A 119,891-nucleotide genomic window follows, 5' to 3' on the forward strand; every position below is an offset into this window, starting at 1 on the left:
CACCTCTTGCTTCTGTACAATGTCTGAACTTACAGGGTACCCCATGTAGTAGAAAAAGATTCTTCTACTGCGGATAAAATTGTCAGGTGACCTGGTGTAGCCTTGAGTTGTATGTATGGGGTATGGACCATTTGTGCAGTTCGAAAGATGGTGACAAAACTTTTTTCAAAAAGAATATATGATGACAAAACACTATTGAGGGATGATGCAGATTGATGTATTCTTCCTTGCACCAGCATAGTTTAATGGGTTTTGTATTCTTTTCAAGTACAGCAGAGTCCAGCTACCTTGCAGTTCTGCAGATTTTTTGAAATTCTTATTGCATTGTTCAGAGGGATGGATAAATCTACATCTGATTAACTGCTTCATGTCATGTACAGACTAAACTGACGAGTGAAGGCCGCATACATATATGAACCTCTTATTTCCTCTATGATCTAGATTTTACCCCTTCTTATATATAGAAATAAATATTTGCACAAATCTTGTACATTCTATAATCTACAGGTACAAATAGTGGGAAAAAAAGGACAGCCCGCTACAATTTCTATCCCTCTGCCCTATGGCGGTGTTCTACTGATGGTCCGCGAAAAGTTATATTGGCAGACTACCAGTGGTCACGGAGATGACATTGAAGTAGCTGAACTCTCGTCATCGGAGAATCCAGCTCTCAACGCATTAATCCTCGGGAAAAACTGTGGCATCATTGGGTTAACGGGCACCGGGAAATGGCGCACGGAGCTAGCGATGGTTCGGTCATTGATTCTGCCGACTTCCTTGCAGACCTGGTCAAGAACAGAGAGGAAATCCCTGACGACCATGAAGATTCTGAAAGGATGAGCCTCCTCTTTTGCGGAGTCCCCATGAAAGTACTCGGTGATTTCCTTCACAAGCGACAGCGCAACACTCTCCTGAGCCTGAACTCTGATAATCTCATCGTCTGCCTTCTTCAAGAACTTCTGCATTCTATCGTGGAACTGCCACGCATCGTCCCTTGACTTCAGTTCTTCGTTCAATCGCAGCACCTCAGTGATCTTATCTATTCCTCCAGCAAGTTTGGCAACATAGCTGCTTAGCACGTCGGAATCCATGGCAGCTGCCTTCTTGACATTGCCGAGCTCATTTGCAAGGCCAGCCACTACCTGGAGGCCTAGCTTTTTGCACTCTAGTTCTTCTCGTAGAGGATTAGCAAGAGTTCTTGGAGTTGTTTGGTTGCTGGCAGAGAGGCGGGAGCCCTCTGATCGGATGATCTCCTGCACGACAAAGTGCAGAAGGGTTGTCTTTCCATCAGTGCCTTTGACATCGACCAGTTTGAGTAGAGTATCAAGCTTGAACGCATGTGCATCGCCACGGTTTGTGCCAACATTCATCCTATTGCCAGTCTTCAGAACAGCTTCAAGTAGCTTAAGAAATAATATGCTGTTTCTAAGCTCATCGCAAGCAGTCTGCGAGTAAGAAATGAAAGGGAGCTAGGTTGAGGAAACATACTAACCGATGTTAAATTTACTTGTTATGCCTAGTACATATGCTCAGTGGCATTAGGGAGGTGATGAAATGATGCTAATAATATAATGAAACAGTGACGGTAAAGGTATAATGCTCACCTCAAGGATATTGAACGACTTCTTTAGGTAATTGACCTCCGAATCAAAGTTCGCAATGTAAAGCATTGCATCGACTCTTTTGAAAGCAAAAGGCACATCAAGGACTGCCTTAAGGAACTTCTCAGCAGGGCCAAGTTTAATCGGAGAGGTCTCCTCTTTGAATTCTCTCAATTTAATTTCCTCTTCCTTGGTAGGAGCCATCTTTAGCAAAGTCTCCAGTAATTCTGCTCCGAAGTTCTCTGTGTTACCTGTAGGAAAGGCATTGTAAATTGGGTAGCATATTAGCGAAGCCCAGAGGATGGGAAGTGTAAAGCAAGAAGCATCTCTTATTAGCAAAGCATTAATCTAATAAAAATTCTTAAATTAGATGTCAAATTCCTTAAAAATAATTTTGGAAGGATCAATCCCGTTGACTCAGCAGAAACTCTATAGAGTTCTGCAATTTGACATATATCATATACATACGTGCAGTGAAAATGAATGTTACGTCAATGAGAAGCTATGAGTAGAGCAGAAAGAGAAATGATGACAAAATCAGTTTCTCCGACATTCTTCACCGTTCACCGCAGATACAAATTTCAGCATAAGATGGCTAGCTAATTCAGCAACGACTCTCAACTGCTCTATGCTGGCATTCACTTCTTTCAGACAAACTTATTAAAAGCCCCAACCATTCTATACGACAAGCATGGCTGCAGTCAGTCACAAGCTAAATATGGTCAAACATGACTCACGTATGCCAACAGCTCACGGGTGAAATGAATCCCACGCGAAATCTGAATTTCTCGATCCGATGCAGTATGTATGCAGCTAAAAAAATGACTGATTTGTGAATTCTGATAATTCATGTGAGTGAGGATCTTGCTCACCTTCCCAGAGAGCGTCGCAGACCTCCTCCTTGGTCACATTCAGTGCGCGCAGCAAGATGGCAATGTTCTGCGCCTTCTTCGGATCCAGCACCTTGTTCTCGGCCTTGGGCGTCGGCAGCACTGGCCTCCTCGTCGCCTCCTTCGCCGCCGCACTAGCCGGGTTGCAAATGAACAGCGTCTCGATCATCTCCTCGTTCACCCTGCAAGAATTCAGTGAAACTGGTCAAGAAAACCGACCAAGAACTATCGAAGCAACTGAAAAAGGTGTGAATTTCGCAGAGCTCTCACTGGAATGAGCTGGATTTGAGCTGATCCCACACCATGACGCGATCGGAGCTGGCCCGGACCTTGTCCCAGTGCAGCGGCTTCAGCTTCGGCCGCGGCGTCGTCTCCTCGGACTTGTCGCCCTGGTACGCACTCTCCAGCAGCCGGCTCGGGAACGCGTCGGTGGGTGGAACGCTCCTGAAGCTGGCAGCTTGGGGCGGCGGCGACAGAGCCGGCGAACGGGTTTCTTTGGACGTGTTGGGCTTCCGGACGCGGCTCTCCCAGTAGCCCACCGGCGGCGGCGGCGGAGGAGGAGGAGGAGGTGGCGGAGGGCCTGGAGGCGGAGGTGGAGGTGGAGCTTGTGAGCTTGTCGGTGGGGTTGGTGGCTGGGCAAATGGGTTTCTTGAGATGGCGTCGGTGGTGGATCTGAGAGGTGATTTGTCGTTGAGAGGAGAGCATGGTGGTGATGGGGACGGTGGTTTCCGGCGAGGAGGTGGCGGTGGTGGCAGTATCGGCGCGAAGGGTGGAGGCGGGGGTGGAGTTGGCGGAGCCGCCGGGAGGCTGACGATGCGCGCGCTCTCCGATCTTGACTTGACGGAGCGGCGGCCGGACTCGCCAGGGCTGGAGAAAGCAGGCGGCGAGGCGGGCGCCGGGGACATCGTCGCGCCCGGCGACGACGGGTACGACGGCGTGCTCAGGGTCGACCCGGGTGACCCGCCCCTCGAGCGGTCGCGCGCTACCACGGCGGCCTCGACTGCCGCGGCCAGAGTCCTGCGTGAGCTCGACGTCTTCGACGAGCCTTGCAGCGAGTAGAATTCCTCCTCCCCGGACGGGGAGGAGGACCCGCCGGGGCTCCCCGACGCCGGAGGCGCGCATTGCCGCGCCAGAGGCGGCAGTGGACGGAGCTCCGGTGATCCGCCGGAGCTCCGGGACTCCTCGTCGCCGGACGACGTCGTGTCGCTGCTCTTCTCATCGGCTCTGCTCGCCAACGTCCCCACGTACAGGAACTCGGCCGACGTAGCCGCCGGCGCAGCCCCGGCCCCGCCGCTACCGCCGAACTCGTCGCGCGCGAAAAGGCTCGTCCTTTCCGGGTGCGAGAACTTGGCCTCCTCGCCACCGACACAGCCGCCGCCTCCCCCACGCCCTACATTGCTCCGGCGGTGCGAGAAGAAGAACACGATGGACAAACCAAGCACGGCCACCGTGAGCAGCGGCAGCAGTATGGCCGGGACGAGCTTGGATGACCTCTTGGACCCATGCGAGCCGCCGGCCGGAGGTGTCCCGCCGCTGGAACCGGTGTTGGGGAGCACTAGAGCTGGGTACGTCGGCTGCTCCTGCCCCGTCGACCCCGTCGGCGGGGGCGGCCCGGGCAGCGTGGGAAAGAACGGTGGCGCCGGCGCCGGCGGCGTTGCGGACGGCTTCGCGGGCTGATCCGGGAAGAACGGCTGGTGGAGCTGCCTCCTTGCTGTAGCGGGAGCGTTGGCGCCATCGACGCAGCAAGTAGCGAGCAAGATGGGTAGCAGCAGCTGCAAGAACTGGCGAGGAGATGGCATTGTGATGGAAGAAGCAAGGGCAAAAGCTGCGTGCGTATGAAATGTGTTGTGTGTGATCGAGGGGGAGGGGGGGGGGGGGTTGTAGCGGCTGGATACAGCTTACATGAAGTCGGAGTATTTTGGATTTGTCCTCAGTCTCTCTCCCCTGCCCTGCCCCCTCCCCCCCTCTCTCTGTCCTCTTCTTGTTCTCTGGGCTGCGCTTCCTGTGCTCCTCTTATTTCGCTTTTGATTAGTGGATTTTTTTTGTTTAGTACCTTAAGCATGGGGGTTGGCGTTTGGTGCTGGTTTAGTTTGTGTGAGCTGTTTGAGAGCGGTGGTGGTTGAAGCTTGCTTGATTTGATCTCATTTTTTGGCCATTTTCGGTTGTTCGATAAACTAATGAAGGTTGTTGCAGAAGAGTGCAAGAGAGCAAAGGGGAGTGTGGAAGAACAAGCACGAGTAAAATATTGGGGCACGCACTTTATGTGAAAGTGAGGGCACTATATAGATCTTGTCCATTATATTTATGGAGTTCTTCTACTATAGGTATTTTTTTAGAGAAAATGAATCGATTTTTTTCTTCTGAATTTTGAATGTGAACTTGAAATAGTGTGGTCACCCACCATGCTGTCCCTTTATGTCGCTTCCTGCAAACAAGCACTGAGGACACTTACGTGAGCATCAGCGACACCTTGAGACTAGAGATACAAGTGTGTATACAATGACTAGTTTTTAGTCATCACTTGAGTTTTTTAACTTTATTAGGTGGAGTAAATCGTTAGTTATTTTATGAGTTTTTCATCGATCCAATAATTCAAAATATATATAACTTAACGGTAAAAGAAGCCAAGGATGTATAGAGGAATCATAAAAGGATGCTCCATAGGTGACATAGTAATAGTAGATACGGATTCTCTATAATACCACATAGGTAATAAAAATCATTGACATATAGACTCATTTCTCTACCTAGCCTATAATTTTCAATGCCTCTGCAGTCGAGGACGCCGATGCAGCGATGGTAGGCCTTGTCGGCGCTAATCAGACACTACGCGGGATGAGCCGAGTAAGAGCTGAGGTGGTGACTACGTACGGGTGTCTGTAGCCTCTCTCGTCTTCGTACAAATTAAAAGGCAACCATTAAATTTGGTGTAGGAACGAAAATGATGATCAGATATGTAAATAGCCGTTTTAATAAAAAAAATTCGAAATAGATAGTCTTTTTTTATTTCTCACCTAACGCATCTCAAAATACTCAAACAGAAGCGAAAAAATTAGAGAGACAAAACAAAAAAACTAGCTTCATAATAATATTACTCCACAGATAGAATATAAACCATAAACTTCATTCAAGACCATTCCATATGCCTTTGGGCACAAAAACTCGTAATTTTTAAAAAAAACAAGAGAAGATGGACACCGGACAAGATTATCCTCCAAGATGATAGTCTAGTGGCAAGGAGACTCAAGACCCATTCAAATACATGAGTATGTGAGTGTTTAAGCCACTAGCATCAAGAAAAATAACCCTGCAAAGGTGAAAAATTGCAGCTCAAAGAAAAGATCACCGAGTAAAGAATCTCTCCAAGTTGATGATCTAGAGGCAAGGGTACTCAAGACCTATGAGCATACACTCGTATATGAGTTTTTATGCCTCTAGCAACAAGAAAAATGACCTCACAAGGTGTTAAAATTTCAGTCCAAAAACCAAAACAAAAATCAAAACCGAAAATCGAAAAACTTGCAAACTTGCAAAGGAATCAATAAAGAGAAACTAGAAGGAGGAGAATTCAAGCATATGCAAAAAATATAGACTTCATTACACAAAGAGGTCAGCCCTAGTTTAGACGGATTACAAAGATTCATCTCTCAAAACTCTCACCTATTACATAGGCTAAGCATTCATCATTCTCTCCTCTAAAATCTTAGCTCTAAGGCTCTCAAATGGGTGGTACAAGGGGGTTCAAGTGGCTGATTCAAAGCTTTCTCTAGCCTTACCCCTCTATTTGTAGGTCTAAAAAATTTGGCCTTTAAATTTTTAGCTTTTTCTCAAAATACCCCTCTTTTGTAGTACACTCCTACCTACCACCGATAGTATTTTGGTCCATTTTCTAATCCATTTATCGGACGTCCGCGACGCCTTCACGACTTAGCTTCGCCTCGACGCAAGTTTTGCGATAGTGCCACATACTCCTCCAGTCTTCCCACAGTTTTGAGACCAAACCGCGAAACTGTCTGCATGCTTCTTAAAGCGTGACTCACTACCTTGCTTACACCTTAAGCAAACGCTTCGATGTCGACGCGTGTACTCCGTCATGCAATCCTGACCGCCGGCAAGTCTCTCCCACTCCCGATCCTTCAGGCCACCTTGTCACTTGCACCGGTATTCCCTTCGCTTGACTTTGTCAACTTGCCGTCTTCATCCGCCTTCAATACTTTGCTTGACCTTCACGTGTTCAACTAGGATCACCCTTGACTCCACCCGGACTCATTTATCGTCTAGCAGTAAGCACTTTGCTTGACCCTGATCATCCTGTCGTCGACCGCCAAGTTACATCCATCACCTGCACACCATGAAACAAGCAAACACATATCTCCAACTCAAATTTCAATTAGTCCATAATCAATATACTCATATAAAATCTTAAATCAATTCAAATCATATCAAACCTCGTATAAAACCAAAAATCATCAAACTAAATAAATAATAATATCAATCATTAAAAAAAATCAAAACACAAATTAACTTGGTTTCTCACTTTGCTGCCGCAGTTTTGGTCACGGCAGACCATGCTGAACCTTGCCGGGCAACGCCCGAAACACCGCCCGAATTTAGCGTGCTGGTGCAGCCGACAAATTTGACTGCCGTACGGAGTCCATAAACAAGCAAACAAATTTGACGCCGGTACCATTGAACCACACATATTATTGTCTCTGCGGGTGGGCAGGCTCGTGGTTTCACAGTTCCGCTTCTTCTTTGCACCTTTGAGCACGTACGTACGTACGCACGAACTTCAGTGAGATTCGGTGATGCAAGGGAGGCGCGCCGATCGATGGGCGCCGGGGCGTCGGCGAACGACCTGCAGGGTGCGGCACCTTTGTCCCTGCCCGGCCCGACGTGGGGGAAAGGCGATCGGGCGAATGGCCGGGGCGTGGGCGACCGGTGGGTGATGGTTGGTTCGGACGTGGATTCCCCGGCCGCTTTTGCTGTTTTGCCACGGTGCGCGCGGGCGCGGTGGAGGCCGGTGCGCCCGCCCGCCTGTGCGCGATGAATCCTCACCAATACCACCAGCCTCGGCGACTCGGCGTGTACTTCCCTCGGCTTTTCGCCCTGCGCTCCTGGGCTCTGCGTCATGGACTCGTGGTCGCGTGGAGGCTGGACGGATGGGCAGGGTCTGAGTACTGTTGGAAGGCCTCTCCCTCCAGCGTACGAACTGAGATCCTCTAACTTAGGGAGAGTGAAATCACGGGGGTAAACAGTACTTGTGATTTTATCCTGCGAACCGTCGGATTGAAAATAGATTGAAAATAAAAGAACAAGATCGATGGTTACAGTTCTGATACAATACCGTGCTACAGTACAATCACTGCAATAGTTCATGTACAATATATTTGCTACATTAAATTACTACAGTGAAGTCACAACACTGTTTACCGTCTCATAGAAAAATATTGTTCACAGGTGACTTTCCTTTTTCAATTCAGAGGATCTGGTTTCGTGCACCTCAACCCCACCTTTAATTTTTTTTTTCATAGAAGAATGAAAAAAAGAGTAGTCAATTTTAATAGCATAGAAGGATGAAAAAAATAGAAAACAGATAGAGCATGCACTTGGTAACCCTAAAAATCCGACACTGTATAGTAGTATCCTCTTTTAGCCTTATTGCCTTATTGGCAGTTTGTTTGTATGTACATACGCGCGTATGTAGGGACTAGGGGTAGTAGACTCGTAGTACACTAGTACTCCACTGATACTGTGTCCCTGCGTGTAAGTGGTCACCTACGCATGCATTATGTCTCATCTATATGTGGTCCTCAGTGGTGTTCGGTGTACCTGTATATATCATGTATGGCTGGCTGTATGTACACCTCTTGCGTGGCATGTAGCCCGGAATTAAGGATCTCCAATAGGGTACAGGTAGTTTCAGACAAGGCTGATGAGCTACTAGTGTCCCACAAAGGCGTCAGTTTGCACCGAATGATAAGTCGATAGATCACAAAGTCGCTGGACTCAGGAGCTAACTCGCCGTGCATATGCAAAAGCGGCTAAAATACAAAATTAGATAATATATGTAACTTTATTTACTGAAATAGATAACAAATCATCGTATTTAAATTTTAGGATTCGTATTCGGCACTTCATTTACCGAAAATTGACTTTCAGTACGTAGTACCTAAAAATGTCATATTCGACACACGGTGTGCAGAATATGACACTGTAGCACCATATTCGGCACACGGTGTGCTAAAAATGGGCTACAGTGACATATTCGGTACATGGTTGAACAGTAATAACAGTGTGTTTGAATTTCGCTTTCCCTCTTCTTCAAAACGGTGGTCTTCAGTTACTCCAAAAATTTTAAAACCTTTTTTACGTGTTTTATAATCCATGTGCAACCCATTTTAATTGGATTCACCGAAAAATCCTTTGTATATTTTAAACTAAAATTCTTCCAAAAAGAAATACTTATATAACTTGTAACAATTGTTAGTGTCTCAAATAAATTCCAAAAATCTAGAAAAATTCACTAATATTCTTCTTATGTGATAAACTAATTTCTAAAATTATTCTTAGCCCTAGGTTATATGATGAAAAAGTGAGTTCCTTTGTAATGCTCCATTTATATACATTTTTATCATTTCATGCCATATTCTTGTTTTAATTCAATTTGAATTCGAACAAAATTCAACTATCTAAAGTAGTCTAGACCAAGTCGCTCCGCACCAGGAGGATGCGAGCGACCGAGGAAAAATAGTCAGCAAGTGAAAACCCACAGAATTGAAGATGGAGTCGATAAAATTTAGAGAAGAGCCTCTAATATCATATTGGGAAACGTTGTCACCTCTCTCGAGGGTGTATGGATATATATATATATATATATATATATAACTAAAGTTACAAACAGATTACACCTCATACAGATGATTTTGATCACATAAAATAATTGCATAGATACAAAACCGAGTTTATCTCTGTGTTCTATCTTTAAACCTATCCAAACAAAAAAAAACAATATATCCGTCGTGGAGTACGTCAGAAAAATACTGACTTGGTTACGATGATTTTTTTTAAACTTACCCCTTGATTGTAGGTTTTGTGCATGTTTAAATTCATTTTTTATTCAAATTGAATTAAAAAGAGAATATCATATGAAATGATAAAAATGTATATAAATAGAGCATTACAAAGGAACTCACTTTTTCATCATATAACCTAGGGCTGAGAATAATTTTAGAAATTAGTCCATCACATAAGAAAAATATTAGTGAATTTTTCTAGATTTTTAGGAATTTATTTGAGACACTAACAATTGTTACAAGTTATAAAAGTAGCCTTTTTTTTTGGAGAATTTTAGTTTTAAAAATACAAAGGATTTTTCAGTGAATCCAATTAAAATGGGTTGCACATGGATTATGGAACATACAAAAAAAAGTTTTAAAATTTTTAGAGTAATAGAAGACCACCGTTTTGAAGAAGAGAAAAAGCAAAATTTATATGTGCTACAGTGCCATATATGACATTTTCGGTACTGTATACCGAAAATCAATTTTTGAAAAAATAAAGTGTCGAATACGATTGCTAAAATAATAAATATAATGATATGTTATCTATTTCGGTAAATAGAATCGTGTATATTATCTAATTTTAGATTTTTGACATGCAAAAGCAGATCGATTTGGCTCCCGTCTTTGTTGCTCAGAAGGCTGTACAAACGCTGTACCGCGTACATCTACACATACGTATCGATCACCAATCACGTATGCATTTAACCCAACTGATGTCCAAGACAGAGCGATTTCTTTCAGTAGACCTCAACCGTCTCTGCCATGTGATGGAGTGCGTGTGTTTGGACATTTAACCTACCGGGCTGCTAGCTACCTGCTACTTCTATATGGTAAAGCACGGTGATTACCATGACAGTGATGAGACGCATTTTTTAAGCCAATAGTGGCATACATTTATGTAGTAGTGGTGCTGTGCCGTTCTTAAACTTTTGAGACGAGGTAGATTAGGTATAGGACGATATATAATTTAGCTTCATGATGTCCAGTACTATGGCATATTTGCTAGGGCTTTTCTATTCTGATTTTTTTAAAAATAATTCTCTACGATAAACTTTTAGAAAAAGTGATTTTATAGAAGAAAAGAATCAAAGTAAGCTGTTTTTTTTTTCTCAACATCTAATTTATTTTAAATAATTACTTAAAAACTAAAAACTATCGTTTAATAAAAATCTTATTAATTACACTATATAAATTGAGCTAGAAGCTTTACAAAACATAGCCATAGACTGCTGACCGCTGCTAGTACACACAACTCGGCGTCTTGGCTGCTTTATCACTTCGATCAACGACCGTTGGAGCCGCGTGCTCTCCTCGCGGTGACACGTGGGCCCAGGAAGGGGTGTAAATGTAATTATCTTTGTACGCTTTGTCGACCATTGTACACTCGGAGTACACGATGGATGTGATGGGCCATGGGTGTATGTGCTGCCTGCCTGCCTGCCTGCAGAGCCAGATCGAGCGTCCCCAGAACAGGAGTAGTAGCGAGCATCTGACGACACGTTTCGTGCATGGGAAACTAATTGAGATTGATTTAATCGGCGAGTCATCGATCGAGCTTTTGTTTTTGTCCGGGTTCAGTGCTTGACGTCATTAGCAGACGTCGAGTGATTAACTACTCGCTCCGTCTTGTTGAGATTGGTAAACTAATAATCCCTGAGCTGTGTGTCAGATGAGGACTCGTCGACTGCAGGGAAACGTGGACAGATGCCGTGCTCTGCAGCGCGGCACAGTTCACTAACTTGGTGCATACTGCTGCTGTTCAGTTGGTACTTGATAGTTTTTTAGACGAAGAAAGTATAATTTTGGCATCTATGCCTTCGATTTCATTTTCTACGTTTGGCATTCCATACCTATCACACCAAATACTAGCAAGCAAGCATGTTGCAAAGGTCAAAGCCAAATACTCCCGAACATAGTACTTGTAGTTTTTATTAAGATTCAGTTAAATTTTTTAAAAATTAACTATTAATAATTTTTAAAATATTTAATTTAAAAAACATCAAAAACAGACGTATAGATTTATCTTAAAAAATAATTTCGTATTTTTATATTTTTATTAGATATTATAATTATATTTTATTAAAAACAATAGTCAAATTACACATAAAAACCATAAAAAATAAAAAACAACCCTTATTTATAACAGAACGGAGTAACTCGCACTCGCCAATCGGTTGTTGGCACATAGACAGGACAGCACGCAAGTTTGCCCGTCACGATTTTCTCTATTTAATATAACGGATAGTTTTTCCACCGTTTAGTTAAAAAAGGACAGCACGCAAGGACGCCCTCAGAGCCGAGACCGCAGCCGATCAGGCATGAGGAGCACGGCCCCACGTGAAAACGTACGAGCAAGTGGCGGCCTCGTGGGGGACGGGACGGGCAGGAGGAAGACACCGTCATCACAGGACATGCATCCTCTATATTAATGACAATTAATATATAGAATTATTATTTGTACAGTAATATGAGTTACTGTAGCAACTGATTCAATCGGCTGTGGAGTGCTCCTAATGCACTCCACTGTAGTTTGGTAACTGCAGAGAATCCCGATCGTCGTCACCAGCTTCTCCCCGTAATTTCTCTCCGATTTCACGTCTGCGCGTCGGTCGCCATTGGGCCTCCGGCCACTGGAAACGCACTCTGCGCGGCCTTTGATTTTCTGTGAGCTCTTAATGGATCTCGTTCTCGTGCGCTTCGACTGCCTCGGTTCCTGCTCTAGTTGCATGCCATGCATGCAAAGTGGAAGCTTCGAATCGAGACTACCTCGATCGTGCAGATGCACGGGGTTTTCAGAGGAAAGGGCTGCTCTTTTCTGAAGCAAAAACGACTGTGCTTTGACTTCATGTTGCGTGCGTGTTCAACTGTGTCGCGTCGGAGTTTGGAGAGTCGAGAGAGAAGAAAGCGAGCCGTACAGATCGTGTCAGAGCGGCCAGCCCCAATGCAGCAGCACTAGAACGAGCAGGAGGTGAGTTCACGTTGCAAACCGATCCCTGGTATGTCCTCCGCTCGCATGCACCGACCTGGCACGTAGCAGCATTATTCAGCACTGTATTCAATGAGCAGGCAAATGTTGCTGGACGAGATTGTGGTAGTACCGCTGCTGTGCTGAGTTGCTGACAACAGAATCTGTCTCAACACTTTCTGGGCCAGCTTTTGCAGACCCTTTTGTTCGTGATCTGACCCCGCTTTACCACAAATGAAATTATTCTCTCCTTTTTTTTCCATAGTGGATGCATGCATGGAGCGTGACGTCGACTGCCAAACCGAAACCTTCTCCAGCCTTTCACTTTCTCCTTCCTTGCTTCGTAAGCAAAAGAACACAAAGGAAAAGAGCGGGCAGTTGCAGCATGAGTACTCGTGTTCGTGTCGGATTCGTTTGTTTCGTCAAATCATTAACCGTCGCCGATCATATATTCTAGTTTTCACGCATGACGAATTGTTGTTTCTCGGTCGTTTTCAGGGTCGCGATTCACCAAAATGCCGAGCTGATGGCGCATCATCCATCAGTCGTAAGCTCGTCATGGAAGGTAAATAGCTCGTCTAATGTAGATCGCTGGGGATGTCGAAAAGGAGCAGCCATAGATCAGCTCGCTTTTGACGACAGCAAAGCAGTTTCTTTTGGCTCTAGAGTGCTACATTCCAGACAGGGCATGAATGATCTCCTTTACCAAACTAATTTCACCCGAATGAAAATTCTAAATTTCTTATAAAACTAGCTGTTGATTTCGGATATGGGAAGGCGACCGACCAGAATAAAAGCTTGACTGAATGACTGCTTCAGAGTTGGGGCCTCAGGCTGCGTCAACCTTCTGTACTCCATCCTGTGGACGGGGTTTCTCTAATCATTCTGAACCCATGATTGAGGAATTAATGAGCTAAGAAAATGCTAGCATGCATCATCAGCTACCCGGCAATAAGGTCGTACAGGCAGCATTACATGCCATGTGAGCCTTATGCGCCGAGTAGAGAGTAACAGGTACATACACCTGCCTCAGAATTTAGCTTTCTGCGTCTCATCATGTCCTTGAAGTACAGTATATTTATACACTTGCAAATCAAGGGGGAAGAAAAGGGTATCGAGATTCGTTACATCAGTGGCACTTCCATAGTTCCACTTGAAGCAAGAGCCTGGAACTTGTTTCCTATACTATTTCGGTTAAACCATCTCCTTTGCAAAACTGATCCTGAATGAGCTGCAGAACCTGAACCTGAAGGAGGCGATTAGCTGCAGAAGCATGAGGTTTCAGAGGGCTCTCACAAGAGATTAATCAACCAACTTCCGAGAGATACTACATAATAATAGTAAATATAAGAGGAGAAAATACTGGAGTAAAAATCAATGCCACCGACGCTGGATGAGTGGAGGCCGATTCGATTCAGGGTCAGATATGCCAATTCGTGCGGCTGGCTTGCCACCGAACTGCAGCACATTAGTACTTAGTACATATGAGGTAGCCGTCACCCGTCAGATCATGGAGTAGGAGAAAACGCACGAACAGCAACGGAGTACACCACCCGATAAGACGCAAGTTATTTAGAGCCATGAGCCCCATGGGGCACAAAAAATGCTGTAGACAATGGCAATTATGATAAGATAATCCTCTGACAAGAGCACTGCGATAGTAGAACAATTCCAGCACCGAATATCGCTGCGCTCCGTCCTTTATCGTCGCTTTCTTCTCCTCCTTTTGTCGTGGCATCACATCGAATGTGACATGATCTTGTTACTTGTCATCCTCCGGTGCGTTTAATATACTTATTTTTCTGTGCTCGTTCCTATTGTGCCATCTACTTCTCCTTTTGTGTTCTTCTGGGTGTATTGCGTGCATACACTGATATCTGCCATTAATTACGCTAGATACGGATCGAAAGTCGCTTTACAAGCCGCTCGTTATCAAATGAACACTTCTGTTTGTGCTATATACCTCGTTAATAACATCGCAATTTGCAGTCAATGATAGAGTGGTGTCCTGAGCATCGCAAAATTTGAGCCCTTTTTTCACCAAACCTAGCAAAAAGAGGGGTTCACAAGAACGTTCATTTGAACAATTGATATGTGAGACATGAGAACCCTGGCATAAATCAACAGGAACATCATCACAGGTATACAATTGCTAAGGCTTACTAAACGAAACAACGGTATGCGATAACTCAGAGCCGATGCTATCAGATTACATGACAGACTTTACAGGAGCTAAACATACAAACAATGAATAGCCAAGGTACAACACGATCGTACTCAACCCTAGCAAACACGGATCAGCACGGGAGAGGCTGGGGATTACCTAACAATAAAAAGAAATGGAGGTCACAGGGGTGGGCGCACCTGCATTTGTTAGTGATGTGACAGATATGGTAAGCTGTATGTATCGCGCCAGGCTAAGCTGACTTTGATCTAGAAATCTAACTTCAGGAGCTTTGGTCCTGGCTTTTTTGCTCACAAAATCGAAGGGGTTTGGTTGCTCCACATTGAGGTAGTCCTTCGTCCTGGAACATCTTCTCAATAAACGCCGCCTGGAAGGCCTGGAACATCTTCTTCAGGGTGACTTCCGTACCAATCGATAGCTCTTCTAACGATTGTTCTTTCTATGACAGTGTTCTTGTACAAAGTTACTAACAAACTAGATGAAGTTGCTAACTAGAGATATGACATATTAATAACTGTATATCTCTGCAATGCTCAATAGATCGAGAAGGCGGGATCGATACCTTTGCAATGCGAAACCATGGTGTACTCTGTATTGTTTTTGTTTTGAATCGTTAGTCCTTTTGAAGATCCTAGATTAGTTGGATGCCAGTCTTACTTACTTGATGTTGGAATATGTGTCGAATATGTGTACATGATAGGTTACAGATAGACTTGAGTTGTAATCGGGTAGGACTAGGATTAGAGTTGTAGTCAAACTCTAATTCCGGGCCTTTAAATAGAAGGCACCACCGTTGTAACCATGGCAAGACAAAATAGTTGGGGAGGAGCGCCCGTAGTCATGCCCCGAGGATGTAGGCAACTTGGTCGAACCTCGTTAAAAAAAATATCGTGTCTTGTGTGTTGATCTTGTGCTTGGCTTGATGATCCTGGTGTTGCTTCCGCTAAATTCCTAACAAGTGGTATCAGAGCCATGAAGAAAGATCAAGGAAAGGCACGAGGATATGTTCCACATCGCGTAAGGCTTGCACGTGTCCGGAGAAGGACAGCGCAAGGTGGAGCATGGCGGCGATCGACGACTCGATCGGTGGATTCGGACACTTCAAGCGTGGCGGCTTGAACCGTCCGATGGGCTGCATCAATGGGGATCCATCCAGACGTGGAGATCGGGTTGATAGCGGCTGGGGCTGCTGTTCGATAGTGGTCGGTCAGACGTGATGGCCAGTTTCGACGGTGCGGCTGAAAGACGTTGCGGACAAGGCAGCGGCTTCGACTCACGGTCTGGTTGACGGGCGGTCAATCTAGATCGGAGCGACTGTTGTTTGCTCAAGGTGGAGCAGCGACAGCGATGGCGAAAGTCACGATGGACTTCGGAGGCTCGTGTGACGTGGCTGACATGGACTCGTGCGGACTCGTTTGGCGTTCGGCTGTGTTGGCCTGAGGTGGAACACGTGAAGCTGCAGTAGGAAGCGGCTGGTTCCGAGACGTGGCCGAACAGGTGTCTGATTAGTTTAGCTGGCCGGCCCAGGGAGTCAGCGCGCGGGCCGTGGTGGTGAGTAACGGAGAAAAGAAAAAAGGAAATTGGCAAGGCTTTGGTCAACAGCTTGTATGCATGCATGTAGGGTGCATGGGAGACATGCACACTATTTGGATTTAAAAAATCCAGCGTGATTGGCTTTGGAGGGCACACGTGCATGGCCTTATGTGATGTGTGTCTTCTAGCAAAGCATGCATGCATATGGGATTAAAATATTGTATGGTGATCGGTTGGAGTTTGCATGCGGTTTTGAATAAGGCTGAGACGGTTTGGAGCTCCAGGAGATTCGTGCGCGTGGCGGACGGAGACAACCAGTGCTGCTGGCGTGTACTGGATGGTTCGACTAACGTGCGGCAAGACGAGTGCAGTCGACGATTTCTGATCAAGGGGTGCGAGCATGGGAGCTGGAGGCGCGAAGAGGGCATGGTGTGCGGGAAATTTTTTTTTCCACGTCACCGGCCGTGTATGCGCGGGAAACGGTAGGACGCGCGAGAGCTGGCGTGAACGATCGGGAAAGCAGCTAGTTTTATCGGGACACGCGTACGGACATGAGTCCGAATAGTACTCGGTTGACTGAGACTCCGATCAGGACACGGAACAGATCGTTTTGGAGTCGGTTCGGAGGATGCGGCCCGGGAAATAAATACCAGCTGTGGCCGACGGGAATAGAAGCGCAGCAGCAGAACGCAGAGGCAACCGAAGTAGAAGTCCATAGGATTGCGGGAAAATTGCAATTGTGCTGTTCGTGAACTGTTGCTTGTGACGGTTGACGGCGAACGGCGGGCGGCGATCGAGCGGGTCGGCTTCGTCGTGTGTAAGCGGCGTGGCAGTTGACGGTGCTTGAGAGCGGCAGATCGTGCACGGGCGGTGTACGAGGCGGGTGTAGGCGCGGTTCGGCGTGTGTGTGGCGGTGCATCCACGCGGGGCGCAGGTACGAGCGTGCGGAGGTGCGTTCAGCACACGCGAGGTACACGTGAGCTGGATTCGGCGGTCTGCGGCAACAGGCAGATGGCGTCGATGGCTTCCAAATTCGAGGTGATGAGATTTGACGGGACTGGCAACTTTGGGCTTTGGCAGACAAGAGTCAAGGACTTGCTGGCGCAGCAGGGGATCCTGAAGGCTCTTAGCGACAAGAAGCCAGTCACGGTAGATGATGACAAGTGGGAAGAGATTCAAGCACAAGCGACGGCGACAATAAGGTTGTGTCTCTCCGATCAGATCATGTACCATGTCATGGATTAAACATCACCTAAGAAGATTTGGGATAAATTAGATGATCAATTCATGTCCAAGACATTGACTCGGAAGTTGTATCTGAAGCAAAAACTGTATGGGCTGAAGATGCAGGAGGGGTCAGATCTTGCTGAGCACGTAAACGTCTTTAATCAAGTTGTTACTGATCTTATGAAGGTGGAGGTGACAATTGATGATGAAGATAAGGCGATTATTCTTCTGTGTTCCTTGCCAAGGTCTTATGAGCACTTGGTCACAACATTGACGTATGGTAAAGAGGCAGTCAAAGTGGATGATATTCTTGCGGCGTTGTTTGCTCATGAACAAAGGAGGAAGAACAATGCTGGTGAGAGTTCATCTGGAGATGCTTTTTTCGTCAAAGGTGATCGAGGCAGGGAGACTAACAAGAAAAAGAAGAAGAAGGGGCCACAGTGCTATAAATGCAAGGATTGGGGACATGTAAGGAAAGATTGTCCAGAACTGAAGAAGGGCGTGGCAAATATTGTGGTTTCTAAAAAAGATGACTCGGATAGCGATGATGATCTTCTCGTACTATCAAGTGAAAAGTTTTGTGGTGAAGCATAGCTGTTAGATTCGGCGAGTTCATATCATGCAACATCAAACAAGGAGTGGTTCTCTTCATACTCTGAAGGTAATTTTGGTCTTGCTCGCTTGGGAGATGACACGGGTTACCGTGTTATGGGAGTCGGCAATATCAAACTAAAGATGTATGATAGGCAAGAAGTGCTACTTGAGGGTGTGCGGCATGTGCCGGGACTTACGAAGAATCTAATATCGCTTGGATTTTTGCATGGAGAAGGTTGGCTATATCAGGCGATGTCAGATAAGAAGACCTTGAATGTGATGCAGGATGGCAAGACTGTGATGATAGGTGAGAAGATGGGAGGTCATCAATACAAGTTGAAATGTGAAGTCATGAAGGTGGGAGCTGCAAATTTTGCGGAATACGTTCCTAGCGGCGAGGCATCCTCGTCGGACTGTTCAGGATGAGCAGCAGAGATAGACGGCTCAAGTCTAGGTACACGGAGGTTCACACATGGCAGACTCAAGTTGACGTGCATATTCGTCAAGGTGGAGTTTGTTGGAATATGTGTCGAATATGTGTACATGGTAGGTTACAGATAGACTTGAGTTGTAATCGGGTGGGACTAGGATTAGAGTTGTAGTCAAACTCTAATTCCGGGCCTTTAAATAGAAGGCACCACCGTTGTAACCATGGCAAGACAAAACAGTTGGGGAGGAGCGCCTGTAGTCATGCCCCGAGGATGTAGGCAACTTGGCCGAACCTCGTTAAAAAAAAATATCGTGTCTTGTGTGTTGATCTTGTGCTTGGCTTGATGATCCTGGTGTTGCTTCCGCTAAATTCCTAACACTTGAGACTTACAGAGAGCAGGAAAAAGGCTTTGAGAGGAACTGACCCTGAGTCTCTGACCATGTGTTCAAGAGGAGCTGGTACAGACCAGCTGCAGGCCCTCTGGGTGCACCCAGGCATGTTCTACGTACTCTGATGGCCAGTGATCGACGCGCGTAGCTACAGCTTTGTTGATATATTGTTTCTGATAATATTTCACATTCAATATCTGTAGAGAACTGAGTTTGTACTTTAGATGAATGGTGTCATGATGGCATTAGAACTTAGAACTGATCTGTGGTAGTCAAGCGTTTTCAGACTAATCAGTTTTATTGTTCAGTTTTCAGTTATGTTCACTGCTACTTCATCAGGCTCTAGTTGTGATGGAATGCCTAGAAGACTGGAGCCGATTACTGTTAAGCTTGTTTCGTATTTCAATAAGTTTGTAATGTGTTTTGACCTTTTCTTTTCTTTTCTTTCCCTGGAAAATGTGGAGATAAGCGCTTATATGAATGCTTCCGGTTTTGAATTGGAGAAGGCAAACATCATCATTTAGTCTTGTGTAACGAAATTTGCCGCAGACGATCAGAATCGTACGAGCAAGAACACAGCCTTAAATTGAGAAATGCTCTTAGAGACCAACAATTATGTTAACTAATGAAACTCTGCTTGCTGTTACCGTTTTGCCTACTTTGCAAATTCCTGAAAAAAGTTTCAGTTTGGACCAAGGATTTGCACATTTTCCATCCAATCTAATGGCAATCATCATGGTCCATGTCACTTCATGGATGCAAATCATGCAACCCTGTGGATCACATAAACAGAGGGTAAGCTAGAGGGTAAGTACCACTGTGACGGAGCTAGGATTTTTGCGTTGGTTAGGCACACTTTTCCTAAGACCGCGAAATAGATATATAAGTAAAAAATTCCTAAAAATAAAATATAAATATATTTAAAAAATCATAATATCATAAATTCAACAAATAAGTTTAAATTTTGCGAAAATTACAATATAAATTGTTTAGATATGAAATAAGGTCCTACATAAATAGGAGAGCACAATATTACTCTAGATTCTTCACTTTGCGCTTTCTTACAGTTATGAAAGTCTTGATTATATCATTCTCACTTATTTTAAAGAAAATATATAGCTCAGTAAATATGATTAAGCTATATAATAGCCCAATAAACGTCTTTACAAGAGTATATGAAAGAAACAAAATAGACAAACATTCTAGCATTCTCCATGGCCTCGGAATCCGAACCACTACTACTCACTGACAAGAACAAAGATTTCTGCAAAGATAGACTACCCTTAACACAAGCCACGCGAAATAAGAGTCAGGGGAGCTCCAACTGTTGGAATATGACGCATTGTAGCCCGTCCACGCCGCCAGCCACCAGGCCAGACCGCAGCACTGTAGCTGGTCCGCACTGCCGCCATCGCAGCTGCGGCATCCCGGTGCTCCCGGCACGAGCCGCGCGGCCGCGGAGAGTGCTGAGCTGAGCGCTGTCTGCCCGCTCCAGTGCGGTGGCGGCGTTGCCGAGGTCGACGACGGCGCTTAACCTGCTCGCGTTGTCTGCGTGCTCCAACGCGCCGGTGGCCTCCACCAGCTCGTCGTGGGGCACACTGACATTATCAGCTGTGAGCATAGTGTCGTGGGCCAGAGCCACCAGCTGGTCAGCTCTCCCTGAAGTTGGAGGTCACTTCGCCGAGGAAGTCCATGGCGAGGGCTGCAACGTACGCTATCTCCTCCTCCATCGCCTGTGTACATCAAAAGAATGTAACTGGGCACCACCAATACAGACGAGCCGTCAATTCGTCCAAAGAAACTCGGACTGCATCGAACTTCTGTCGGTCTCCCTGTTCGATAAGAGAGCGCCATTGGCACGGCGGCCCAAATTTGAATCGTCTCGCCAGCTTCTGCCCGCTCGAACCCCGGCCACGGCCTCCCGAACCCCAAATTGATTACCGAAACCCGAATGGGTCCCCAAATTCCCGAACCCCGAATTGATTACCGAACCTCAACTTGGTCCCAAATTTCCTTTGAACTTGTCGTTAGAGATCTGTTACACCATATTTGCGTTAGACGGTTCATCCTCTCTTTTAGCATACATATCCTCGATTCAAGTTTTTACTCAACAGAGATTTTCATCCTCTCTTTTAGCATACATATCCTCGACTCAAGTTTTTGCTCAACAGAGATTTCTTATTTTAAAGTAGTGGCAAAATTTCTTCATAAGAGAGGCAATTCAGCAATAATATTTTCAACCAAAAACTTGACGTAATTCGCACTTCAGGAGTTTGAGTTTCTTTACAATGCACTAAATCTCATAAGCCTGCTCCACTATTAACCATCTTGTAATTATAATACTGTTCAATGACATACAATTTATTGTTTGTATCTAATGTACCGAATTCTGCATTCAGTACATCCTACAACTCCATTGCATCCTTTTTTAACATGTACACATTACAAAGACGATGAACAAGAATGCTAAGAATACATCTTATAAAGAGTGTTAGCTTCCTTGAATATAAAGCCGCCAGACGCAACCCAGTAGCAGTTCATATCCGTAAATCATATATTGGTTTTGACCTGCTATCTCTTAAATTACACATTGGTAAACTTATACAATCTTATTACATCGGCAAAATCAGTCGTCGTTAAATCAAATTGCCTACAATAAAAAATTTGGATTGTTAAAACAATGCACACTTCGAAATTTAATTCAATTCAATGTAATTCTTAAATATAACATGAACACGAATAGATACAACCAACGAGCTCCAATAAGCTTTCTGACAAGGTCTTGGATAACTATGATAAGCTATTTGACAAGCTCTTTAAATTATTGTGAGTGAACATACACGGTGGCAGTGCGAGATGCAAAAGCTCCCATGATGGTGATGCAGTAGACGATGATGAAGATAATGTAGAGAAAGCAAATCACGATGATATAGAGGGAGTATATCGTGAGCAATCTCCTGGAGCAGCTTTCTAAAAATCTTATTCACCCTCTCTTGGTACAGGATTCTAAGAGCGACGGGTTCCGGAGACTTGTTCTCCTGTTCGTCGGTACACGCTGGTGTAACAGGATGTAGTAGACTATGTGCGATGGCACAACAAAGAGAAATAGGTAAAACCCTAATTGTACATATGTTTTGCGGCAGTGGCTGACAGATATATATAGAGAGAATTGCGTGGTTGAAACATGTCACAATCGGACTCGGTTACGTGACACGATCGGATTTTTAACCGACACAATTTCTATATATACATATGTTTGTTCACGAAGCAAAAAGGATACAACTGCCAAATGAGGCTGCACCTGCGCAAGCTAATGGATACTATTTCGATGGATCATTTACACAGGTGTTGTGCACTCGCGCACTTCGACCCCCATCATAGTGAGACGGGCGTGTGTGTTCTTCTAGTACTCTCGTGCACAACATACTAAGAGACAATTTCTTATAAGTTGATCTCCCTTCACCTCTACTAGTTATATGGAACTAAAAGATACAAGACACCTTCACTTAATTAATTTTTTAAAATTTATTTAGAATTATTCAAATATAGTGATCCGAACCCATATATTCCAAAAGCAACTACAAGTCACTAGCCACCCACCCCGAATTCCTCAAGAACAAGCTGCGACATACCTGACTCTCCCTAAGCGTGGATGACGCTGTGGAATCCGATTTCTCAATCAAAGGGTTGTCCGCAACACCGCACGCCGTTATCTCTCTGCGCCCAGGCCACCATCTCCAAGGCCACCACGCGCCAGCAATGCGGCCGTCCAATTGCCGCCGCACCACCGGGATGGCATCCGCCACCCGCCGGCGCTTCAGGCACGCAATCAACTTCGTCGTCGCCGCAAACACAGATTGAGGAGAAGGCTCTTTTTCATAACTATGTGTGCCCATTTTCAGTTTCCTCTAAAATCTCAACTCTAACAAGTTTGTTTGAGAGGCAATGAAAGAGTAGCTCAACATGGTTGGTTGGGGCAGAGCTGCACCACCTCTTGTCCTGGTGGAGCAAGCGAGACGACACAAAAATGCCAGCCAAGGTTGGGTTATAGTAGTTGGCATAATTCGTAGGTGGTACAATTCATGAACAATGTGGTTGAGCAGCATGACCACCAAATAAGAAGAGCATGAACAACGAGCTAGTTCTTGCTTCATGTTCTCCACCCCACTCCTGTTTCCTCTCTGTACAGTAAACCTTTATATATATAAATTCCTTTGTTGTACGGAACCCCTCCAGTTCTTCGGGAAAAAAAATAAAAAGGAGTGGGTGAAGATATTCAGTGAACCAGGGACAAAAAAAATCACTTAAACCAACAAGTACATCAAGTATGACTGAACGGTAAACTCATGCGCGAGGTGTGAGCGGTGCCATCAACTAGCATGACCAAAAGTTAACAAAAGCATGAAGATAATTGTACTGCCGCATACCATTATGGGGCTGTAGCATGAACTAATATCGCAAGCCAACGACAACGGTCTAGATTCTCAGTAAGTATATGAGAAAATAAGTTGGGAGTACTTTGATTTATGTGGTGTGATGAGTGATTGATGTCCCTATGATTTTGGTTGATTAGTTTATGCGTGGTTATCTACTGTATTATTGTTTTTGTCTAACTAAAATTGAAAAGTATTCGAGTTTGTATCGATGTCTCGTTGCAGTAAGTTTACACTCACCGGATAGACCGGTGGGAGAGTTTTTTACCTTATCGGATAGTTCGGTGTGTGGTAGATATGAGCACCGGAGCTTTTCAGTGTAAAGACAGAAAAAAAATTCATTCACCGAAAAGTTCGGTGTGAGTAAGAGTGAGCACTGGACTAATTTTTCCAAAAAAGAGTGCAAACGTGAAAGTTTGGTGCAGTTGCCTCACTGGATAATCTGATGTGTGCATAGGTGATCACCGGATAAAGATTTTTAGAGAGGTTAAAAAACTAAGTTCCAGTGATGATGTAATCATCGGATGATCCGACGATGGGCGTGTGAACACCGGAGAGTATCACCGGAGTCTTTCAGTTCTACAACAAATGTTGAGGTGTTCATCGGATTGTCTAGTGTTGGAATTTTGTGATCACTGGACTAATTTTTTCAGAGAGGAATGCAAACCGGGTTCCAGTGGAGTTGTATTCACCGGATGGTCCGGTATTACACTGGTGTGAACGTCGGACCATCTGGTGTTCATATTTTATTACATCTGATCTTTTTCATCTTGATTTTGATTTGGACTAACATGTGATGATATTATATGGTTCTGGAGATGCATGTTTGCTTGTCTCATAGTGTGCAGGTGATGGATGCAACTTGGCGATCGATAGCAGGTAATCGGGGCTAAGCGGGGTGCTTGGTGTCGGACGATCAAGGATGCCGAGCAGAGTCAAGGTTGACCCTAACGGTACACGTGGATGTCAAGCAAGGCAAGAGATGAAGATTGATGAAGGTCTCTATTGATAAAGTCAAGCGAAAGGGATGTCGGTGTAAGTGACAATGCAACCTGAGGGATTGAGAGCGTGAGAGACTTGTCAGTAGTCAAAATCTCAAAATGGCGGACACACGTCAACATCAAAAGACTTACTTGAGGTCAAAGCAAGCAGCTGTGAGTCACGTCTTAAGAAACGTGCGAGTCGGTTTTCCAATTTAGCCACAAAACCACAGGCGGATAATGTGCACGTGGTATTATCGCGAAGCTTGCATCAAGACGAAACTAAGTCGTGAAGGTGCCACGGTCGTCCGATGGATGGAGGAGAAAATTGACCAAAATAACTCCGGTAGTAGATAAAAATGTACTACAAGATAGGGGTATTTTGAGAACAATCAAGAAAACTTAGGGTCAAATTTCATAGGCTATAAATAGAGGGGTTTGGTTGGTTCGAAAACCACCCCTTGAGCATCCATATGAGAGCCTTGTGCTGAGGTTTTAGAGGAGAGGGAGAGAAGTGATTATTCTATGTAATATGCGAGAGTTTTGAGAGATAAATCTTTATAATCCACTAAAATAGGGCTGATTTTTTATAATAAAGTTTAAGTTTTTGTATATGCTTGAATTATTCTCCTTCTAGTTTCCTTCTATTACTTTTCTTGCAAGTTTGCAAGTCCTTATGTTTTGTTGTTGATTTTCATTTTTCTTTTTAAGCTGAAATTTCAACACCTTATAAAGTTATTTTTCTTGATGCTAGAGGCATAGAATTCACATACACATGTATATATGGTAGGGTCTTGAATTTTCTACCTCTAGACCATCATCTTAGAGAGCTTACTTGCTCGGTGATCTTGTCTCTGTTTCGTCCATCTTCAGTTACGAGCTTTTGAACACAAAGACACATATAATGGTTTTAAATGGAACCTACGGTTTATATTACATCCGTGGAGTCATATTGCCTTAAAAATTTTCATCTTAATTTGAGGTGCGTTGGGTGATTAAAAATAGAAGAAAAATATCTATTTCGTAAGAAATTGTTAAGTCACCGATTCATCCCTCTAGTCGTCACCTTGGTCCTACCGTCTAGATTAGCAGAAACATTGTCACAGCAAGTAAACATGAACTTAACAGAAGATACTTGATAATTCAGAAATTTGAAAAATTAAAAACAACAACAACAAAACTATGTATCGGCAACGTCAAAAGCTTTTTTAAAAAAATTGTAGTTTTCTGTATAAAGTACAATAACCCAATATTGGTACAAGTCTTCCTCATATTGTTCTTCATATCAATAAATGATCAATAGTTTATGGTTTGGATCTTTTAGAATATAGCAAACAAGTACACTTTAAAAAATGTCCTCCATTTCACACCTGAGACTCAGAGCAGGTACTAACGTTATGACAAGCTTCAAGCTCGAGCAACTACACGAAAGTTCAGAACAAGAGAAGAAACCAAATCAAATTCTCAGCCACTCGGGCCTCCTCTTGAGCTCTCTTCCGGGGACATCTTCGAGCTGAGACACCTCTGGTAGGGGTGGGTGGGTGATGCACTCTCCCATGTTCACATACCTAAGGTTCAATATTTCAGATGTTTTCAGGGAACTCAGTTTTGAGACTTTATTTTGTCAGATTACAGTTGAAGCTTTTAGAAACAAAGTTTTTCCCAAGAGCTTCTTGACCAAGAATAGGGAACTTCTTATGGGAAAAGAATTCATGTTTAGATCATTGCCAATCAGTGTGCCAAGCTCGCTTCTACAAGCTTTTGCAGATGACATGGTTGTTTGACACACTTCCGTAGCACATGTTCTTGGCCATGGCATCAATGTCAGACCGCTCGGAGCTCAGATCATTGACCGACCGCCCGGATAGGATATCAAGTAATGGCCGCACCGGAGAGCACAATCAATATGGATCATGTAGATACCGTCAGATCATCATCGGCTTCGGTGAATTGCTTGAGGTGACCAATATATATATCAATACTAATGGTGGAAGAATTCTCAAGCTCAGGGCCTCTGCTACTGTAGCAATGGGCCTGGGTATGTATATGCATGTATACGAATGTATATATGGTATGTATATGTATGTATATATGTATATACATATATAAGTATATAAGTATATGTATACATGTATACATATATGTATATATACATATACATATATGTATATATACATATATGTATACATACATGTGTAATTTTTTTCAAATTTTTTTAGAAAAATGTCAAAATGAATATTAGTTATATTAATAAATCAGCTGAAAAAAATTTTAAAATGCAAAGAAAAATATCTAAAACTAAAAAAAAATATGAAACAAATTTTTTAGGTTAATATTACTTTCACCTACATGTTAAAACTATATACATGCATAAAAGTACTACTATTTTCTCTATAATTAATTAAATATGTTTAACATTAATAATTTTATAAATAAATATTGAAATATATAAAATTTGTGAACCTAATTTTTTTAGTCTTTTTTTTATGCTCCATAAGAAAAATAAAAAATAGACGCGGTGTAGAAACGCTAATCAGACAGTATATATATATTATCTATCTAACGCGGGTGGGTTTGAGGCCTCTGGAGCTATCCAAGTCGGCTATTTCTTCTAAGCTGTTCGATTAGACCAGCAGTAGATCAGCGTCGTCCGATTTCGTCTGTTCACCTCGTAGCTTCAAGGATGTTCTCCGCTCGCCTGGTTGTAGCTTCGATCCCATACCCAGGTACCTGGCGGCCTCGCTCCACCTCCCCAGGCCACACCCGCCACCTCCTCAGCACCTGTCCTCCTCTCCCACACAAGAAGGGCGCGGGCGCGGTTGCTGCTGCAGTGCTGCCTTCCCCTCCCGCCGCTGCCACCTCGCCTCTCCCCTGATCCCATACTGTGTGTGGTTCCCACCTCTCAACCTCCGTTCCACTTTTCCCCACCCCCAGCCATGTCTGCCCCTGCCTCGCGATGGGAGTCTCCCCTGTTTGGGATGGGACTCTTTCTCTAGACGGCTTCAACGCCTCGACATCGGCACTGATTAAGAGGTGGAAGAGATTGAGGTTGACGATTCTCTTCCTGATTGGACACGGAAGCCCTGCTGCCAATTGATGGTGCCATCTGAGGTTTCTGCTCAGTGCATTTTCCCTCTCTTGTTACATTAATTTTTAGATTTCTGTCACTGGTGATTTCGCTTGTATATTGTGATTTGTGAAGTGAACCAAATCAAACTGCATGCATGCACTGTACTTGTTGCAGAAGCTAAGGATGCGAAAGGGAGAAGATGAGAGCGGACCGAGCGGTGGTGGAACCATTGTAAAGATAGGCCCAGTGGGCGGGGAGGCCTATACGCTGCACATCCTATGAGGGAACCTACGGGCTGTCTGACAACCGTTAGGCCCATGTAGTAACTTTGTGCATTTTCTTTTTTCTTTTCGGATTTTTTCTGTTTCAAGTATAATTTAATCGCTGTAGTCGATTAAGAATCAGTTTTTTTTCGATCACAATATGGCGCATATACACATCACACTCAGTACCTACTATCACACGTCTAAAGATAATATGATATATTTGATCACAAAGAGTAAATGGTATTAACGAAAAAAAGTAACAGGCATCCCAATTCCCAAATTTCTTACTACATGACCTGGACGTATCACACGGCCCAAATGTTAATTTATTACATATATTAAAGGATCAAGAATGGAATGACAAACATGATTATTATATATTATAGTTACTGTAGCACCGCGCCCATGTATGTGTATGTATGTATACAGTTACATATACATGTATGCATATACATACATACATGTATATAATACAATTTTTATTTTCCAGAAATTCCAGGAAAATATCGAAATGATCATTAGTTATATTGATAAATCGGTTAAAATAATCTAAAATGCAAAGAAAATATCTTAAACCAAAAAATGGGTCCCACATATGTGTACGTATATATATGGTTCTATATACATATTCTTATATGTATATGTATATGTATACCTATATGTATACATATATACATATATTTACACATATAATAACATTTTCATTTTTGGGAAATTCCATAAAAATATCGAAATGAATATTAGTTATATTGATAAATCGACTGAAATAATCTAAAATGCAAAGAAAATCTAAACCTAAAAAAATATGATTTTTTTGATAGGTTCTATTACTGCTGTCTATATATTAAAATTATGTGTATACATAAAAGTAATACTATTTTCCCTATACTTAAATGAATATGTTAAATAATGATAAATTTATAAATAAATATTGAAATGTTCAAAATTAGTGAACCTAATTTTTTAGTATTTTTGTCATGTTTTGTGCAAAAAAAAGAAGATGCAATGTAAGTGCACCAATCCGCCTAGTTCCCGTGAACCCAAGAGCACAGGGAGGGCGCAGCATAGGGAAGTCTGTGCAATCGAGCTTGCAGAGTCATTTCCAAGCATTCCAGTGTGTAGCTGTGACTTGCATGAGACAGGATAGAACGAAAGATTTGAGGTAGACTGTCACTCCAAGTCCAAAGAAAGCAAGTGACTTGGCAGCAGTATGAATGAATTTTAGTGTATCTTACCAATGCAATTTTTTTTTCAGTGATAGACGACGTACTCATCGATAGCAATACGTCTGTAGCGATTTTGTCGATCTTCAAGTTCTGTATCTTCGAATTTTAATAGACATTGTGTGAGTGTGCACGCGAGTCTACGAGTTATACTGATGTTTTTTTTAAAAAATAAATTCCGTTCGTGAAAGTAGAACAAACCTTTTCTTTTGCTATTTAGTCCTGTGTGGCAATTGGCAACTGATCACAAAATCTTGGCATCATAACTGAAAGAGCGCTTGCGCTAACCTTCACTTCGACTACAGTACTAGCTATAGCTAGGAAACAAAACAGACGGATTTGCCAACCAAACTCACTTCGCGGTGGATGCTAAAACTTTGACCTGCCGTGAACCAAACTCGATCACCATCAGCTAGCTCCCCGAACAGAATTAAACCTAGAGCTAATATTTTTTTATAATTAGTTCAAGAGATATCGTAAAGTCACTTGAAAGGTTGCAACTTGCATTGGAAATATTCTAATGCCTTACTGTATTTGGGTGTTAGCTTAGAGTAGTGTTTTTGGTGTTAGCTTAGAACCGAGCTAAGTTATTCTTTGGAGATAATGTTTCCAGCCTATGAATAGTCTGCAGCAGATCGTAATTCTACATCTACTTTGGTTCAATAGAATCCCCATTTAACTTCTAGAAAATAGTAAATAGAGTGTTGATGTGGACACCCACAAGCTGCATATTTCCTACCATATAGTGCTTTAGAATGCAGTAGTTTTTTCACATCAACATTAGAATATTATTAGCTTTTACTAGCCAATAACCAGCCACCAACACTCAACAAGATATGCAATTATGCCACGAGGAGGACAAGGTCATAGGCTCATGGGAGTGTACATGGGACAGCTAAGGACAGGTGGTGGCACAGCTCAACCGTATGGAACGCGAGACATGTTCCTTTCCATTCTTGATGGTGCTGTCCGTCTGCCGCTTCTGACTCAGATCGCACAAGAATTTTGGCACCAGCCATGGCAAGAGCACGGACGAGCAGAGAGAATGAGAGATAGAGGAAAGTCCATTCTGCCCTCCGTCGCTCTAGGGGAGGCGGTCAGACATTGGACGTGGAAAGGGGAACAGTGAGGGCGTATACGTAATTTCAGTCACTACCCTGCAGGCCGAGGCTGCGAGCCCGAGCTGCCAGCCTTGTGCTGTTCTGCATCGTCCGACGAGGCCGACCTGTGACTGCACACGCGCAGAAAAGAGGAAACAGAACGTGCCTTTTCCGGAAAAGCCCCCCGAAATATTCTCGCCTCCTGCACACGCGCGGTGGAAGAAAAAATCGCGACGCCCCTCACCGCAGCCGATGAATTACAGCGAGTGAGGGAGGCGACCGTTGCCTTTCGCCTTAAACTATCCTGTCCCCCCGCGCCGCTCCAACGCCCGACAGGCGGCGACACGGCTGGTGGATTGAGCCAGCCGGCGCGCGGCGATCTCGTCTTCCAGACTCCAGGTGGGTGGATCCGTGGTTGCTTCGGGTTTCTCGCGCGGATCACTCGCTGCTGCTTCATTGGCGTCTGGGGTGCGATCTGGGCTTGGGCGTTAAGAAAGGTTTCATCTTTGGCAGGAGTTGATCTGATTGAGCGGCCTTTCTTGGACTCTGCCGTTACCGATTCGGTCTACGCGGCGAAGTTTGGAGAAAAGGAGCGGTTTTGTCGTACTTTATTTGGCTCTTCACGCGGATTTGACTCAGGAAATTGGTTTTGTTTATCTCGGGTTGAAGTAGATTTGGTCAAAGTCAGACCGACGTAAGAGGAATTCTTCAGCGGTCTCGATTTGGTTTGGATCCGAAAGATTTTAATTGGCTACACGAAAGGGAGGAAGGCCCGGTCATTGAATTGCCTGCTGCTAAATTTTGCGCTGTTTGATCCAGCGGCGGAGCCACGTTATGGCCCGTGGTGGGTGCATAGGCACCCGATCCAAAAACACTGTTAATAATGGATAGCATAAACAGTAATTTGCTGTTTATATAATAAATAGTAAGAGGCCGTGCACCCTGGTTTGGCTACTGGCTCCTGGTTTGATCCCAGTTGGATCAAAGGAGAGTTTAGTTCAGCGTACCATCCCAAGAGTAGGACAGTAAGAGAGTGACCAAATTGTTGGAGTTCTGCTGAGAAATGTTCAATCGTGTTGTTTGAGCCCATTTGTTCCAAATTTTTGGTTTTTAGGGGCTACAAGAGAGTACCAAGGAGGAAGGGATCAGGACTCGGGAGTAGCCGAGGAGCTTTGATCCGTGCCTCCATTGTCGGTGGAATCAAAGACTACGACCGGAGGAAAATGGGGGTGATGTCGCGGCGGGTGCTGCCCGCCTGCAGCAGCCTCTGCTTCTTCTGCCCCTCGCTGCGGGCGCGCTCCCGTCAGCCCGTCAAGCGGTACAAGAAGATCATAGCAGAGATCTATCAGCTGCCACCGGTATGGCGAATCCTGCATTGCTGTTAGCATTTCAGTCATTTCTGATCTTAGTCGTATTTCTGCATTTTGGTGTCTGGTGAGAACTGTGAGGGGTTTGGTAATTGAACGTTTGGTGTTGTAGGATGGTGAACCGAATGATAGAAGGATTGGGAAACTCTGCGATTATGTCTCGAGAAATCCAGCACGCATACCAAAGGTAACATATTCCACCTCCACCCGTTTTTCTTAGAATGGAGACACCCAATCGTTGCTAGATCTGCTTAGGAGTTATGGCTGAACTCAAAATCAATGAAAAAACTGAATGCTGTAGTGCAAAAAGAAAAAAAATGTTCTTGAGTTGAACTGAATTATGTCAAGCTGATGGGCTTCTTCTGTATTTAACTCAAAATCAGTGGAAAAAACGAATGCAGTAATGCAAAAGGGAAAAAAAAATGTTCTTGAGTTGAACTGAATAGTCACCACAAAGAAATTGTGTCAAGCTGATGAGCTTGTTCTGTGTTAACTCAAAATCTGTGAAAAACCGAATGCAGTAGTGCAAAAAAAAAAAGTGTTCTTGAGGTGAACTGAATAATCACCACAATGGAATTGTGTAAAGCTGATAGGCTTGTTCTGTATTTAATACTATGTCAAGAAATGAAGAATGAGCTTGGTAAAACCAAGATTTATGTTCATGCCTTTTTTGGGCAGATCACAGAGTATCTTGAGCTGAGATTTTATAAAGAACTGAGGCATGAGAATTTCACTTTGGTCAAAGTTGTGCCATGCATCTATCGGAAACTTCTATGTTCATGCAAGGAGCACAGGCAAGTGTAAAAGTTCTGTTCTGTGAATGATGCATCCGTAACCAATCCTTGCTCCTACCCTGATCATATTGTTCTTGATTCAGGCCATTGCTAGCCACAAGCTCATTAATCATCATCCGCACTCTTCTTGATCAGAAAGCTCATGATGAGTTGCGGGTCCTGGGTTGTCTAATGCTTGTCGACTTTCTAAATGGCCAGGTTGTTTACATAACTTGCAAGAATTTGCCTTTACCGATAGATATTGCCATCTATACAATATAATTAGGTATATCTTGTAGGTCGACAGCACACATATGTTTAATTTAGAAGGTTTCATACCAAAACTTTGCCAAATTGGTCAAGAGCTAAGGGAAGATGACAAAGGGCTCTGTCTTCGATCTGCTGCACTTCAGGCTCTTGCTTCTATGGTAATACAGTTTTGTTTTTGAGTTATTCTTATGAAAAGTACAAGGCTGTCTGATGCCAGTCATTTTAAGGCCTATTTTCTCGAGAATACCAACCATTTAAAGGTTCATTTTGCAATTTTGTTGGACCAGGAATGATGGTGTGGAATAAAAGAGCCAACTGCCATTTCTAGCTATATTAGACATTTTCTTGAGCTTTGTGTTCTCCACAGAGGCACAGATATACTATATCGATTACATTGATATAACTTTAAGAGTCCTTGGTTCTAAAATGTACATTATTTTATTATCTATATTTAACTCTTCATGGTTGCTTTGCATTACTGGTTCTTTTCTTCCTTGCAAGTAATATCATCAAAGTAGTCTAGCATAATCAAGTTGGGACGTATGATTTTTAAAATTTAATATGGCTTTTATTTTTCCTTTTTTTGCAGTCCTGCCTGTATTCCTCATGTAAATATTGTTTTGTATTTGAATTACCCAACCTGCCTTTTTCACCCCTAATATTTTACCTCTTGTGGTGTGTACCATCTAATTCTCTCATTTTTTGTAATCAGGTCCAATACATGGGTGATCACTCGCATATTTCAATGGAACTTGATGATGTAAGTCTTTATTGCTTTTATACTGTTACAAGATGACTGGATAGCTTCTGGCAACTATTCTTTAATTTTCTTGTCCACATTGTATACGATTGGTGCAATCATCTTGAATCAGAATGGATGGATTCTTTTGTAGTAGAAGTAGGACGACAGATATGTGTAAAAGATATAATTAGAACTTGGTGAATTCTGAAATTGTAGGTCTATACCACTTAATATAAAAAGAAGTGCAAAACTGATTATAATTGATAAGTGGTCAGAGACAACATTCCATGAAACAAAACTTCAATAAGCATAGCTCAAATTAAGGGCTTCGACTGATATCTGAATTCATTCTTGAACACAGGTTGCCTCAGTGATCATAAGTTGTTATGAGGCTAATCAAACTCTCTCAATAAAAGAGGTTGTCAGACTTCAAGATGACGATGATTTGGTCATACATGGGAGCTTGGCAGTGTTACCAGTGTCTGGGCAAAATTGTGCCAAAGTGGCATCTGATACAATGTGAGCTCTCCTGCTAATGTAAAAATAAAAACCCCTTCCAGATCCTTATGTATCTTTCATCCCTTTAATTGTTTAATGTATCAGCAGGGCTACATCTGAAAATCCAGCTCATTGGTCAAGAGTATGCTTACGTAATATGGCTAATATTGCAAAGGAGGCAACGATAGTACGGCGCGTTCTTGATCCTCTTTTCCGCGTTTTTGATAGCCATGACTATTGGTCTCCTGAAAATGGGATTGCCCTTTCTGTTCTACAAGAAATGCAGAAACTGATGGACAAATCAGGTGCAGCAATTTTCATCCATGTAATTTCTTTTTCTCCTTTTTCCCTTCTTGCGTTTTGCCTTTCAATTGCTAGCATTCAACAGCAGACAAATGTAACACTCTTATTTTTTTTCCTACTGCCAGGGCAAAATGGACATCTGCTGTTATCTTTCACTATAAAGCACATAGATCATAAGAGTGTTGCCAAGAAACTTGTCAAGCAAATCAGCATTGTAAAAGTTGCCTCACATCTTGCGAAACATGCAAAGTTAAAGGCATCAGTGACAATAGCAAGTGCGATCAGTGGCTTAATAAAACACTTACGCAAATGTATGCATTTTGCTATTGAAGCATCAAATGCTCATGCTGATGTTGACAAGTGGAACAATGCACTTCATGTGGCCTTGGAGGAGTGCCTAGTGCAATTGACAGAAAAGGTTATTATATTGTTTTGGCTCTTTATTACTATAACTATACAACATTGCTCTCATCATAGATATCTTTATGAAAAGTTGTTCATTTTACTGAATAGGTTGGGGATGTTGGGCCTATTCTTGACATGGTTGGTGTAATGCTTGAGAATCTCTCTCATTCTTCTACCCTCTCAAGAACAACAATTTCATCTGTTTATCGCACAACACAAATAGCAGCTTCTGTCTACAAGTCATCATACAATCAGAAGGCAAGTCCCTATCATGGCCACTATTGCAGGAGAAGTATTTTTCTGTGAAATATTAACTGGAATTACTTGTGCATATATCAGGAATTTCCTGAAGCTTTGTTTCACCAGCTTCTCATAGCAATGATGCACCCAGACAATAAGACAAGAATTGGCTCGCATCGTGTTCTGTCCACCATTGTTGCACCTTCACTGCTCTGTCCATGGTCAGCCATGAGCTTTCCTATCCCAATGAAGGACAATGGTTCGCAGAGTTTACTTTTGTTGGCCCTCTCAGCTTTCTCTTCTGAGACTATAGTCAATGAAATGGGGACCAAGAACAGGATCCAGGAATCCTTGCAGATAAACGAGAAATCAGAAGCTCTAGTCAGTACTGAGAATGGATACACACATACAGAACCAAATACAAGGCAGTGTCCTGGGAACCCATATCTTGCATCATTCGATAACGTATGAAGTCCAGCTAGTATATGTATACTACCTTTTTTTTTTACTTTCTGTGTTTTTGAGTGCCCAACTGATGTATCATCTTATTTTTCTTCCATCCTAGCAGAACCTAAAGTTTATGAAGTTGAACAGCAACCAGATTGTTCTTCTTCTTTCATCTATTTGGAGCCAAGCATTCCTGGAGGATAACTCACCTGCAAATTTTGAAGCAATGGGCCATACCTACAGCATTGCTTTGTTGTGTTCGAAAGCAAAAGTAAGTTAAGGCCAATAATTTTATTATTGTTACCCAATAGGCTAGAAGATCCTATCAAATAATATGTAACCAGGATCTATTTGATTCTGAATGCCTTGAAATGATATCAAATACATGTAGAATTTGTCAGCTTGGAGGCTACTACGTTGTTCTGAGTTTTAAAGGCCCTGATCTTTGCTCTTCGTTTTAACCAGTCTTTTGTTCCATTTGAAATTTGTTTGCTACATAGACTCTTTGCATTTGTTATTATGTAGGAAGCGTGAAATACTTTCTTACGCCCCCACGGCCCACTCTAGTTGGGTCAGCATACATGTGTCCGACCATGTTCTTTAGACTTGAAGTAGCATACATGTCTGACCAATAAATTTTCATGGCAGAGCTCCAGTCATGTGGCACTAGTTCGCTGTTTCCAGTTGGCATTCTCTCTAAGGAGGAACTCCCTTGGCCAAGAAGGTAAGCTCCTGCACCTTTGCCTGCCTTTGCTTTTTGCACTTTTACATAAGAAAGGTGTTGCAAGAACTGATATATGATAGCCTGCTTGGATTCACTAATGATAAATATTTTTTTTCTCAGTATTTTGATCCAGAATAGCAGTTAAGTGCCTCACTTGATTTCCACTTACCTTTTTCACTGTAAATGAAGATGATTTGCAGCCATCTCGTAGGAGGTGTTTGTATACGATGGCATCGGCAATGCTCATCTTTTCAGCAAAAGTAGCTGATCTTCCCCAGATAATTGCTCTCGTGAAAGCAGCAGCGCCAGAAAAAATGGTTTGTTGATTCCCACTATTTGAATATTTCATGTGTATTTGCAAGCCCTTATAGCCTTATAGGTTCATATGCAACTTACTGTGAATATGTAATGTTTAATAATGTTCGAGTTGCATTTACTCTTTTGTTGATTTTGCAGGTTGATCCTCATCTTTGCCTGATGGATGACTGCCAACTCGTAAATACCTCTGTACTGTCATTTAATAGTGAGATGGTTTATGGTTCTGAGGAAGATGAAAGTGATGCACAGGCCTTTCTTTCAGCCATAAACAAGGATGATACAGAGTTAATAGAAATTGTGATGTCCCACTTTAGGCAGAAGTTTGAAAATTTACCAGAGGTGTAGTTTCAGATTTCCTTAATATTGTTTCTTTATTTGTATAGAATCAAGAACATAACAGATAATTGAGTATCTTTACCCACGATCTGCAGAAGTTTCACGGGATAGAAGAACAACTTCAAGAGTTTTCCCTGGATGATTCATTTCCTCTTGGTGCTCCGCTATTCATGGAGACACCACATTCTTGTTCAATGTATGCAGAAAAGGATGACCACTGTTTTGATGAGGTCCCTACTGATCCTTCAAGAATAGTTGTTCTTGTGTTACAACGTCAACACTGACAATTGCAGTATTACTGTTCTAACTTGTCCTTTTTGTCTGCTTGCCTTCTGCCCTCAGGATGTTGTTCCTTCTGAGCTAGATGATGACGATGACATCTTTTTTGAACATAGTGGATCTCAATCCGACAGGAAAACATCAGGTTCTATGGCTTCATCAGATGTTCTAACCGTCAATCAACTAATACAATCTGTATGTGTCATCTCTATTAACCATGGCGCCTGTGAATTTCTTTGTTAATTTTAAACTATGCGCTGTCTCATCATGCTTTGTGCTTAACTGTTTGATTTGTAGGTTCATGATACAGCAAGGCAAGTTGCTAATGTTCCAGTTTCTGCCAACCCTGTACCGTACGACCAAATGAAGAGCCAGTGTGAAGCCCTGGTTATGGAAAAGCAACAGAAGATGTCTGTTCTCTTGAGCTTCAAGCATTCGAGGGGCGACTCCCATGGCTCAGCCGGGGTGGATGGACTGGTAACCAATGAGGCATGTATATCGTATCTGAAAAATCTACACTCAGATCCCCTATATTACTATATTATTCAGATCAACATCTCTCTCTTGTCACACATTGCAGTCATCTTTGCGGTCCGAGCCTGAGTTGCAATCGACAAGGAATGAGCGCATGCGACGCAGTGATTCGGCATCTAGCGAATCCGATCGTTCGTTCAGGCTGCCACCTGCTAGCCCATATGACAAGTTCCTGAAAGCAGCTGGACGGTAGACTGGTGATTGAGCCGAAGTTGGCACTTCAGTTTTCAAGCCTGTATACAGAAAAAGCTGACAAGTTACAAGTCTCGCAAGTTATTCCTTCGCACCGTTTTTTACTCCCGTTTCTGGGAACATATTCTCTCGAGTGTACATTTTCTCGACAAGTTGTACAAATTTCTTTACTGTCGATGAAAACCAGAATAAGTTAAGTGTATAGGTATCTGCATGTTCATGGATCATACTGCATTTTTTCATTTATTTGTCGTGAAAAAAGAAATGTCACAATCTTGCCATATTATTGTTGAATCCTTGGTCGCGAGAAACATCCACTTGCTTGAATTGTCGCAACCGTAAATGGGAAAATTGACTATATGTCCCGAAGTTAACGAGCTTTTGATAAAATGTTCAAAGTTGATGAACTTTTGATTATATTATTATATGTCTTATATGGACTAGTTTATAACAAACTTTTATTTTAGCTATTGCAACTAGATACATGTACATAAGATGGCTCTTTTGCACCCCCCCCTCCCCTTTGCTGATCAAAGGGAGTGTTTCAAGCACCTCATGGGATATTTTGTTAAGAAAATCCATGGTGACTTTGGCATATGAACCAAGTAGTTATAGAAGAACCTAAGGTATTGGATTACCTTAATGACCATCACAATTTGCTATGGATGAGGTGCATTTCTACTGTTGTCAATTGTTATTTAATCATCAATTCTACTCGTTGTATACTTAATAACAATAACCTCGTACTTATTTTAGGTACATGTTCAACACAAATATCAAGTGTGACTACATAAATAACAATCTTGCAGAATCCTTCAATAGTTGGGTGAGGCATATAAAGGATTTGCCTATTGTTCAGTTGTGTGATAAGCTGAGAGAGATGGTCATGGAACTGTTTAGGAAGAGGAGAAAGATTGGAGAGCGACTGCAAGGTAAAAGTTGACTCCGAAGAAGAGAAAAGTATGCCATCTTTGATTTAAATGGAGTCTTTTTGTCATTTGCAATACTTATGTTTGATTGTTAACATGAACTAAGCACTGTGTGCTGTGTGGAATGAAGCTTTGCAGTGTAAGGCTTAGTAATTTTCTTATGATGAGCTAGTACTTTCCAGTGTAATTGCAATACTTATGTTTGATTTTCTGCATGTATGATGAGCTAGACATATGGTAGTTCTATCTCTGCAGAGGATGAAGCAATACCATACTGTGAGTTTCATCATGTGAGTCCGTCCATCAGAGCTGCACTTGAGCATTTTGTGCACTAGTCCGTCCATATATTGGCAAGTAGAAATGAACCCCAAAAGAAGTAAAGAGAGGTAGTGGCCACTGGCCAATTAGGGATCAAAGCAGAGCAATCGAGCACACCGAACGGAGAGACAAAAATGAACAGGCCTGCAACGGCGCACTGCACTACTGCCGACCAGAGTAGACCAAGCTGGATGCTAATGCTAGCACGAGAGCAGAGCAGAGGAGGAGAGGAGGCAGACGTAGATATCTAGCTATCGCCGGCTCAACCGATCCATCCATGCTAATGCTAATGCTGCCAAACGATATGAATTGAGATATTTGTTTGTAAAGAGTAAACTTGTCTATTTATAGAGTTACTGTTTCACATTTATAAAAGAGACAATGCGGATATATTATCGAGCTATACAATCAACTTTAGATATATAATCAAAAGTACATCAACTTGAAATATTTTATCAAAGGCTCGTTAACTTCGGGACATATACTCAATTTTTCTGGTAAATTTACGTCTACATGTCGCATTGCTGCAAACATATTAAGCGTTTATTTCCTTAGACTTCTGCTTTTGAACTTTTCTGAAAAGCTGTGCTTTTTACTTGTCTGAAAAGTTGATTTTAGAAATAAGCTGTTAATTTCTACAACAAATTTTTAGCTTTTCAGCACATAGATTCTCAGAAAAGCGTCTCTCAACGAACTTCTCAGTTTTAATTTATTTTTCTCAGAAGCATATTTCTAACTTCTCATAAACCTATTTATTCTGATTTCTGATTTCGAGCTTCTGACAGAAGCAGAAACAGAGCCAGAAGCAAAAAAACAAACAGCACCTACACGTCGCTGGATTACGCATTCGCCATCTATTTGCTAGCCTCTCTGTTTATCATGCACTCCTCAACTTCTAGTTGCGGTGCTTATCCCCGTGTACCCCCTCTTTTGCGGCAAGCCTCAATGGCCGGTAAGGTAAGCCTCCAACTTACACTAGGGTTTTGCTCAATGCGCAGGATCCCTAGCATCACTGAATTGCCTCTATGATCTTATTTGGTAGAACTCCAACTTTATATTTTACGTCAGATTTTGATGTTGTAAACTATAATAAAATAATTTAAGTCACTATTTTTAATTAAAATAAAAAAGCTAACTCACTCAAATATTTTAAGTTTACTTATAGTTACAACTCTAAGAATTTTTGAACCGGAGCTCACGCACTAATACTGCAGTAAGATTCGCTGAATTTTTACTCTCAGCTTGGCCGATAGGTGTTCCGATGGATTTTGTTCGGGGGCTCCAATCATCATCCTACCTCCGCGAATATCCTGTGAACTCTTTCTTCTTGGGAGCATTAGCTAATCCATTGCGACGCACTTGTTGTCGATGTGAAGGAATTGATGGCAAGAAGGCAGGGCGGCCGGGGTGCCTGCAGGCCTGTGGCGATGGCCGCACGGCAAGAAAGGGATCTCGGCAAAGTTGGGTAAGCTCCGCCTGGCGCCGGCATGCTCTGAATGGAAAGGCTCCTCCAGCAGCCGGCGCCGGTGATCTAAGAATGCGGTGAAGCCTAGCTGCTTGAGGGATGAGGAGTGGAAAAAATGTTGCGATTGGGTTCTGGGTGGAACTGAAATAGGCAGACACTGATAGGCGATAAATGAGAAGAGCATACGATAGGCTCATCGGCGGACAATGTTTCGTGTTATTTAAGGATTCAGAGTCAGGGAGGCGGAGGAGGAAATCAGTGCGCTGCAACACTCCTCGGGCAATCTATGCGGCATTCATGTTAGACATCGCAGGTATATTGTTGCTTTGGTGATTTTGAATGCCCTCTCAAGTGTTTGATCAAATATAGCCTTGGTGATGCATAAAGGTGACGATAAACAATGTCAGAAGAAACCTAAAGCTTTTGATATTTTTTATCACTGATGGTTTAATTTCTCATAGATTAGCTGATGTCCTGGTGCACTACAGTGTTACATGGTGTTATGAAATTAGAGTAAGGAACTAATGTTTAAATACTTAGATTTGCCAGTCCGATCCTCACCAACAAGTTTGCAACTATTTTAAGATGGCTTAATCACTTTAAGTAGCTCATATAAATTCACTCGTTTATCGCAATCTTCTGCATACTGGCTAGAAAGTTGAAATTGTCATACAAGAGCTGTCACCCTTTGCTGTCAGATAATTATAAACCGAGTTTCCGTTATGTTATGCTGCACATGTCATCTTCCCATGTTTCTTACTTACGTGCTAAATGAACTCTAGATTCACGTCCAAGCATCAGGGTTCTGACTTCTGAGTTTATCAACAATGAGTTAATTGGCTGTGAAGGTGCGAACTCAATCTTCTTTTTGGTTTTATCAAGTAAAAGATAAAGGCAAATCTTAAAGAAACTAAAAGCTAAAATAAAGTAGCCCATCTAAAGCATAATAGACATAGTAACTGACAGAATGTATGAAGCTTTTCTAGGACAGTAGTGTACAATTGTGTGCCAACATGACTACTGCAGGATAACCAAGCTTGTACACACATGAGATTTGTATTAGAAGTAAAGCTAAAATAGAAAAATAGGGTCTTAAAGGTGCATAACCTTTATCCATGAAATGTGAATTTCGTATCTTATTGGACAAATGCATGAAGATACTTCCAGAGAAACAATGGAGAAATCATCTCGGATAAGCTTGCCAGCAGTTTAGCATGCTTGAGTGTGAAATATGTGCAACCATTGCTTGTGCTACAATATCAATGTTTTTTTGTTTTTGCAGCATGAGTTATCTTTTGCCCCCACCCCTTTAAGTAGCTTTCCGCAGGTCAGAACTCAGCAGTAGCTCTTAAGAACCACTGAGAAGACAGAGCTTGGTCAGTTGCTGCGCTTGTTTGCCTCTGCAATGGAAAATACCTATGCATGCCCACCACCAAACAAGGGAAAACTGATCACAGTTTTGAGCATTGATGGTGGTGGGGTGAAGGGTATCATCCCTGCTACCTTCCTCGCATTCCTTGAGTCTAAACTTCAGGTTAATACTACGTTTCTCTGATGTATATAGCTTACAAATCAGTTGCCTTGGGTAAATTGTGATGGAATTTAGCATTCTTTGTAGATTTTTCTTTTGACAATTTTTTATCACATCATCAATATTATCTACATAACTATGTTTGAATGTTGATCGTAACTTAAGCCTTTGATCATGAAACTTTAATATTTGTTCTTTTCTGGTGACCAACATCTTTTCTCCACACACATGCATGTTCGAGGTTCATTAATTTGTTGGCGTGTTTTGCCTGTTAGGAGCTTGATGGGAGCAACGCATTATATTTCTAGACACCTCCTAGAGTTCAGGTGCATGAATTCCTGCGATTTTTCAGTCGGCACTGTAACAGGTGTGAACTCTAGAGAGAAAAAAATGCGCAAGGGCAAGGTTAGGGGAGGGGGGTTTGGGTTTGGGGTGGGTTCACCGGGTGTCGGGGTTAGAGGGATGCCCGAGGAGGTGGACGGCGGAGTGGCGGTGCGGCGAGGCACCGGTAGCGACGTTGGCGCCACTGGCTGTAGGCAGGTGGTGGGCGTCGGTGGCAAGGAAGCTCGAAAATAGATTGGTTAGTGAGGGAGGGGTGGCGCCGGCGGATCCGGCGGTGAAGATGCCACAAAAGACAGAGGATGCGGGTGGGGCGGGGGAGCGCGGTGCTCTGTGACAATGGAGAGAAGGAGAACAGTGCAGTGTTCAGTGAGAAAGAAGAAAAGAAGAGAGACATGCGGTCAAGATCCAACGGTCGAGATTCGTCAACTGGAAAAAGCAAAAAAAAAAAAACAGGCACCTGAAATATAGCAACTTGTATATTTTTAATGTGTATTCTGTGGTACAACTCTGGAGATAATTCTTCGGATGCTTGGCTTTCTCTAGATATAATTTTTCAGGTTCCAAAACTATGCATGCTTTAATATTTCTGTTACTGCATTTTTTAGGAAGAGGGGGAGGAAGAAACTGGACAGATCCACTAGCAGATAAAATTGAAGAGGGATAAATTGACAACATCATTTTCTTGATTGAATTGCTATAGTGAGAGATCACAAGCTTATCAGCATGTTTCTGATAAGAGGAAGCTTAAGCTCCAGAACATAAAGCTGGATCGATTGTAGTCAAAGCACACTTGAACTGCCTTTGAACCTGGTATGGTATCCCGACTACAAAAGTACCTTCACTTGTTATTTGTGCAGGTTAATTTGTTCTGGGCCATCTGGTACCTTTTTGCCCTTTCTTGTTTTTTTGAACCTTTCCTTCTTCTGGTCCGTCGTTGCTATTTGTGCAGGTTAATTTGTTTCCGTAATAGTCGAATAATGTCTTGTTTCTGGTGCAGGTCCATGCCTCCAGCTCAAACCAATGATTGTTCATTGTTCCACACACTAATTTGTTTCCGTAATTGTCGCATAATGTCTTGTTTCTGGTGCAGGTCCATGCCTCCAGCTCAAACCAATGATTGTTCATTGTTCCAGCAACGAACAAGACCCCCTTTTTTTAATTTGTTATTGCTACTAATTAAAGCTTCTAAATTTAGTATCTGGCTCTTAGCCACATCCATCGATACATCCAGCTACACCTTTTAAGAACAACCCAGGCCTCAATAATACACTCCTAGCTATATCCTAAATACTTAATTAAGTACAATGATACTGACTACGCCCTAAATACTTAGTATATATATACTAACGATGTGTCTATTTTGCGCCTAGTCGCATACACTGTAGTTTACTATTACAGTCACCTTCCAGTTACAACTTAAATAACTGTCGGTTACAATCTGTTAAGTGAACCAGTTACAAGCGCGCGTCCACAAATACATAATTGCAACACGAGAAGCTAACGAGTTACATTTTAAATTGTACTATGATTACAATCGTGTTCTTTAGGTTGTACATCATTAGGTAAGGAATTCGTTAGGAGTTACGTTCATTCATAACATAATTGCAACTCAATTATTTTTATTTACGTCTGGTTGTAATTTTCTGTCTTTGTAAATCTAATATTTTTAAAATTATAACTGGGGAAGGCGTAATCGTAACTAAAGTTGAGTCTAGGCATATAATATATATATATACAATATATATATATGTATATGTATATATACGAAGTATTTTCTGTACTCATGGATGTATATATTCCTCCTCTAATGGGTATTTTTTGTATTTAGAAAGGAGTATGTACATCTTAAAAAGTAGTGTATACGTATTATAAAAATATATATTTCACTTATAAAAAGTATATATATCTTTAAAAAATAGTATATATATATTAGAAAGTAGTATATATTTTAGTTATAACATGATCGATTATGGATCGAACTGAGAGTACGAACTCTCATAAATACAGACTAGTCATACATACATACATATATATATATATAGACACACACTGTGTATTGTGTGTTTGTGTATTGTTTGGTATTAGCTGCCATGCAAGTAGCCTGCTGCTCAACTAGCTAACATCAGCCTAACCTCACCTGTTAAGCTACATACGTGCCTAAGTAAATGTGTTAAGCAGGTATGCCGTACCTTACCTGAAGATCAACGGCTAAAATACAAAAATAGACAACATACGTCAGCGTATTTGCAAAAATAGACAACATATCGGCGTATTTGTAAATCTAGTATCTGTATTCGGCACTTTAAAATCCGAAAACTCAATTTCGGTACCTCAAACTCCGAAAATACGTCGGACCCACTGATTTCGGCAACTGAAATATCGAATATGGTACTATTCATCGTATTCGGCACCTTAAATACCGAAAACACGCTGTATTCGGCAACTGAGGTGCCGAATACCGGCAACACGGCTTCTACCGTGCAGCGAGAAGCTAGCAAGCTTCAGTAGAACGCAGAAATGTGTTAAAAATTCATGTTTTTTATTTAACTCACGATTTTATTTGGAAGTATAAAAATAGTGTAAAAATTCTAAACATTTTCACGAACAATATAGAGGTCACTAGCAATCCATTTTAATTGGTTTCATCCAAAAAGCATGAGCCAATATTTAATTAAAATTCTCTAAATAAGCTAACTTTTATAAATTCTATCAAATTTTAATGCCTCAAATAAATTCTCAAAAATCTAGAAAAAATCACTAATATTCTTCTAATGTGATGTACTAATTTATAAAAATATTTCGAACCTATGTTATTTGGTGAAAAAATAAGTTCCTTTATAATGATCCATTTATATGCATTCTTATCATTTCATGTCATATTCTCTTTTAATTCATTTCATGTGACATTCTCTTTTTAATTCATTTCATTTCATGTACTAATATTTTATTATTTCAAGCTCACCCAACACATTTGACGATGAAATGTGTTAATATCCCATCTGTTTGACATCCTCATTTATATGCATTCTTATCATTTCATGTGATATTCTCTTTTTAATTCAATTTAAATAAAAATAAACACATACATTCTCTTTTAATTTATTTCATGTGATATTCTCTTTTATCATTTCAAGCTCATCCAGCACATTTGACGATGAGATGTACTAATATTCTTCTCATGTGATGCAGTCAACATGAACATATTGAGATTGATTTTTCATGCACATTTATTGTCTGCACTAAGGAAGCAAAATATTTCCAACCAAACATTGTCACTCCTCGATAGATCGAAACACCTTCGCAAGTGCGCAACATACTCTTGCCTTGTCATGCTTTTCATCTCCTCAGCCGTATATCTTCACACCACTCCAGCCATGACAACAAGGGCGGTCATCCTCCACAAAAGAGATTCACATGAAATGAATTAAAAGAGAATGTATGCATTTATTTTTATTCAAATTGAATTAAAAGAGAATATGACATGAAATGATAAGAATGCATATAAATGGATCATTATAAAGGAACTTATTTTTTCACCAAATAACATAGGGTTCGAAATATTTTTATAAATTAGTACATCACATTAGAAGAATATTAGTGATTTTTTCTAGATTTTTGAGAATTTATTTGAGGCATTAAAATTTGATAGAATTTATAAAAGTTAGCTTATTTAGAGAATTTTAATTAAATATTGGCTCATGCTTTTTGGATCAAATCAATTAAAATGGATTGCTAGTGACCTCTATTTTGTTCGTGAAAATGTTTAGAATTTTTAGACTATTTTTATACTTTCAAATAAAATCGTGAGTTAAATAAAAAAACATGAATTTTTAACACATTTCTGCGTTCTACTGAAGCTTGCTAGCTTCTCGCTGCACGGTAGAAGCCGTATTCGGCAACTGAGGTGCCGAATACGGTATTCGGCACCTCAGTTACCGAATACAGCATGTTTTCGGTATTTGAGGTGCCGAATACGGTGAACAGTGCCGTATTCGGTACTTCAGTTGCCGAAATCAGTGGGCCCGACGTATTTTCGGAGTTTGAGGTACCGAAATTGAGTTTTCGAATTTTAAAGTGTCGAATACAGGTGCTAGATTTACAAATACGCCGATATGTTATCTATTTTTGTAAATACGCTGACGTATGTTGTCTATTTTTGTATTTTTGCCGAAGATCAACTTGTCAAAATCCAGCTACGTACACCCGTAGATAATCCAAGCGACCAACCGTCCAACCCCAAAGCTGCAGGTGCCACACTGTTCGGCTAGCTGTGCAACGGTGCATATATTCTCTTCTGTATCTGATACATCTGACGAAATACCTGTACAAGATTTCTTTTATTTTGTGTCCGGGGACCGAACTAGGAAATTGAAATTTAGCTAGGGTGTCCTCTAGTCTTGGTTTTGGAGACTGATTAGGAACTGAAATTGACCAGCGGAGCTACGGTGTGCTTAGACCATCTTTAACTATTTTTTCTTCATTTCGTCTAGTTCTTTTTTATGTTCTTTGTATCTTTTTCTTTATAGATTCGTAAAGTAAAATAAGAGAATCATTTTCAAAGGGAATGATTTTGAAAATCTTTTTATGAAAATAACCATGGAAAAAGTTATTAGAGTGTTAAAGGTAACAAAAATCAGAAATCCGTTAGGTTTGATCTTTTAAGACTTTTTGGCCTCGAGTCCCACTTCTACCAGCAAAAAGGGAGCAACAGCGGAGCAAGCTTGGACGGGTGAAACAGAACACGACCGGATCGATTAAAGGGTCGCAAGCTACCTTTGTTTATCGCCGAAATTGCGATGCCCAGTGCATCGTGTAATGATCAGGAGCGCCTGCATGCATGCGGCGCTGTGCGCCGCGGAGAAGGCAATGATCGATTTAGTCGTTAGATTTGGTACTGGTGCGCGCAAATAAGCACTACTCATTTTTAATTTACAAGATCTTATACACACATCACTGTCCATGAACACTATACTCACATACCTGTGAATGCACACTTTTCAGATATTGGACATCAGGATTTAAATTCTGTGAATGTGCACTTATCAGATGGTGGACATCAGGATTTAAATTCTGTGAGTGAAATCGTATATCCTCATGTCTATGCTACTACGCTAAGAGGTGGTTGCCAAGCACTACTTATTTATCAGGAGCTAATTGAGATCATCATTAGCACTAATCATTCATTTATATGGTCGAGGGCTTGCGGCAGGCCGCGTTGAGGCATCCTCGGCTGCCGGCAGATAGAATATTCTATCAATCACTAAAAGATTTTAGAGGTCCCATGGCGGTTTTCTTATGGTCCTATCATTATCGGTGATATATCGCCATACACCAATGTTTTTCCATCCTTTATAATCTGGTTGCGCACTACTTTTCTCTCAGTAAATCAGTTATGTATTAATATATATACACAAGCAATTGAAATTTAAAATCAGCACCGAAGTACTCTGTCCCAAGTGGCAAAGCCACCAGAGTGATCCATGCATGTATATATCTTTTTCATTCCTACAGGATAACAGCTCTATTTTCTTTTCCCTTCGCAATGTACCATCATGAACGCCAGCTCATGACCATTAGAATGATATCGATGCTGTGAATCGTACGTGCAAGAGGACTGGCACCACACAAGAGACGCTTCGTACTCACTACTCACCTTATATAACTCAAAACGAATATTTTTTTCTTGTGTGAAGTGTGTATATGCATCTATGCACGCAGCATTTGATCGTGACTACGATCGATCTACTAGTGGCCAAGAAAATTTATCTGCCATTTTTCACCGACGACATGTCTTGCAGCTTTGAAATGCTGGTCATCAGTTACCTAGAGGGTGCAACGCTCTCATTGGCCTAGCTTGCAGCTTATTTATTGTGAACGCCAAGGCATGCACAAGTCGACGTCCAAAAGCAAACACATCTCACCACATATTTGCCGTCTCGATTCGATCGAAAACGAAAAGTCGAAATCACCAAATAACTTTGTGTGATCCTGTGTAGTGTAGTGGTGGTCCAGCAAAGTAGCAAAGCATCTTTGGAGATAGACAACAATGACCCGGTAAATTTGGCTAAAAAGTTTTTATTTTTCAAATGGCTGGACTTTTTAGGCCACGGAAAAGGTTTTTGTGGGGCCGAATCCACACTTGCTCGGTTGATGCGTTGTTCATGTGGATTGGATCAATAGCTAGTGAGCTCTCAAGATCGATTGCGACTCCAAATGTGGCGCCATGGATGAATCGCTCTCGCTACTGAAAAGTCTCGTTTGCGATGACATGCATGGGTACGTAATGTCATTTATCCATCCAATTTGTGGGACAAATATATGCTAATGCATGCATGTATCCTGCATGGCAACAGAGTGCACATTATTGTTTCCAATGGATCCATGCTTCCATTTTTGGTGTTTTTCCTCTCTCCTTTTTCTAGGGAGAGTACCATTGATGATGCACAGCCTACACACATATGTCCCGTCCCCTACACGCACAGCGCATGTTCTTCTCTACGTGACTACGTGCTCTATGCCAGAGCAGTTGTTGCTGCAGCCTGTGTACTTTACACTAGCTCTACCTGAGTTGGGTCGATGATCCATAACACGACAGGTAGGGATGGCAACGGGCCAATCTCTGTGGAGGAATGCTTCCCTATTTTCGTCCCCATTTAACTATCGGGAGAAGATTTCTTCCATCCTCATCCCCGCGGAAAATTTGTGAGGATCGGTCTCTAATGGGGATGTAAAATTGAATGATATTTGATTATTTTTATATATTAACAATGTGTATGTTGTATAAATAAGTAATTTATTGATGTATACGAGGGTAATTAATACAAGATTGATTAAATATCATAGGTTAGACAAAAAAGAATAAGAGTAATTTATTATTTACTCTACGTAATGTAATGTTTGTACATTTATATACTAAGAAAAATGTGTATATATATGATATCGGGGATATAGCGGAGAGCGGGGACGGGGAGCGCCTTCCCGTCCCCGTCCTCATATGAGTTCACGGGGGACGAAATCTCCCCATCCTTGTCCCCTAATAGGGGAATTCTCTGCGGGGAATCGAGGATCAGGTCCCTATTGACATACCTAACGACAGGAAGCTAGAGCTAGGACGTGCTGAAACGCAATGGCGGCCCCAGTGCAACTCGGTCTAGACAGTTACGTGGTTGCTGCAGCTGCAACCAGGTTTACAATATCGTTTGTACCTTAAAAATCGATCTCTGGCGGTAATCGGAAATTCATGGTTATCACGAAAATCACTTAAAATTTGGTAGGAATTCGTTCAAAATTCATTCGGTCAAATTTGAAAATCAGAAGAAAAAAAAATCGGCTGAATCGACATTCGGTAATTAGTTGAATTGCACTGATAACCGAATGAATTCACCGATTTATCGACTAGTTTTTTCACATTGATTGTATTTATCGGTAACCGTTCAGTTTTCCTTATTTATCAAGTGGTTTTCTCAAATTTTAGTGAAGTTCAATAAAAAAAACCAAAAAATAGTTTAAACTTGTAAAATCAATAACTAATTCATCTGAGCTTCAAATCAAGTGAAACAAATTTTGTTTGTTTCCATGTAACATGATATACATGATAAAAGTATTTATACTCATAAAAAATTGAATATTTTCTGTGAGAAAATGTATTTTCTAAACCTAGTTAAATGCATAGTTAACTTTTTGCTAATTCAAAAATCATTAAACCAATTTTGTTAGTCTTCTTACATGATTATATATCTTTTAAAAATATATGAACTAATAAAATAGTTATTGTAACATGCAGGATTATGTAAATATGTTGTAACTAGATTAATTCATAACTACCTTAACATATTCATTTTATGCTTGTGAACTTTATAAAAATCATGGAGAAATTAATAAAACTCTAAATGAAGTGAAACTAATTTTAAAGTTCCTTTTAAGATACGACCTACATGAAAAAAAAAATGTTTGCATGTTAAACTTTTACTTAACGTGAGTTAATAAATGAGTTGCACGTTTTAACTTTTTTTTTCAAACTTCGTCCCTATATAATATGATACAAACGATATTATTTTTTTAAAAAAAAATTCACATAAGGTCTTAGAATTGTCTCTAGTTTTTATAAAAATTTTAATTTTTAAATTTTTAAATTCAAATTAAAAAACCGTTCGTATCATGAATCGGTGCAGACGATAAAGTCGGTAACCACGATAATTGCTCGATAACCATCACATTTTCGAACCTGGCTACAGCATTCAGGGGATCAAGTTCGTGGCCAGGGGTTGGCTAGCCGACGATAGCAGGAAGAAGATTCTGCTGGCTTAGCTCGGCTGGGCTGGGCTCCATGCGCCACATGCATGCACGCAGGCATCGGTTTCTCCTCGGTGCCTCGCCGCGCCACGAGGGGACGCCGGCGCTCGCCGCTCCTCCGCCACAACTTCGCCGCTCGCGCTTATCCATATCCACGTCGGTAGCCGCCCCCACCTCCAGCGTCCGACGGGCCCGCCGTGGCCTCCACGTAGGCAGGTGTACGTGTTCATGCATGACAGCGACATGTACGCGTCGTCCAAGTGGATTAAAACCTTCTGTATGATGTTACTGCATGCACTGCCAACATTAATCGAGTAATAAAGCCAGATCAGCTCATAAAGAGAAACATGCGATGCAAGTGATTATGGTGCTGGTGGTGGTTAACAAGGCCACGGGGAACGATCGTTTTCCAGCTCCTTTCTCATTTCATTGCAGGTGGCTGGTTCTTTTTTAAAACATCAGTATAATTTATAGACTAGCTGGTTGGTGATAAGTTAAGTGTGAGTAATTTTCAGTCCACGTCAATTTGTATATTTATATTTTTAGGTCAAAAAGTTTCCCCTTTTATTAATTACTGGAATAAAACGATCGTCTCCGGTTCAAACCGTCTTTAGATTATTTACTTCCAAAGTTTCTCTTCAAACGAAGAACGTAGCCTGACCTGCTGTATATAGATAGTATCTATACATCAGATAAACACAAAATATATACTACAAATATATAATTACTGAAAAAGATACTAATAAGCGCCCTACCTTGTACCAGCTGCTAGCCAAGAACAGCGCAGGATCTATGGACCTATACAGCTACTTTTTTTTTTTGAAAAATTTGATAGAAGAACTATATGTTATATTAATAAAAAAACCTAACATACCAAAAATTACATCCGAAACAAAAAGAGCCGGAGATTCAGGGCGATCCCTAGTCCGGCTATACTCTTGCACAATAAGATTATTCCTAACCGATTCCTGTTAGGGCCCGAAATCACTTCACAAAAGGATTTTCGTTCCTTTCAGCGCACCAACGATTTCCTTTCACGTTTCTCATTACGAAGGGATTACTAAGGTCATTCTATTCAGAACAGGATTCTCTTTCTTTTTCCTTCATAAATACCTTCAAAATGAAACTGTTGAAGATGAAAGAAAATAAGAATAGAAAGAGATATCGCAAAGAAAATGAAATAAAAAGAATATGATTGTCTAAGAAACCCAGCAAAAGCCCAGCCTACAAGGCTACTGATTCTCCATATTACAAGCACGTACGAGCGCCTGGGCGTATGAATCTAGCTAGGGAGGCACACTGTGCAGTTCTAGAGCTTTAGGTACTGTACAGACTGATCTTAACGAAAAGGTAACAGCTACGTATAGAGATTATTCATGATACCGACATTATATTGATACTGCAGGAAAAGGTAGGCAGCTCAATTGTGGAGGAGCGAGATTTTCATAAGAAAAAAATATGAAATGTTGAAATGCTCTACTGTTTCAAATTTAATTATGAGCTTTGTAAGAATTTTTTTTCTTATCAACCACCATAATATAACTGCTATGCTCAAATATATATATACTCCTCACAAGGAGGCAAGAACACTATTTTACATCATGGTGTAAACATAAACAAAGAGCACCCTCCTTAAAGAGATAAAGACAGCTACGCGTTTAGGCATGCAAGACTAAAATAAAACTGCTCTAAAAAGAAGTTGCACCTAATACTACCATAAATAAATTACTCAATAAAAACTAATATCTCTAAAAATACCCCTAAAAGGCTTTTTTTTAACCAAGAAATAGTTACACGTTTATAAATAGGCCAAACCCAAGACGGCCTGAGGCACCAGTCGCACCACCGCACCAACCAAACCAAGCCAAGCGAAAGAAATGACGGCCATCTCCTCCACCGCCTACTTCTCCTCGCAGCCGCAGCTTCCCGCGTCCACCACGAATCCTAGCAGCAGCAGCGGCGGAGTGGTGAGGACGAGGAGCCTGACGGAGGAGGACCTTGAGGAGCTCAAGGGCTGCCTCGACCTCGGGTTCGGGTTCGCGTACAGTGAGATCCCCGAGCTCTGCGGGACGCTGCCCGCGCTTGAGCTCTGCTACTCCATGACCCGGAGGTTCCTCGATGAGCAGAGGGCGCCGGGGCAGGAGCAGGAGCCCGCGGCGCCGCCCCTCCCCAACTGGAGGATATCTGGCCCTGGTAAATCATTTTTCTCTGCTCGGGTTTCGATTTTCGAGAAGTTTTTGGCGGTAAAGGTTGGATTTTTCTGTTGTTTTGGTGATTTTTTTGGAGGATTAGTGGTCGATTTTGATTACAATTGGAACTTTTGGGTCAAATCGAGATAGTCTGACAAAGTATGCTTTATTGTGCGCGAAAGATTTGATTGTCTTATGCTTTGTCCATGTACCATGTTTGCAATATATCAGGTGCGTTCCTCCATTAGCTAGCTTACATGTTGAATTCGTTGAAGATTACAACTCAGTTGATTGATTGCCCTTTGTTTTCGAAATGATGAACTGTTGAATGATGATAATACTATACCAGTGTCCTGATGCTCATTGTATAAGTTGTTACCAATAAAAGATTTCAGATGTCCATGCTGAATAGTTGTGTTCACCAAAAGTCCAAAACTAGAAATATATAAGCAGTTTTGAGCAACTTTTGGTGGATTGGTATGGTTGGATGTGTAATTTCGATTGTCCTTGTTCCTGGGTGTATGAACATATCTTCTGATGAAGTTGATGCTCATTTGATGCATCTTCTTTTCATTGCAATAGAAATTTCTTTTTGATAGCGAGCTACATGCCCCCTTTATAATTTGCAATGAAATTTTTTAACTTTGCAACAACGATTTTGTTATGAAAGAATTGTGGATTTGTTGTCGAGGGTGGGTATCCTTTAAAACGATAAGTTGAAAACCCGTTAGTTGATTCATACTGATGTTGCTCGGACTGCTTTCTCAAAGCTTCAACTTGGTCTTAGGAGGATACTGTCATACTGATTCAATCCTTTTCTTTCCTGGCCTGTTTTACCCTTTTTTTCTTGATGACTGTTGCATTTTGTACTCCATAGGATGCTTGACACAGAGATTAAAAACCTTTTCTTTCTTCATTTCATAAAAGGAATGATGATGATAGACGCTCCAAGATTCTACCCACTTTTTGGTTGTCGTCCATTGTCCATTCTATGGTTTTGGTTGCGTCTAAATTTAATACCAAATGAAAAGAAAGAAAATTTCTTATTCATAGTGGAGGAGGAAAACGATACTTGTAGTCTTGGTTACATCACAATATAGAAGCAAAAAGACTCAGCATGCGTTTTCTCATTGATGTCCACTTTTCTTAGTAAGTGCTAACTGTCTTCTCCAAGACAATCTTCACGACAAAGCGAAGCAAGAGTAGGTTCCACAGAATTATGCCATCTCCTTTACGTAAATTTGAAGAAATATTATTCTACCTTTACCAAAGGTCCAATTTTGTAAATTGACAAAAAAAGGGTCCATTTTTTGTAAATGAAAATGAATGAATAAATAAATAAAAATCCAGCAGCGCAAGTGCACAGCCTATGTCCTCCATGAGACCATATACTAGTATATTACCACCCTTTTGTCATGAGATTCTGTTCTGCCTGTGATTGATTTCTTTTATAAAAGACCTGCTGTTCTTCGCTGATCAATATTGGCTCTGGCAGGTGATGATCCAGAGGAAGTGAAGGCTAGGCTGAAGTACTGGGCTCAGGCAGTAGCATGCACGGTCAAACTCTGCAGCTAATGGAGGCTGGCTCTCTGCTGATTCATCACATAATTAATGTGTATGCTATGACGGGCTGAACTGAAAGTTGGTTGGTGGTTGAAGAATCTGCTTATATGGGTTTGGGATGTGATGGGCAAATACTCCTCCGGAGGTGCTTCTGCTTCGTGGCATCGAGGCAACACAGGTGATCTCTGCTTTTGAAAAACTATGGATGGGGGAGACTCATGACTGCAGGAAAGCAAGAAAACTCGAGGTGATCCATGCTCTGGGCTTCTATGAAAGAATTCAGAAGCTTGTCATTCCTTAGGGTGGTCTGCATAATGCAGCGTTTGCAAATGCAAGGCCTTCTAGTTCTTTTTTCTCTTCTTTGCAATGATCACTAGGTGCTCTAATTGTTGTACACCTGTAATGTACTGGGTGGAGTTTGGCTACTAATCCATGGGTTGATTAGTTCCAAACTTCCAATATTGTTTTGTTCTGTGCATGAACAGATCTGTATGTTATGCTCTTTTTTTTGCATGGAAATCTGTATATTATGCTGTATTACAAATTTTTGAAAGTGCGGAAAGTTTTGGTTGTCAAGGTTCAGTTTTGAAAAAGGATTTATGCGTTCAGCCTAACTGAAAACTGACTTAAAGGAAGGTTATCCTACAAGAGTATTCAGTATGGATTATGCAATCCTACAGGCTTTAGGGGGCCGTTTGGTTCACAGCCCCGTATGCCGAGCTAAATTTTGGCGGTGACAAAATCTGAGCAGGGTCAAATATGGGTAAGCAAATCAATTTGTAGGCAAGACTGTATGACATGTGGAACTCAGTATTTTTTTTGACGAAACATATTTAAGTGAGATTTTATTTTGTAGATTTAATTGTAAGAAATATAATGGTACAAGTGAATGTAATTTGGATATACAGTTTAGTAGATATAGCAATTTAAAACTCGTTAATCTATAATTTTGAAATCTGTGCCACCTTTGAGCTGCTGCCGAATTTTTTTTTAGCCCATTTAATATTAATATTTTAATAATAGCCCGTCGGGACCTATATTTTCAGAAACTGGCCCCTTTTATCACGCCACAGGCTTTGACGTGACTCACTACTTGGTCACGTCACGGAGCCGGGCGTGACTGTGGTGCCACGTCGGTGGGTGGTTGGCCCCGTGCCACGTGGGCGTGCCGACGTGGCAGCCCTGAGTCGCGTCAGGGCGCCATGGCGCGACAGAGCGCCATATAGGCGCAGCCGGCTATCCTCTCTGTGTCACGCTAAGGGCGCTGGCGCGACTAGAGTCACGCCAACCCCTTTGGTGTGATAGATACATATACAGGCCGGGTGTTGGCCCTTCTCTCCCGCACGCAGCCGTTTCTTCCTCAAGCAGCCGCAAGTAGGAGAGCCCTCTAGCGCCGCCACGCCCTCCTCCACCCCATTCTCCACCGATTTGGGCCCGATTCAAAGGGGATTTGAAGGGAAAGAGTGCTAGGAAGGTATCTCCTCAAATCCCTCCAATTTTTTTCGGTTAATTCGGTTTACATTGCTAGTTTTTGGGTTGTTAGGGTTTAGAACTTGATTCGGTTGATCTACGAAATTTCAACATTTCGGTCTAGATCGGTGGTCATATATCGTTCTATGTACGTATACTAACGCATATGTATTGTGTGAAATTTGTTGCATGCAATCGGTTGAGCGTAGGAAATTGAAATACATATAGCTATACTAAATGTATATGAGCAATGCATGTTTTTGCATTCATACACTAGCGGAGGATGTTTTGCATTGTAGAGATGTAATTTAGTCGAATTGAAATGTTTAATGTGTAGGTTTTTAATGTGCTATAACGATGATACACGTGTAATGTTTGGATGGTTTGTGTAGATAGAACGCATTGTGCGTATTTTTTATGTGGCACGGTTAGTACAAATGGGGAGATCGATAAGATGAGAGAGGAACTGTTAAAATTTGGGAACCCTCCTTGCTTCGATGAAATTATTGCTCGGGTTAGGACAGTTTTAAATGTTGATGCGGATGGAAGTTATGTTACCGTACGGAGAAGGTTGGATGCCGGCAGGGGTGGTAGGGCTCACTATGTTGTTATGGAGTTGACGTCAGAAAATGATTGGAAGCTGTATAAGGAATGTTTTAATGGTTCTCAAGTCTGTTGCGCGGAGTTGGTAGTTGATGTCGGTGTCGGAGGAAGCTTGATGCCATCGGTTCAAGATGTACCGGGCAATAGTAGCCAGGAAGTGGAGCCTGTTGAGCATTTGACCCAGAAAATTCCATGTATTGTCGCAGAGGGTGCCGGTACCGCCATACTCGCAGATGGTACAGTTGCAGAGTTAACTCGGGTATCTGTTAAGGAGGTACATGTCGGTGGTCCAAATAAATTTGATATGGCTGTTGTATGTAATGATTTCGACGATGGTTATTTTGAGGATGAGGAGGCTCAAGGAAATGTCGAGGAAACTGAAACATTTTTGTTGGACAGTGAGGATGATGTCGAAGATGATAATATAGAAGAAGTGGAACATGTTAGGCAACGACACGGTGGTGTTGAGGTGTGAGAAGAAGCGGGAGAGAATGAGGAGGCAGCTTGGTGGGACGGAATTTACACGGAGTAGGAGGTAAGGACACTCAAGGCGGTACGTGTGGACGTGCCCGAGGTGCCTGGTTACGAGGATATTTCGTTGACGAGGAATGCTCTATGTGATAATAGCTTAATCTCGACGGAGGAGGAACAAGATAGTGAGAAGGAGTTGGTTAAGAAGGGGATGTTATTTGATAGTCTTGATGAAGTGAAGTTCTGGTTCAGGGACTACTCAGTTCGGCACCACCGGCTGTACGACGTGGTTCGTTCGAATGCGAAGGAGAGGTACACTTTAAAGTGCCAGAAAGGTTGTGGATGGGGTGTATGGGTCCGTCGTATCCCAGGTGACGGCCAACGATGGAAGGTCACAAATGTAAAATAGCCTCACACTTGCGGGTTTGCGAGGCCGGAACAAGTGCACTCTCAGTGCACGGCTACTTATCTTGGTCGACGCATCGCCCCAATCGTTAGGGCGGACCCGGACACGACTGTGGCCTCTCTAATTGAGTCTATAGTTGGGTTCACAAATTATCGGGTATTGTACGGCAAGGCATGTAGAGCGAAGCAACATGCCATGGCATTACTTTGGGGGAGATTGGAAGGAGGCATACGCGAGGGTCCCTAGGATCTTGAATGCAATTTCACACGTCAACCCCGGGATGAAGTGGTTCATTTCAACTGGTGGCATGATGGCCAGCGATGGCAGTGTCATTAAACCGGTCATGCAGCGTGTATTTTGGTGCTTTCATCAATGCGTGGAGGCCTTCAAACATTGCCGGCCCGTGATAAGTGTCGACGCCACATTCTTGATGGGAAAGTACAAGGGTGCACTGATGATTGTTGTTGGTATCGATGCAGAGGATCAGTTGATCCCCCTAGCATTTGCATTGACGAAGGGAGAGCGGAGCTGTAGCTGGTCTTGGTTTTTTTGCCTGGTTCGCTGTCACGTAATTGGCGTGGGGCGTCAAGTCTGTATGATATTGGATTGGCACCAGGGTCTCCTTAATACAGCAAGGGAGCACATGGAAGGTTACCCTCCTCTCGTGCACCGGTGGTGCATGCGTCATTTTGCTACAAATATTTGGAGAAGGCAGAAGAGCAAGGAGGTACTTGCCAAACTGAAAGTACTTTGCAAGGTTAAAGAGGAGAGACAGTTTGAAAAGAAGCTAGTAGCATTGGAGAAGATATTGAACGAGCCTGCGACAGAGTGGTTGAAGAGCGAAATAGCTAATAAGTCCAAATGGGCGCAGGCGTTTGATGCGGGTGGATGTAGGTATGGAATCATGACAACAAATATCTCGGAGGTATTCAACAACGTCCTTAAAGGCATCCGTGCAATACCGGTTTCTGCCATCGTTGAGTACACCTTTCACAAATGCAACTACTACTTTATCGATCGGTGGAAGAAAGCACGCGCAGGTATTGATGCTGGTGAGGTGTGGGGAAAAGCCATTGCTAAGCACCTCACGTCGCAGGGGGAGATATTAGCTACACAGGAAGCTCAGCTCTTTGATCCAAGGAGCTATGTTTATAGCGTGAGATTCGCTTTTTGAACCTCCGTGGGGGGTGAGGGCTCCGGCGGCAGAATCTACAGAGTCGACTTAACTACAGTGCAGTGCACGTGCAGGACCCCACAATTGCTGCATATCCCGTGCTCCCATGTTATCACAGCATGCCGGGCGAGAATAGTTGACCATACAAGTCCCGACTACTTGACCCCAATGTACTCTAAAAGGATGACTTTAAAGACTTGGGAGTCCACCTTCGAGTCTTTACTTGATGCTTCACAGTGGTCGGAGTACAATGGCGACGAATATGTGCCCGATTGTGGGCTATTGAAACAAAAGGCAGGGAGGAGGAAGAGGAAACGTCTTCAGAATGAGATTGATGATAGCAGTAAAGGTTACGGTGAAGATATGTATAGAGCAGGAGACTTTGATGAGACACCTATTAAAATTCGTTGCTCTATATGCCACTAGTTGGGGCACAGGATGGAACAACACAAGGCGGGCCCGAAGAAAAATCCTAATCGTAGGAAAAGGGGGAATTCTAGTAGCGGGGAAGTAAATCGCAGACAGATAGAGGTGAACTACCCGCTATCATTCAGTTGTTCTATTTTATAATGTTTTATACTTGCCATAAATTAAATTTTTTTTCCCGTTCGCTAACAACCCTCTCACTACTTACATTGCAGGGCGATGGCGCACCCCGACTACCCGCTCCTTGAGACGTTTTACGACAGGGAGCACCGAGCGCACCTGATGGTCGACGACGACGAGGTACGATTTATCCTTACTTGTTACATCTAAGTGCTACGTTAAGATGCATGTGTCACTTACATTTTGAAATTACAATGATCCTTTCAGGTGCTATCACCACTTCGGATTCACACTCACAGCCCTCTCAGGTGGGATGAGAGGTACGCCCCATACATTGGGCGTGCAGGATTCCTACCGTTGGCCCGGTTGGTCACGACGGGGTTGCCGATGTTTGACAACGCAGCTCTAACTGCGCTAGTCGACCGCTGGAGGCCCGAGACACACACCTTCCATCTCCCTTGCGGGGAGCTCACGGTCACTCTCTAGGATGTGGCCATGATACTCGGGCTTCCAGTGGACGGGCAACCTGTTTGTGGGAATGTGCAACCCGCAGGGTGGAGAGACATGGTGGAGCTGATTGTTGGCAGTAGGGCACCAGAGCCTGCGCAGGACGCGAAGGACAAGAAACCTTCAGGCGTCAGCTCCGCCTAGCTGGCTCAGAATTTCACGGAATGTCCTGACGATGCAGCGAAGCACGTCGTCGAGAGGTACGCCCGCGCGTGGTTGTGACATCTTGTTGGAGGCTACTTGTTCCCGGACGGGAGTGGGAACACAGTATCATGGATGTACTTGCCGCTACTAGGAGAGGAATGGGAGAACGTCGGTCTTTACAGTTGGGGATCAGCCATGCTCGCATGGCTGTACCGGCAGTTATGTGATGCTTGCAGGCGTAGTGGGGACCATGCCAACCTTGGTGGATGTGCGTACCTCCTGCAGGTGTGAATGTGGGAGCGCCTGCCGGTTGGTAGACCCGATCGATTCTCCCCCGGGGTACGTTTTTTAAGTTTTGTTTCAATTCGTATTGTTTGTGGATATTTCGAAGTGTCATATGATGCGTTTGAACTGTAGGTTTGGCAGTTCGAGGACGAGGGCTCGCTCCCGACCGTTGCTTTCCTTTGGAGGAACGTCCGGGCGGTGACTGGAAACGCAGGCAAAGCCACGTAAGTGCAATTGGTTATGAATTACTTATTTCACACACTTGCATATGCCAATTGATATTTTCGTTAATTTTTAGGTGACATGGGAGCCATATGACCGGCACGAGATCCTTTCGATGGGTCTAAGCCCTTTGTGCACATGGGACATGGAGTATTGGCGGTCCGTTCTCCCACTTATTTGCTTTTATATTGTTGAGATGCACTGTCCAAATCGTGTGATGAGACAGTTCAGGAGGTTACAGCGAACGCCTCCAGACACGACACCCACGTCTGTGGCTTTGCACAAGTGAGTACTAATACGTCTTGAATGGTTCAAGGGATCTTTTATGTTTGGTTATATGTGTTTCTGATTCTGCCATCTTGCAGAATTGACAGGAGGAAACAACAGGGTGCTCGAGATTGGCGGGACGTGCACCACAACTACTTGGTGCAGTGGAGCAACCGGGTGCAGACAATCGTACACGGTGGAGCCGCCCACCGCTCGGGTCCGTACCGCGAGTACTTGAGGTAGCTGCACGACTCCTCCAGGTTGGCAATCAAGCCGCCACGAGTTGCAGTTGGAGCGGAGGATTTGCCGGACTCCGATGACGAGGACGACCTCGTAGATGAGTACGACCAAATCACGAGACACAACCGTCAGCCCGAGCGTGCTTTGCTTCACAACTACATGGTATTCGTATTTTGCCATACCAACATTGTATTCGTTCATGGTTTTTACCGTACTTTACGGATTGTGTCGGCGTTGCAGGGACAGCAGCTCGGGCGCCTTGCTAATGAGGCTGGGCAAGCTTTGCTTATCCCTCCGGGGTCAGCGGAAGAGGTTGGCCAACTTCGTGCTTTTGTAGAGGTAATAGTTGTCTAATTTATAATTGTGCAAATTTTCTCCTACTTGTTCAAGCACTCAGAAAATTTGACCTAATTATTTGCAGAGGGTTCGTAGGAGCTGCCGCCGCCTTGCTTACAAGATGAGCTGCATGACGACCCCGGATGTGGAGCTTGCACATGGTGGGCCTTCTTCGGAGTCATCTGCTGGCCACACGGGTGCTTCAACACAGCAACAGACGCCGATGCATTACGGTACCCGGACTCGCACGCGCAGCACTAGTGTGGCTCGGACGCAGTCACGTAGTATGACTGGAGCCGCCTCTACTTCCGTTGGGACGGCTGCACGAGGCAAGGCCCCATGGGAGCAAACCTCAGAGAGCGAGGAACAGAGCTCGGACGATGGAGATCCATCGTACGGTGTGGATGTGATGGGGACCTCGCAGCTCGCAGGCGCCCCTCCAGCGACCCAGCTTACACAGCCCCCACGGCGTCACCGAGACAGGACAAACATTGCCAGTGGCAATGTCCTTCCATCCAACACAGCCCGCGAAAGGAGGAAGAAGAAGCCCTACACCCCCGGGATGTGACCGATTACATTGTAGGCTCGGCGAGTTGCGTGTGTGTGTTTGTAAGGAGAAAATGTACTGTTAACCTCCGAATTTATCAAGTCACATTCAATAACTAGTCTCTGATTTTGCAATTAGCTAGATACCTCGTATTTGTGCCGTGGTTGGTACATAATGGTTCGTACATGGTTGATCACGAGAATGGAGAAATGTCAAGGCATGTGGCATATCTCTTTTCTTGAATCCAACTCGGACAAAAGTATATGAATTTGGTAAGATAGGTGATATCTCTTTTCTTGAATTCAACTCGGACAAAAGTATATGAATTTGGCAGAACCCGTTATAGCAATTCTTTTGTTTTGGTGATAGTTAATTTCCACATTTTAGTTACTGCTTAGCTGTTATATACGCCGGGCTTGGCATGATACAATATTGAGTCACGCCGGGCACATCCCCCCCCCCCCTACGATCCCGTGGGGGGGGGGTCCTGCAAATTCTGAAGGTCCGGCGTGACAAGGCTCCTAGTCACGCCAGGAACCTTGGCGTGACAGAGAGCGCAGGGCATCTATATTTAATGGATGCCACTCCTATGAAACAAAATTTGTATTCCCATTTGTGAATTAATCTACACATTATCGCAACATTATGATAATATCGTGGATACTAATACTACAAAATCCATTAAAACATGTGACCCCAAAAGGAGCAAATTTGTTGGCATATTAAAATTAGGTCCTACTTACAAATATTCATTGCTCGTCGACGATAATTACATATCACGTTCACAAATAGTTCACATAAGATAATTCATTCATCTACCTTTATACTGCTAGGTCTAATTGTCTAGCCCATCATATAACACCTCGTCGTCATCGTCGTCCGGGATAACCACGGGCAAATTACCAACAAACGCCTTCATTGTCTCTATTTTCACCTTCGTAGCCGAAACATCTTGACCCTCCATGGTAGTACTTCTCATGGGGGGTACAAAGCACGGTAGTAATCACAAGTTTCTTTCTTCTTATTCTCCAAATAGCTGGACAGCACGTTTGGAGGACGCTTACTCCGCCATGCAATCTCATGATCAACCGCACCTTTATCGAGGTACTCCTTCCATGAACATTTTCGCATTCTCTGCTTAAGAAAATACATATGCACAAAAATTAACAATACGATAGCGCAACATTGAATATAGATACTACGCATGAACCAACCATATCATTGCCGACCACATGTCCGCAGTAGTATCCCACTCCAAGTTCGGATGGCACTATCCCGTGTTTCGCATTCACACCACAAGAGCACTTTCTTGGGGCGCATGGTTCTATCACCCTTTTCCCCTTCACTTCATCTTTTTCCTCATCTTTTCATTGACCATCAGGACCGTACAATGGATCCCAAAAGCCACAAGTAACACCATGGCGCTGCATTACAATTCATGATACATGTTACATGATACATAACTCTTCCACATTCAAATCGTAAACAAGCACTCATGCCCAATTCTTACCCTTATCATCCCTTCGCAGCAGAAGTAAGGGGACCCCCCAGAAGGTTCACAAAGTACGCTTCGCTTTCCGCAATTGCACAACGGAGGATCCGCAACACGTATACTCTTCAATTGCCACTTCTCTTTATCCGTCAATTTTTGTGGATTTGGTGGAGGGGGAATCCAACGAACAAACTTGTCATATGACTTCGGATACTGGCTAAACCGTTTCACCTTCAGAATCATCTGGTCATACATTTCGGGCCTATCAATCCATTGGAAGAAGTAGCACATCTCCCACTCCTATAAATTATTAAAACGTTATGTCTGCAAAAGTAATGCCATTTGCTTCTACCCTAATCTTTAACAAAAATACACTCACACGATAATCCGGGCAAAGGTAGTAAGCCCGACCGGCAGTATCTTCGTGTAGCGACTGAAGAACCACGGCTCGCTTACCACAGTCACAAGTTGGGACGGGGAGGGCGGGGGGAACGGGGGTATGTTTGCAACTGACATCGGGATACTTCTTACCGATATGTGTCCACTTTTGCTTACACCATAAATTCGACGTCATACCGAAAAACGGCATGAATACAGAAGCTACTCATTATACATTTCAATTCGACTAAAATTCATCTCTGCAATGCAAAAAACATGCATTGCTCATATACATTTAGTATAGCTATATGTATTTCAATTTACTACGCTTAACCGATTGCATGCAACAAATTTCACACGATATATATGCGTTAGTATACGTACATAGAATGATATATGACCACCGATTTAGACCGAAACGTTGAAATTTCGTAGATCAACCGAATCAAGTTCTAAACCCTAACAACCCAAAAACTAACAATGCAAACCGAAATAACCAAAAATTCTTGGAGGGATTGGATGAGATACCTTTGTTTGACTCTTTCCCCTCAAATCCCTTTCTAATCGGGCTCGAAATCGGTGGGAATGTAGAGAGGAGGCACCAGCGGGGTTTTGAAGTTCTTGCTGCTTGAGGAAGAAACGGCTGCGTGCGGGAGAGAAGGGCCGGTGCCCGGCCTGTATATGCCTCTGTCACGCCAAAAGGGTTGGTGTGACTCCAGTCGCGCCAGCACTCTTGGCGTGACACAGGGAGGATAGTCGGCCGTGCCTGTATGGCGCTCTGTCGCGCCATAGTGCCTGGCACGACTCAGGGCTGCCACGTCGGCACGCCCACGTGGCACGGGGTCAGCCGCCCACGACATGGCACCGCAGTCACGCCCGGCTTCGTCGCGTGACCAAGTGGTGAGTTACGCTAAAACCTGTGACGTGACAAAAGGAGTCAGTTTCTGAAAATATAGATCCCGGTAGGTTATTATTAAAATATTAATATTAAATAGGCTAAAAAAATTCGCTGCTGCCACATGTTATCGTCAGCCAAAATTTCAGCCCGAGTGCGTAGTTTACTGTAGCTGGGTTGGGCAAAAAAATTTCCGGACCAACCAAATTTTGGCCAAGAACCAAATACAGGCAACTAAAATTTGACTTGGTGCATATCGGTCACAATCCAAACACGCCTAGTTACGCCAAACTGAAAAGTCAGGAGAATCCGCAGTTTTTTCACCTTGTTTTTTGAGGTGAGGAGAATCCACTGCTGTAACACACACACACAGCATAATCTTGTTTGATATGCATAGTCTCTAATCCTGCTACAGTTCAAGTTTACTAGTGTCACTTGATCTTTTTTATGCACTGTGACTCTTTCACTGTGATGCCATTTGCTCTGCTGCACTCGCCACTGGAAAATGTTGTGAAAAATAGTCTCTCTGTCGGTGAGTGCCAGTCCGCACATGCAGCGCAGGTGCCGCGCGCACGGCTCCCGACGATTCCGAAGCTTCCATGTGGAGCCTTGACTCCGTTGCTCTTGTCCACCGGGTCTCGCGGGTAGAGTGGTAGACCATGCGGGGGTTCGGACACGTGTCCTTGCAACGTGTGTACGTGCAGATCGTCAGATCGAAGAAGGAGGGTCTTAAAAAATCTTTTTCGTGAAGATCTTATAAAATTTGCCCTCTTATCCAGGCCTCGTACCTGCAATTAATTTGATTCTCCCCCTAACAAGTTCGGTGCGGCCACACCAGCGTCATGTCGAATACCGGAAACACCCCTTCTCTCGTTGAACACCTGAATGGGCCGCGTGTGAATATGGCCAATGGATGGGGGTAGTTTTGGAATGCCAGCCTTGTTTGGGTGGTCTCCACTTTGTCTTGTCTTATCCTCCGCGAATCAGCGATCTCTTCAACGGTAACGATGGCGGCCGGTGCGCAAGCAGAAATGGCCGTGGAAAGTTTCAGTTTGAACCCTCTATTTTCTGTTTGTTTGGAGGTTGCAAATGTGCATTCCATCTAAGTATGATTTGGATTATGCTAGTCAATTACTATATACTGAAGTGTCCGGAATCGGTGAAATCTCATGCTACTGTTGCTACTGTAGCAGTGAGCTCATTTCATATTTTTTTGAGTTTTAGATATTTTTCTTTACATTTTAGATTTTTTCAGTCGATTTATTAATGTAACTAATATTTATTTCGATATTTTTCTAAATGTCCGAAAAAGAAAATTACATATACATGTACACATATATACATAAATATTGAAATGTAAAAAAATTTATGAACCAATTTTTTTAGTCTTTTTTTTCTACTCTAAACAGCAAAATAAAAACAAGCGCAGCGTAAACTAGTTTACCTATCTCGTAGGAATTATCTTGCTAGTATGTAAATTTGAAGGTAGTCTAAAAAAAACGTAGGTACATTTGAAGAATCAAAACCATCGTTAAGAGCCTCGTTACATTGAAAGACAAAATTCTAATATACACGTTGTTTATGCTGCTTATATGGCAAGATAAAGGAGAGGAGGAGCGACCAAAACGCATGGAGTGTGGCTCCTTTAAGTTACTCTCTCTTGCCTCTCAAGAAGTAAGGGTATTTTCAAATAGCAAATATATTTGTCATGTCTAAGGTTAGCTAAGTGTGATTTATTATAAAAAGTATAGTTAATAAATTCTTAGTCACAAGTGTGATAAAATTAGTTAAAAAACTAAGTGTATGACGTGTGGGTTAAGAAAGTATAATTTGCCACAATTATAACAGTCAATCAAATAGTTGCTAAAAAATCTATGACGTGACTAAACTTAGACATATCATGTTAGTTTCAAACCAAACATGTCCTAAGAGTTTTGATAGATCCTTAGCCACTGACAATAATTTTTCGCACAATATTAATTATGTTTTCACCTTCCAATTAAAACATAGTAGCTACAAAAGAAATGCTAAGGCACAATTTAAAACATAGTAGCCTAAGCATGATATGGTCCTTGTGGTGGAATCTGCCTATCTGAGTTCAAGTCGTAGAATCGACATGAGTGCTTGCATTTTCTCGAGATTAAATCCCTAAAGAATAGTAGTGGTCAAAACGCGTACCACATGCCCAACTTGTACTTAAAAAATGCATATGGATATCAGAAGTCAAAGGTAACACCTAATAAAAGGCAACGCTAACCCATTAATTTGGACATAAATGACAAGTAAATCATAAAGTTGTAAATTCAGGGTAAGATTAAATGTATTGAAACACATTCTGTTCTTGAAGCACAAAAATTACAATCCAAATTCTCAAATATCTTTATGTGAAACTACTAGGATTCAAACTTGCATCTACCTATTTTATGATTTTGAACATTGAAAATTCAGAGAAAATTCAAACTCTTACAGCTTAAATTTGTTATATTTAGGATTCAAAATAATTAGCAGAACGGACACGATTTCTTTGACATAAGTGCACAGATGATGTCATCGCTGACACGTGGATTAACTCTTAGTAGGCCCTACGTGTTAGGGGCGACGTCACCTGTGCAATTACGTCGACGTCACCTGTGCAATTACGTCAGAGGATCTCCCTCCAAAACAGCCATACTTTTAATAGCAGGTAGCAAAATTTATTTATTCCCTTATATGATTTGTGATAATTGATTGACTTATCTCTTACCAATGAGGCAATAGTAATCAATCATCCGATCAACTCGTAATAGACAGTCTACGTTAACTTGGAGTACCTTAAAAAGTTATTTATTAACAGCCATATATGATTTGTGATAATTGACAGCCATACTTTCAATAGCAGGTAGCACAAATTATTTATTCCCTTATGTGTAAAAAAATCCATCCCGATTTGACTCGCACGAATGTAGGGATTTCGTTGAACCATGTAAACAAATCATCATTTGTTCGTGTGCTCTTGCGCTTCTGTGATGGGCATCTTTCTCGTCGTGATTTGCCGAAGTTCCATTCCAACACATATATTTAGGCAACCAGAAAAAACTAGTATTAGCTAGCTCTAGAAATCCTTAAAAAAGGGTAGCTCTGAAAAAGCACAAAACTAGTGTGGTGTGGTTGCGAGAATGCAATGCAGACATTTGTGAAAGTTCGCAAATCCAGGGGCTTTTGTGCAAAATTAAATCTGACAGAAAAGACCTTCCTCGTTTCGTTCTCGTGGGTATCTTCCATTGGAATATTTATATTTACATATTTGTTCTGCGATATTTATATTTACATTGTCCGCTCCCCTTCTCTCCGCTCCCCATTGCTCTCTCCCTCGCCCGCCCGCCCGCCTCCCCGCGCGTCCGAGAAGCTTCGAATCGCGATCACCTCGGTCCCCGCGAGCGCCGATGGTGGGCGCGCCCGCCAGCTGCTAGGGTTCCCGTTCCCACCTTTCGCCCGGTTCGCTCCTGATTTTCTCGCGATTTTTTGCTGATTTCCCCCCTGATTTTCCCACCGTTTTTGGCGCAGCTGATTGGAACCGCAGGGTTTTTGCGAGCCTGGTGCCGCGGCGGCGATTGAGATGAACGGGGAGGTGGAATGCAGCGTGTGCCACGCGAAGGTGCCAGTGCCGCCGGCGGTGTCGAAGGCGTACGACGGCCACCGGTCCACCGTGTCGTCTCGGCAGCGTGCGCTCAATGTGCTCCTCGTCTCCGGAGACTGCGTGCTCGCTGGACTCCAGGTGAAGGCTGCTTCCCTTCTGCGTTCGGTTTGGTTTTGACCAGTGCATTTGGTGCCGAATCGCTAAGTGTTGCATAGGGATTGAACCGTTGGTGGTGAATGCGATGACTGTATGAGGATGCTAATCGATGAGCTTAGAACTTTTTATTCATGAGTTATTGGTTGGTCAAAACATAATGTCATGAATGTTTGTAGCTAGGTGAATTTTGTTAGCTATAGCACATCCTCAAAAAAGAAAATCATGTGTGGAGCTTCACAAGCTAGTGGTAGTTTGGAGTCTCAAACGGGATTGGCGTTGATACTAGAATGCGTGGATGTTGCAGATGGTGTCTTATGTAGAGACCTGTTTTTTTGTTTCCTTGTCTGAATTTTGTAGAGTGCACTGCAATATGTAATGGGAGGGCTGTCTTCATTAGTTCTCGTATACAGATGAGTAGCAGTAGTTTGGAGTCTTGAAATAGGTGCATCCTGGTACTGCAGTTAGCATTAGTCTAGATACATTCACAATGTACTAGGACAAGAACTAGGGTTCTAACTTTCATGATCATTACATGGTATGCATCGCTGATAATGAATTTATCCCAGACTCCCCACCCACCACCTCCCATTTTTCTCTTTGAAATAAGGTACCCCTGGTTAAATTGCAAGTGCTAATTGTTTGGAATATTGTGTTGGATACTCGTGTGCAACTCGTTGCCAAATTATACAGAAAACTGAGCATGTCGTTTCAAATAATTGCTATCTATTGGTTGTTTGCCACATTGTAAGTTCTTAAGTTGCTTGACACATTTCCACCTCTCTTTTTTCTGTAGCCTATATTAGTGTACATGTGTAAAGTGGACGGGAAATTCAAATTTAGCCCGATCAGCGTGAACTTCTTGACAGAGATTACAAAAATTATCTTTGCCGTCACCATGCTATTCTTCCAGGTATGTGGAATCATCTTTTGTTCCATTCTACTGCTTTGCTTCCCATAATTCCTTCTTAGATCCATATTATTTAGTCGGATGTGACTGAAGTGATAATAAAGGTAATGCAATTTCTGCGAGGTAAGACGGCATATTTCTTCGTGCAATAATACAAATGTGCTGCCAAAGCATTGCCTTAATAATATGTTCATAATTCTCGCGTTTCAGTTCAGCGCTGACTGTTGTAGACTTCTGTTTCTACTGATATCTTCATATTAATTTCTTTGATATCTTTATTGAGTTGGTTGTCTTTTGCAGGCTAGACGTCTAAATGTGGGAGAGAAGCCACTTCTCACTGTGTCAACCTTTGTGCAGGTAATATGACCTTAGAATATGTCATGCTAATACTTTCGATTTGGTCATGTCATTCTGATTTCAATTTTGAGAACTACTTTTTCACTTGGAAAACCACATGGTGGAAATACATGCTATTTGTTCCAAAGAGAATAGGATCCTCACATTGATGCACTATAGTACATCTTACTTGACAGGTCATGTAAACTTTTACAGAAACTGTCTTGCAAATCAATTAGTACTTTCTACATCCCATCAATCTTCTTCGTTTGTTATAAAATATTACTGCAGGAAATTAGTGATCTGATCTGCCACGCTAACTATCTTCACTGAGCAGGCTGCTCGCAACAATGTTCTTCTTGCAGTCCCTGCTCTTCTCTATGCTATCAACAACTACTTGAAGTTTATAATGCAGGTAAAGCATCCATGAGCATACCAGGGGTCAGGACTTGGTGGTCTGGAACTCCCCCCACCCCCCTCTTTTTTATCATTCTCTAGGAACCATAAAAGTGGTTTCTGACTATTGTATTAGCATAACCTGGATCTGGTACATCTTCTCTAACCATTAGTCTTATGCTTTATGCAGTTATATTTTAATCCTGCAAGCGTGAAAATGCTGGGTAATCTCAAGGTATGGTACTATGGTATTAAGTGTTAACTATTAGTAGTTGCACACTTGCATGGCTGCAGACATGTGCACACGTGCATTTGGGCATAAAAGAAGCTATTTGTTCTCACCTTGTGATATGTTACCCTTTGTTCTTTCAACAATTGTTTGGAGTTTTGCTGCACATGGCATACACTTTGAGCGATGGTAATCATGTATCCATGGTATACTGACATTTTCAGGTTCTGGTAATTGCTGTGCTTCTAAAGATCATAATGAGGCGGCGTTTTTCCACAATCCAGGCAAGTTTGCTCTTAATTTTCGTATGCCTAGTTTTCAATACTTAAAAGTTGTCAATACTTGGATTTTTATTCAAACCGTGAAATTCACGTATACTTCGCAGTTTATTTCTGGTATCTATAAATTAGTCTCTAGATGTACTATTTTTCATTGATTCCAAGAACTTGTGTAATTGACATCATGCTATTTCATATTGGCAGTGGGAGGCCCTTGCTCTTTTGTTAATCGGAATATCAGTTAATCAGCTAAAATCATTACCAGAAGGTTCTAGTGCTTTGGGTCTTCCTGTTGCAGCTGGAGCCTACCTATATACACTATTTTTTGTAAGTCTTAATTTTCTCATACTTACTTGAATCCTTCCTAATTGGGGTAGTGTGCATGTTGGATACATATCTCCCATGATATTAGGGAAGCTAGTTTAACTATACACTCAGACTTCTTTGGTACACTCTTTTTTGCATATACAAAATAAGCATGGCATTCTGGCAATCAGTTGACTGCAGCACAGTGTTGCATCTGCACTGCTCCTTGGCTGTAGTAATCATAAAATGCTGCAACCATTAATCTCCTTTGCACGATTCATGGGTCCTGATATGTTGTGCTTCTGGCCATTGTTTCTATTCAATCATATAATTGATATTGAGATTCAATTTGTATTTCTCCAAAACTTCAGATGTACAACTATATAATTCACTATTTAGAACTTCTAATAAATCACACGGGGTGAAACAATTGGTTCTAGGCACTGCTGGACTAATTTATACATTCATATTCAATCCTCGAGGGCACAAAAATCTCGTCCGGTTTTTCATTCATTTGATTGTGGAATTAAAAGAGAAATTGTAAAGGACAGAAGTAAAGGTGACATCTGATAGTTCATGCTTTTATGGGCAATCAGGTAACAGTTCCTGCCTTGGCTTCAGTTTACAATGAAAAGGCTTTGAAAAGCCAATTTGATACTAGTATATATCTTCAGGTATGACCATATGCATGTGTTTCATTTTGATAGTTATCTTGCTCTGTCATCATATTGCTGTTACTGGTCTCTCTAAATCCACCTTTTGTTTGTGATTTTTATCTCATGTTTTCAGAACTTATTTCTGTATGGATATGGTGCAATATTCAATTTCCTTGGGCTCGTGATCATTGCAATCATCCAAGGTAATTATTAAGAAAGTATGTTTCCTGGGAAGCAATATGCTTACTGCATAGTGAAATGTGCTGTGCAGTTGTGCTGTGCAGTTGTCAGCTTGGGATTTTTTGTAGGTTAATGACTTGGTTGTTCTAGTAATTTATGTGGTTGATGATTTATAAATTATCCTTACAGCTTGATCTGATGAGAACCTAACAGATCCATATCAAAAGTACCTAAACTTCAACTGATTGAACACTTTTATTTTTCTTATTTTCACTTTCATTTTGTTCATTCCAACTATGCTTCTGGGAGACTGGGATACCACCATTGAACAGCTTACACAAGAATCTCTTGCGACTGAACTGTTTTTAAAACTTGGAACTGTTGCCTAAAGTGTTTCCTTGCATGATATGCAGCCACTTTTATGCCACTATGACTGGAATTTGTAATGCTGCCGCATGAAATCAATTATTGTGTAAATTTCAGGGCCCAGTAGCTTTAACATTTTGGAAGGACATTCAAAGGCTACAATGTTTCTTATCTGCAACAATGCTGCACAGGGCATACTATCGTCATTTTTCTTCAAATATGCAGGTATTTTACCAGCATAAAGTTAACATTCCTTGTTCGACATTTTATTAAAATAGTACTAGATATAGTAGCATTGATACTTTACTTGCATGCATGTACCCATCAGAAGTTACCTTGCATGAGCATGCAACAAACCAAAGTCTTACCTAAAGTTTAGTATGAACATTAATTAGTGAGTTCTTAGATTGCATATACACACGAATAGGATTCAATGGCATATGCATGTTAGTTGCTATTGCTTTATGTTAGTTTCATTAAGTGAGCTGTAGTGAGGTTTAAGCTAATAAATTGTGAGTGCAGATACAATTTTGAAGAAGTACTCGTCAACAATTGCCACTATCTTTACTGGAGTAGCCTCTGCTGTATTGTTTGGTCATACTTTGACTATAAACTTTGTTCTTGGAATATCAATAGTAATTATATCTATGCATCAGGTAACTTGCTTTCCTTGTGTTGATTCAGTTATTCAAGCTTTCCTACTCATAATATTTCTGGTTCATTTCTGTTCTTTCAGTATCTTTCTAACCAAATTAAGGATGAAGTGCCAACCAGCAAAATTGAGATGGCTGATGCTCACGATCGCAGGTTTGTTATGTCATGTTGTTTGTGCTTGACTCTGTAGTTGGTAGTTCGGCATTGTCCTGAAGTTCCATTCTTATATCTACCATTCTACCTTCAGAAGAAATGTCTTGCTTTGTGCTGTAGTGACTGACCAGTCGGTGCAGTGCATGTTATTGCACTTAATGGACTTTAAAGCGTTTTAGTAACATAATTTGTTTGATGGTGCTCAACAGATTACAGGAACCTGTATATGTCATCGCGACTGATTCAATGGCAAGCGAGGTAAATATTTACTAGAACTTCAGGCGACCTGCCTTTCCTTCCGGATAACTCATAACCGTTCTGTCCATACATGTATGCAGGCTAAACACCGCCATGGATCTGACGAAAGGCAGCCTATTCTCCCCGTCTGATTTTACAGCGGAGGTTCTCCACTGTCCTTTCCTTTCCCTTTTTTTTTTTTGCTTTCCAGAGTGTAATTCTTGTGTTGCTACAGAAATCTGTTTACAACTTATTAACGAGTGCACTTCCTCCGTAACATCTCCAAACTCTCCCATTTCTGACAGTGTTGCCAGCTGAGGCGCTCTATTTCCTCAACAAGAGCAGCACATATATTACCAACTCTGCATCCCCGTCAGAGTGGAAAAGAGAATACCCTTAATGCTTCTTTGACCTAATGTCTCGGAAGCCGCATTGCTGCCATGCTGTTGGCGAAGGTACTGCATATCCGACGGCAGAATGGTGAGCTTCCTATAGAGTAATGGAAGAGGCGATACCTTAGCTTACTGGCGGTAAAACTGACATGATAAGGTTAGTGAGGAATAAAAAAAATCACCGTTTTTTCCTCTTTTGAGAGTTGAGAGTTGAGACAACCATCGGCAGTGGTTCTATCGAGTAGCATTGTTGTTTTGTTACGGCATCAATGTAAATAGCAGTTTGCTCCGTTTGCCTATGCTAAGCAGAGATTCCGTTCCTGTGTGTACAAGTTGCATGAGGAGATATTGCGGCATGTTTAGTACTTCGAAGTTTGCCTGTTTCTCTGATTTTATGGGAAAAAATAAGGCTTCTCTTGACGAATTATGTTTCGCATGTCTGAATTACTGGGCAAAAAGCTTTTTTACGAATTCTGTCTAGCATGTGTGGTTGGTGTCCCACGTTTCGCTGGCAAGCCGTGTGGCTCGGTGACTCTGGTTCATTACATTTACCACTGGTAGGTGGCGCTAGTAGGCGGCCTTTACGGTGTGGTTGGTTGTCAACATAGGGCAACTTGCTGGACGGATGCGTACTATCTCACAGAGAAATATGTTTAGTTGGTTTGGGAAAGAATCCCTCCATAGCTTGGTCTAGTGGATGCAGAGCATATATTCGCTCATGCAAGCAAATCTACGTATCAGTGTTACAAAATCGTTTGCATACGGATAATCAATCATAATTCTAATTCTTGCATTTGCTCATATAACCTCAAATTTGATCAACCATTTAGAATCTTATCAGACATAATCAACCAAATATTCATCTCAACAAATATGACTTCGCTCTATCTGCTTTTTCTCAGAATACATATATAGTTCATACGGGTAACCAATCACACCTAAAGGCCGCTTCCCAGATTTTGCATCTGTGCCACTTAGCAATAGCAATCCCAAGACAGCTCACTGAATTTTTAACTTCCAACAAAACATAACATTGGCTGTGATACTGGCATTTTAGGAAATAAAAAAGGCACCAATAATTCACTTTACATGGAAGTCACTGAACTAAATATGAGAACCAGGTCACCTCAAATAATAGATCAAAGCCAACTGAGTATTACCAATGACATCCGGTGAGTCGTAAAGTCGTAAACTAGGCATATGCACATTTTAGTCTATATCTGGTCAAAATACAGAGTTGCTTTAGAATTGCAGTTTTTTGAAAGATGAATGTGAAAATTGTTAACATGGTGCACATACTCCGTTGTCCTTGCACTCCTAAACACGTCCTCCGACCTCCATGCAGTCAGTTGCGGAAATCTGAGAAGTAACATTGATCCATGTGTATTATCCAAATATGTTGCTCCTAGCAATTTGCAACCTAACAAATATCGCACAGCATGCAAAGTTAATAAGGCAGGTGAACTTCTTGTCCAAATCAGTAAGTTACAGGCATTATGTGCAACTGTGACATCACCAAATGAAACTTCCTGGCCCATAAATGTGGTAAGATACCCAAGGAAAAAGAACTCAACGAACTTACTTTGGTTACTTCTATACATCAACTGTCAAGAGCAGGTGGTGGTGCAGGCGCTGGAGTCTGCTTATTCACGAGTAGTGGGGACAAAGCCTTGACCACAATGCTCATGTTTGGGCGGAACTCTGCTTCGTATTGCACACACAAAGCTGCTACAGCAGCGAGCTGCATTAAGACAATGCAATGATGAGAAACACGAAATAAAATAGTACTCCAATGATTTGTTCCAAGCGTATGCATGCCACACGTATACAGCTAGAGGGAGGGAGACCTTAGCAACTCCTTTTGGTGGATATTCACCCATCAACCGAGGATCTACACACTGCTTCACCTTGTCTTCAGTTAATCTTGGTGTAGCCTGCAGAGCAGAAGCAATGTATTCTCAGAGAACTAGTAATATCAATGTCTGTGTTAAGGATGTGACAAAACTTTCCACAGACCACATCTAAAAACTGTAACCATTGAAAAGGGCCCGTATACACTTTAATGAAGTAGAGCATGGCCAGTATGTACGAACACCAAAACACAACTTGTCTGATCCTTCGGACTTCCTCCCCATTTTTGTAAGATATGACACAGGATGATGAAATTCATCATCATCACATTTATTATCACCCAGATAAAACAAAGATAACAGTTCTGATTTGGGATTAACAGATGACATGATTATCTAGTTGACTAATACCCACATCATACCATACACCCAAACTAGAAAACTAGAGTTCTTCTACAACAAAGGTTTAGCATGGTCCATGTGCGGATCCACGTTATGACTATAGGGTGCACAGGACACCGGTTAAATTTTCGTTTTACAGTGATCCATCATATATAGCAGCCTATGTAATACCCTCTAGCCCAACAATTGGAACAACCGAACCCCTAGCAGGTCAGCTTAGGACATCCGGTCATTTTTGTTCTGGGTCCGCCATTGGCATGGACCCTCCAGACTAAATGAAATTTTAAGAAACCATATTATTATACGTATAGGCAAAATGCCAAAGAAAAATGATTAAGCTAGCAAGTGAGCATTACCCAAGTTACCAGGCTCTGCTGCCCTCTAGGCATTGTATGGTCTACCGGCTTTCTACCTGTCAAAAGTTCCAAGAGAACTACTCCAAAGCTATATACATCACTTTTCTGGGTTAGCTGACCAGTCATTGCGTACCTGCAGAAGTTTATAGAATGTGCACAATATTAAAAAAATGTAATATAAACCAAGTCAAATTGTAGATTGATCAGACAACAGCGTCACTTGAAGCAAGAATCTAAAAACCAATTCCCAATATCAAACCGATTAATACTAGGTGGATATTATTAGTTTCTAGCTTGCTAGTAGTTACAGGAGTAAATGGCTGGTAGCAGCAAAATAGCACAAAAGGTTCGTGGTTCACCATTGACTTAGCAGAGATTGGCCAGTTTTTGACAACTTACTTATTTGAGTGATATGTAATCCTTTCTCTCCATTTTTCCTCCACAAATGCAGTAAAAAAAATGTGTTTGCTTGTAACAAGAATGTGAAACTGGGCAGCAGCTGGCAGCCTGCCGCCCAGTCCAGGTCAAGAACAACCATGAACAATCTAACCTGGTATGGGAGGTCCAGAACCATATACTTTTGGGGAACTGGACAGTTTACAAGATTAGCTTCAAGCAGGTGGCTTTCATGTAACTGTTCTCAGGTAGAACTACAGCATGAAGAAAATGAGAACTAACAATGCATTCCACAGGTGATTTTTTATATAATTCTCAGTAAGTGGTTTGCTATTCAATGGACGAAGGCTAAAGAAATCAAAATATTCATGTGAAGTGCTGATCTGATCTACTGGAAAATTAATAAGACAACATGCAAAGCAGGAAAGCACAAGAAGATGTAACTATTGATCCAAATAATAACATATCAAAAACATATAGTTATTTTAAGCAAAGGATTTTTACTCTGGAGCGTGATATCCAAAGGTTCCCAACACACGAGTCGAATGCAACCGAGCAGCCATATCTGGAGCCTGATTTGAGAGGTTGAAGTCTGCTATCTTTGCCTTGAACTCCTCAAATAAGAGGATGTTACTTGATCTAATATCCCTATGTACAATAGAAGGCTGAACTCTCTCATGCAGATATTCAAGTCCTTTCGCAGCATCAACAGCAATTTTCACTCGCTGCATCCAATCAAGTGCTGGACCAGGTTGCGCACCTTGAACTCCTTTTCTTCCTATTGACATGAGCTAATTTCTTTTACAAATCTCTTGCTGCTACAATACTTAAATAAGAGTAGGGAGTTATCAAACGAATTGTAGAGGACATGCAGAATAATCATACCATGTAGAACATCATGCAGAGAACCCATGGTGGCAAATTCGTAGGCTACTATGCGCAGATTCAGCTCCGTACAGTACCCCAACATATCTATGAAGTTTTCATGCTTCAACCTAGAAACCAATGACACCTGCATAAGAAAGTAAGTAACATTGTTTATTTAGGAACTTTTAGCACCAAGAAATAACCAAAAGATAAATCACAATCTTAAGTAAGTAATAATGAAGCCAACCTGGGTCAAGAATTCTGCAGTGGGGTCATTTTCAGTAGAATCAAGTTTCTTCACTGCCACTTTTGTCCCATTATCAAGGACGGCATAGTACACTCTCCCGTAAGACCCTTCACCTATCAAAGCCTTGGACCCAAACTCATCAGTTTTTTCTATCAGTTCATCCATGGATAGAACAGGAATATTGATAGGGGGAGCAGCATTCTGTGGCTCGGCTTTTCCAGTAGCAGAATCTTTCAACCCCTTTGTCATTCCTGAAGAAAAGGAGAAAATACCATCAAATTATCTGTAGAAAAGTGAATTTTAGATGCAGCAGCAGAAACAGAGTTCGCATTTTCAGTAAACGGCGTGCAAGTTAGGAACATAAGAATAGAGAATTCAAGTAAGGTGAGACGAACATACCGTCAGCATTATTGGTTGTGGCCTTGACATGCCCATTTTCATGCCGATCAGATTCATCCACTTGACAACTGCAGCAAATCCAGCGACGCCACATCACTATCTTTTACTCTGATTGACACCTAGTCTGCAAACAACAAATATTTAATCAAGAGAACTATCACATTATCAGCTTAAACATTTTCGACATCATGCATGTTAACACAGTCAATACAGAAGACAAAGCTGATGTCGCCGTAGAGAACATAGCTAGCCTCTATGTCAACTTTAAAATACAACTATGCTTAACTTCAAGACAAATTCACGTATATACAGATCACTCATTGCAATACACAACACAAAAGGGATCCCCATAACCATTTTAGATTAAAAAAAATTGCGCCACAAAAATCACCTCAGGTACATTCCCTAATAAAAAAATCACATCAGATAAACCTCTACGACCAGCATCTCATTACCATACACAGCCCGCGGCTCCGCACGATAGCCCACCTCAAACGCAACAAAAACCCAAGCACACGTAGCAGCACCGAGATCCAAGCCATGGCGCACGAATAACTACACGGACTAGCCAGCGCGTTCCCCCTAAAACCCTCGCCTAATCCCATCCCGATGCCCCACCCACAACCCCCACTGCAAATTCCACCGAATCGGGCGCTCTCACCGCCCGATCGCGTCGCATTTCGCGAGGAGAGCGAGAGCGTAGGGCCGCGCGCTCGGAAGAGAGAGGAATTTGGGGGAGGATTCGGGGCTGCGGTACCTGGAGGGGGGCCTTGCGTCGCGGCGCCGGCGCTGCTGAGCTCGTCGGCTTCGTCTCGAATGCGAGAGAGGTGGGAGGCGGAGGCGGTGGCCGCATTTTATAGCGCGTTTTTGTCTTTTTTTTTTTCTCTCTCTCTCTCTCCTTTTTAAAGAGTTTTTAATTTTTGCGCGTCTAGTGCTTATCGCGCTGTATTTGTTGAGCAGTTTTGGGAAGGCGCCGAAGAAGCTGGTCAAGCAGCCGGTAAGCCCGGTATAGACGGGGACGGCGCGGGAGTGGGACCAACGGCCGTGTGGGCCCTACGGGCAGATGGGCCCGTCGTGTCAGTTATGTGGCTGCAGGTGGGCCGTGCCAGATATGCTGTTTTTTTTCCCCTCTGTTGGGTATTGCTGTTTCTGAAATGCCATTTTTAACTGAAGCAAAACAGAAGGTTTTTTTTCTCCTCATTTTCTTAATTCGCGAGAAAGGTTTCCCTTCTACTAATGATATTTTTCAGCCGTCGTCATGGAAGAAGATTATGTGGGCAATGCAACATACCATTTCTGCGAAATGTAAGGATGTTGGCTGGCCTATGGGTTTGTTTGTGGTGCAGATTGGACCTCGATTTGTTTACTCGGTCTATCATATCTTTTGATAAGACCTTGCGTCCATGCCAGAAATTTCAGTAGAGTTTTCTAAGCATTTTCAAGCTCCATGACAAATGAGAGCGAACACATCGTCCGCGTTGACGTCTGAATTTTGCAAATTCTGCCAGCTGCAGTACTAAGTGGCCAAAATTAGCGCTCTGAAACGAGAGTGGGAAGGCAGAAAAGCAAAGGCGCGATGCTGCATTTGGAACATTTACGAAAATTTCCAATGTCTTAGCCTCTTAGGGGAAGTGAAAAGCGAAGGGTTAATGAAAGATAAACAACCACCAATCTCAAATTGGTAGGTTAAACATTGCCCGGAAAGAAGAAGAAGAAGAAATGATCGGGTGCAGCTAAGAACACCTCCACGCGGCAATAAGCACTGCAATTATGCCGTAAGAAAATCATGTCCATACTCGATCTGCAACTTTGCTTCTACAACACCCTAAACAAACATCTCTTTCGGCATCCTAGTCTGAACTTGGAAAGTTGCACGGACCAAGTAAAATTTGTCCACACCCAATCAAAGCCACCCTTGTACACTATGCTGCACAAGCTGTATATTGATTGCTTCACGAACCATGACATTACTTGGCGAGCAAACCAAGGCAAACTAAGAAAAGGAATTTGTCTAATTCCTCTCAAATGTACATCACCTGACAAAGCATGTACAGCTGCTATACACAATGTACAGTCAATACATCTCTAGAGAAGCAAGCGTGCTTGGTTTGTACCTGTACAGCCAGTTATCAGTGCTTCAGAAATCAAGCTCCATATTGGAACGAAGAAATGGTGTCTAAGTAGATTCAAGATCTGTTTTTTTCAGCTGAAGATTGTAAAAGGTAACTTATAGATTGTGGATTGTAAGAAGCTGAATTGTAAAATCTAGATGGTGGATTGTTACAATCTGGTGAAAGGCGGATTGCTTGATTGTTATAATCTGAATGTTGGATTGTAACAATCTAGTTTTTTCAACCAGCTGTTTGTTTCAGTTTTTGGATTGTGATCACAATACAACTTTTACAATCTAACTGTTTGTTTCAGCTTCTGACTTTTGATCACAATCCAGCTTTTACAATCCGAAACAAACATGACCTCGATAGCTCAAATATATTGGACCGATCATATATCTTGATCTGCAATTCTGAGTGTACAATCGCCTTATACCCTACATCTGTACAGGTAATAGCATCCTAGTCGCCTTTGTACTTTCATCTATACAGGTAATGAGATCTTAGTCGACCTTTCTGGAGATGTGAGAAGTGCTAGAATTCCTCATCGCGAAGACATCAAATGCTTACTGATCCTGGTTCTTGCTACTAGTTTTAGCTCCCTGGGAGAGGAAGGGACTTCTCCACGATGAGAAGCTTCTCAAGATCCAAGGCCCCATTTTCAGTGTCGACAATTCGGCTATGCCATCCTAGACGATCGGCATCCTTCTTGACTTTCAGAACAACATCAGCTCTGTCCCGAACTATAGCGGCTCCCCCTGGCCGGAGAATGCGATCCATCTCAACCAGGATGTCGATAATCCCACATCTGAGAATAGCTTGGTGTCAAGACTGGAACTGAACTAGAATTTCAATTTAACTGCATGGTAGTGGTACTATTATGCACTAGAAATGTTCATGTGTTTTGTGAAAGCATTCTATTCTTCAGGTTTTGTGCTGAAGGTGGATAGACACAACATAAATTTTCTTTTCAAAAAAGAAGTGGCATTATCCTAATGATGTTGAGAAATTTTGCGATTCAAACACTGTGTGTTCTAGAGAGAGAAAAAAAAATACTGCCTTAGCCTTTCTCATGTTAGTTACTTTACTTCCTTCAGAAAAGCAAATTAAATATTTTGAAAATTATTGATGGTCAAAGTTTAAAGAGTTTGAGCAGACCTTGTCCTCTTCAAGTATTTATGACTGGAGGGAGTACATGTCATGGGTACATCTTTATGTTTAAGTAGAGTTTGGTACTAGCAAACTGGGTGAAACAGAAGTGATATATATCTGGAGTTACAACCTTTCTTCTCTCTTTCTGAGGCTTGAACATGGTAAATCTTGAGGGGTCAGTAGGTCACTTACTTGTGAATATGCGAGCTGAAGATTCCATTTGCATGGATCAGATCATATGTTCGTGGGTAAGTAGAGAAGGCCTCACACCTGAAAATATAAATAAAAGATCAAGATGGTGAGCTGTTTCCTATATCTTACTGCATAATTCGGAAGTACTGATTTATTTCAAGAAAATATCTTTTCATTAACATTACCAGTCTATGTATGTACCAATCAGGCCACGCTCATAGATGATGCCAAGAGTATTGTTTGTTATATTTGCAGGAACCACATTCATGACCCAAACAGGATACTTGGACATAGCAGCAGCAAAGCCACCAAAACCAGCATTCATGTCCATGACATTTCTGTAAGTTCCATTAGATAAATATTTCAAATATGTTACGTAGAAATTAACCCTTCTCTCCCAAATCAAGCTGTCGTGTTTATATGTCTGAATGGACAACCACTTCATTTCCCCTCTCACTATCCTTGGTGGCACTGCATGAAGTCTTTTAGGCCACTTTTCCACGGCACCACCAGCACAACCATTAACAAGTTCAGCTCTTGGAAGACATGTTATACACATTGAAATATTCACATACCTGCAATGTAGAAACACTTAACTTATCCTTTATGAAAATGTTACGACTGGAAAATTCAATGCAAGAGCCAAAATTAGATTATTCCATGGCTCAACAAGTGTTTTTTTAATCTGTTTGGCAGGAAATTCCTAGGAATACACTGGTGCTATACTCACATTCTTAGTTGGGTGCACCTTATTGTAATCATGCTAACTTTGCATTACCCATATGGTTATATCTTCCGAAATGTTCCTGGTACTCGATCAAATAAATAAACTTTATAACCATACATGGATTTTTTTTCTCGAATGGGGAGAATTGCGCATCATTATATTAAGGAGGAAAAAAAAAATACAAAGCGGACCAAGTACAAACGTACACACACAACCCAAACACAACACAAACACAAAGACAAAGAAAAAACACCAAAACACCACGCCTCTACAGGGGGTTAGAGCGCCTGATCTCATCACCAACTGGAGAAACACGACCATAACTACTCTAGCAAGGCATCAAGGCCAAATGCTGCTCAGCCTTTTTGCATCAGCCATACATCACAACTTGGTCTCGTCTTGAATATCTTGTAGGATGGAACGGGTACTAGGAGAAGCTCCCTCAAACACGCACCCATTCCTATGCTTCCACAACCACCAAGCAACCAAAATGACTAACGAGTTAAAACCCTTTCGATGTTGCTTGGGTACTACATGTTGAGCTCGGAGCCACCACTCTTGGAAATGGACATTATCTTGGCTAGGAGTGAGGTGTTGCAGGCCAACAAGAGAGAGCGCTGAGAACCATATCTCCTTAGCAAACACACACGAAGTCAACAGATGTTGTATCGACTCATTATCTTGATCGCAATGCGGACAACGATCAGGGTGGTCGAGTCCTCGGCGTGCCAATCTATCAGCCATCCAACAGGGATTCAAGACCACCAACCACATGAAAAATCTGCATCTCGATGGCGCCCATGACTTCTAGATCTCCTTCCATGGTTCAAACATCACAACACTAATAAAGAAACGACCATATGCCAATTTGGATGAAATTTTTCCGAAGGCTGAAGGTGTCCAGAGGTGTTGATCATCCATTCCCGGAGTAAGCTGAACCTCTCCCAGGACATCCCAAACTTGGAGGTACTGTAATAGCGCCTCAATAGATAGAGCGCTCGTAATGTCTCAGACCCAACCATGATTTGTTAAAGCCTCATGGACTGTCCGTCGGTTGAAGAACCGCTTCAGGACCAACGTAACTAGCTAGGGTGCAAGGTCACTTAGTGATTTTCCGTGTAACCATCGGTCGGACCAAAAGAGAGTTCTCTCCCCACTGCCAACAATGGAGATCGCAGAGATGGAGAACATTGCCAAAGAGTTGGGATGCACTTGCAACTCAAGGCCTGTCCATGGCCGATCTGGTTGAGTTTTTTCCCATCCAAAGCCATTTCATGAGCAAGGCCCAGCCAAGTGCCTCCAGATCATGCATATCGAGCCCTCCTAGCTCAATTGGCTTGCATATGCGGCACCATGTCACTAGACAGTGTCCCATATTTACTTCTTTGCGACCCTTCCATAAGAAAGCTCGCCTAATCTTATCAATTGCCTTGATCACCCATTTAGGGAACACCAAAGCGATGAACTGATATATGGGTATGGTTGTAAGCACCGCTTTGACCAGCATAGCTTTCCCAGCCGGGTGCATCATGGTTGCCTTCCAACCCGGCAATTGGTATGCAATCTTGTCAATCACGGGGTAAAAATCTGATTTGGTGAGCTTTCGCACAAATAGAGGCAATCCAAGATATTTGCATGGAAATTCCACCACATTGCAAGGCAAAGATGACTGCACTACCTCAATATGCTGCTTTTGGCACTGGATCGAAGATACTGAACATTTTCTTATGTTGGTGACGAGGCTCGACGCCTCACCAGAGACCCGTAGAATTTCCTTGATGAGATCCAAATCATCCACACATGGCCGCAGGAAAAGGACCACATCATCGACATAAAGAGAAATCCTTTGACTAGTATCCCTTGCAAGAAGGGGCTGTAACAATTCGAGCTCACTTGCCTTGGTGATCAAAGCATTTAAAACATCCATGATAATGATGAAAAACATCCAAAAGAAAAGGCCATGACACTGAATCAAATGCCTTGGATATATCCAGCTTAAGAAGGACCCTTGGCTCTTTTTGTTTATGAAATACTTTCGCGGTTTGCTGCACAAGCACATAATTATCATGAATACATCTACCTTTTACTAAAGCACTCTGATTCGAGGATACCAATACCGACAGTTTTGCAGCCAGCCGATTAGCCATAATCTTCGTGACAAGCTTTGCGAAACTGTGTATTAAACTAATAGGGCGATAGTCCTTGACCTCAAGTGTATTAGCCGTTTTGGGCAACAACGTAATGTAGGCGGAGTTGAGTAAATGGAGTTTGCTCACATCACCTTGTAACACCCTACTGAGAGCAGCCATAAGATCCACTTTGATAATGTGCCAACAAACCTTGTAAAAACACCCTGTATAGCCATCCAGGCCAGGTACTTTATCCGATGGAAGTGTTTTAATTGTTTCCCATACTTCTTCCTCAGTGAGGATCTGCTCAAGAGCCAATATATCCTGCGGCGCTTGGTAGAAGGACTGCAGATCAAGGGTGCACTCTCGCTATACAGCAGTGCCTAGATTGGAATAAACTCCCACACCACCTCTTGTTTATCTTCCTGCCCAGTAATGATCATGTCCGCCACTTTCACCTTTGCCATGAAATTCTTATGTTTCCTGTACCTAGCATGCTAATGGAAAAAAGAGGTGTTCACATCTCCTTTAGCCAACTCAACCTGGACCGCAAACGTGCCACAGTACGCTCAAGAGATGCAAGGCCAAGGGCATGACGCTTCAATTGTCGCCGAAGCCATTCTTCTTCAGTTGAGAATGCACGAGAATCTTGCGCAATTTCCAATCAGTGCAAGATTTCCTTGGCATATCGAAGTTGAAGCTTAATATTCCCTATCTTGCGTTGGCTCCAGGACTGTAAGTCGCGAGCGAGTCTCTTAAGCTTGTCGGAGAAATGCTGCAAGGGGCAGGATGCATCAACCGGCGCCCACCAAGAGCGCTCCACCTCCTCAAGGAAACAATCAATCCTTGGCCAAAAGCTTTCGAAATGAAACCGCCGTTTGCCTTGGATATTGTCGCAGAGCCCAAGAATTAGTGGGCAATGATTTGAAAGCATTGATGCCGAGCTCTGCAAAATACAATCTGAAAAAAGTTGTTCCCAATTAGCTGTGCCAAAAACCCAATCCAACACGACTAGAGTTGGTGTTTCCCTCTCATTTGACCAGGTATACTTCCGGCCAAGGAGGGCGATCTCTTTCAGCTCCATGTCATCAATAAAACGACGGAAATGGCCCATCATGGCCTATTAACATTCAGATTATTCTTATCCTCTACCATGTATATAAGATTAAAATCTCCACCAATTGCCCACGGACCTGAACATGCTGCACGGATGTTGCGTAGCTCCTGAAGGAACACGATTTTTTCACCATCAGACTAAGGACCGTATACTCCTGTGAACCACCATGGTGATCCTTCTTGAGCCTCAAACTGAACCGAAACGGAGTAAGTGTCAATGCGTGTTGCATAGCATGACATACATCCCCTTTCCAAGCCAACAAAATTCCCCCTCGAGTTCCATCCGCTGGCAGCACGATGAATTGATCAAAGTCCGCACCAAGGGTTGACATGACCATACGCAGCAAGATAGCAAGCCTTCTTGGTCTCTTGCAGGCAGACCACATCAGAGCGGGTTGAAATAAGCATGTCATGAAACGAATCACGCCTAGATTTGCGGTTAAACCCCCACACATTCCAAACAAGTATGTTGGATATCATTGCGGTCACGCGGTGCTCAGCAATGGCAGCCACCGCCACCTGGGGAGTCACCAGCGGTCTGGAGCCAATCACAGTGACAAACACCGCTCTACACAGATCATCTTCCTCTCTAGTCAAATCCGCCGAGCGCTCGAGACCGCTCTACCCGTTCGCCTGAATCAACGACTTGCACCTCCACCTCAGAGCTAGCATCTGGCGCCGCCACTGCCGCTGGCCCGTTGCCGGCGTCCGCCTGCGGCCCTAGCCTTCGCCACACAGGAACGCGTCCGCGCTGCGCCGGCTTCCAGAGCTGGTGAGCACGTTGACATTCAAACGAGCGGTGGCCGAGGGACGAGCAGTGGAAGCAGCGCACCCGGCGTCGGCACTGGGCAGCCCTGTGATCCATGGCGAAGCAGTTAAAACATTTGCCCTGCAGGTCCGCCGGCACAGGGTTCCGATGACGGCGTTCCGGGCGAGGGCGGCGCCACCGCGACTTCCTCTCTTGGACCCGAACCCAGCCGTCCGCGTCGGGGACCAGCCTCCGGGGCGGAGCGCGCCAGGTCGTCGAGCACAGCCGCCGCACGTGCTGCCTCGCCGCCGGCTGTGAGAACACGACGGCCGCCGGCCTTGGGATCACGGCAGCCATAGGGCCCGGCGAAGAAACCGACGTCGTCATGGGGGTCTGCTTCAACACCACGTCGCGATAGGAATCACCGCGTGCCGGCCTAAGGCGGCTGGAGCTGGGAGGAGAAGGGGTATCGCCACGCCATCTGCTCCAGTGGCGGACCCAGAAATTCTAGGTTGAGTATGTAAGATTTTGAGGAAGCGAACTTGTGAAGGGTAATTGAGCTGGTGGGTGATTAGATGCGTGAGCCGTAGGCTGATGGGAGCATGTGGAAGTGAGAATGGACTGACAACAGATATCCGATAGAAGACTAAGGTTGTGAGTTTTAGACCCAATTAGTTATATACTACACGTATATCTAATATATATTGTATATATAATTGATTTTTTCAAAAAAGTTAGGTATGCAACTGCATACCCATGCACCAAGGTGGGTCCGCCGATGCTTGGAGCGACCACACGCGGTGCCCAGCGAAACGGACGGCGAGGCAAGAGGCGAGGGGGGTTCCGGCAACCGGGAAACTTGGAAGGGTTGGGTGGCCGGCCTTGGTGGGGCGGGGGGGGGGGAGGCGCGGCCGGGAAGGTGGCGGCCGGGCCCCGAGTGGACGTCGGCGTGAGGCTGTGGGGAGCACTGGGAGGCACGGTTCACAAATGTGACGGTCGCGGTTACCGACCTTCTGGGTGCGATCCGGTTTCAGAAACCAACTAACCGAATTTAAATTTAAAAAATTTGAAAAAAAATTAAAAAAATCTTTAAAAAATAAGTCATAATTCTAAGATCTTCTGTGAAAAAAAATTCAAAAATAATATCGTTTGTATCATATTTTATAGGAAGAAAGTTTGAAAAAAATTAAAGTGTGCGACTCAGTTATTAACTCATATTAATGAAAAGTGTAATATGCAAACACATATTTTTTTGTGTAAAACGCATTTTAAGAGAATCTTTAAAATTGATTTCACTTTATTTAGAGTTTTATTAATTTCTCTATGATTTTTACAAAGTTCACAAGCATAAAGTGAATATGTTAAGAAACTGTAATTAACTTTTTTATGTCTATTATTATTTTTTCTACGTAAATCATAGTATAAATAAGCTAATGAAAATGGTTTCACTAATTTTTGAGGTGTGATGGATCAGTTATGAATTAATCTAGTCGCAACACATTTACACAATCATGCATGTTACAATAACTAACGCATGAGTTCATGTATTTTTAAAAGACAGGATCATGTAAGAAGACTAACAAAATTAGTTTTATGATTTTTGGATTAGCAAAGTGTAAACTATGCATTTAACTTGGTTTAACAAATACAATTTCTCACAGAAAATTTTGAACTTTTTTATGAGTATAAATACTTTTATCATGTAGATCATGTCATAAGGAAACCAACAAAATTTGTTTCATTTAATTTGAAGCTCACATGAATTAGTTATTGATTTTACAAGATTGAGATAATTTTGGGGGTTTTTTGTTGAACTTCACTGAAAATCGAGAAAACCGAGTGGTTACCGAGAAAACCGAGCGGTTACCGACAATGCGAAAAATTCGAGAAAATCGCTCAATAAATCGTAAAAACCGCTCGGTAACCGGTCCCCGAACGACTAAAATCGTGATTTTTTTTTCAAATTTCAAAATTTGCCAAATGAATTTTGTCCGAATTTTTGACCGGTTACCGTGGTAACCGCGAATTTTCAGTTACCGCTGGAGCTCGATAACGTCGGTAAGGTTAACCCTGCTGGGAGGTGGGGAGTTGGGAGCCATTACAAATAAATGTCAACCGTACATGGATTTGAGAGCTAAAGATGATCAGAAGTTCAGAACAGAACATAAGCAGACGATGAAAGGGTTTAAGAATAAGTGCATATGCGAGGCAACCTTTAGAAGGAAAAATGAAAGCAACTTACTGTTTTTCATCAGTGTCACAGTAGCAAACACAAAATACAATTAAAGGCCTTCATTTATCAAGCCAAACTATTGTGTATATTGTGTCATATCTCAAGGATAATATGAAGAGGGAAAAAATGGATGGTACATACAAAGTTGGTGCCATTACTGATCAGGCAACAACAATTTGAGATGAGTACCATCCTTGTACATGTTTTTTTGGATTTCGGTGCATTTTAAACCCCTCAACTTCTTTTCAAAGAACCCCTTAACTTTTAGGTGCTAACTATAACCGAAAATAAATTGTGCTATGTTATGTTTCAATCCCCGAAGAACTATCTATGGATAAAAGCGCGTGTAAGTTAGCAATTCACGTGTTAGAAACATAACTTATACATCACTCTTTGTATCGTTATTACTTTTATTTTGTTTACTATTACTTAGTATCTTTATTATTATTTTCTTATCATCTTTTTAGTTGAATTTTGTAGGTTTCATCTTTAGCCTATCTTAACTTGTTTGAGATAAAGACTGTTGTTGTATGTATCATCACAATAAATTTCCTGGACAAGAGAAGTGAAAGACGACAATGAAAACCTTACCAAGCACTATCTGGGTCATCTCCTGTACAGAATGATGGCGATCCCAGGAGCTTTTCTTCTTGGTCACAGTGGAGATGATTAGGAGGCTTTCTCCAAATAGCAATTGTGCTCTTACCAGTCAGCTTTGTCCAACGAAGCTTATTCGCCATATCATCCATAGCTAATTGTCTGTCCTGCATGTCCTTGACCGCTTGATTCGAAACATTGTATGATGATTTCCAGCTGATGGGTGGCTTAGAGAAAACCCAAAAGCCACCAGGTTGGAGAAGGCGGTCAATTTCCAGCATATAGAGGCCATCTGGAACCAGCTATAGGTGAATGAGAATAAGAGCACTCCACCACAAAACTGTACTTTAGTATTGAGATCAACATATTAGCAGCTGTTATGTTCACTGACTGCAACCTTTTGCCAATAGGTGTTTAACTTTCAACGAGTTACTGATATGTACAACAATAAGCTACAAATAGATGACAAGTATAATGACCGATGATGCATCAGGAAATATGCTTTGTCACAAATAGCATGATGTATTTCATGTCCTACCATGAGCAGCCCATGGAACAAGGCAGTTTGCACAGTGCACCATGTCAAATGACCTCGATGGATATGGCAGCCTGTGAGCACCGAGCACTCCGATCATCGCAGGCAATCCACGCTCCAACGCGAGCTGCACTTGTACTCCATGTATATTCCTCGGAGCAATGGACATGGTAAGGATGCCATAGTTCAACAGGTAGTCTCCAAAGCTAGCAACCTGTCAGGGACTCAGACGAACAGAGAGAGAGAGAGAGAGACATCACAATCGCATTGAGAAGACATAGTAATCAGCAGTAACCACCCACTCTTCAAACGAACAACGTCTCAATTGCAAATAGAAAACGCTCTGATCCAAGCACTCACCCCGCAGCCGACGTCGAGCGCCGTGCGCACCACGCCGCCGCGGAGCGGCACCACGCGCTCCAGCTGCTCGACGTAATTTCGCACCCCCTTGGGGAACACGAGCCACTCCCCGCGCCCGCGAGCGGGGCCCTGGCCAGCCGCCACCTTGGCCGCGGGTAGCAGCGGAAGCTCCACGTTCGCGTACCGCGCGCGCTCGCGCCGCACGGGCCACGGCGGGGGCGGGCGGTACATGGGCGGGGGCGGGACGCGGCAGTGCGGCGGGGGCGGCGGAGGGTGCGGGGGATGTGGCGGAGGTTCCTTCGGCGGGTGAAGAGGAGGAGGAGGCGGGCGCGGGGGGCAGTGGCGCTCACCGGAGGGAAGCTCGTGGCAAGGGACGAGGTGCGTGGCGTTGGGTGGGCATGGCGGAACGGGAGGGGGCGGGGGGTGGTGGTGCTCGGGGTCGGGAGCTGGCGCCGGGGCCAGGGCGGCTGTGGTGGAGGCGCTGCTGGACGGGGGAGGCGACGAGGAGGAGGAGGCAACGTGGTGGGAGCGGGAGACGACAGCGGAGATGAGGAGGAGGGACGTGGTGGCCGCCGCGACTGCCGCGGCCGCGAGGGAGAGCGCGCGCGGCAGTGCCGAGATCACGGCGGCCGGCGACGGCAACGAGACCGGCATGGCCGCCGGCGACGCCTCGTGATACGCTACACGCTAGTAGAGTAGAGTATCCGATCCGATGGATGCTCCGAGCGAGCGAATCGCAGTGGGCGGCGGGGTCGTCGTGTTCGTATTTGAATAGGCAGGCGAAGAGCGGTTGCTGCAGCGCGGGCCCGGCCGTTGGGGCGAGGTGGGGCCCTCGCAGTCGTATCATGTTCTCGTATGGATTTGTTTGTCAGCATGGGAGAAATGCTTACGAAATTTAATTATATGTGTCAAAGTTGATTAATTTTTTATAATATATTTTTAAAATTATTTTTATTATATATTTTACATCACTAGCAACAAAAATTTATCCTTCAACACTTTTACTTAATATAAAATTTATTATAAACCAGTCCATATGATGATAGGAGACATATTATTAAGGATAATCAATTTCGAATATATCATTTAAAATTGATTAACTTTGAAACATATAATCAATTTTGCATTTGAGGGGCTGCTCTCATGTGCGCCCAGGAACATGTGGGATCCGCCCCTGCTGTGCAGTGCCGCACTTGCATCTCAAAAGCAAAGGTGCGACACTTGCGGTGCAACGACGCCAAGATATTTTCCTTCGTGCGATCGGATTCGCAGTGAATCTCGTACGGTACTCTAAAACCATATGTTCCAAACGCATATTTCTACTGCAATCGCTAATAATTTGCTGCACGAAAGCATGTTCGTGAATCCAGGCTCATGACCCAAGTTATCAACGATAAAAAGGAAGAGCTTCAGTGCTTCTAGATAATTAAGGTGGTTAATGCTTGATATCTCTAGAAAAGAGATGTGAACGGTTTTTTAAAAGTAAGGACGGCACTCTAATAATGTGCAACCAACGCAGAACACAATGGAAGTCCAAGAGAGGCTATGGTACTACTCATCCACGGCTTGTGAGTGCCACAGCTCAGCTCACGTACCGAACAGGTCACTCCTCCGTCCGGACGATGGAGTACGGCATATGTGCTCCGTACCCGGTTATCATCATGCACGATAGCTTTCGATGGCGCCTCGTCATGGTCGTAGCATCGCTTGCAAGCAAACAGGACCGCGTCGACCTGTCACGGCAGGCATGGCGACAGCTCGTTGGGCATCCCAGCGCGTTCCCCGCGTCGCGGCGTAACTAGCTGCAGCTTGCAAGTTACGACGAGAGCGTCGTTGCGGCCGGCGTCTCTCGCGGCGGAGAGAGACTTGGCGGCGACGGCGACGGTGCCGGTGCCGGCGCGTCGCTCTGGGGACCCGCTCCGCGCGCCCTTCTGCCGCTGGCTTTTCCGGCTCGCGTCGCGCTCTCGCCGTACGGTTTACAACGAGACGACGAGCGGTTTTCTCCTCGTCGTTTCATCTTTCCTCCTCTGCCGCCTGCACGTTTCTCCTTGCTCGGAATCTGCATGTTTAAGATGGCGCCAAAGGATTTCGCGTCGGCTTTATTGGGACCAATCCGGGCGTAGAGAGGTGCCGGCGTCTGGTTCGCTGGAGCGTCATCGTCTCGTTTTCGGACGGCGACTGCCACTACCAGCGTGGAAACATTGTCACCTAAGCTCAGTCACTATCTTATCTCGGAAGAACCAGTAAAAGGGGCACCTTTTCTGAAAGATATTCACTAACAAAATACATGGGCTCCATAGCTCATGGTGTAGAGCTCTATGGTGTAGAGCTTCTTTGTTCTGTGAATCGATATGGTATACAATGAGACACTTGTCGAATTTTCATTTCTGTAGGCTAACGACATAATCACAGTAGTGTTACATTTATTCAGGCACGAAAGAAATGACAAGAAGTTAGTTACAAGTTGAGGTAAAATTAAATGATTCAGCCCACAGACAGAGCTCTTATTAATCTGCCCTCTCTTCTTGCACCTTGTTATTACTGGGAATTTATAGGTGACGAAACTTGGTCAGTTGCAGATTGCCGCCGGCATCAGATTGCAAGTGCATTCAACGATCCTCCTTTTACAAGAACCGGCACCTTATTTGTTAGGAACTAGGAACTGAAAGCTTTTTATTTTTAGGCATACTAGAAATCAAAGGTGATCAGCTTTCTTTAGCCAATGAAATCAAAACCTCGATCAAGTACTCTGAAAGATCAGGTCATTCTCGTAGTCGACAAGTGTGCACTATCTCCTAACAAACTGGCATCAGATCAAATCAAAGATCTTGTGTTGATTCCCTTCACACCCTTGTCGCCGGGCCAGCCGACCCAGGTGTTTCAAGGAAAATCAGGCAAACAGATCAACACTCATCTTCAGTGGAGGCTTTCACGGTTTTACGTTGATAGCGGGGGAAAAGCATTCGCCTGATCTTCTTTTCAGCTGAACGCTCGGAGAGTGCCTGAAACCAAAGGTTCCAAATGATTGTTCTAGGTTCAATCAAAAGAACCACGGTGATTTGAAAAGTTTAAGCCTGATAACTAACCTGTGCATTAAATGAAAATCGAACAGTCCTAGCTTCCAAGCCAGAAAAGGCTCTTACATCAATACCAAGACTGTCAACGCCAATCAAGCTTGCCTCCTGCAGAACATATAAGATTGCAAACTCAGCTTCCGCAGGAGTACTTGTTTTATTAGCAATATAAAAGTGAGAAACGACTTCATGCCTAAACATATGAAAAGGTAGTATCATAATCACATGGCATATGAAGTGCTTCTGGGCAAAAGGGGGCATTGCAGATGTATTCAGAGTCTTGGAACTGCAGAAGTATTCAGCCACAACAACTAAACAAGAAAAAGAACATGTACCTCATGACCAGTTTTTACAATGGAATACTGAATTTGGACATTCGGGCGAAAGCAGAGCATTCCACACATAAGAATGATGGTTTCCGATTGTGAACATGAAAATAAGGCATCAACGAAAATAAACATACCTCAACAGTAAGGCTCTTTTTCCTACGGCAGAGTGACTTGAGAGCCATTGCACACTGGTCACTGTTTTCTTTGATCCTTTGTATAATCGTTGAAGCAGAATTTGCAAGAATATCTGGTTCTGCATCTTGAAAATCTTGTGGATCAATCATTAACTGCAGTAATCCACATAATAGAAGAAACCATAATGACCATCATACCAAGAGAAGTCGACTAATTATACGATATTCTGAAGACATCAACTGATACGGGTGGAAGATGCAAGGCATTACTTGCTTTCTGTGGATGGAAAACAGCTCAATTGTCATTATCTCCAGTTTGTAGATCATTGAATCAGTGCTGGTTCTGGGATCATTGAAGTCAAATCTTGACTTGTCATCATCTACATATTCACTTACTACTAGTCAATACAAATTGAAGTAAAGTGGGTAAATGAGGTGCAAGATTTCAACTGATTAATTACCAATTAGGCGGTTGGTTCCAGAAACTGGTCGAGTTTCTCTGTTGCGTTCATCTGTTAGATTTACTAATTATTAGAATTGATAATTGGATTGAAGTATAAGGTAAAGAAAATAAAAGTAGATTCTTCATATCTGAATTTGTATGGAAGTACCTTTCCACTCAGATGAATAACCATCACTGTTGCATTCACCAAGAAATAAGCTCCTCAAATAAGATTCTTCCTCTATAAACGCAGGTCTCAGATATCCTACAATAGAGACACCATTTGATGGACTATCCATCTTCTCCCCATGATTATCGTGAACAGCCTGTATAGTAAAAGGACAGGTAATGTGATTTCCGAGCTCTCACTTGGGTTATTCAATGAGCGGTGTATTTAGGGCAATGCTCTTGTGATCACTCATGCTATGAAATACGCTTGCTGAAGCTTTTACTCTACAATAAACTAATACACAAAAGTTCAGAATAAATAAATAAAAAGTTCAGTTTTAGCAGATATAACAGCCATGATGTTTTTTAAAATGTTCCTTTTTCAGCACAATACTCACTTTTTCAGCACAATTTCCATCCACTGCCAATTGACAGGAAAGCAATACTCAGAGTCAGAGCAACATTAAACTGCCACTTACCTTTTTTTAGCTGATTCTTTCTTTTATTTGACTGGTTGGGAGTACATTTTGATACTTTCTGTCCCAGTTGACAGAAAGTGTACTTTGAAACTACCGTGAGACCATCTTGATTAAATCTTTCTTTCTTGGATGTTGATGTGTGTCAAACTGTTGTGGACGCCTTCATCGGTAAAACGTACAGGCGCAAGAAGGGAGGCAAGAAATCAGAGATAGGTTTAGTTTGTTAAGTTTAGATATTGTTCCTTAGTTTGTTAGATTCGGAGATAAGCAGATTGGTTAGTTAAGATTAGTCGATTGATTTCCTAAAGTGTGTTAGGCAGTCGGCTATATAATACCAGGCCAATTTCATTTATGGACAAGCAAGAATTAAACCCTAAAGCTCAGAGCCTCCGAGGAGGGCGAGCCTGTTTACCCTTGCTCTTGCCCTTTCCCTTTCCCTTCCAATCCCATCTACTATCATATCACAAACTGAGAGGTCTGGGCTGTTGCTTATTGTTCTACCAGAAGGTTCACTTTGGGTTTGAGAAAAAAAGAGGTTTGCTTTGACTCTTCGTAATATCACAAATTTACTAGACCAATTTAAAGCACAGGATGTAATCTAGATTCAACTAATCACTTATTGACCAATTTAAAGCACAGGATGTTCACTTTGGGTTTCCTAGCTAAATTGTTGTCTGTTTGACCATTTTCACTATTCAAGGGCTGCTGGTGTCTGCACTCTGAAATATGTTTATCTCTTACCTTTGTCAAACATTTGGCAAAATAAATCGGATGTATTGTGCGCATTGTTGCTGGCATTCCCCATTCTATAAGAATATCAGTTATTTCTGTATCAATCTGTGACATTTCACAAAGAAAACATTAGTAATGACAGGCTTGTTGCTAAGAACAAAAAATGGCCAACAGTACCTGCTGAGAGCAGGAAAATGAACTTTCTTAGCAAACCTTGCTGTAGTGCTCATCAGGCACGTCCATAAAATTTTCACCATGCATATAATCACTAAAATCACTAATCACCACACTATTTTCTCCAATAATGGGTCCGTCCATTCCAATCAAAACTGTCTGCAATTAAAACACCATTTCAAGCAAGTAAGCGATTCTCCCATCAAAATGACGGCAGCACTAAACTAGCAAACTGAAACTAGGTGGATAATGTATCCTAGGGTCTGATGCCATGTCGCAATGGAAAGACTAAATGATCGCAACTTTTTTGGCATGGCATTAGCGACCATACAAAACATCTGTTGTTACAAGGTGGCATACAAACAGAGAAGAAACCAACAGTAATCTTATGTTGTGAACACCATGCAAAAGAGGCAGATGGCATGGTTTCAAGGGTATTAGGGTATTCGACCAGGCAGATAGACTTTCAACTGGTATTGTTAAATCTTTTGGGGGGGGGGAAATAATAAATCATTGTCTTTCCTGATTCATATTGGATATAAGGGCAATCCCTCTTATAGAGATATGGCTTGACTCGACCCTTAGGAACTAATCTCTAAATATAGGAAACTTGTCCCTAATACATGGAATATAATTTATATCTACAAGGAAACAAACCCACTAACAAGGAAACTAATTATTATTATCTAATTTCAATTAATATTGTACTGGTGGGTACCGCAGCACAGCATCTTACCACAGGGTTGTTTGCAGCATCATCTTCCAAGATGTTCTCACTGTCAGGTACTTCAAAGAAAATGTCTGTACATAAGTTCGTAGCTGGTTAGCTGCACAAGAGGAGCACTATGAAGGCTCTATTTTAAAAATTCCCTTGCACATTAAGGCATTACCTCCATAGTCATCAACAACATATTGAAACTCTGACCATGCAACATGTCCATGAGGTTCACTGTGCACCCTTGCAGGAAATACAAGCAATCCCTTGCTATTGGCCTAGACAAGATGGAAAATTGGAAATCTTATCTAGGCTCAGTAACACATCGCATACGAATATAAATCATCAATTTAAGCAGGAGGAATTTGTGTTAGCTTTATCAGCTTATATTTCGATTAGCCTGAGGTGATTTATACTATGGTATCTGGCCATGCCAATGCAACATCAAATGACCAGCTGCATTAGAAATACTAGCCACTGTTTAGTTGCATTAGGTGTATAGGTTACCTCTACTACTGTTCTAGCTGTTTCGACATCTGTTAGCAACAAATCCTTCTTCTTTGGACGTTCTTTAACTTCTTCAAGAGGATGATAGCCCCCCCGATCTCTCATGTACTTTGAATCTGGAACTGAGTCTGAATAATCTGCAGCCACACGAACCTTGGTTAGGGATGAGTCCTGATCAGTTGCCAACCAGCAAGGCTGCATTGATCCAAAAGGGTTTCGGCATCGGAAACTGCAAGGAATGGCTGCAGTTGTTAGCCTAAAAAAATGCAAGGAAGGCATTAAGAAAAAATACTCGCAATGAGGGAGGGAAGGACCTTAAACTAGAGAATTCATGAAATCTCCGGGTGCTAAACGGGGTTTTAATCCAGTTTAAGGTGGCTCCTGCCGACATTGATAAACTCCCACAGAGGACAAACAAATGTGCTCTGCAAAGGGAAATGGTCTTGTTAAGCAGGAGGGATACCTGCTGAAACATGTACTTGATAATACTCGGTAATAAAAAATGATGCAGCATAGATGGTATTTCTCTCGACATAAGCAATGTGCTCCTATTTGCCAACTTACAACTAGGCTTACATGGATTCTCAAAGGAAGTAGTATGGCTGAAGAGGAGACTGAAACAAATAGTAACCAATGACAAATTAAAAGGCTGATTGCCTTTTTGAAAAGAGAACAAAAGGCTAATTCCTCTAGAAAAGGCAGCTGAGTATAACAAGCATTCCACCTTCTGCAACAGTGAGCCCGGTGCAGTATTGTGTCAATTTTCAACCGAAGTACAGCATGTTGATCAACTAGAGCTCCTCAAATTAGAACATACAACACGGAAAATGCATCCAAATGGAAGAACAATTGGATATTCATAAACATTTTCCTCCTTAAAAATAAGGGATGTCATTATTTCTCCCAAATGCAATTCTACATAAGGGTTGAAAAGGGGAAAGAGACGGATGCACAATGTCATACATAATGATGTTCTCGTCGAATAACAATCGCGCCACCCAAGTAAAGATTATCTTTGGAGTGTGCAAATTGCAACTTACTCTCACCAAGATCACATCCAAACCAAACAAGCCAAAATTCCATGCACAATGTCATCCAAACCAAACAATCTAGCAACCCTAATCCCTGAACACCATGTTTGTGGTGGGCCCCGGTGGATCAAAAGCACTTGCAAATTGAAGCCGTCACAATAGCATGACATACACGGCGCACTACTTCATCTCTATGAAACTAATACCAAAGCGATTCGACCAAGTTCTCCAACCAATACCAGAAGATGCAGTGAAAAATCGCAGACGAAACAGTTGCACTGATCAAGGAACATGCCTCTCCTGTTACCTCGAACAGATTAAACCAAAAAAGGAAGCATCTCCCGATAAGCTCCGCTACCGTTATATGACCGGAACAGGCCCAGATGGAACAATCACATCACCCGTGTTAATCGCAATCGAACTTGACATGGAAAAAAAAGGCGAGATCAACGGCACTCACCAAAAAACCACCGCAAAAGTTGGCCGACCCTTGGAACAGGGAAAGGACCGCAGGATCAAGCAAAACCTCCGCGTGCGGCGGCGAGAAGGGCTTCTCACGCAGCAACCGCAGCACGGCCGAGAGGGGTCGCCGCGCAGGCTGGCGTCCGCGAGCTGCGAGGAGTCCCAACTCCCAAGTCCTTCCTGTGTTCTGCGCTTTCCCCCACTTCTCCCTTCCCCTTTGGGACCTGACCTGAGAGAGGAGCCAGGAATGGCAGGGTCCTTTTGGTAATTTGGGCTTTTTGTAGAACGCAGGGCAAGCTTCGCCGTCCTAGTGTATGCATATTCGTTTTATATTGAGATTCGTTTCTCTGTTTCTCTTTTCTTTTCCATTTTCAAAACACGTTTTATATGACTTTTTTCCTTGAAATAAATTTATAGTTTGAATGAACAAGGACACTACATGATTTGGTTTACTCCAACAGTTTAGCAGATTAGAATAGCTGCATGAAGATCGGAGTTGGTGAGAGTTGGATCTCGAGATAAATTCCGCATTTATTAGTGCTCGCTCGTTGGTCCCATAAATAAGGGCGTGTTTGTACTTTTGTTTTCTTAAAAAAAATTATACTTTTGGCTGGTCTAAAAATTTGCTTTTACATAGATCGTTGATTTTTATAATAATTTTTTGACTTTTCAGCATATAGCTTTAAAAAAAACGTCTGTTTCTCAGTTTTAGTTCATTTTATTCAGAAGCAGACTCCTGACTTTTTCATAAGCTACTTCTCCAAAACCTTATTTTATTTTTTGCCTTTTGATTTCTGACTTTTAGCAGCAGCAGAAGCAGAATCATAAGCAGGAAACAAATAGGGCATAAAACAATCATGATGACGATGATAGGGGCGGTTTGCTACTCTGTTTACTGCTTTAAATAACTCATGCAATTAGAAAAGTATTGGAAGTTGCAATAAAAACATAAATATTAAACACAGTAATATCAAGTATAAACTCAAAGTATGAATATGTAGATGAGCCATAGAGCGCGATGTCATAGTTCGATTTCATATATGATCTGAAAAAGGAAGAGTAGATTATCCGCTAATTATTCTTCTTATTTTTATTTGTAAAAAATATCGTATATTAATGAAATGGGAAAGACTAGAGGACATGGATAGATGGCAAAAGTTAATAAATTATTTAAATTTTAAAGGAATTTATTAGATACGATGAGAATAAAAAAAGAGATAACACGGAAACCAACTCGTATTTTATATATTAGAGATGTGCAACATGAGCCATGTAACGTAGTCAGAGGCGAAGCGCAGCTAGGTAGAAGTAATTGTTAGTAATTATTTTTCTTTGATCATATGCGTATCAAGATAAATTAAGATCTAAACCATATTTAGTTTGCATTGTGTATATTACACTAATATCATAGCTTGGTCCCTTAGGTAGCTCTGATAGTTGAGCTAGCTGCTAACTTATATTTTGCAAATATAAAATGAAATTTTAGAGAATTATCTCTTGATCAAGAGATAACTTTAAATATAAAGCAGATCATATCTTAACACATCTCTTCTTTATAAGATATGAAGAAATAGAACTCGTATAAATTTTAAAAACTATGTTCTCATAGTTAGATCTAGCAGCTAGCTCTAACTATTAGAACTGCTCTTAACGTTGCGTAGCAGTAACACATAACCTAAGATGAGCGATGCACAAACTAACTCTAACTATTAGAGCTGCCTTTAGTGTAGTGTAGCAGATACACGACCCAAGGTGCACGGTGCACAAGGACTGACACGAAGGTCGCATACGGCGTAGAGTGTTCCGTACAGCTAAGGGCTACAGCAGATTGCAGTCCAACATCACTGTTCTAACAGCAGTTAAGATTGTGGTAGCTTCGGAGTATTGGGTGATGGAAGAGCTCGGGCGATAATCCATGTCACTCCAGTGAGCAGATCAAGGATTCGAGATGTATGGATAGCATTTGGGTGAGGGAAAGAATAAAAGAGAAGAGATAGGAGTATCCTGGATTTGTATGGCAGTTGGGATTGGATGGGTGCGCCTTTCTTAGCCGCAGGCCTCCAACTGCAGGTACGGCGAATATTTCAGTCATATTCCGTTGGCATCAAAGTTCCTGGGGCCTCCGGTGGCCCTCCTGCAACGCCAGCCGCAGGCGCGTGATCGAGGTGTTTGTTTGGCCATTTTGTTTCGTCCGTTTGCCACTTTTCTGTCACCTCGCTCGTTTTTCTGGAAGGGGAACGCGCACGGAGCCTGTAGTTCTTCTACTTGCTCAAGTAAAGACTACGACCCCATTGTCAAGTCTGAAGACACCTTTTTAACTATTATATGAATTTTTAACTGCTCTTTTTTGCTGCTGGAAATATGTTTTTGTGCCGGTGTACCTGAGCCGCCGAGGATGAGGATCATCCATGGTGTGTTTGATTAATTGAATAGGGTTTTGTAGAACCGTATTGTATATTTTGATCGGACGAAAGCAGATTGAGTGGAGTCATATTTGTTGACATAAGAGTATTTATCTGAATAGACTGATCTGAGTTTCTGTTTGATTGACTGTATTTAAAATCGTATGAGCGAATATAAGAATTGAGATTATCCATGAGCCAGACTAAAGACGTATATTTTTATCCGTCGAACCATATTAAAACAGTAGATACAAACAAATAAACACATTTCTTTCTAATATTATACGTACCTATCGGATCAAATTGGAACAGATTGGGCAGCCAAACACATCCCATGTGAACGATGATGCAATGGATCATGTCTCCATGTGCTGCTGTGGATATGTGGCGTATTGATCGGTGTGCTGCCTACTTTGATGCAGAGCTCTTTTTTGAGATAAAAAATGATGCAGAGAGCTAACCGTGGAGACTGGAGAGAGAGAGACGTATTCGTCCAATTCATGTGACGGCGTAGCCCAAATACAGGCCCAGATACACTCCAGCTCCCTCAAGGCCTAAGCCCACCCAAACTGTCCGGATCTTCTGCGCCGGGAGGAACCGCCACAGCCGCCGCGGTGCCCGTTCCCGATGGCCGCAGAGGAGCAGACCCGTGCGTCCCCATCGCCGACACCGGCGAAGCGGGCCCACTCTCAGAGGCTGCCCATCCGTGGCCACCAGATTGCTTTCCGGTGAGCTCTCGGAGCCACTTGCTTAGTCACTAGTCCGTGTTGATAAGCTGCGTCGCAAGGCCAAAGAATTCAGCGTAAATATCGCGAGATCCGTTCAAAAATGCAATCTTCGAGTGTTCTTGCTTTAGCAGCAAATTTATTTCCTGAAAAACCGCGTTGCCTGCTGAAGAATGTCACTTGGCTCTGATTGTCTGGGATCTTACTGATTTACTGATGATATTATACTTTCATGTGCAGATGTATAGTTAGATTTTTGTCATGTTTTTATTTTCTTTTTATGGTGGAGAGGTCCCTTCCGGATTGTGTATCTTCTGTAGATGCCACAGTATAAACCAAGGAACACAATTGCAATAAGTTCAGTGACCACAGGCCACAAATATATTTTCTTTGTTCCTTCTTTTCGAGGAACCAATCAGAGCGATTTGTTGATTTTTTTGAGAAATAAGGGCCCGTTTGGCAGAGCTCCAGATTCAACTTCTGAGCTGAATCTGGAGGAGCTCTGCCAAACGGCAGAATTTGGCTTTAGCTCCCTGAGTGAATCACTTCTCCTGATTCACTGAAATGTACTAGAAGCTGAGGAGCTGAAAAAAGTAGCTTCTCCTGAGGAGCTAACCACGCTGATTCTCCTAATTCATAGAGTTTATCCTAGAGAATCATTAAGAATCACTTTCAGCCATAGAATCACTTCCTCAGAGAATCAATTTCTTTAGAGAATTTGAATCAGGAGAAGCTCTGCCAAACGGGCCCTAAGTGCATACACAAGAATGCTCATTTTGGAGCTGCAAGGAAACCACACGATATGTTGGATTAAGCAGAGCTAGTAAGAAAGCTCTACAAACTTATGATTGCATTGCTGAAATAGTAGGCAATGAAATGAAAGCTGAAACAACTCTAGACAATGCCATAAACAACCCTAGACACCGAGATGGTAGTTGGAACATCTAGCTATGATGCTTCTTCCTCTTGAAAACAGGCTTCCACTTTTTTGTTTATTCTGCTCACCCCTGATCCTGAAAGGAGATCCAAGTCATATGGTTAACATGTCATGTCACTACACTTTGGGAATATAAATTGCATAATAATCATCCCAAAAAATTAGTTTTGTATGTGGAGTTCATAAGAGCCATCTTGGAAGATTAAAATTATTTCATATTTTTTTAAGAGATGGTGCATAATAGTGTGTTCTACCACAAAAGAAAACTTACACTTCAAGAGCCCTGCTGTTGATGCTTAAGATAGCTGATTCGGTGGTGGTGGGGATTGGTAGGTGTGCAGAGGTGGCATTGTTGATGACGTGCCAACATTTGGAGGTGATAGAGAGTTATACTGGTAAAGAGGCTGTGTAGATGTTGAAGATGCTGGTGGAGAATTTTCATGAGGGGCTTTTGGTTGTAGATGTTTCGAAGCTTTTGGAGGCAAAGGTGGAGAATACAGATAGGATGGCGGTGAAGATTGATAGTTATACGGAGGTGGTGAATACTGGTAAGGTGGTGGAGAGTTATAGTGATACGGAGGCGTTGCTGATGATGGTAGAAGTGGTGACTTGTAGTAGTATGGAGGTGTTAAATGCTTGTGGGATGGTGCTGGAATCTTGACGCCTTGTGGAGGTGGTGGAGATCGGTAGGTGTTTGAAGGTGTGGACTGTTGGTAAGGTGGTGGTGAAGGGTGGTAGTTCTGAGGTGGTGATGGGTACTGGTAAGCTGGAGGTGGAAACTGGTTAGAAGGAGGTGGTGAATATTGATAAGGCAATGGTGATAGGGGTGAGGGATACTGGTAAGGGGGTGACAGGGAATGGGGATACATCGGTGGTAGGATGTGAGGTTTCGAACATACAAAGGTCTTCTTTGATGCAAATGCCATTATTTGGTTGGCTTTGAGAACCAGCTCCTCGCTTGACTTGGAGTAAACACTGAGCCCAGACAAATTTAACTCCATTGGCACATTGCAGTCAGATCCTCCTGGTGCTGCATGGAGCTCAACCTTACACGAATCAGACCCATAGGTATTGCTAATTGGTAGGCCCTTAAGGCTCACACTGTATTTGCCATTGCTTCTGGTGTAGCCAAATCCCACAAGTGCTTGGTCATTTGCCTGACAAGTGACCTTGACCATGGCTCCTGCACCCAGATCATTGTAAGGAAATGAGATATAAGTATGAAACTCAGAAGGACATTTGGGGATGATTTGCAAAAGCATCCATCTTGGAAGTCAGTCTATTCTCAGCAATGTGCTTTAGCTGTAATTTGGTTCAAAGCGTGCGGCTCCCAGGAAGGAAAGAAGTGCAGATCCTTCTTATACAATCATTCACAGATTTTCGCAACATTGAACACATCATAATGAGCAAAAAGATCAAATTGTTCTTTTACCCATGTTCTTGGACCTTCTGCTTTTTTATGTCACCGACTTATGTTTAAGGAAGCTAATTATGAGCAAAAGTAACATTAATATATTTCCAAGCTGACTGCATTAGTATGATTAGATCGTAAAAACAGGGCTAATGACAAAATTTCACCTTCCAGGTGCTTCTTCCCATGGGATTCTTCTGGGTGTGCCTCATTGAAGCATCTATAGCAGTACACCTTCCCTACCACCTTGATAACAGGAGCATATGTTGGTGATAAGGAAAGAGACGGTGGTAAAAAGCTGGTTGCTCCCGCGCCATGCATTGTAAAAATGGCAAACAACATGGTGAAGGCCATCCATAGGTGACCCTTTGGCTGGCCTGTCATGCTCATTTTCATGGCTAGATAGTGCTTTGTCAAGGGAGAGGAGAAAAGGGTGTGGACGTTGGCTTTGATATGGATGGCTATTTATAATGGCCATGGTTGCAATGTGTGAGGGAAGGAGGGAGAGGAGGTGGGGGATGGGGTTAGGGGCCAACATTATTCAGCTTCAGTTGCTTGCATATTCACACTTTTTGCATTGTATATTGCTTACTGAATTCATCTCACTTGTTTATAATGAGAGAGCAGAGTATTTTGGTTTTTTAATAATGGATAGCAAACAGTAGAAGTTATCATTTTCTCTTTTAAGATGGCATAGATTTGCTTATGTTTGTTTACTACCGTTCAGGTAATATACGAAAGTACAAACACAATCCGAGTTAAGCAAACCCAGAATTTTTCAAGCCATGTCATTTATAAGCTCTGACCAGGGTAGATTGAGGGGTGAAAGCTACAACCTTTTTTCTTACCATCATATTTTAGTGAATAGTGATCAACATTTCTAGCTGCAGATTCATCCAATCCAGATGGGAAATGTCCCGGAATATACTGCAGAGAAGAAAATTAACTGCCTCATTTTTATCCTGGCAAAGGTTTGTGTAGTCTGTGTAGTTTGAGGTTTCAACTGCTCAAACATATAGCCTAGTTTCAACTGCTCAAACATATAGCCCACTGACCCATAGTAGGTAACAAATCTCAAGTAAAAAATGCGCTTTTGGTCAACTCAAATGGTTCAGGCAAACAAATCTGCTCTGCTCCATGAAAAGAAGCAGTTGGCATTTGGATTTGGTTTAAAACTCCTAAAAAATTGGATTTGGTTTGGTTGGTGGCAGCAGTTCAGGCTGACTGAGCACTGATAAGCTCTAGGGCTTGCGGTCCAATTTGTAAGATGTCTTCAATTGGGCCGAAGCTCGTAAGATAAAAGAGAGGAAATGAAGTGCGTGACAGGATTCGGCCCATGTTCAGCTCCAAATAATCAGCATCCATGCAGGCTAACAGGACTGGAAACAATAATAATCTTTGCTTGATTTCCCTGCTTAATTTGATCATATGAATGGAAATACTTGACAAGATGCCATTAGTTTTCACCTCATGTCATGCCATCCACCCTAGCTATCACATTGCCCCAATTTACAAGCAGGCTTGCCAGCTCCATTTTCTAGTTTTCTGCCAACCTAACAACTTGGTTAATACTACTATTTGGTATCCTTCCTTCTGAACCTGAACCCCAAAATGGCAGCAAGTGAAGATCTAGACATGGAGAAAGCACCATGACACTCTTCACAAACCATCACCCTCCATTCAGAAGAAACGCTACTAGCTCTCCTTCCAGCTACAAAGAAACTAAGCGAGACAATAATAACAACTTAATGGTCACTTAAGGAACCCTAAGCGTTACTTATGTCAGTATTGTTTTACCGCGAAGCCCGGTTCACGTAACCTAAGTGTCGTTCCAGAAACTGAAGAGCTGTGCGCCGTGAGGAACCCCGGTCATGTCGTTGCTGCTCGCTGCGGCAGCCACCGGCGGGGCGGAAGCCGGCGTCCAGGGAGCCATCCTCCCACCACCGTAGGCCTCTGCGTTTACCAGGTAGTTCTCGTACCCCATTTGCGCCTGCTTCGCTTCGTCGTGATCCCCGTGTGCCCGTGCATGCACTTGCTCATGGCTCACCACCGCCGTGGTAGTTGCCGCCGCAGCGCTCATCGGCATCATGTAGCCGCCGCTGACGCCACCACCATTGCTCTCTCCTACGCCGTTGTACACGACGGAGTTGGAGCCGGTGCTGTGCTCGAGCGAAGCGTTGTCGATGCTGCCGAGGCCGTGCATCGCCGCCTGCCCTGCCGAGAAGAAGTCGTGCGCCCCGGCGCCGGCGCCGGCGCCCAGGTTCAGGTGGTGGAGCTCCTGCAGGTTGTGCGCCGCCGCGATCACCGCGTGGTCCTGCTCCTGCTTGCACCACCCGCGCAGCGGCTGCGCGTACGGGTGGTACAGGCCGGAGCCCGCGTGCGCCTGCTGGAAAGCGATGGTCGGCCACGCGGCGGCGTGGTAATGCGCGCCGTACGCCAGGGCCCCGCCGTCGCCGAGCTGCGAGGCGATGCGGCCGACATCGTAGCTCACCACGCCGGCGGCGTGCTGCGCGGACGCGGCCTCGGCCTCCTTGAGGCGCTTGGCGGCGCTGCCGATGGGGAGCGCGCTGCTCTCGAGGATGCTCTTGACGTCGTAGCGGCTCATGTCGAAGTTGGTGACGGCGTTGAGGCCGCGGAACTTGATGGCCGCGATGTCGTACGCCTCCGCCGCCTCCTCCTGCGTGCCTGCATCCACACAAAGTTGAGCTCTGCTTAGCTCAGTCCAAGCACACGCGTTTCACTTCATGCACGATGCATGCATGGTATGCATGCATGCAAGATACGACGTGCAGCTTAATTAGTTTATGCTGCAACTTAATTATAATTAGTCTATACAGCAAATGCATGCTCGCTCGCTTGTTTCTTATCGAGGCAATAGTACTATTTTGACCTGATGCACGGGTGAATGGGAGACAACAATAGCACCAGACACGGGAGAGGTTTGAAAAAGCCACATGAGGAGCATGCACTAAGTAATGTACAACTTGGCATGACTTGATATAATCACACTTTTAATAGTCATATATAAATCCATATAAAAGTCAAGTGTGCAGCACGATAGCATCAGCTAGTACTTGCTTCTCGTTTGCATTGAGATGGTTGGTTGAGAGTAAATTGCTTCTGTAGTGCATGTATATAAACTAGGTCGTTTTACTTACTGAAGGTGCCCAAATAGAGATCCTTGTTCCCTGCAACTCGTCCGATCCTTGCTTGCCATCTCCCATGTTGGTGATGCCTATAATTCACAGGGTTCGAGTAAAACATCATTCATATTTTCAATCCATATTTGCATTTGCATTCTCATAATGCATATGCATTTGTCGACCTACATCGTAGTATATATGTACTCATATATACCTAGTTACTCCTCTGTAAATGGATGCACCTCTGGAAAAACCACTGCTCTTCCTGCACTCATGTAGATTGGAAGTTAGAGCCTAATATTCCGTTGATCAATTAATCTTGCTCAGCATCTAATACAGAGTAATTTTTAATCATGAAATATGAGAATAATTAAAGATTATTGTAGACCGACCTTCTCAGAGACGCTACGAACTCCTGCCTTGTCATGTGCTTCATCTCCTCCAGCTCCTTTTCGTAGTTACTTACCTAGAAATACAAAAACAAATGCCTTTAAGTACAATCTCAGCGATATAACTAAAACTGCAGAGGTTATCATTCACTCAAGATCAACAACCAATGAACAACAGCATTTGAGAAATATCAATTTCTTCAGTAATGTAAAACTGCACTCTACATACTGGAAAGTTTGTTGTCGTCGTGGCACCCCAGTACTTAAGAGCAGCCAAATCATAAGCTCTAGCAGCTTTCTCCTCTTTGTCATAACCACCTATCAACGTCACAAAGATGAAAAAAATGAGAAATGCAAGGCAAAAGAAAAGCTTGTCTCTGCTGATTTAAAAAGAAACAAATTAAGTAGTCCGATTCGAATCAAGTAAAATCGCGTACCAAGATAGACTGTAGATTTAAGAGTTGAGTTCAATCCCGCGAATCACGATCGATCGATCCAGATGATCAATGAGAAGTAATGTCAGTTAACAGCATTGGGGGAAGATCAAATAATAGATAAACAGAATCATTTAAAGATCATTAGTACCTTGACGACCCTTGCGAGTTTGGCCTTCCCTTCTGCAGCTGTTGTCCCACAGATGAGCCTCATACCTCCCCGTCCATCTATGCCTAAATCCAATAAAAAGCAGAAGCTTTTGTTAATTAAGTTACTATACCACGATCATTCCCAACATAATGACACTGCTCATTTGATTCAGAAAGAGAGACCTCAAACAAGAATAAAGTACTTCCCTAGATGCAATGTATGGAGTCTATCATAGCTTCTTGTATTGCTAATGATATGTTCTAGCTTGTTAAATTTCATGATTACTTGATTGTTAGGTTCAATCAAATCTAGATAGCTTCTTGCATTTCCGTGAGTTCTGTTCCATGATTCGTTGCACCCGGCCCTACCTGGTCACGCCGCGGTAAATGGACGTGCGCTGCCCGAATGTGTCCACCGTCTTCCTCGCCGCCGCCTCCGCTGACGCGCCGCTGCCACCCGTCTCCGTACTGACCGCTACTAGGGCGCCGGCACCACCACTGCCACCGCTGTCGTCCTTCCGAGCGGCCATGGTCCCTCCCTGCGCCGACGTGGACACGCTCTCGGGCGCCCGGCCTCGCTCTCCAGCTAAAAGTGGCATGCCGGCGCCTTGCGTAACCGCCATGTTCATGGACAGCGAGAGCCCCTGCGCCGCCTGCGCGCCCTCGGCCGCCTCCACCCTCGGCTGCGGTGGGGCCGGCTGGTTCCGCAGCCAGTTCTTGATCATGGACAGCCCGATGCTGCCGCCATTGCTACCGGAGCCACCATTGGCGGTGACAGCGCTCAGCATGCCACCGCCGTCGTGGACGCCTGCCGAGGAAGCCACCATGACGGAGTCGGCGAACTGGATCGCGGAGCTGGGGTGGTGGTACAGCGGGTAGCCAGTGCTACCGCCTGAGCTCGCGTAGCAAGTGCTGCTACTGCTTGGGATCATGTTGCACCTAGGCTTGTGATGCTCCTCCGAGAAGGAGATGCCTCCTAAGAAGTCTTCCAGCTTCGGCTCGGCGACGAGCGCCGAAAGCTCCGATCCCCTCATGCTCCAATCTGCAAAAACAACGAGATGTCATGCTACCTTCAATGAGTATGCGTGTCATATATAGCCGTACAAGTGCACTTATGCACGTATCGATCGATATATACCTTGGGGGATGTTGAAGCATACGTCTCCGGAGACGTCGCCGGTGGCGGCGGCGGAGATGAAGGTGGAGTCCGTCGTCAGGGAGGGCGGCAGCTCCTGCGGGGAGAGGGAGAAACCCAACCAGTTGTTCACAGTAGCCATGGTTGATTAGCTGAAAGAGCTGTGATTATTTGGTGTCTAGTGGTTGCTACTTGAGTTTCTTGTTAGATTGATAGGGGAAATGTTCAGGAGAAGAGAAGGGGAAGGGGAAGTTAAGCAGGGAGTTTTGGAGCATTAAGCAACAGTGCTAGTACTGGTAGATATTTATACAACTAGTAGACTCCTTGATATTAGTAGTAGTGCTATGTGAGATGCTACTGTTGTACTATTATAGGTTGATAGAGTATGATATTATCTATTATATTATTATTCTATGATAAAAAGAGTTATCGTATTTGTTTTTAATGTCACGAAATTATCATATTAATTAGAAAAAAATCTAGACTACTTATTGTTATGATCATCTCTAGGTCTAGAATAAATCAAAAAGTTCAAATAAAATAAAATAAATAAAAAATAGACCAATTTTTATATATATAGGAGTTCTTTAACAAAAAAAATGGAGTAATGTGTGCAATACAAATTAAAAACAGCTGCATGATTTAACTGAACAGAACCACTTTTTGCTTGTGCTTTCTGGGGGAGAGTCCACTATATTTTGTCTCATTTTCCTCAAAACATGTCTATATGTGTGCATGCATATATCAATACCTGATGGTAGATGTATCTGCGCATGCTCGTACATGTAGTACTAAAGTGGTGACCTTTTACTCGATAATAGTATAAGCTGTCACGGTCATTTGACCAGAAAGTTGCTGTTAAGAATGATAAAGAAATCCTTCTTGCAGAATAGAAATGGTGCATGATCTAAGCTTCATTCTATTTGTCTAGGATCTCAATTCGTAAGCAGATGTTCGTGTATGATCCTTCTTTTCAAATATACAGGATGCACATGCACGCGCGGTTGGGTGCTGGACGTATACGCAAGCAGTTGACATATGCATGCATATGCCTGTCCAACTATATTAGGTATTATTCCCAGCTATGAGCCAAAACACCGTTCTAGATTGCTGAAATATGCATATGAACGACTATTAAGGCCTGGCCTGATCTGGGCCTCTCCTCAAACCCTAAAGCCACTCACAGCTCACCTGCAGAAGCTGAATCCTTGACATGTTTTTATTTTTTAACAAAGCCCTATGCTCTGCGTTCCTCTCCTCTGACACAAACACACACGCACATATGCACAAACGGGTTAACATGTAGTACTACTAGTACTAGTAATTTAAAGATACTCCTAATATAATTAGTACTACAATGATACCCTAAAATATTTCCTTGATTATAAACCTAAGTGTGTAGTAATTCTAAGATAAGAAATTTAGCACACAGCTAACAGAAGGTGACTTAATTACATACCACAATTCCTAAAATCCCATAAAGGTCGCGGTTTATCGACTCTGATTGTTGTACTAGTGCTTAATTCATCCAATCAATCAAACATGCCCCAATAGAAGGGTGCAGGATAATCCTTGCTTGCCATGCATCAAGAAAATACTATGAGCCTCCTTAATTTGCTTCAAATAAAAGAAAGGACAAAAGCAGAAAAGATATGAAAAGCTAGAAAAAGGGTAAGTTGATGCATGTCGACGGAGAGGACGTGCCACCTGCACCCTAGAAGAGGACACGAACCCTTGTCTTCCGGCCATAGAAAAGCTTCGCGTTCCCAGGTCCATCGTCTAGCTCCGGACGTCGCGCATAGAGAAGTGAGCAAAAATAAGCCTAAAAACCTCGCATAGGATCCTCCAGGACGAATTGTTAACAAGAGTCTCTCTCTCTCTCTCTCTCTCTCTCTCTCTCTCTCTCTCTCTCTCTCTCTCTCTCTCTCTCTCTCTCTCTCTCTCTCTCTCTCTACCAGACGCCAGTACAAAAAAAAAAACTAATGCCTTTTTCTTCTCTCTTTATGGGGGAAGGAGAAGTGGAGGTTAAGATAGGGCGTGTGTGTTTTTATCTTGGTAATTGCACCGCTTGCCTCCCCTCCCCCGCCTAAAACTTTGACCGTCAAAGCTAGCTCCAGCTAGAGGGGCGGTTCAAACTAATGAGTAGTTACCTATTCATATTACTCCATGCAGGCAGCTGGTTAAGTTCATTAGAGACTGATTCATACCTAGCGTGTATGCTGCCAGACCAGGACTGTAAAAATTTTGTGAACACACTGCAGATTGTGTGCATTGCAACAACTTAAGTATAGCCTGGAGATTTATTGATTTTGCAATTTTCTTTTCTGGATAAACTTGAATCTCCGAACCTATTAGGCCTCGTTTCGAACACTTCAAATTCACGTGATTTTGTAGAAAGAACAATTCGCATGTCAAGGCATGGTCGTTTAGGTTTTCTTTTGTGAGTTCAGACAAAAGTGGCTTAATTTTAAGTTTGACTTAAATTTTAGAATGTTGAGATCATATTTATTAGCTATATGCACTCGCTTAGTCACAAATAACTTTCATCATGAAATTCTCTGCTATATCTGTAAAAACTAACACAAGTATCTAATATTATAAAGTTATTTTGTGGGACACATCTATCATTATCGTTTTCATAAATACTCATATATATATGAGTATATATGAGCATATATATATTGTTTAACAATAAAAAAAATAAATGTGGGAATTCTGGAAGAATATCTTTTACAGGAGGTGGTATGCTTCGTTGGCCCATCTTTCCCATGTACTCTTGATGAACTTGACCGTCTTTTTTTTTTTTTTTTGAAACGTAACCGGTAGAAAATCGGCCAATTATAGATTACTAAAAGAGGAAGAGCCCGACAGGCTAAAAGTACAGATAAAAGCTAGGCGCATCCCCCGCGGCCCAAAGGCTGAGGTTCCAATTAACGCAAGAAAAGGAGCTCAAGGAAAGACTATTCTCGTGACAGGAAACACCCTAAATGATGCGCCCCCGCAAAGGCCTAAATCTTAGCCTCATTGAAGACGATGTTCAAGACCTCGGCAGCCGGCTTTTCCTTATTGTCGAAAGCCCACCTGTTTCTTTCATTCGAAATCTCCTATGAAACAAGCATTGCAAGCAACTTCAAGGCTTTTCGTGATAAAGGGATGCAGTGGGTTATGGAAGTCCACCAACTAGCAACCGAGAAGCTATGTGGCCATGTGTCAGGAAGGATGGCCGGCTACCTCAACTTCCTACCAATACATCGCCAAACCCTCCTGGTAAAGGAGCATTCCACAACCAAGTGGAGACAAGTCTCACGGGAGTGCTTGCACAGGGTGCAAATAGGGTTGCAAGGCTATTCCCTGCGTGCAAGGCAATATGCGGTTCAGAGCCTATTCTGGATGGCCAGCCAGGCGAAGAATTTGAACTTTGGCAGCGCCCACGCATTCCAAATTAGCTAGGTGAATTTTGTGCAAATAGATCCCTTGAACATCATGGCGTGCATGTACATAGCAGAGAGTAGATGCCTTGGCCAGAGTACTTCCAAACTACGGTGTCAGGGATGCCAGGCTAAAGGTTTAATTCCCGTGTAACACTCCATAGCCATATGATTTGAGTGATGTGTTCTCGCGAGACATGGTGGAGGGAGGCCATGTCAGCAATCCATGGCCTTCGTTGACTGTTAACTTGAAAAGCATCTTGGTAACTTATTTGACTGTTTTGCAGTTCTAGCTACCTTGTAGATTAGTCGTCAAAATCTAGAGATGTATCTTTATTTTTTGAATTTTCTCTTACCACTACTACAGAAATAATCATCAATACTGGCTCAAAAATAACATCAGTAATGATTTTTTAATCGACACTGATTACTCAATACTAATAATCATGGATTATCAATGCCGGTTCCTAAAATAGAACTGGCACTAATAGATATTCATGAGCCAAAAAAAATGCACAATCAAAATATAGCCCAGGCACATGCATCCACTCATCAATATTTAAATCACAACATTTTAACATATTGCAGTTCATATTGCAATTCTATGTAGAATAGATGAACTTTTTGCTCTGGAGCCATCTGCCATACAAAAGTGAATAATGAACTCACCATTTTCAGATATTCAAAACTGCAAGCGAAAGTCGGAATACACAAGAACAGATAGTTTATAGATTAGGAATGAGCCACCACCGTCATCTCCTGCTTGAGTTCACCCAACTGTTGTTGTTGCCGTTGATCGCCTCGGTCCGGCCCTTCTCCTCCTCGCCGACCACCCCTGCGGACTCATGCGCCTTCCTTGTCGCGTAGAGCTTCTCCGCAATGGCCACGAAGGACGACTCTAGCCAGTCCACGCTGGCGCAGCATAAACCTAGAAAACATCAAAACAAGAGACGGGAGCGTCAGCCTCCAAGCGAACAGCCGATAAAACCGATGCCACCCAATAAAACCGATGCCTTCCTCGATGAATTTGTCCCTCCCCGCGCTCAGAATCGAGAGATCGGGAAAGATCGAGATAAGGCCGAGAGCTCCATCGGGTGAGGGGTGAGAAGATAAGGCTGGGCTCGTGCTTGTACGCGAAACTTATTCATTTTACCTATGTAAAATTTTAGGTCCGACTCAAACATTTCAGTGGCGGTCCATATTTACAAACCGACACTGATAGTGCCAGTTGGTAGCTAGAATGGGCACTGATAATGAGTAACTTTGTCGGTTTAGCTCGGTTTAATTATTGATCGAGCTCAGAATGTTACGAACTGGTACTAATACTTCATCAATATTGATTTGTGCCTAACTGACATTAATAGAGTGGCACAAATAACCTATTCTATTACAGTGTACGATTGTTCCAATAGTTACTCTCACGGGGTAAATGGCGTGTCTGAAAAGTATCAGAGCGTGTCTGCACCGTGTGAACTCTACAATGCAAGAATTTAACATAAAAATATATATTGTAATGTAAATTCCTACAAATTTTCTGCGTTCGAAAGTACGCCTTGATTCATGCATGTTCCTTTCAAACCAAGTAGCTAGTAGGTACACGCGCGTCGTGTAGTCCGCTTGACAGAGAAGGATATATGACCATGTCCATACGAGATGAGTTGTTTCAAGTTTTGCAAACCGGACAGACATGATAGTACTATAGAAATCGAGAGCGTTTATCGCTTCTCACGTGCACACACCGATCACAGTCCACATCGATTGTGCAATCTTCTCTTGGAACGATAAAGCGCATGTGCGTGTCCATTGGCATGTGCATGCATGCTTTACTTCTACTCAAGTCGATCTCTAGTATGGACACGTACACGTGTGGGTCTTGGATGCAATAGATGATAATGAATCTCTTATGACTTACGATACGAGACATAGCCCACGTGCTCGCCACTTTGATCGATCTCACTGTCTAGTTGTTAATATCGTCGACATAGCGTCGAGTATATATATGAACATGAGAACATCAAGGCAAAAACGAATACGAAAAGTGAAGAAATGAAAAAGGTCCTGAAAGTGTTTTATTGCGTCTATACACACACATACACGATAAATCTATTCTACGTCTAGACTTGCGATGCGCCTCTACGGACAATCGAGCCAACTGAGCCTTTCGTGAGTCAATAAACCAAGAGAGTCAATCCACTGATGATACCACATACACATCAAACTCCACAACTAGAGCATGCAATGATGATTCTTTTTGTTGATTCGAATAGTTAAAATGTAATCTCTCTAGAATCACAGATCCGATATTTGATCCGTTTGAAACATATATATTGTTAGAAAAAAATATGCTTAACAAAATAAGATCTATGAAGACTATATTTTGATGAGGTTTTAGATCATTATATAGTTATAACATGGTATTACTTTTATAGTAACTGACATATCTTGTGGATCATAACTATACTATTTTTGAGATCGTAACTGGATCAATTATGATCCCAAAATAGTATAGTTACATCATATATTTTTGTATTAACTGACCTATCTTGTGAATCGTAACTATACTCCTTTTAAGATGTAATTGAGGATGGACGTAGAGTTGAACAAGTTACAATCACATGACAAAAATCACATAATTACAACTATAGAAGGTACCAAATTATGACCATATATATTTGTAGTAACCGATATATCTTATGGATCACAACTATACTGTTTTTGGGATCATAAGTGGAAGGTGACGTAACAGTGAACTACAATACGTCTAGACACATAATAGATATACACCTAGTGTGTAGCGTATTATTCTATATCGTTTTACTACTGTAATTTTGTTCAATCGGTATATAATAATAGAGAAATTCTACGATTTGCCATCGAATAACTACCGATTCTACAATTCGCCATCGAATAAATTCTGTTTACTTCTATATCATCGAATAAATGTTTCAGTTACTTATATGCCATCGGCTTCCGATACTACTCTCCGCTGTACTGTTAAGCTTATTATGAACAGTACTCGAGAATAAAAAAAGTCACAAAAAATATGTCGATTTTTGTGCATGCTCTATAATTCATAATCAACCCATTTTAACTGTATTCACCTAAAAATGCTGTGTAAAATTCAAACTAAAATTTCTCAAAATTTGCTACTTTTGTAATACTGTGCATTACAAAGAACTCACTTTTTCATCGCGGGAGATAATTTTAGAAATTATTACATCACATTAGAGGAATATTAGTAAATTTTCTCAGATTTTTTGTAAATTTTTATGAGGCTTAAAAATTGCAAGAAGTTACAAAAGTAGTACATTTTGAAGAATTTTAGTTTGAATTCTACACAGTATTTTTAGGTGAATACAGTTAAAACGGGTTGATTATGAATTATAGAGCGTGCACAAAAATCGACATATTTTTTGCGACTTTTTTTAATTCTCAAGTACTGTTCATAATAAGCTGAACAGTACCGCGGAGGGTAGTATCGGAAGCCGATGGCATATAAGGAACTGAAATATTTATTCGATGGTATAAAAATAAACAGAATTTATTCGATGGTGAATTGTAGAATCGATAGTTATTCGATGGCAAATCGTAGAATTTCTCATAATAATAAGCTACAACTAGGATGCAAAATAGTGCACATATATATATATATAAATATATATATGTATACATATATATGTATATGTATATGTATATGTATACATATATATGTATATGTATATATATATGCATGAATCCAATAAGAACGACCTTCTTCAGGTGGAATCGTAAGGTGACCTAAGTTGCATTTCTATTTAGAAAAAAATATGAATAAACTATCTTTTTATTCCTATATATGTTAGAAATGGTATTGGGTCAGGATTTTATGTGCAGTCAATACTGTTCATGTGCAGTCATATTTGTCTAACAATAAAATTGAAGAGACCACTCTCCTAGCTAGCCAGTAAAGCCTTGAGATAAAACAAAGTTACGACAGCACAGATAATTGAGTTACAATCATGTGATAAAAAAGTAAATTACGATAACAACTATACTGCTTTTTGAATCGTAACTGAGGTATGCGCAGAGGTGATCCAGTTGCGATCATAATTACGACTAAGAACATAGTCAGCTACGACAGCATAGATAGTTGAGTTACGATCGCGTGACAAAAAAGTCAGTTACGATAGAAACTATACTGTTTTTTAGATTGTAACTGGGAGTGTATGCAGAGGTGACCTAGTTGTGATCATAGAACAAAAAATTACATAATTACAACTAGATAAGTTAGCCGGTAATGATCATATATGTTTGTAGTGACTGATCTATCTTGTGAGTCACAACTATACTGTTTTTAAACATAACTGCGGGTGGCGCAACAGTGAACTACAGTGCACCTAGGCACATAATATATATATATATATATATATATATATATATATATATATATATATATGAATAAACAATGCATGAATCCAATAAGAACGACCTTTTTCAGGTGGAATAGTAAGGTGAGCTAAGTTGCATTTCTATTTAGAAAAAAATATGAATATACTATCTTTTTATTCCTATATATGTACAGGATAGGAGAAATGGTATTGGGTCAGGATTTTATGTGTAGTCGATACTTTTCATGTGCAGTCATATTTGTCTAACATTAAAATTGAAGAGACCAGTCTCCTAGCTAGCCAGTAAAGCCTCGTGATAAAACAAAGTTAAGCACACATAAAATATGGATGTTTTTGTTGTTTTTCAAGGAAATAAATATTTATTCTGGTGCTAGCAATAATAAAGGAAAGAAAAACAGAGATCGGTCGTAGAAATTGTTGTCAGCATACTAACAATATTATTGGGGGAGTAGTGTGCGCAGGTAAAAGTGCCATGATGTGATGTTCTTTATACTTGTGCTCCTTGTCACCTCTTGTGGACCCCAAAAAATCAATAAATATCAAAGTAATTCCGGATTATATAATAACCAAAGCAGAAACCATTCAAGAGATAAATAGCAAAACTACTTTAGTATTTGTGTACTTACTACCTCCGATCGGAAATAAGAGTCCATTTATATTTGTCCCAAGTTAAATATTTCTAACTTTGACCTTCAATGGCTGAAAAATGATATAGATTGTCAACATAAGGTTGATATAACTAGATGCATTATGATAAATTCTTTCATAATATATACTAACTATTTCTATTTTAAATAATATATTTTATAGATATTATTAGTTAAAATATCATATTAGAGACTGTGTCAATATCCTAATAAACTTATATTTGAGATTAGAGGAAGTAGATCTCAGGTGGAAGATCGAGAGAGAAGGTAGTCAGTGTCTACAGTTAGAATCAGACTATCGGCTGGAAAGAACGAATTTGCGCATCTAGTTTCCCTTCACATCAGTGGCGGACGTATGATAGACCTTCAGGGAGTCTAACTGCTTCTTCTATCTCAAGAAGATGTGCTATTCCCTCATTCATAGCCCAAAAATTGATGAGGGGGGGGGGGGGGGGGGCTGTGTGCCAGCCGGTAGAGGGGACTTATGATTAAGATGGCGCATTGCTACATTCATGGAACATGTACTCCAGCTTGTACGTACGTGATATATACTCCTACTTCACTGGACAAATGAAGTGTAAGTACTGTCACCAATTGTTGGAGTCTTAAAGCATCCACAAGTTCCTTTCATTGAACTGTGAGTTAAGAATGTAATTAGTAGTACACTGCATGCCAAAGTTGGCTTAGGTAGTTTGAGATGCAAACCAAAGGTTAGCGGTGAAGCCGGACTGCATGCATGTACGTAGGTACAAAGAAAATAATAAAGGCCTGCCTGTATGGCGTGGATCGTTCAAACCCTAGTAAGCAGCATGCACTGGCCTAGGAGAAATCAACGGAGAGCACTCGTGCGGTGCCTCCTCGTAAACACTGTAAAGATAACAGATTGTATAAGATAATTACTCCGCTTTGCATGCAGCTAACCATGCATGGAGAGAGAGAGAGAGAGAGAGAGAGAGAGAGAGAGAGAGAGAGAGAGAGAGAGAGAGAGAGAGAGAGTAGGGAGGCAATCCCACTGAAAACACTTGCATTGATTTGGGCAGCTTTTGTGGGACTAGGCTCTCGCTGAGCCGTTTGAAGACTACGTAGATCGATCGACTGGCTGACATGCTAGCACTGCCATAGAGTACTACTAGTAGCTAGCTATAGTAGCAGCGAAGCAGTAGCTTCTTAGCTCTAGCTCTGTCACAGTCCAACTCTATGGCCGCATTTTCTGATGACCCGTGCTCCTTCCTGACACAGTCATGCATGCAATGCAGGCATGGAATCTGAGCATGCAGAGCTCTAGAATGTCATGTCTCATGCAAATCCAACACAAATCTAGCAGATGCATACGTTGCAAAAATAATGCATGATAATGTGCAGCTTGGACGTTTTTTTTGCCCATGCATGCTTGACGGCTAAACATAGCTACTGTAACTGTTAGAGGACTTTTCGTTTAGTTGATTCATCAGAAGAACAGGCAAGTTAGCTTTAGAATTGCTACTTCTAGTGTGACTCGGTACAGCCGTTTTTATTCTCTTCATGATTAATTAGTTTGTTGCATGCATATGCTCTATGTAAATGAGATACAAAACCTGAAGTAGCGAACCTTTTCTACCTAAAAGAGAGTGATTAGGGCCTTGTACGTATCTGCCGAACCTTTTCTAGCTTTGCTGGAGTCCGTCTCTGAACTGACCTCACGTGACCTTGGCCTCTTGCTCTTGCATGACAAAACGGGGTGGTTCTTGGTCAAACGATAGGGATCGATAAAGCTTAGATTCTCCATGGTCCTACTCCTTATATTACTACCACTGTCCACTGTGGTTCGTTTGTGCTTGCAATGCCATCCTCTTCTTTTTTTGAGGAACGCAATGCATCTTCTAGTCCATCTTGTCTCGTACTCCCGCGTAGTCTGGATTCCGCCGCGGCCCAAGGAGTTGTTGTACTGGGCGCCCGCGGCCGGAAGCCCAGAGCGCAAAAAGCCCAAGAACAGCCGGCGATTCTTCCGCACCCACGACCCACGACGGTTCGCGAGCCTCAACGCCGGCCCAGTCGATTGGCAGAGCGGATCGAGACGCCTGCGCGTGGAGCTTTTTTTATTTTTATGTTTGAACATAAATAATTAAATAAATAAGCGTCCGTTGAAAAAAATTACAAAAATAGACGTTTACCGTACTGTTATGAGACGGTAAATTAGTAGATGAAATAATTAAATAAATAGACGCTTGATAAAAAAATTTACAAGAACATACGTCTATCATGAAACGGAGCCTTACCACCCCTACGTGAACGGTAAGCTCTCACCCATACATGATGGTCTTTACCGTCTTTTGATTGGGTAGCTAGACCCTTATCACCTCTTTAGACTATGATAATCCACTCGTATGAATAGTACTCAACAGGAGTATAGTTAATGTCTCAATTCCCCTCTCATTTCTCTATTTACATTAGCTGTATTCCGTTATTTTAAAAATCATATAATTTTCTTACACATGTTCTATAATCTATCTGTAATTCATTTTAATTTAATTCACTTAAAAAATCTTATGTAGAATTTAAATTAAAATTCTCAAAAATACTACTTTTATAAATTCTAACAATTTTTAGGGCATCAAATAAATTTTCAAAAAATCTGAAAAAATTCACTAACATTCTTCCTATGTGATAGACTAATTTCTAAAATTATTTCCAGACCTAAGTTATATGGTGAAAAAGTAAATTCCTTTATAATACTCTATTTATATGTTTTAGAGTCAAAATCTCTATATTTAACTATAGGGATATATTTAGGGAATTTTTTGAAGATGCTCTTAATGTCGTATTGTTCTTTAGGTTTGAATTATCGATTCTTGATCAATACTAGCATATTTTCGTCCCGATAACACTATTTCTGGTTTTATGGTACTATCAACGTCAAATTCGTTTCTGGTATTATCATTATCAACTTTAGTTCCGAACGAAAATATGAAACTGAAAGTGGTTTCAACCTTTTCCAATGTTTTTAATTGTTTTCATCCTAAACGAAACGAATTGTATTGGTTTTTAAACTATGCAGGTTTTTTCGTGTCACTGATGGCCCGAACCGCGACGCAAGTTTTGACCCTAGCCCGGCAGGTTGGCGAGTCAACGCGCGTGCTGCGCCAGCAAAGCAAGCCACGAAAGGGGAAGTGCTCGGGCTCCAATACCAAGCAACATCGGCCCAAGGCG

The 119,891-nt window shown here is 42.4% G+C and overlaps 10 protein-coding genes across 22 annotated transcripts; 4 read left to right on the plus strand and 6 right to left on the minus strand.

Annotated features, from left to right (window-relative positions):
- Positions 1-433: 433 nt before the first annotated feature.
- LOC133909380 (formin-like protein 1) lies at positions 434-4,676 on the minus strand. The gene is made up of 4 exons (XM_062351783.1): positions 2,762-4,676; positions 2,474-2,673; positions 1,605-1,852; positions 434-1,445 (listed from the first exon to the last, which is right to left on the minus strand). Exons 1-4 carry the CDS (start codon positions 4,288-4,290, stop codon positions 618-620), a joined length of 2,805 nt encoding a protein of 934 aa, XP_062207767.1. The 5' UTR covers positions 4,291-4,676; the 3' UTR covers positions 434-617.
- Positions 4,677-29,862: 25,186 nt separating this feature from the next.
- LOC133909382 (protein SEMI-ROLLED LEAF 2-like) lies at positions 29,863-37,738 on the plus strand. Of its 7 annotated transcripts, none has more exons than XM_062351785.1 (21): positions 29,866-30,349; positions 30,464-30,975; positions 31,065-31,308; positions 31,430-31,504; positions 31,996-32,111; positions 32,195-32,309; positions 32,390-32,518; positions 33,073-33,120; positions 33,464-33,621; positions 33,706-33,905; positions 34,029-34,321; positions 34,417-34,566; positions 34,648-35,013; positions 35,114-35,266; positions 35,644-35,719; positions 35,909-36,036; positions 36,176-36,376; positions 36,469-36,603; positions 36,716-36,847; positions 36,950-37,141; positions 37,233-37,738. In XM_062351785.1, exons 3-21 carry the CDS (start codon positions 31,174-31,176, stop codon positions 37,377-37,379), a joined length of 2,949 nt encoding a protein of 982 aa, XP_062207769.1. In that variant the 5' UTR covers positions 29,866-30,349; positions 30,464-30,975; positions 31,065-31,173; the 3' UTR covers positions 37,380-37,738. The 7 variants fall into 7 exon arrangements, with proteins under 7 accessions (XP_062207775.1, XP_062207769.1, XP_062207770.1 ...); XM_062351786.1 differs by having other exon boundaries at positions 30,464-30,720; XM_062351791.1 differs by having other exon boundaries at positions 29,863-30,349; positions 30,464-31,308; positions 36,950-37,129.
- A 14,352-nt stretch (positions 37,739-52,090) lies between these two features.
- LOC133909383 (uncharacterized) lies at positions 52,091-54,484 on the plus strand. The gene is made up of 2 exons (XM_062351792.1): positions 52,091-52,448; positions 53,940-54,484. Exons 1-2 carry the CDS (start codon positions 52,133-52,135, stop codon positions 54,017-54,019), a joined length of 396 nt encoding a protein of 131 aa, XP_062207776.1. The 5' UTR covers positions 52,091-52,132; the 3' UTR covers positions 54,020-54,484.
- A 5,722-nt stretch (positions 54,485-60,206) lies between these two features.
- LOC133908288 (uncharacterized) lies at positions 60,207-61,246 on the plus strand. Its single transcript, XM_062350281.1, has 2 exons — positions 60,207-60,681; positions 60,764-61,246. Exons 1-2 carry the CDS (start codon positions 60,502-60,504, stop codon positions 61,244-61,246), a joined length of 663 nt encoding a protein of 220 aa, XP_062206265.1. The 5' UTR covers positions 60,207-60,501.
- Positions 61,247-67,291: 6,045 nt separating this feature from the next.
- Positions 67,292-73,279, plus strand: LOC133909385 (CMP-sialic acid transporter 3-like). Of its 2 annotated transcripts, XM_062351794.1 has the most exons (16): positions 67,293-67,464; positions 67,534-67,744; positions 68,556-68,672; positions 68,970-69,026; positions 69,343-69,420; positions 69,592-69,636; positions 69,855-69,914; positions 70,113-70,235; positions 70,811-70,888; positions 71,004-71,073; positions 71,534-71,641; positions 71,939-72,072; positions 72,153-72,223; positions 72,433-72,481; positions 72,562-72,625; positions 72,766-73,279. In XM_062351794.1, the coding sequence occupies exons 2-15, from the start codon at positions 67,586-67,588 to the stop codon at positions 72,610-72,612; spliced, it is 1,200 nt and encodes a 399-aa protein (XP_062207778.1). In that variant the 5' UTR covers positions 67,293-67,464; positions 67,534-67,585; the 3' UTR covers positions 72,613-72,625; positions 72,766-73,279. The 2 variants fall into 2 exon arrangements, with proteins under 2 accessions (XP_062207779.1, XP_062207778.1); XM_062351795.1 differs by lacking the exon at positions 70,811-70,888 and having other exon boundaries at positions 67,292-67,464.
- A 596-nt stretch (positions 73,280-73,875) lies between these two features.
- LOC133909386 (PTI1-like tyrosine-protein kinase 1) lies at positions 73,876-78,284 on the minus strand. Of its 2 annotated transcripts, XR_009908379.1 has the most exons (10): positions 78,127-78,284; positions 77,370-77,493; positions 76,971-77,221; positions 76,742-76,868; positions 76,361-76,634; positions 75,461-75,593; positions 74,700-74,786; positions 74,435-74,593; positions 74,152-74,272; positions 73,876-74,072 (listed from the first exon to the last, which is right to left on the minus strand). XR_009908379.1 is itself a non-coding variant. In XM_062351796.1 (9 exons), exons 2-8 carry the CDS (start codon positions 77,461-77,463, stop codon positions 74,453-74,455), a joined length of 1,107 nt encoding a protein of 368 aa, XP_062207780.1. In that variant the 5' UTR covers positions 77,464-77,493; positions 78,127-78,284; the 3' UTR covers positions 73,876-74,272; positions 74,435-74,452. The 2 variants fall into 2 exon arrangements, 1 of the variants encoding a protein (XP_062207780.1); XM_062351796.1 differs by having other exon boundaries at positions 73,876-74,272.
- A 1,546-nt stretch (positions 78,285-79,830) lies between these two features.
- Positions 79,831-90,026, minus strand: LOC133909384 (probable methyltransferase PMT19). Its single transcript, XM_062351793.1, has 6 exons — positions 89,270-90,026; positions 88,913-89,123; positions 88,369-88,666; positions 81,010-81,399; positions 80,825-80,902; positions 79,831-80,288 (listed from the first exon to the last, which is right to left on the minus strand). Exons 1-6 carry the CDS (start codon positions 89,921-89,923, stop codon positions 80,075-80,077), a joined length of 1,845 nt encoding a protein of 614 aa, XP_062207777.1. The 5' UTR covers positions 89,924-90,026; the 3' UTR covers positions 79,831-80,074.
- Positions 90,027-92,017: 1,991 nt separating this feature from the next.
- LOC133909387 (uncharacterized protein At3g49140-like) lies at positions 92,018-97,823 on the minus strand. 5 transcript variants are annotated; one of them, XM_062351799.1, is made up of 14 exons: positions 97,515-97,822; positions 97,362-97,408; positions 96,338-96,448; positions 96,024-96,252; positions 95,692-95,794; positions 95,538-95,602; positions 94,841-94,960; positions 94,637-94,732; positions 93,418-93,574; positions 93,268-93,318; positions 93,077-93,186; positions 92,807-92,959; positions 92,356-92,451; positions 92,018-92,271 (listed from the first exon to the last, which is right to left on the minus strand). In XM_062351799.1, the coding sequence occupies exons 3-14, from the start codon at positions 96,412-96,414 to the stop codon at positions 92,173-92,175; spliced, it is 1,356 nt and encodes a 451-aa protein (XP_062207783.1). In that variant the 5' UTR covers positions 96,415-96,448; positions 97,362-97,408; positions 97,515-97,822; the 3' UTR covers positions 92,018-92,172. The 5 variants fall into 5 exon arrangements, with proteins under 5 accessions (XP_062207783.1, XP_062207782.1, XP_062207786.1 ...); XM_062351798.1 differs by lacking the exon at positions 97,362-97,408; XM_062351801.1 differs by lacking the exons at positions 92,018-92,271; positions 97,362-97,408 and adding an exon at positions 92,569-92,654 and having other exon boundaries at positions 97,515-97,823.
- A 3,576-nt stretch (positions 97,824-101,399) lies between these two features.
- On the minus strand, positions 101,400-103,398 carry LOC133910198 (extensin-1-like). The gene is made up of 3 exons (XM_062352709.1): positions 103,159-103,398; positions 101,852-102,763; positions 101,400-101,656 (listed from the first exon to the last, which is right to left on the minus strand). Exons 1-2 carry the CDS (start codon positions 103,385-103,387, stop codon positions 101,877-101,879), a joined length of 1,116 nt encoding a protein of 371 aa, XP_062208693.1. The 5' UTR covers positions 103,388-103,398; the 3' UTR covers positions 101,400-101,656; positions 101,852-101,876.
- Positions 103,399-104,398: 1,000 nt separating this feature from the next.
- LOC133910199 (AP2-like ethylene-responsive transcription factor BBM2) lies at positions 104,399-108,504 on the minus strand. The gene is made up of 9 exons (XM_062352710.1): positions 108,246-108,504; positions 107,477-108,149; positions 107,109-107,191; positions 106,961-106,969; positions 106,753-106,841; positions 106,527-106,600; positions 106,349-106,399; positions 106,150-106,226; positions 104,399-105,676 (listed from the first exon to the last, which is right to left on the minus strand). Exons 1-9 carry the CDS (start codon positions 108,382-108,384, stop codon positions 104,811-104,813), a joined length of 2,061 nt encoding a protein of 686 aa, XP_062208694.1. The 5' UTR covers positions 108,385-108,504; the 3' UTR covers positions 104,399-104,810.
- Positions 108,505-119,891: the final 11,387 nt, after the last annotated feature.

The sequence above is a fragment of the Phragmites australis genome, chromosome 2, assembly GCF_958298935.1.
Source record: "Phragmites australis chromosome 2, lpPhrAust1.1, whole genome shotgun sequence".
Taxonomy (NCBI): Eukaryota; Viridiplantae; Streptophyta; class Magnoliopsida; order Poales; family Poaceae; genus Phragmites; species Phragmites australis.

What these genes read in the sequence shown, in the direction of transcription:
- LOC133909384 (XM_062351793.1), bottom strand. Translation starts at nt 89,923, where the DNA reads ATGCCGGTCTCGTTGCCGTCGCCGGCCGCCGTGATCTCGGCACTGCCG. An exon ending in TGTTCCATGGGCTGCTCATG is followed by an intron (nt 88,667 to 88,912) that starts GTAGGACATGAA and finishes AGCTGGTTCCAG; the next exon opens with ATGGCCTCTATATGCTGGAA. An exon ending in TTCAGCTCGCATATTCACAA is followed by an intron (nt 80,289 to 80,824) that starts GTAAGTGACCTA and finishes AGCTATTCTCAG; the next exon opens with ATGTGGGATTATCGACATCC.
- LOC133909383 (XM_062351792.1), top strand. Translation starts at nt 52,133, where the DNA reads ATGACGGCCATCTCCTCCACCGCCTACTTCTCCTCGCAGCCGCAGCTT. An exon ending in CTGGAGGATATCTGGCCCTG is followed by an intron (nt 52,449 to 53,939) that starts GTAAATCATTTT and finishes TGGCTCTGGCAG; the next exon opens with GTGATGATCCAGAGGAAGTG.
- LOC133909382 (XM_062351785.1), top strand. Translation starts at nt 31,174, where the DNA reads ATGGGGGTGATGTCGCGGCGGGTGCTGCCCGCCTGCAGCAGCCTCTGC. An exon ending in TCGACTTTCTAAATGGCCAG is followed by an intron (nt 32,310 to 32,389) that starts GTTGTTTACATA and finishes TATATCTTGTAG; the next exon opens with GTCGACAGCACACATATGTT. An exon ending in TGTTGTGTTCGAAAGCAAAA is followed by an intron (nt 35,267 to 35,643) that starts GTAAGTTAAGGC and finishes TTTTCATGGCAG; the next exon opens with AGCTCCAGTCATGTGGCACT.
- LOC133909385 (XM_062351794.1), top strand. Translation starts at nt 67,586, where the DNA reads ATGAACGGGGAGGTGGAATGCAGCGTGTGCCACGCGAAGGTGCCAGTG. An exon ending in CTGTGTCAACCTTTGTGCAG is followed by an intron (nt 69,027 to 69,342) that starts GTAATATGACCT and finishes TTCACTGAGCAG; the next exon opens with GCTGCTCGCAACAATGTTCT. An exon ending in AAATGCTGGGTAATCTCAAG is followed by an intron (nt 69,637 to 69,854) that starts GTATGGTACTAT and finishes TGACATTTTCAG; the next exon opens with GTTCTGGTAATTGCTGTGCT.
- LOC133909380 (XM_062351783.1), bottom strand. Translation starts at nt 4,290, where the DNA reads ATGCCATCTCCTCGCCAGTTCTTGCAGCTGCTGCTACCCATCTTGCTC. An exon ending in CTGCGACGCTCTCTGGGAAG is followed by an intron (nt 1,853 to 2,473) that starts GTGAGCAAGATC and finishes CCTTTCCTACAG; the next exon opens with GTAACACAGAGAACTTCGGA. An exon ending in AGTCGTTCAATATCCTTGAG is followed by an intron (nt 1,446 to 1,604) that starts GTGAGCATTATA and finishes TCTTACTCGCAG; the next exon opens with ACTGCTTGCGATGAGCTTAG.
- LOC133910199 (XM_062352710.1), bottom strand. Translation starts at nt 108,384, where the DNA reads ATGGCTACTGTGAACAACTGGTTGGGTTTCTCCCTCTCCCCGCAGGAG. An exon ending in ATGCTTCAACATCCCCCAAG is followed by an intron (nt 108,150 to 108,245) that starts GTATATATCGAT and finishes TTGTTTTTGCAG; the next exon opens with ATTGGAGCATGAGGGGATCG. An exon ending in TCTCTATTTGGGCACCTTCA is followed by an intron (nt 105,677 to 106,149) that starts GTAAGTAAAACG and finishes GTGTGGATGCAG; the next exon opens with GCACGCAGGAGGAGGCGGCG.
- LOC133910198 (XM_062352709.1), bottom strand. Translation starts at nt 103,387, where the DNA reads ATGAAAATGAGCATGACAGGCCAGCCAAAGGGTCACCTATGGATGGCC. An exon ending in TGGGAAGAAGCACCTGGAAG is followed by an intron (nt 102,764 to 103,158) that starts GTGAAATTTTGT and finishes ATCTGGGTGCAG; the next exon opens with GAGCCATGGTCAAGGTCACT.
- LOC133909387 (XM_062351798.1), bottom strand. Translation starts at nt 96,414, where the DNA reads ATGTCGGCAGGAGCCACCTTAAACTGGATTAAAACCCCGTTTAGCACC. An exon ending in TGTTGTTGATGACTATGGAG is followed by an intron (nt 95,603 to 95,691) that starts GTAATGCCTTAA and finishes ACTTATGTACAG; the next exon opens with ACATTTTCTTTGAAGTACCT. An exon ending in GATTTTCATTTAATGCACAG is followed by an intron (nt 92,272 to 92,355) that starts GTTAGTTATCAG and finishes CTTTGGTTTCAG; the next exon opens with GCACTCTCCGAGCGTTCAGC.
- LOC133908288 (XM_062350281.1), top strand. Translation starts at nt 60,502, where the DNA reads ATGGTATTCGTATTTTGCCATACCAACATTGTATTCGTTCATGGTTTT. An exon ending in AACTTCGTGCTTTTGTAGAG is followed by an intron (nt 60,682 to 60,763) that starts GTAATAGTTGTC and finishes AATTATTTGCAG; the next exon opens with AGGGTTCGTAGGAGCTGCCG.
- LOC133909386 (XM_062351796.1), bottom strand. Translation starts at nt 77,463, where the DNA reads ATGTGGCGTCGCTGGATTTGCTGCAGTTGTCAAGTGGATGAATCTGAT. An exon ending in TTTGGATATCACGCTCCAGA is followed by an intron (nt 75,594 to 76,360) that starts GTAAAAATCCTT and finishes AAACTTCTGCAG; the next exon opens with GTACGCAATGACTGGTCAGC. An exon ending in CACCAAAAGGAGTTGCTAAG is followed by an intron (nt 74,594 to 74,699) that starts GTCTCCCTCCCT and finishes GTCTTAATGCAG; the next exon opens with CTCGCTGCTGTAGCAGCTTT.